This window comes from Rhynchophorus ferrugineus, unplaced genomic scaffold (genome assembly GCF_030347505.1).
Source record: "Rhynchophorus ferrugineus isolate W39M unplaced genomic scaffold, kcgeb_rfMv2 rfM1, whole genome shotgun sequence".
Lineage (NCBI taxonomy): Eukaryota > Metazoa > Arthropoda > Insecta > Coleoptera > Curculionidae > Rhynchophorus > Rhynchophorus ferrugineus.
The window spans coordinates 29947099-30065857 of record NW_027472580.1 but is presented as its reverse complement, the minus strand read 5'-3'; the positions used below and the strand labels follow the sequence as shown (position 1 = coordinate 30065857).

The following is a 118759-nucleotide window of genomic DNA, read 5'->3' as shown; positions in this document are numbered from 1 at the left end:
CCTCATAAATTGGACTCTTTTGGATTGGACCACTTGGAGTAGTTCAAGTTGACTCTCAGAGACATACCTGTACCACACCTGTACTCCGTAGAGGCAGACTGGACGGATTAACATTTAACACAGAGTCGCTTTCTGGGGGATTGGGAGTTTCCTTTGTCTGTAGAGGAGTGGGAAGAGAAGACTTCACACGCCATTGCCTTTGCAGATAGCGCGTTTTTGATTTCGTCTGACCATTGGAACCTGCGGTCGATTTGGAGGCGATAGACGCGGAACTCCTTCTTACGGTAGAACAGAATAGCTTGAGTTTTGGCGGGTTTATCTGCAGTTGCCAGAATTTGTATTACGTAATCGCCTGGTTAAGTTAGACTTGAAGTCTGTCGGGAATAGCGTCGGAATTATAAAAAAAATGGTCGGTTGTGAAAAAAATAGTATCATCTGCATAACGTGCTGTATGGAAATGTTTGTGGAGTGGGAAATCAACCATGTAAAGGTTGACCAGGGCAGGGAGTAGTGGAGCACCTTGGCAACATCTAAAAAGATGGCTCTAGTTTTTCGACCTTTTCTTAATGCCTGGTGGATTGTTCCTGCGACGCGAGCAGCTTGATGAAGGCTTGATTGTTTGACACGGAAACCGAATTGTTCGTTCGGGATTATGTGTATGTCGGGAGTTTAAATTATTTGTACATCCTCCGTATATTCATGGAAGTCAAATAACAGTATATCATTATTCGAAAGTATTCTCTGAGAATTTTATTTTTTGTATATAATATTTAATTTTAATAGACTAGGATTGATAATACTAAATTAATACTAATTAACAACAATCTGTTTTATGAAGTAAACAAGACTCCCTCTTTTCAATAATTAAAAATTTATCTTAATAGTATATGTGGTACTTAATTATAAAAGTTTGGTTATTTGTTTGATTGAATTTAATCAGTGGTACCAAAAAAAGTTGTAGCGTCAAAATAATATAATTCTGTCAACGAGATGGGTACCATCTTCAAGCATTAAGTGTTATGATTATGATCGAACATGATGATAATAAATAATTTTGCAGTAACATCATTAATTAATTAACATATATTTCAAATATTTATCGATTCACAGAACATATTATCTACATTTTCCATTTATAATTAGTTGCAATTAATTATCATACATTGAAACATTTATATGGTTGATAAGACTACGATACAATTTCCTTTATCCGCCGTATACGCCAGACATAAAAGTTATGAGTGGCTGTATTCAAACTACAACAAATCATTACGTCTTTATTTATGGATATCTGTAAGTTATCAATAGCACTAGATGCAGTCCCAAAATCATCACGAAAATGAGTAAATTAAAACACAAATTATTCTTTTATCAACATTATTCATCATATTTAGTTCCTTCTGGCTGTTTCTATGTCAAAAATAATTATTCAATGAAATAGTTTCCGGAAATGGAACTAAAATGAAAGAAAGGCCTGAAATTATTTATAATTGTAAAAATAAATAGCATTAATTTTCAGTATAATTTTAGCTAGTGGGTGAACCCTTTGAATAAGTTTTGTTGTCAAAAAAGAATGACCGAGTGTTTGGGATGACTGGTTTGTAGAGAATGTAGCAGGTTTACAATCTGTCGAGGCGAAATGCGAATGAGCTTTTTTCGAAGAATGAGCTTTTTAATGATTATTACATCTTAGTTTTCTCTCGGATTGGTAGTACTATTGTTGTTTGCTTTTAATAGAGACACATCTATTTTTGATCTTGAAAGGGGCGAAGTCTCAAGATTAAGGAGCACGGTTCCCCATGTTTCCATTCTTCTCTACTTCACTTTTTTGTGGTCTGAATCAAGGGAGGCGTATCTTTTAGTTTCCTGGGAAAGTCTGTGAAACACCGGTTTGAGAATTTGATCATTGATTTGATCGGCTTGTGAGTTTGTCTTTTGGATATTCTTAGTCGGCTTGGAGATTACTTCTTCGATCTAATGCTTATGGTTGAATTTGCGCATAAAACCCAATTTTAGTTGCAATTTTTGTCAGTTTATCTTTTCGTTTAATTGGGGCTTGAATGGGGTTTCAGATGATCTAAATTTAGCACGTGGAGAACTTATAGGTTGCTCGGATTAAAAGGTAGGTTCATTAGGAATAAATCCGGAAATATACAAAGGTTGCTAAGTTACTATGGTTAATAATAAAGGTTTCTTGTGAGTTTTCTCTCCCCAGGGGAGGAGATAACGCGGTTATATTGTATAAAAGATTAACTATTTTGGAGCTGATGTAGCATCTTTTGAAAATATGGTGAAATCAAGGAGTGTTGCTGATATCAATATAATTCAAACTTCCAAAATAAATCATCAGGTGGTCTGCTTTTTATTTTTTAGAACTCTATATAAAAACTATAATTGTATATAACAACTAATATTTTTTGTTAATTAGTAAACATTGATTTTATTATCATAATAAAAGTGTTTTACTGTAAGTATTTATGTATTTTGTAATTCTGCATATTTTATTTTTATTTAGTAACATTTTAATTTTTATAATAAGCAAGCCGAATTAACTAAAATGTCATGTAAACTATGATTTTTTAAATTGTACATTATTATTTTTAATTATTAATGAGTTAATAAATATGTTTTTATTACTAATTGTGAATAATTCCATTACTCAACACAAAGTAAGTTCAACCATAACTGTTGTAATGTATACGTTAATAGTTTTATTATTGTTGTTTATGTGTTTTTGGACTTATATTGTTTTACCACCAAATTTATCTGTTTTCTGACGTAAAATATTAACGCTTACGTCTTCATATTTTTTTAGTTTATAGTATTTCTTATTGCCTCGTTTATGTTTACCTTTTAATTAAATCGATTTTTGATAAGGTGTTATTATTATTTCTTGTTATCTATTTGTACGTTGTATTTACTTAAAGATGTAAGATGTATTATTTATATGTATAAATTCATAGATATCAAGACAAATCGATGATGTTATCTCAAAGTCTTTTTAAAAAATGAAAGTAAAAACAATATTTTCGTTTTGTGTGTTTATCTTAATGGCTCGTATGGTATGATGTAAATGGTTGGTAGTCTGACGATGAAGAATTTTTAAAACGCTATAGGATATCTTATCATCGTCAAAAATTATGTTATAGGCTTGGATTTGAATAAAATATTTCAGAGTTTGTATAAATAATAAAAATCGCAATAACTGCTTTTACTGTTATAAAAAAGTATTTTTATTTCCTCCGAACATTTTCAAACAGCGTTCTAAGTTGCTCTAAATTTATGATTCTTGGTTTTTAAAAACATCTTCCACAAGCTCAATTTTATTGTATAATAGTACACACAATTTCTTCTGATATGTTTTAAGTATCACCAGCTTCATGCATCGTTATCTTATGTGCTTCCAAATATCCAAAGAACTATTTTCCATGAATTATTTTCTAGTTCCATTCATTCCTTTCCATTCGTTTTTGAAGACCACAAAAGTTGTTTCACTATACCCGCTGTAACTTGCCTACTAAACAAATTGTCAACATGATCTGTTGATACTTCTTGTGAAAGTTAGTATAATCAAGAAATCATATAGATTGACCAACAAAGGTGCTGAATATAAGTTAAAGTGATTTTTTGTTGATTGTAATGTTATTAGATGCTTGTATGTACATCGATTAACTTTAAAAAGGTATTTAATGAGAAATTAGTGCTATATATATATATATATATATATATATATATATATATATATATATATATATATATATATATTAATAAAAATAGTTTCCACCATTTTCTACAACTTTACTGATAACTTGGCGACATCGTATCGAAAGAACAATGTTAATTCATGCTACGATGATCCGAACAAGTGGTAATCAGAAAGCGGTATGTATGCGAGGTAAACTGAATGGGCCAGAACCATTCAAGCTACAACAGTCTTTCCTTCACAACTCTTGCGATGGGTTGCTGAGCGTGCAAAAGAACAATTTTATATCTATTACTCCCTACTGGGGGTGCATTTTGCTCTATTATGTCATTCAGTTTGTTCAATAGACGTCGGCAGACATCCACAGTAATAGTTTAATTCGGTTTTAGCAGTTAGAAAATACAGTTTCCTTGCTGATCCCATCATATGCACAGTAAAAGTTTATGATTATAAATACTCTTGGAAGCAATGAAAGCAATGGCCATTTTGAATCAATTCGTCCGATACACTTTTTTGATTTTCCATCTTTTTTGTTCTTACTAATCGAATGTAAATATTAGGAAATAGTTCATTCATTAATTCTTAAGGTGAACGTTTTTTGAGAGTTTGAGCTGGGTTTCGTCCAATAGGTCTTGAAAACTGATATGGCTCGGTAAATGGAGGTAAAACGAAATGAAATACTGGTGTTTACATTATGTGACCGTTATTTGTTAGCAATATAAAAAAATGTAGAAAATACAAAATAGATAAAACGGATGGCAGCGGTGTTACCTGGAGACGAGGTTTGGGCAGTCGATGGTTCCACGTCTAAACCAAACGATGGTCGGTTACTGAATGATCGGAAATACCCTTCAATAACATCCCAGATAAACGTCTCGGGATTGCCAGCTATTCGTTATCGTGTTCTAGTTGGCGCTGCTGGCACCCCGCCCGCGTTCAACATCTGGGATTATATTTCTGGGTACTTTGATGACAGTTATTTCACGATGTAAAATTCGACATACCTCAAGGTCGCTACAGTATAAAGACCGCCAGGGCCCTGAAGATTGTCCGAAGGCATTTTTCCTCCGGGGGGCAGAACGAATGATATTGATATTTCTGCTCGTCTAAAATTGTAACACGGAAATACTTTTCTGTTGGGGGTAGAAGAAGACGCCTAATACCGATCTGAATGCCGTGTTGGCTTGTTATTCGTCTTTTCGCGGTTTTTTTGATTGCGGCGGTGAAGGCGGTTGCGAGGGTGTAGAAGGCGATGTGGTCGCCTTTGAATTGCTAATGAATAAGATAGATGTTTCGTTGTTGGCTGTGGTGTTCTCCGTCATTTCAGCTGATGTTTTGGGAACTGGCTGCTTTGGTGCCTTGAAGTTGGCCGGTTTAGCTGCTTCGCTGGTGCTTATTGTGGGAGTAAGCCATGATCTTCGCAGGGTTTGTTTATTTTCTTGGGGGATTAATGTTATAATCATCTGTCACAATTGGTCCGGTTAACTTCGGTTTCTTCTCTAAGTGGTTCATTAGCGTGAGTTTCTTGTTTTATCGGCTAGTATTGGGTATGTGGGACCCGTCTTTGGATCTGGTTTCGTTTCTCGTTGTGTATTTTTGATCGCTCATTGCTTTCAAGTTGATATTTGATGTTCCGGTTACGTTTTGTGCTGGTTTTTGTTGGTTCCTGTTTGCTGTGTGGTTATTCGATTGAGGCCATAAGCATTGAGTGATGATGGGCTACTTGTCCCTGGAGTCGCGCTAGGAGAGTGCTCGTATATTTTTTTCCAATTGACTTGATTATCGCCGGCTACTTCCAGCATGCCTATTTGGCTTGCCATCATTCATCCGTGTTTTTACTGAGTTTTTCGTTTTTTTTGTTTTGTTGAATTTTTATTTTGGATTTTTTTCCACTCGGAGGACTGAATTGTGCTCGAGGCGGATAGGGTTAATAGGTAGCGCGAAGGTCTGAACGTGTTCACGCATCGACGGTTGCTGGCTGCTGCTGATTCTCGTTGTCGATGTATCGTGTTTTATCGCTACAGCTTCTCCCTCGGGTTCTTGGTGGCGGTGGAGAACGCTGATCGAAGAAACTCTTGAACCCCGATTTGTTCAGCTAGGAACTTCTCATGCCGATAGAATTCTCAAAAATTCCACGATTTCAAGCCTTCTTGATGTTTATGGTCATGGGTGCCATACGGAGTTCTTTATCAGGTCTAATTTCTGACACGTTTTGTCTAGCCTCGGTACTTGAACCCCCATTATCCGACAACAAGCCGATGTGATGTCATTTTTGTTGGACACGTGTCTTACTCGGTGTCTTTCTTAGTTGGCTTAGTTTCACCAGACATTCGATACAATGCGATATTTTATATTGTCTCAAGTCATAATTCTTTCCCCATGTCATAAATACTACAAAGATAGCTAAATGGTTTAATAAGTTAGACTACTACACTATATAAAAAGAAAAAATATTACGCTTTTCGTAAACTTCAATTTAAACGAGTTCCTTAAATATAAATAACCAAAATTGCGTCGCAATATACTGCCCGCCTTGAACCATTACGTTCAAAAAGTAATATTAATACTAATAAGAATGATAATAATAAAAGGAACTTTTATAATTTTCTTAAACTTAAAACTACACAATTTTCTTAAACATATATAAATGTGATTACGTCACAACAATGTTTTCTTTTTACAAAAAAAATGTTTTCTTATTTCTCTGTCAATGAATATTTTGCAAAATTTTCGCATGTTTTCAATTTTCTATATTTCAATTAATTTGACATCAAATATTACTGTTTTGCCAATATTTCCAATTTGTAAGTTTGATTTTCCATTCTTTTTTATTGATGTTCCTGTACTTACGATAATACTCGTTAAAAAAAAATTGCAAACCTTCTATTATTAAAACTTGCACAATTTCAACCTAGTAAAGTAAAAACGTATTCACTTACGTATATACGAATGCTATATGATCTAAACAATAATGCTAATGAAAGCGTTTTTCCCATCAATTAATTATATAAAACAAACCATTAAACAGCGAAGAAAAAACTGTAAAATGTATAGTAATTTATCATGAAATTATCGAATAAAAAATGCGCCTCGAAGTTTACGGTTTTATCATATCAGAATGGATCATCGTAAGTAGCATAATTTTTTTTAAATCGACAATTAATGACAGCGTTATTTGATCCTTACCCAGGATATTTGCATAGTGAATGGAAAAATCACACTTGAAAGTAGGTGTATGTATTTATTACGTATAAACATAAATTATTCTGTTATTTTATATGAACCTGTTTCATTAGAACGTCATAAAAAAGGAAATAACAAATTTATTTTAATTTCATATTAGTGCTTTGTTCATTAATATTTTTATTATATCAGTAATCATGTAATATTTGACTGGTGTAGAATTATGCTATTCTGGTTGATACTAGGTTTATAATGATAAATTATTACTGCGTTTTTTATTTAAGTTAAGTTAAGATATTTAATAAATATCTAGAAAAAACATTTACCTATCACATATGAAATGTTTATTATAATAGATCAATTGAAAAGTCCCCGGGCTCACACATAGATGGCGCTATTAGAATTAAATCCATATGTTTTTAGTTAGACATAACCTTCAAAAGATGCATGTATAAATTTGACAGCTGTCGGATAATTGGTTTCTGAATTATAGCATTTTGAGTGAAGCAACTTTTGTTATTGTGAAAAAAAAAAGAATAATAAGGAATTTCGCGTGTTGATAAAATATTGCTTTTTGAAGGGAAAATACGGTTGAAGCAAAAATTTGGCTTGATGCCGAGTTTCCGGACACTGCCACAGGAAAATCAACCATCAGTGACTGGTATGCTAAGTTTAGACGTGGCGAAATGAGCACCGAAGTCGGTGAACGCAGTGGACGCCCAAAAGAAGTTGTTATCGACGAAATCATTAAAAAATCCACGAAATAATTTTTAATGACCGTAAATTGAAATTGAATGAAATAGCAGACTGAACTGAACGTGTACATATCACATCATTCATGGATATTTGGGTATGAGAAAGCTCTGTGCAAAATGGGTGCCCCGCGAGCTCACTTTTGACCAAAAACAACGACGAGTTGATGATTCGGAGCAGTGTTTGAAAATGATCAAGCGTAATAAACTCGTGTTTTTGCATCGATATGTGACAATGGATGAAAGATGGCTTCAGCATTTCACTCAGTCATCCGAGTGGATTGCATACGACCTTCCAAAGCGTGGAAAAACGCAACAGTCGGCTGGCAAGTATGTGGCGTCTGTATTTTGGGATGCGCATGGAATAATTTTCATTGGCTACCTTGAAAAACGAAGGACCCTCAACAGCGACTATTACATAGCGTTATTGGACCGTTTGAAGGACGAAATTGTCAAAAAACGGCCCGTATTCCCCAGATTTGGCCCCGAGCGACTATTTCTTGCTCTCAGATCTCAAAAGAATGCTCGCTGGGAAGAAATTTTGGTTGAATGAAGGGGTGATCGCCGAAACTGAGACCTATTTTGAAGTAAAGGACAAATCGTACTACAAAAATGGTATCGAAATGTTGGAGGGTTGCTATTATCAGTGTATCATCCTTGAAGGGAATTATGTTGAATAAAAAAAAATAATTTTGCCAGGTGGTAGGCCGGGGACTTTTCAGTTGACCTGTTATTTCCGAAAAATTAAAAATAAAGCATTTATAAATTCTGCCAACGATTGTTATCAGACATGTTGTTTGTTCTCTATGACTAAATTATAATTTTACAATTTTGACCTTGTGGCAGTGACTATGAAGGTAAAATTACACAGGTGTTAAACAAAAAAAGCTGTTTGGGTATTTATCAATGTATGTCTATGCATTTTGGTATGCTAAAAACTAAAATAATATGTATAATATGGAAAAAAACTTCAAAATGTGAGGATTCAGGAGATTTTTTTCGTCAACATTTTTTCATAGATTCATTAAACAGCCTTAAAGCATTTCTGCTTCACAATGGCGGTTTTCATATTTTTATTCTTGTAGCTATTTCCGTGTATTTTGTAAAAATAACTTACAAGAACTTTGAACTGGTTCTTTGCAAGTTAAAATATGAAGACTATTGGTGGTAGGTGTGCGGTGATTTTAAAATTTTGTACATGTTTGGTGGACAGCAAGCTGAATTTACCAAATTCCTTTGCCTTTTGCGTCTATGGGATAACAGAGGCCGAGCAAACCGCTGGATTAAAAAAAGTTGGTTGGCTGCCGAGGGACCTTCAAGTTGGTGAAAAGGATAGAACGTCCTCCAAGAATCATTGGTACCTCCACATAAAATTTTTATTACTACCGCTTCACATGAATGGTATGGAGGGATTAATAAGGCAATTTGAAAAATCACTTCTTAAAGAAGGAGATTACTTCAAATACATAGTTTCCAGGCGTCTTGGAAGCAAAGGTGAAGGAAGTTATTTTCCTTGGATTACAAATTAGACAGTTTATGGTCGATGCACAATTCATTAAGACCGTGATGAATCCTCAAAAGGAAGGGTGGATTTACTTTTTAGGGAGTCAGAATAATATTTAAGCAATCATAAATATAATAACTATAGACAAATCGTCATAAGAATGCTAAACATATTTTTTAAGTTTGTTGCTAAAGAGCCCAAAAATTGTTTTTTTTTTCATTTCCACCCGATAACTTTCTGAAAAAGTTGGGAAGTTTGATTGAAGAGCAAGGAGAATGATTCAAACTACTGTTGGACGCTTCAGACAAACCTTCCAGATACCTCTCAAAAGCGAAAACGTTGTAAAAAAAATTAGTGCATACTAGTGAACGTATATTAGATAAAAAATATATATCGGCAACGGTTTGTAAATAAAATATTCTTCAAGCCTATTCTTAGTTCATTAATGTAGTTATCCAAATTGCCAAGAAATATTATGCATTTTATATATTAGGTGTCTTTTAAGATGTATTTGAAATTAGATTATATAATATCTAACAGCTCTTCTACTATGATGCAAAGGTATGTATTTACATTATTTTAATGTGTATTAATTGTTTGGTATATACGTTTCGATGGTATTGGACTATTTTCTATTCTTAACTGTATTGATCTATTAATTATTTTTGTTACTTTCATAACTTAGCTATAATGTGAGAAACATACGTTTTGATACATTAACTGTCACTATCTTAAATTGCTTGCTTAATTTGTCATGGCGTTTTTGTTCTTTCAGATTAAACTATTAAATTGCATCTCTCTTCTGTTTTCTTTTTCTTAAATTATGAAGTAACAGTATTTTAATATACAATAAAATTAATGAAAAAAATGAATACAGTTATTTTATTTTACCAGTATATAGTAGATTTGATGGTAGCTCGTAAAAATAATAATCTGCGTCATGTAACAATCATTATATTTCTTGTTAGTCAAATTGACCTCCACTTAAAAAAAACATTAATTTTTTATGCTAATGATTTACTAATAGTTTTAATATAAAATATAATAGCAATTATATCAATTACACCTAAGTATCTAAATATAATCTATTTGTAATTAAATTTTTTTTTCAACATTACAAAAATTAATTTTAAGAAATTTAGAATTAATTACAGAAAACTACAATATAGAGCACAAAAAGCAAATTATATATTTTTTGATGTCTAGACTTTTTTTTTACAAGTGTGTGAAAAATGTGCGATTAAATTAAAAGTCGTTCAACGCCTTTTTTAATTTAATTAATTTATATATTGAAATATGTTTAATTGTGAAAGGCTTCGGATGATGAGTCATGTGTTGAATTCCTTATAATGTATTCTGATGATTCAACATCTCGAAAATACTCCTTAATGTTTTCAGACATTGATCTTGTATTCAAATGTGATGCGTACACTCTAAAAAATATTTTATACGTCATGCACTCTACATAAATATAATAGATATGTATGTATTTTTGGAAACAAAACAAAGAGTACGTTTTACAAATTGTGAATTCATTACTTTGTAAGGATACAATTCGAATTTAGAAGGGGAAATAATTTAAGATCTAGAAATGATGTTAGAAGTGATGAAAAATTTATTAACTAATGGGGCCTGGTAAATCTGTTAAAATGATGCATTGACCATATAGTCATAATATTCTTATATAGGATTATTATTTATTTTTATATTTGTATGGATGTCAGAATTGAGACTGATATATTGCTATTAATCTGACAAGACCACAAGTTTTTTTTACAGTGGAATATCAATATTTTAAATCGTCACTCTTTTCTGTGATAATCGATTTGTGGAATGAATATGAGAATAAATTTCTTCTTGTTCAACTATTATATGTTCGATGGTTCTAAACCTACATTATAATCAAATAAGCCAGTGTCATTAGCTGTACGAAATGAAAACTGTCTATGCATTATATAATATTCTTGCTCTTGGTAGGTAACTTATTTGTTTTATATGTTATATTAAAATTAAAAACAACATATTTAATCAATATATATATATATATATATATATATATATATATATATATATATATATATATATATATATATATATATATATATATATTTATAAATATTTTATATAATAAAGGAATATCAAGCAGATAAAAAATGTTTTTGCAATGGCTGTTCAGGTCTTTTAAAAGTGTTTAGCACTTTATAAATAATAAAAAAGGTGCTAGGCAGCTAATGGTTTTCACACTTAATTACAGAAAGGCTTTAATTGCAGAGAATGATTTTAGTTAAAAAAACTATGTTTTGTTCATGTTTTAAAAGACACGATATTTATGGAATATTTATACTATCCTACTTTTGAACTATCGTAATACACCAAAATTGAAAATATCAATGACCATATGAATGTTTTTTGAGTCAAAGTAGCGTTAAAATGAAAACAGAAGATCCGGAAAATACGTAAAAAACAAAATAACATATTTTGTGGACTAAGATACCTTAATTTTGTCATCTGATGAAATATTGAAACCCAAACAAAAAAAACTGAATAATGAAATATCGAACGTGTATAGTGAAAGTATGTAGTGCGTAATATTAAGGGTTTTAATAAATGATGTTACTATTACTACCTAACTGTTTGAAATTAAATTACCTATTTTGCATTACGCATTGTTATTAGTCATTTTTGAAAAAGTTAAAACAAGTTTTTGTTGCGATAACATTATTTAATTACAATACATTTTTGGGAAGGGTTATATTTATGTACTAATTTAAAAACTTACAAATGATAATTTCACCCTGAAAGAAAAGAGGGGTTTTGAGTGATATTTTGGATAAATATACAAGTTACAATATTAAATATCTATAAGATAATGAAAATATATATCAGCTAATTTGGTAAGAAACAAGATTTAAAGAAGAAACCATAAGCTTTATAGTTAATAAAGGAAATCATTTCTATATACAAATACTAGAGGTAATAAAAACTTCCATTTTTATTAAGATAAAGAGGGTCTTTAAGCGATTAATTGAATAGGTGTATCATTATAGATAAACATTATTTGGAATATACTAGCTGATATAAATATTAAAAGACGTTTTGTAACTTATAAAAACCTAACTTTCTAGCTAATAAAGGAAGTTTTTTACATCAAAATATAATTGGTGATGTTATCTAATGCGTTAATTTTCTGAGTCTTGTAATTATCTGCCTGATATTCCTTTACTAAACTTAATATTGCCATAACCAATACTTTTTTTTGATGATTGAAACCAAAATTAAAATTAGACTCTTTCGAATTCTTATTTTATTAATTATTCTGTAATGCTTTAAATATCAAAGCCGACATCTGTTAGAAATACTTTTCCAGAAATGAAATTAATTACAGTTCCAATTAGGGCACGCAAAGCAAAGTCCCAAAAGTAAATAAAGCTATAGTTTGGTTAGGTGATTTAGCGTCGCAAAATATAACCAGTGATGTTATTTAATGTGTTAATTTTGAAAACTGCAATACGGAAGGAGAACCGACTCATTATCATTTCAATATGGACACTGAAATTCTGTAGTTAGTAGTTTGATATATGTGTCAGTCTGTAGCTCCTTAAAAAAAATTAAGGTATTCTGCAATTTTTACCAATTTTTTTAGAAATTAAGTCCGTCCTACATTCTTTTCTGTTCACAAATTTGGTAATCACTGTATCATTAAAATTGTTTATTTTGGAGATAAATTGTTTTTCAATAGATAGCATGGCAAGAAATGTTAAACGATCTTCGGCCTTTTCTGAGAAACGTTTTGATGCTCTTTAGGGTTAAGAAACACCTTTCGGGCCATGATGTTATCATGAGAGTTGTTATCACGATTTCTAATAATTGTCTAGTCTCCTTCAATGTGTCTCCTAGATGGTTTGCTATTAAACATTTTAGAAGAAGTAGTGCACGATTTAATATTCTCCAATAATTTCTTGAATAAATAACTCACACTTCAGTTCGTAATTACAATATACATTAATCAAAATATTTTCCAATAGTTTCTACTTTTTTCATATTTAGGGCATCATGACGATCTGTGTCGAAAGAAGGACCTTATACTGGCAAAAATACATCATTCCATTTGTTTAATTGACTTAGGTAGATACCATCGATAATAGTTTTATCGTTTTTTACCATTTCCAGTTGCTCCCCTCGTTTTGGATCATCTCATAGCATGTCAATAATTGTAGATAGTCGATTCATCAACTGCTAAGTTGTGTGAAAGCTCCTTGAGAATTAAGCTGGGTTGAGTTTTCGTTCAATAAGTCTCGCAGATCATTATCCTTAAACTTTTTGGTCTTCCAGGCTTTCCTTTGTCACTGATATCAATATTATTCTATTACCATTCTTATTATTCTATTATAATTATTATATTATTTTACTTTAAAATCGGTGAAATCAAAAACAGTAATTGTTATATGACAAAGCAGCATCAATATAAGTTTTTGAAAGTACTCGACAAATAATTAATGTTGATCATTAGTAAGTAGTAAGTAAGAATTAACCGAATTTGTCATTGACACATTAATATGCAAAAAACTGTCGCTTGTTGTTCCATATGACTCATTTAGTACTGGACCATAGACTTGTCTTTTGTAATATTGATGATTGTCGATTTTCTTCATTTTTTGCTTTCTGCTTTTAATGGCGGGTTTTTATGTTTTGTAATTGCTTTCTAGTCACAATAAAAAGATATATGAACCTTAATTGGTAAAAATATGCATTAAAATATCCATTAAGAAAATACAGGGTTTTCCACTAAGGTTTAGTAGTTATTGAAATTTAAAAAAACAAGCTGTGTGTGAGGTATTAACCGAAATATTGTTATATATCAAAGAGTATTAAACTATGCATTATGTGATGTGATGTATGCCATTATGTGAGGACTATAATAATTTTCACTGACGTTGATGTGAGGATTCGCCTAAATATGAGTGATAGGCTGGGTTATTTTGATTTATGGCGGCTTATTCACAATGATCTACGAAACAGAAAACTCCGCTAGAGAATGCTTAGTAGATCACACTATCTTGGTCAAATTCTCCATGTAGAATGCCCATTGTTAACTTACAACAATACAAGTAACACTAGAAAAGTGTATTTAATCATTAAATTAGTTGTATTGTTTTGAATATTAATATTTAAAATGAACAGACTCTTTTAATATATCCAATATTAAAAAATCTGTCTCAATTCATTTATTTTAGGTACCATTCCGCAATTCATCGTTATTGCTTTAATTGTGTTTGACGAAGAAGGTTTGTTGTTGCAAAAAGTTTTGACATAAAAAATGTCTTTGGAAGTGTAAAATGCTACCACTCACGAAATCATTCTGTTTCTCTCCTCATGTCGGAATTTGATAGAAATCAATCAATAACTTTCTATTTCTTCAGTGATGTTTAGATATATTGCTGCTGCTCAATCTCGTCAGAGTGGTATTGAGGTTAGACGAGATCAAGATCATGCGAGATGAGCAGAAGTGAAGCAGTGTGAAGGTGGGCGTGAAAAGTCTGGCGAATAATCTAGATGTTCAAAAAATATGCTTTAATTTAGAGCTGTAATAGATTTGATAGATCCTTGCGAACTTTAACAAACTAGTGTTTAGAATTATGAAAAAATCCTCTTGGAAAAGATATTAAATATAATTCCTTCCTGGCTACTTTGTATAGGGGATGCTATTAGTAATGTAATTTGCTAGAGGACTTTGATAAGTTATTCATGAACCTGACATAATTTCTATGATGGAACTGTCTTGCTATGGACGAAATGTGGCTGGTAGTGATGAACAAGTAATTCATATATCATAGCATACTAACAGGTCAATTGAAAAGTTCCCTGGCTGACACATAGATGGCGCTACTAGAATTAAATCAATATAATTGTGGTTATCCCTAACCCTCAAAATGCGCGTATACATTTGACAGCTGTCGGATCATTAGTTTGTGAATTATAGTATTTTGAGTGAAGCAACTTTTGTTATTGTGAAAAAAATGGATAAAAAGGAATTTCGTGTGTCGATAATATATTGCTTTTTGAAGGGAAAAAATACTGTTGAAGCAAAAACTTGGCTTGATACCGAGTTTCCGGATACTGCCCCAGGAAAATCAACCATCAAAGATTGGTATGCTAAGTTTAGACGTGGTGAAGTGAGCACCGAAGACGGTGAGCACAGTGGACGCCTAAAAAAGGTTGTTACCGACGAAAACATTTTAAAAAACCACAAAATAGTTTTGAATGACTTTGAATGATTCGGAGCAGTGTTTGGAGAAGATCAAGCGTAATAAACCCGAGTTTTTTCGTCGATATATGACAATGGATGAAACATGGCTTTATCATTTTGAACGATTTGAATTTTGAACTATGAACCCGTTCCAAAGCGTGGGAAAACGCAACAATCGGCTGGAAAGGTTATGGCGTCTGTATTTTGGGATGCGCATGGAATAATTTTCATTAGCTACCTTGAGAAAGGAAGAACCATCAATAGCAACTATTACATAGCGTTATTGGACCGCTTTAAGGACGAAATTGCCGAAAAGCGGCCGCATTTGAAGAAAAAGAAAGTGCTGCTTCACCAAGACAACATGTCACAAGTCAATGAAAACGATGGCAAAAATTCATGAATTTGGCTTCGAATTGCTTTATCATCCACCATATTCTCCAGATCTGTTTCTTAGCGACTATTTCCTGTTCTCAGATCTCAAAAGAATGCTCCCTGGGAAGAAATTTTCGTCGAATGAAGAGCTGATCGCCGAAACTGAAGCCTATTTTGAAGCAAAGAACAAATTGTACTACAAAAATAGTATCGAAAAGTTGGAGAGTCGCTGTAATCTATGTATCACCCTTGAAGGGAATTATGTTGAATAAAAAAACTTATTTTGCCAAAAAAATTTGTTTTATTATGGTAGGCCGGGGAGTTTTCCATTGATCTATTATGTTTTGTATTTCTAAACGATTTTAGGCTCGACATAGTCTAATTTGTATTATACAGCAATTCTTAACTAATATTTTTATTGTAGTTAAATTAGTGCACGAAAAAACATTTATGTTTATATTTCTTACTGTTTCGAATATAGTTATATATGTTGAATAATGTTACGTAATTGTTAAATAGATAATTTCTCCTAATATTTTAACAACTTTTTGCACATTGACCTTGTTATTATCGGTGGCAAATCATACGAGTGATATACTTCAATGATATTTGTTGATATTTTATTGTTTTTTGTTTCATTTATCTTTACAATTCTATGATTTAGTAATGGCAATGAGTCATATGATTAGTCCATCGCCTACAGTCTGAAAATGAACAGTGATATTAAAACATTCCTTCCGAAGTTCAAACTACATTTTGCATGCCCCAACGATATGATATTTGTTTATGTAAATTGCGAAGATTTTATTTTGGTATTTTAATATCACCGTGGGATTTTTATATAATTGATACATATTTATAATGCTTATTTTTTATGGAAGAGGAGATATGTTCTAAATTTATGTGTAATAGTTAATGAGTTCTTAACTAATATATAATAAATTTGTTACTATATATGCAAGGACTAAAACACATAAAAAGTAATTTACTATAAAAAGTGTTTTTTTTACAGAAAGAAATGGCAATTTATTGAACTGCGATACAAAAATACACTAAGGGTTTATAATATAAATATATATCGTTATCTATATTAGTTTGTTTAAAATAATATCCTATGGATAATATATTTTCGAAAAGAAACCGCTGAACTAATTTGAATTTGAAACAAGCGCATGTGTTATTTTCGACCAACCAGATCGCAATACTTTAAACAAATTAATCAGAATAGGGTAATAATGAAAGCTACCATAATGACAGAGAATGTAAAATGTGACTAGTTATCTAACACACTTTCGTAGAGTATATTGAATTTGTGTATATTGTGTATTATTATGTGAATATTACACTATTTTTGCTAGTAGTAAATTAAAAAAGTAAAGTAAAGTACATTTCAAGTGTATGTACTATATGTATGTTTAATAAGAACATAGAATTAGTACTGACACTGTTTCAGACACTATTCTACATACTATTGTACTATTGCACTAAGTACATAAATGCTACTAGATGAAAAATATAAAATTTTAAGAAATTATTTCTGATATGCAAGGGGACATTTGGAGCACATTGGTGATGTGAAACTAGCAAATACAAAGCAAAAAACAACAATAATATGTTAATGTACGTAAATGAATCAAATAATCGATGATGTTACTTCGATATTGAAATATACCATATTTGACAAAGATTATTTTATTTCTTTCTATTTCGTTAATGTTTTTAATACCTGAGTTAAAAGATTTTATTTATAGCATTTTCAGTTATTTAATAAAGAATAAATGTATATATAGTAAACTTGAACAACATAATAAGTATCAATCAATATTAGTTTTTTTTTGTTTTGAGTTTTTTAATTTTTAATTCCATTAATTGTTAATTGTTAAATATTGATAAATGTATTGCCATTGTTCTTAATTGTTTTTCATACAGAAGCCTTAGTTAAAGGTATATTTAACAGTTATTTCTTTTTTCCATTATTTACCTTTTTTTCTTTTTATATTTTTTAAAGTCTCTTTTTATCAACAATAGGTTTATCTGGACTGGACCTATAGTTTAACGTGGGCTCCGCATTTTCGAGTTTTGTTAGACTACTTTAGGATAGACTTTTTACATATATTGACCCAGAATATACATTTCGACAAAGTAGGAAATATTACAAAAAGTGTAAAATGTTTTAACTATATACGGTCTCATACTGTTTAAAACACATCTTCTTTCCATATTCGTAATAATACTGAAATAATAAAAAGTAATACAAAACTATTCCTTAATAATTAAATCATCGCAGCCCCATATATCCATAAAATTGCTTTACTTGCATTATGCTTTCAAGTTTTGTTATATTTACAAAACTACAAGAGGGAACATGCCATAATACTTAAGAGTATTTCATTAAATTTCTGACGAGCTACGAAATAATATATGAAATCAATGAAAGCTTTACAAAATAATAAAATATTGATTCAAACTCAAAATTGACACTGATTAAAAATCGGACCTCTTCAATGAACACAAAATTATAATTAATATTAATCATTCATTTACACGAGTTGTACAATCTGATTATTCTAATTTTATTATTCAAAAATACAGGAGCTTAAAGCTGTTTTCAAAATTTTGAGTTATTTTCGTGTTCTAACAATGGTAACAGGTTAAACAGGTTACTTTGTTTTAGACTGTCGCATTTTCCAGTTTCCATTACTCAATAATTTTTTGCTGGAAGAATTCCACGTCACATGTAGCGTTATTTAGAAATGTCATAATTAGAATTCACATTTTTTTTTCGAGATTCTAATGGCCGCCGATAAATTTCAGCAATTTTTGTTAATTAAACAGAAACCAATATAAATTGTGATTTGCTAATTTGTAGAATGCGAGTTGAATAAAATTTAAAAGTAAATATTTTATGTAAATAGTAAATAACTATATCAGAAAACAGATATATAAAAATATAAAATATTTTTCGTTCAACTTTTTTAATACATGTTTTTTTTACACATTTTAAAGTCCCCTTTTTACCAACGAGAGTTTGTTTGGACCGAACTATCTGTTTAACATGGCCTCCGAAACCATCTCAGAAGACATCCGGTCTTACCCAGCCTAGTTACTGGCGTGATTGGGATGGTTATTCCTTGTCAGATTTTCCACTGTGCCTATAAATACATTTATAATTACAATCACAAACATAAAGTACATCCATGCCCTACAAGGGTTCGAACCCGCCACTGTCGCAACAGTAGGAGTTCAATACTTCTTGTTGTCTCTTCACTATTTTCGACTTGAATTTATATTGTTGCGAATTTTTGTTATACTATTCTTATATATCTTAGATCTTGAATAGGCCCAACCTATAGACCAACCGATAGACCTATCATTTTATTGACTCGTAATTCAAATATCGTCAAAAAAGAGTAACTATAGATGAACGATACTGTTAACAATCAAATGTTTTAACTCAATTTGTAACCTACTTATGATGCCGGACGGCTCCGGTAAGATTATAAATTTAGCGTACGTGCCAAAAGCAATGTGCGAATTTCAATTGGAATCTTTTTATTGTGAAGTTTTTCGCATCATATATTATATAATCATGAATTTTTAATAAGATTTTATGTCTTTTGGAAACTCCAGAGTCGATATCAAGAACTATGCTAACTAGACAGTTTATTTTAATCAACGAAAGATATTCCTAATATCGAAAATATGTTTTACGTCTAGTTATTAACCACGACTGAAGACGAATTAACCGTCTTTTTTATATTAAGCCATGTTTCTTAGATTTAAAAATTGGAATTCGAACTTAATAATAAATAAAAATATCAATCTATGGCTAACCATAAACCAAATTAATAAATGAATCAATTTCTTTATCTCTTCTCATAGTTACTTAAGAGCAGTTAGTTAACCTATTTAGTTAAATATAAAATATTTAAAATAATTAATACAAAAATTAATATTGTTATATATTGATATTACCTAAAAACACTAGAAATGTGAATAACGTTTCTTAGCTTTTGTAAATAAAGTAAACAGTTAGTATCCTTAACATATCCGTTATTTTTGCCGCGGTTTATGCGCAAGTATTTAAAAACGTTATACACAAAAAAGACACTGGACCCGACAAGAAAGCATCTTCATTGTTGAACAATGTATATGGTTTGGAAAAAAAGAAATTTCAAGTTGTAAGAGAGACATTTTGGTTCATTGCGATTTTTTTTGTAAACAAAATTATAACTAGTATTTCACAAAAGTTTCAAACTTAGTCTTTTGGGTTTTCCAGATTTGATTACTGCGGTGATTTTGTTACCTTAATTAAGTAAATTTTTCACGACATTGGGTGAATGTTAAAGTATATTATTCAACAATGTTACGGCAACTTTGCTGTGCACAATTGCCACTGGATGTCCAATATTTTCATACTTTCAAAACACCGTTGATTTAAGTTTAACGACTATGCTCATCAAAGAGAATTGGTTAATTGTTGAGATTTTTGAATTTAGGATTTATAGAATCCACACGGAATTTTTAATAAGCAAGTGCATCTAAAAACGTGTCTGGAATGCGTGGTGTGGATTTTGTTTTGGAAGCATTATTAGAACTTACTTCTTCAAACTAATAAAAAGAAAATACATTACCTTGAAGGTGGCTTATTTATGATGGCTCAGAACTGCTTAAATTGAACCGTATTGATGTGAACTGTATTAATGTGGACAATATTTGGTTCAAACACGACGCTACGGTAGCTAAATGGGACCACGTGGTCCATGAAATAATTTAATTATTAGATAATATATTTGGTCATGGTCATATACTCCATAATTTTTGTGTTCAAAATTGATACACTAAATTATGTAATTGTACCTTATTTTATTGGAATTATTTGACAGTTATTCATCCATGCACTAAAGAAGATTCAAAGTTGCATTAACGAAATTCAAATATATCAAATATATCTGCAGAATGGTCATGGAAAGTTCCAACGAAGGAGTGCATAGATATAAACAAAGCTGGGAAGGTTATGTACCTGATTTATTATTTATACATAACCATATTGTCAAAGGTGTTATTGTAGATAATACTTCTTCCCACATATCCAGACAGTTCTTGTTGGAAAAAATGAAGGAGTAACACTTTGAAACCGAAGTGGTATAACTGAAAGAAAAAACCCTTATAAATGGACTATTGGTTTCAAAAAAAGGTGATTGTCTGATACCGTGGGTGTGACATACACAACACCTTAAATAGGGCGTACAAATACGTTGGCAAGCATTCACGACCAATTCACAAAGTATTCTCAAAATATTCATAAAAGCATTCACGATCAGTTTATATTCCCGACTAAAAAATGGATAAAAAGGAAATTCGCGTGTTGATATAATATTGAAGGAAAAAAATACAGTTGACGCAAAATTTTAAATTTTCGTCGCGAATGATGATGAAGAGGTGATCGCCGAAACTGACGCCTATTTTGAAGCAAATGACAGAACGTACTACAAAAATGATATCGAAAAGTTGGAGGGTCGCTATAATCAGTCTATCAGCCTTGAAGGGTTTTATATTGAATAAAAAAATATTAATTTTGCCAAAAAAATTTGTTTTATTATGGTAGGCCGGAGACTTTTCAATTGATCTGTTATACTGTAATCACAAACAGTTTATGAGGGTTTTTTCCTTTTCCAAATAAGCTAGAGGCCAGACAGCGGCAATTCAATGTGAAACACTGACCAGAGAGATCCAATATCGTCATAAAGCTATAAAAAATAGATATTATAAAAAAGTTTGTTTGGGAAACAGATATAAGAATTTTATAAACATATTTAACAAGTTTACTAATTTATCTCTTTGACATTCTGAAGAACAGTTACTGGACAACACAAGTGTTTAATCTTAACTTTAGCTTAAGTAGCCTAATTTAATTTTAATATGGGAAATATTAAGGTATTTATCCTGCACTCGTACTTCTTGTATATTGATGCAAGCACAACAGAACAATAGGAATAAATTAATTTTATAAACTAAGATTCTACTATGCTTATCTAACCTAAGATGTAAAGAAAAAAGATGTAAGATTAGAAAAATATTAATAATTAAAAATAATGTGTAGATCTTTTCCAACAATACTATATAACTATATAACTACTATACTATATAACACTACTATACTATATGATGTCTATTTTATGAACTTTTCAGCAGATTTTTGCAAATATGTCTTTATTAGCTCAAGACAAGCAATTTCCGTTTTACCTAACCGTATCGTTTATGCTTTATTTGGTCGTTACCATATTCGTTCGATGGTTGCTGATCAAAAACTGCATCGAGATTATCGAACTAGGATACGTGCCGAAATAAATGTAAGTCAAACTGAAGGTTATTGAATCGCACCTCACCGCATTTCATGACCACGCATCTTCAGATTGTCGTGTTTATGTAATAGTCGGTGCCGTGAAATTTGCATGCGCTAATCTTCAATTTATAAAGTCAAGTGTCGGTACTAGAGACAGCCAGTTCGCGTTTCTCATTGATCGTGTCGAGAGTTTGACGATAGATCTGGACGCGTTGTTATAACTTATAACACCTACGGTCCTAAATAATAGTTTGGTTTTAGTCGTATCGAGTTCTTCGAGCGTCGCTTTTTCCAAATATTCGGTAAGTTTTTACTTAAGTTAAACGAGTTTTAAACTAACTGTGTGTTATTAGAAATGATGTAAACGTTTGTTTGCTTTTTGTCTATAGTCAAACCATAATTTTACAAGTTAAAAAATGATAGACTATTATTTTTGCGATGTCGATTGGTAATTGCTTAACGACAATTGTCTCGTCCAATTCATTGAGCAAAAATTATATTTTGCGAAGCTTTAAAGTCATTCAGCATCATACATTTCCTAATTGGCTAAACGAGCTGATACTACAGGCTATTTTATCACTTAAATTCGTTTCTTATTGGTTAATTTCGTCTTGAGATCATTCAAATATAAAATAAAAATGACAAATTCAAACTATTTATTTGCAATTTGTGAGTTAGAATGTTGTTAATATTGTTTAAAGTTAATATAAGATAAAGAAGGAGAAGTGTAATTAATTTGAATAAAATATCTATATATTACTGTTGATGTTTAAAATAAAATATAAACTGAAAACGAAATCTTCTATAAGAACACGCAGTAACAAAACAGATAATTCAATGGGCATTATTTTAGTCTATCTATGTGAATTCTTTTTCGTGGATTCTATTTGTTATATGATTTCCTCAACATTACTATTCGAAATGTTATAAATGTTATTTTCTTGTTAAGTAGAACATAATTTTGGAGATCAACAAAATGACACTTATAAATTTAGAAAAAAATATATAAAATTTTAAAATAGAACATGTATAATATAATTTTATGAACTAATCCAACGTCGAAAAGAATATTCATGTTTGCTAATTCGAAGATAATGTATTATAATTTATTTTTTTCAACGCAGTAAGTTTTTAAATTATTCTATTCCATAATCTAAATTGGACGTTTAAAAAAAAATATATCTAAAGTATCATGTTTTTCTTTTCTTATCTTCACTGACCAATCTATATTGCTGATTTCAAGAATTCTTCTTAAAGCTTGAATTATACATATTCTATTATCCAGAAATCTCATGGTTGATGGATATTTTGTGGCGTTTATTAGAAATATTTTTTACGTATTTCATCCTTTATTAATTTCAAATAATTTTCTCACTTATTTGTTCACTATGTTATCCCACGGTGATTTTTTCAAGTGAAGTTTTAAATAACGATAAATGAGCTTGATTTTTTATTTAATTAAATTACTAATACTTCCTCTATTTTTTATATTGTCTTACACTTCTTATTTTGTCTTTTAATCCATTTTTTATTAATCACTGATTTCGAAAAATGTTTTGACAACATTATCTAGATGTATATATATGTATATATAATTATTAGGTCATTCATTAAATTATTAATTGTTTTCGTTATTATGTTCTTGTGTCATTAATATTTCAGAAAAAACTAAAATATTCGTTTAATATTATATTATATTATATTATAAAGCAGTTTATCGAGTACTGCTGGTGATTGTATTAACCACAAACAAGTAGTGACATTATATTATGTATTAGTGTTCATATTTTTATCGAGGGTTATCATATTTTATATACTGTCAAAGAACGATCACTAATCATTTTCGCGATTTTAAGTTATCACGCCTTGATTAACGCCATGCCATGATATTTGCATGCGCTAATCTTCTGTTTATAAATATAACAACCGTTACCAATTGCAATCAGTGATTCGTTATTTGCAACCAAGGGTAGGTGGGAGAATCGCGCTTCGGCAGTATAACCTTAATTTTCGTTTCCATAGTGATAATCAACAATCTTGTTTTGACTTTGTAGTTGTCACATCAAACTTAAAAAATTCTTTTTTATGAAAACAATAGAGTTTGGATATAACAACTGTTTATGTACAGTATTAATTAGTTATTAATTCGTGGTAAGTTATTTTTATAGTATTTTTGTCTTATTTTTAAACAAGACATTTCGTTTCTGTTTGGTTGGAATGAGGTTAGAAATGTGGGTTATTAAAATAAATTCATTGTCTTCCGTTTTTGTTTTTTAACGATTTTGCTTTTTGATTAGATGAATAATTTATTCTAACAATACTTTTAAATTCTGTTTATATATTTATATTATTATCTACCTATATAATGCTGTAATTTCAATTGTTGAAATTTAACCATTTTAAATTGAATGTTTCCAAAATACAATACTACTTAATGAATATTCCAAATTGTATAATTGTGTAATGGTCTTGATGATATGGATTATATTTACTACTTAAAAACAATGTCAATTTGATACAAATATAGTTAAAAGACTGCTTTGACTGCTGAACGGAAAGTTCACAACAAAACTAATTTTCTTGCAAGATGGTGGTAAGTGACACAAGATTCAACAGGCTAAAATGCCATGAGTTATATTAGTTACAATTTTGATATTATCATAGTGTAAAATTTGAAAATGTTTGTTTTCAGAATTTAACTATTGCTTTTTAATGTTTCGTCTATTATTTTCAAAATGATTTTGTTTCGTCTATATTATTTAATAATTGATCAATCTCCCACAATTTGTGTAGAAATAATGTTACGAAATTATATAATTTTAAGCATTAGAATAATGCTTCCCATAAATCTTGTTTTCTTGGTCTGTCATCGAATCCACAATGACTAATTAGTTTTAAAATCATAATTGTACACTGAGTGATCTCGTCAACATATTACTATTAGTAACGCCATCTATTAAAGATTTTAATGATTCAGTTTTAGTTCTATTATATTTGAAAATATTCTTCAAGTTTAGTTTAGAATTTGCCAACAGAAAACTTAAAATATTTAAATAGCCATGGGAAAAAGTAGTTTACGTTAATTTTTTTACTACGAATGATGTAATTAACGGTATAAATTACTGCAAATAATTAATAAATATTACAAGAACATATAAATCAGGTTTACGAGTACTAAGTTGTAATAGCGTTTAATATTATTGATTTGTTTTGTTTAAAACCATTAAACTTACTAAGTCGGTATTTTCACCAATCTTTTTTTTTTACAGAAAACCTATTGAACGACAAACAAAATGGCTCCCAATGTGGTTGCAATGCCTACTGGCGTACTACATGAGAATGACGAGGAAATCTGCTCCAGCGTAATACCAAAGGAAATCAGTAAACCTGAAGAAAGAAAACTAGAATTAGTATGGCGGAATATAATTATTTTCGTTTTTCTACATTTGGTTGCTCTATACGCAGTCGTTCTAATATTTACATCAGCCAAATTATACACAACAATTTATGGTAAGCAACAATTCAGTCATGTATAAACTTTTTATTTAAATAACATTACTTGGCGTCATTAAAAATCCATCAAACCAATTTTTATATTGATTCTTGTTGATGTAAAAAAGAGTATAGCTTGTACACGTGTTTTGACATATTGTAAGCTATTATAATAATTACAATTATATATTCCAGGCGTTATATTCGAAAGATGTTTAGTGACGTCTTTGTGGGATATATTCATCGACCATATCGACCATCGACATATGCCTACTAACGTTGGTATGCAATACGGGAAGTCTTTAAATGTCTATCTACAATTAAATTTTGTTCGGTACTAATCAAAAAGGCAAGGTTGTGGTCGCGAATGACGATTGTCTGAAAAGTTCCTGATCTGGTTAATAATTTTCTGCCAAATATTAATTTATTTAAATGGTACAAATTTTTGGGAGAAATATTTTCATGTTAGTGCTTTATAGTTCAGTTCCAACCTTCGTAGGGTGAAGACGTATTTTCAATACGGTCCAAGCTATAAAAAGATACCTTTCTTTAAAAAAACCCAGTATTTTATTACGGTTATTTAATTGAGTGTTAAAAACGCATAATAGACGCGGCTATCCGTCTCTCAGTGGACCTAAAGTGTAGTGAATACGTGTTTACGTGACCAGACAAAAGGACTGCATCTCATTTTTATTAGTGTTTAAAATTATTTCTTCTTATTTTACAACAGTCCTTTTGAAATTCATTTATAGTATTTATAGTAAAAAACTAGTGCTAAAATAACGTAAGTGAAAAATGAAGTGCGTGAAATAAACAATGTATTTGTTTTATTTCTTTTATCCTCTGGAAGTAAATTAAATAAAATATTAAAAATTAAAAAATGGCAAACCATAGCGATTCAACCAAATCACCTGCACACTTTGATATAAGATTAGAACAAACAGCAATAACGCAAACTCCACCATCAGAATGGACTACAGTCATTAACAAAAAACGATTGAGAAGTCCAGAAGAAGAAATCGCGAGGAAACAAACAAGAATCAGTGACTATTGGTTGCAGAAACCGATAGAGACAAAAAACAGTTTTAGCAACCTGTCGGAAGAAATTGAAGAGAACATACAACCAAGCCCTGAAAAAGTTGTTCCCAAACCACCACCAATAACAGTCTATAAGGTAGGAATAATAAAAAATATCCATGAATTATTGAAAACCATTACTACGAACTACACAATTAAAACAGTGAGCTATGAAACAATTAAAATCCAATTGTTTGAAGCGGATCACTTTAAAGTTCTTATAAAAGAATTAGATGAAAGAAACACCCAATACCATACATTCAGGCCAAAATCCGAGAGAACATTTAAATTCGTATTAAAAGGATTACATCACGGGACGGACTTTAACACCATCAAGGTAGCACTAGCTGAAAAAGGCCACGAGGTCGTAAATATTCACAATATACGACATCACACGACAAAAAAACCTCTGCCTATGTTTTATATAGACATAAAACCTAATGGAAATAATAAGGCGGTGTATGAAATCACCAAATTGGAAAATAATATTATTAAATGCGAACCACCACATATTAAGAGAATTATACCACAATGCACAAGGTGTCAAGCGCACGGGCACACAAAGACTTACTGTCGCAAATCATATAGATGCGTAAAATGTGCAGGAGAACATAAGACAGGAGATTGTACTCGTAAAGTTCGCGATGAAAAAGTGAAATGTGTTAACTGTAACGGAAATCATCCAGCGAACTACAAGGGTTGCGCAGTTCACAAGCAACTACAACAGAAACTCTATCCTGCCTTAAGAGAAAAAAGGCATCAACAAAAACAATCCACTACTACCAATCTACCACTACCCACCAGAACAAGTCAACCAGACATAACTTATGCCCAAATAGTTGAAAATGGTTCAGCACAAAAACGAGAGACAATATCTCAACCTACTGAAACTAGCAACATCTCAAGATTAGAAAATATGATGGCCAAACTAATGGATCAAATGAGTACGATGCTTGGTCTACTCACAACCGTCGTAAGCAAACTTGCCTAATGCCTGAAACCAATAGCTACAAAATCGCCGTCTGGAATGCCAATGGGCTCCAACAACACGCCAGGGAACTAAAAATGTTCGTAAATGAACAAAATATTGACGTTATGATGGTTTCCGAAACACACTTTACGGACAAGAATTATCTGAAAGTTCCTAAATATAAGCTGTATCATACAAATCACCCTGATGATAAAGCACATGGAAGAGCAGCCATAATAATTCGAGATGATATAAAGCATTTCGAAAAAGAAAAATTCCGCAAAGACTACCTGCAAGCCACCAGTATAACCATAGAGGAAGCCCATGGACCATTAACAATTTCTGCGATTTATTGCCCACCCAAACATAACAACAAGGCAGAACAATTTCAAGAATTCTTCAGTACGCTAGGTAATAGATTTATAGCAGGAGGAGATTATAATGCAAAACATTTAATGTGGGGTTCAAGAATAATAACCTCAAAAGGTAGAGAACTGCTCAAAGCCATAAGGAAAGATAACTTACAACATATCTCTACTGGTGAACCAACATATTGGCCTTCAGACAGAAATAAAAAACCAGATACAATAGATTTCTGTATTACAAAAAATATTGATCCAAAAAAGTGTCAGGCAGAATCATGCTTCGACCTGTCTTCTGATCATTCACCAATAATAGTAACAATTTCTTCAAAAATTACCATCAAAGATAAACCCCCTTCTCTGTGCAATAATAGAACTAACTGGCCCTCATTTAGAGAAAACTTAGACCAAAATATCTCTCTAAATTTACCGTTACAAACTGAAATGGATATAGAAATAGCAGCATTAAATCTTACAAAAAATATACAGGAGGCAGCATATTCCGCGACTCCCAACAGTGAAACATTTCCAAGAAAAAATACACATATATCATGTACAATACAGAAAAAGATAGCAGAAAAAAGAAAGTTACGACGAAATTGGCAACAGCAAAGGACTGAAGAGAATAAAAGAAAATTTAATAGGGCCATAAAAGAGCTGAGAGATCTAATCCAAATCGAACAGAACCAAGGCATTCAAGAATACCTAGAAAACTTGACATCAACTGAGGCTACAGACTATTCGTTGTGGAAAGCAACAAAAAAGCTCAGGAGATCCCAGCAGCATAATCCACCTATTAAAACAAGCGAAAATAATTGGGCGAGAAGCAATAAAGAGAAGGCCGACATTTTCTCAAAACACCTAAAAAATGTTTTTAAACCTTTCCAGTCTCAGCTACATAAGGATGACGAAAATAAAATTACTAGCTTTCTAGATTCGCCATTTCAAATGGATTTACCGCATGAGAAATTAACGGTCAAAAAAGTTAAACATACAATAATGAGAGAGATTAATATTAAAAAAGCTCCTGGTTATGACTTAATTACTGGCAAAATTTTAAAAGAACTATCAGAAAAGGCTATAAAACTATTAACATATATATTCAATGCTATGCTACGAATTAATTACTTCCCTAGTATCTGGAAAGTAGCTAAAATATTAATGATACTTAAACCAGGAAAAATACCAGAAGATGTGACCTCCTACCGACCTATAAGTTTATTACCAATAATCTTGAAAGTTTTCGAGAAATTATACATAAAAAAACTAAACAATATAATAGAAAAAAGAAAAATTATTCCAGAACATCAGTTTGGCTTTCGCAATAAGCATGGGACTATAGAACAAGTGCATAGACTTGTAAACCAAATAAACGCTGACCTAAATGCCAAAAGATATTGTTCGGCTGCTTTCCTAGACATATCTCAGGCTTTTGACAAAGTATGGCATACGGGCTTGCAGGTTAAACTAAAGAAACTTCTCCCTCATCCGGACTATCAGCTACTAAAATCGTATCTCACTGACAGACATTTTATTGTAAATCAAGGCGATGAACATACCGAATTAAATCCCATATATTCAGGAGTTCCGCAAGGTAGTGTACTGGGTCCAGTACTGTATCTTCTGTATACGGCTGATCTGCCCACCACAAAAATAACTACTGTGGCAACATATGCAGACGATACAGCAATCTTAGCATCCCATGAAGATCCAGTCACAGCATCAACAAACCTACAAACCCACCTGGAGCAAATACAATTATGGTTGAAGACATGGCGCATTAAAGCCAATGAATCAAAATCCACGCATATAACGTTTACCCTGCGTAGAAGAACATGTCCACAAGTAAATATCAATCATCGTCAACTCCCCCAAGCAGAGCATGTTAAATATCTTGGTATGCATTTAGATCGACGCCTAACCTGGAAGAAGCACATACTCTCTAAACGGAAACAACTAGGACTAAAATTATATCAAATGTATTGGCTCATTGGGCGCAAATCCAAGTTATCATTAGATAACAAGGTATTGCTGTATGAGTCTATACTCAAGCCCATTTGGACATATGGAATTCAACTATGGGGTACCGCTAGCAAATCTAATATATCCATCATTCAACGGTTCCAAAATAAGGTGTTGCGTGCCATTGTTGATGCTCCGTACTATATTTCAAATAAAGTGATACAACGCGATATTCCTCTAGAACCTATAACGAGTGTAATCCAACGTGTTTGTGTGAAGTACTTCGAAAGAGTGTCAGTGCATCCCAATGTACTCGCTAATCAGCTAAATATGCGACGTGATAGTGAAGTGCGTAGACTAAAACGTTTAACACCACCTGATCTGATTACTGGACATATGTAGAGTTTAGAATAAGCATTAGAATAAGACTAATTAATTAAGATAATATTTTATACAGAAGATTGCTTAATGAAGTGATTTTCTACGTGCCATGTATATATAATATAGACATACGAAATACTTATTGCCAATAGGGCAGATTGTGGACTCACGAAGAGTAATAAAAAAAAAAAAAATGTTAGTGCTTTAAAATGCTATTTTGGTGTCTTGTAACCTATTATTCGTTATGATAAGTGTGAGTTATATCGCTGGTTTATTAACATGTATGATACTTTATATATAGATATATTTTAGTGGGTTAATAATCATTATTTTATTCTCAGTCGGATGGTATTTTTGGTTGGCAATTTGTCTAAATTACTGTAATAATCAAAAAATAGACGTAAAATTCTTGTTATTATTCATTATGAATTATATCCGCTTGGACGCAGGCAATTGTTAACAATATATATTAACTTGGGTCCTAAGAATTGAAATTATAGTCCAAAAACCCCTTCAGAATAATAAATCTTCTTAAGATCACTAGATAGATCATAAATTCACTTCATAACCTAAACTCAAAAATCGCTTCGAGAACATCTTTTTGTCTAGATTTATCAATGAATCGAAAAATAATTTGAAGCTGATCATATCAGATAAACAATATGTAATACATTTAATGTATAATTTTAAGAAATGTTATAAATAACAGGTTTATTTTTAATATGACTTTTTTGTTTAAATTAGGCCAAGGACCACTCTGAATCGCCACATAATTTTGATTACATGTGGTTAAATATGGCACCAGTTTCTATTCAAAGCTTTCTAATATATTATATCTGATATAATATATGATTTAGAATGTTAACGATATTTCATCAAACTTTATATTGCTATGTTTTATGTGGTTTCATTTTTTTCTTGAATAGTCGCCGTTATACTTAGTTATCAATAATATTATCATTTTTCGTATAAGAATATTTAAACGTACAAACTTAATTAAGTCGTTATATAGACTCTTTATCCTATGCATTACATATGTTTATTTTCAGCTATTATTCTGTACCAGATGGGTGGCTTTGGGATAACTGCTGGTGCTCACCGACTATGGTCTCACAGATCGTACAAAGCCAAGTGGCCTCTGAGACTCATTCTAACATTCTGTAATACTTTAGCATTCGAGGTATGTATATTTATTTTTCATGTCAAAAAGAAGAAAGTTCTGCTACCTTTATACATAATATCGTACGAAGAAGAAAGTTATAGTTAGAAAGTTAAAAAAAAGAAAAATTATTACAGAATTTCGATTCATTTGATAGATGACAATATAATATTTTTTATTGAAATAATAATTATCAAATAGTTATGTATCAACAATTATCTAGCTCACATAGAAGATTATAATATATATACACATGATATTTTATATTATTAAGTTATGATTTTTTCCTTATAAATATTTCTTTTTCTTTCAGAATTCTGTTATCGAATGGTCCAGAGATCACCGGGTTCATCACAAATATTCGGAGACCGATGCCGATCCTCACAACGCGAAACGAGGCTTCTTCTTCTCTCACATGGGCTGGTTGCTCTGCAAAAAGCATCCCGAGGTCAAGAACAAGGGCAAGCTGTTGGATATGTCCGATTTGTATGCGGATCCCATCATCCGTTTTCAACACAAGTACTACATGATCCTGATGCCTTTGATCTGCTTCGTGCTACCCATTCCGCTTCCGATGATTTTGTGGAACGAGACCTTCATGAACTCGTATTGTCTCAACGTCTTCCGCTACATCATTACTTTACACGCTACTTGGCTGGTTAATTCGGCCGCTCATATGTGGGGTGACAGGCCTTACGACAAGTAAGTAGTACTATTTTAGTAATTAATGTCAATAGCGTTGTTATAGCTTTAGTTATTTTATTTATTGCTTATTGGCTAAAAACTTTCACACGTCTTCAATGTTTCCAAATATTCTTAGCTTGATTCTGTAATAAGCATTTTTGTCGATTATCTTTTTAAATATGTAAACAGCTAATAATTAGTGGTATTTAGGTTATATCTTGGGAGTATTATAGACGAGTAAGTCATTTTAATTCATATGACCCTATTATTAAATTAGCTTTATATGAATGAAGATTTGTTATCTGTTGGTTTGTTGTGTTTTTGTGTGACTTTTAACTATTTTAATTTATTCTTTTAATAGTTTACCACTTTTAAAGTAGCTTCGACTCTTCGCGAAATAGATTCTGAAAGTGTTGAAATCCATCGATTGCTTCAGCGATATTGGAAATCTATGTTACCCCTCATTCTCTACTCTAAAACTCCCCATAACGGTCCAATTATGTTGAGATCAAGCGATTGTGCTCGTCAGATAACATGTTGGATGATATTCTGATGCTCCTCAAACTAAGACTGGATCATTTTATCAGTGTTGAGGGACACATTGTTATGTAGGAATATTGCACTTTTGACAGCAATATGCTAGTCATAGTACGAACTTCATCAATCGGATGTCATGTGTAGTTCATCGTGAGGATTTCGAGATATTCATTCGCAGTAACTCGATCAGTGATGTGCGTGATTCGATCAGATGAATACTAGGATGTTGCTGCCCAAATCATAACAGATCCACCGCCACGCTTGACTATATGAAGCAGATATTCCGATCGTAGACTTCTTTTAGTCCCATCTCCGTACATAAACCCGACTGTTTGTAGGAAACAATGTAAACAGTAATTCATCAGGTCATACCACATTCTTCCAATCATCATGTGACTAGGTTCTATGATCGTTGCACCACTTCTTTCGAACCTTAGCGTTGGATTCCGCTTTCGCACAAAAGCTATCGCTATAGCAGTACAGTTCCCACAATACTGTTTAATACAAAGCGTATAATACACCGAAATATAATCTACAAAATTTGGCACGTAAGCTGAGCAATACATACTCGTCGCATTATTTACACGGAAAGCGTTGCCAACATACAACAGCGTATACTATGTTGCATGGTGTTATGTTATGTTATTTTGTCTTTCCCCTGTAACTTGAAACATATAATTATGACACCTGACAGATTTTTGAAAGTGCTTAGATTTTCCTGCATAACTATATAAACTGGTCATCAACAATTAGCTTTACTGGTGTTCTTATTATTACATTTTTAGTCTAATATTCAATTTTTTTTGCTGCTGCTATTCGTATTTTTTCAAAAGATATTATTTCTAAATATATAGAAACTATAATTAGCAGAAACAATGTGGTGTCAAAAACAAATTTTGGTTATTAATAGGTTCTTATTATTTTGCATAGAAAATCGTTTGTTAATCAAAAAGATATAATTTTAATCGTAAAAATGATATAATTTTAAACGTACAGATCCCTCACTGATAAAATAGGATCAAAGTATCACTAGTATTTGATGATATCAATATTGATTTCGATGAGGCATATCTAACTCATTTCTAACCATTAGTCATTATTTCTTATTAAATATGCTAATTAATTAAATTAATATTTTTCCATAATTCCTTTTATTGTATTTTAATAATGAAGTATTAAAAATGTGTTCTTATAACAGTTTTAAAAAATAATTTTAATTACTTTCAGATACATCAACCCATCTGAGAATAAAATGGTGTCCATATTTGCTTTGGGTGAAGGTTGGCACAACTACCATCACACATTCCCATGGGACTACAAGACAGCTGAACTCGGCCAATATTCCACCAATTTCTCCACGTTCCTCATCGACATGTTCGCAAAAATCGGCTGGGCCTACGACCTGAAGACGGTGTCCACGGATATGGTCAAGAAACGCGTCCAGAGAACCGGAGATGGCACTCACGGCGTCTGGGGCTGGGGAGACAAAGATCAACCCAAAGAAGATTACGAAGACGCCACCATCATCAACAGAAAAACATCGTAAGGCCATAGATTTGGTTCAGCTTAATGTTGATGAAAATATGATTTGTGGAGGGTAACGTCTCGTAGGACTCATACTAATTGCTCCTCATGATATTTCGCAAATATCATTCTCTGATATATTCATTCATTGACTGATTTTATATACCGCTAGGTTTAACAGGGTTTTTATAATGTTACCAAGAGACAAAAAACGTGTAGTATATTAAGCTTTTGTTCGGTAATACTTAACATGTTTTATATAGAGTACCTTAGATACTAGTAGTAAGTTATTGATTTATACCGTATGTGATTTTGAACTCATTATAGTTAGATAAGTTTATGTTATATATAATATACCGAGATTCGATCGATTTCATTTTAATAAATAAATATATTACGAAGTATCGGAAATATTTATTCCATTGTTTTCACTAATTAAAAATTCATTTTTTTCATCGCAAAGCGACTTATGAATTTTAAAGTTCTTTTCTATAACGTCTAATTATTAAAAAACATTATTAATATGGAGTGGGTACGCTGAGTTCAGTATAATAAAACGATAAAATGACGAAAACGAAAATTATTACGAATAAAGATAAAAATATGTTTAGTAAAAAACTAAACTTTGATAAGCAGATAAAGCAGATAACGTTGTAAACAAACAATATATTACGATTTATTTTAAATGAAAAACATCAGGTAAGACATGGAAATATTGAAAATGGAACCTGCCCAATATGAGCCAATAGCTGGTTGAAAACTATCGCTTTCAATAATTTTTATTCTTTGTTATATGCGGTCGTTTCTTTGTAATTTCGGCCTTCAAACGCTCTAGTAACGCTATATAATATTCGCTGTTAATGATATTTCCCTTCTCAAGATAGTCAATGAATATTACACCACGCACAATCCAAAATACTGAGGCTTTGGACGTGATTCACCAGTTGTTGTCCACTCAGATGACGATGATGATGAGACTCAGAGCTTTTTCATAATCAAATGCTCATGCAATATAAAACCAACATGTTATTTTGATATATTTACTATGCTAGCTAACTCACGCAATTTTTCCAATTCTTTCAACGACTTTCTGGATTTTTTACATGCTTTCCGTCGTTACCACCTCATTTGGACGTCCGCTGTGTTCTGCATCATCGGCGCCTCTACGATCACGTTTAAAGTCAACAAACCAACGTTTTATTGTTGTTTCTGATGAAATGGAGTCCTTATAACACTTGTCAAGCCATTGCTTAGACATTTTCCCATCAAGAAGCAGTGTAAAATTAAAACACGAAATTGTTTTTTAATCAATATACTCACAATAACTCACAAACTTGTGAGTAAAACATCATGAAATTTTAACAACTTTCTTTTGAAGGTTAGTACTGGCTGAAAAAGCGGTGAAAACAATATAACTAGCCCAATAATATCCCGGGACTTCACATTTTCCGGGACATTTCAGTGTTAAATATGGGGATAAATGATAACTAAGATAATTTCCTCTTGACTGGTTCTGATTCGATCTGTAAGTTTTGTTTTTACATTACTCGAGGATACTGTAGTGCTACTTGCGGCTCACATCGTACAGTCACATAACATTTGGTGCTGCCCACACATTTGGTCCTACACAGACGTCACTTTGCTGTAGGTTTCGAAATGTTCAGCAACAGCTAACAAGAGCATTAAGCAAGAGATAAATATCTAATTAGCTACCAAACTAACATCGTTCTTTCGACACGGTCTGACCATGTAACCTAAAACAGGGAAAAGAGTTATGGAAAATGATGGAAAATATATTAACTAATATATACTGTATGCATTTTTTACTTTTTGACTTTTGTACCAAGGAATAACCTAGTATTAGTAAAATGCTATAATAGTATTCAGCAACCAACGTCATAATTGGAATATACGATAACATTAGATATACAAGGGTAAAACATGGACTGAAAACATGTTTAGAAATCAAATCTGTAATTCTAAACATTATTTATTATTCTATAAAAAAGTATTAAATTAAACCTTTAACACTCATCGTTCAAAGACAGTAAAATATATTCGTCAAAGGTCAAGTTATACATTAAACTCAATAATATAGTCAATTATACTCAATAATATATATATAATATATTTTATATATATATATATATATATATATATATATATATATATAACGGGTCAATTGAAAAATCCCCGGCCTACCATAGTAAAAGACATTTTTTTGGAAATTTTTTTTTTATTCAAAATAATTCCCTTCAGGGGTGATACACTTATTATAGCGACCCTCCAACTTTTCGATAGCACTTTTATAGTGCGATTTGTCCTTTGCTTCAAAATAGGCCTCACTTTCGCCCACCATCTCTTCATTCGACGAAAATTGTTTTCCAGCAAGCATTCTTTTGAGATCTGAGAACAGGAAATAGCCGCTGGGGGGCAGATCTGGAGAATACGGCAGGTGAGAAAGCAATTCAAAGCCCATTCCATAGATTTTTGTCATCGTTTCCTTGTGATACAGTGCATTGTCTTGGTAAAGCAACACTTTCTTTTTCTTAAAATGCGGCCGTTTTTCGGCGATTTCGTTCTTCAAATCGCCCAATAACGCTATGAATTAATCGCTGTTGATGGTCCTTCCTTTTCAAGGTAGTCAATGAAAATTATTCCATGCGCATCCCAAAATACAGACGCCATAACCTTGCCAGCCGACTGTTGCGTTTTCCCGCGCTTTGGAGCGAGATCATCGTGTGCAGTCCATTCGGATGATTGTCGATTGGACTTCGGAGTGAAATGATGGAACCATGGTTCATCCATTGTCACATATCGATGCAGAAACTCAGATTTATTACGCTTGATCATTTTAAAACACTGCTCCGAATCATCAACTCCTCGTTGTTTTACGTTAAAAATGAGCTGGCGCGGCATCCACTTTGCACAGAGCTTTCTCATACCCAAATATTCGCTAATGATATGATATACACGTTCAGTTGATATCATTAAAGTGTCTGCTATTTCATACAATTTCAATGTACGGTCATTCAAAATCATTTTGTGGATTTTTTTTATGTTTTCGTCGGTAACAACCTCCTTTGAGCGTCCATTGCGTTCACCGTCTTCGATGCTCATTTCACCACGTTTAAACTTAGTATATCAATCCTTTATGGTTAATTTTCCTGGGACAGTATCCGGAAACTCGACATCTATCCAAATGTTTGCTTCAACTGTATTTTTTCCCTTCAAAAGCAATATTTTATCAGCACGAGAAATTTCTTTTTATCCATTTTTTTCACAATAATAAAAGTTGTTTCACTCAAAATGCTATAATTCACAAACTAATGATCCAACAGCTGTCAAATTTATATGCGCATCTTTTCTGACTCTCAAATTGGGCAGATTTGAAATATGAGCGTGTTTCCATAAAAAATGTAAAATTCAGAACATTTGCACCCGATTACCAATTGCAGGGAAAATTAGTAAAATATATTTAATTTACACCATAAATATTCAGATACTGAGGCTGATCCTGATGACGCTAAGAGAGGTTTCTATTTCTCTCATGTTGGTTGGCAATTGTGTAAGAAACATCTCGGGGTCAAGAGCAAAGGAAAATTGTTGGATATATCAGATTTGTATGCTGATCTGATTGTATACTTCCAACATAAATATTACATGATTCTGATGCCTTTAATTTGCTTTATTTTGTCCACTTATTTTCCAATAGTTTTGTGGAATGAAACATTTCGTAATTCATTTTGCCTGAATATTTTTCGATATGTATGTAGCCTCAACTTCGCCTGGTCGCTAAATTCAGTAACTTATATGTGGGTACTAATGCTCAACTAATGTAGCGTAAATAATTAAATATTGTCAGTTTTAATTTCAGATCTATTTTCACTGCCGAAAATAAGATAATATCTATTATTACGATGGACGAAGGTTGCCATAATTACCATCACGGTTTTCCATAGGATTATAAAACTAGCGAACTTGCTAAATATTCTACTAATTTGTCCACACTCATCATAGACGCTTTTGAAAAAATCGGATGGGCTTATGACTTGAAAACGTTGGCTGTTGAAATGGTTCAGAAACCCATACAAGAACTGGAGACGGCTCTCACAAAATTTTTGGCATAATATATTGCCTTGCTTCATTTGTTCATATAGGAACATTATTCCTTACGTTAGGCATACTGAAAATGACGTCCAAAATAAATAAATAATAAAAGCAACAGAGAAAAAAAGTGAGCCAATCAGATCCCGTCGCGGCTCTTAGCATAGCGATTAAAACAAGTAATAAGTTAAAAGTAGCGTCATCTAGATGTTGGACGTCGCGAAACATTTCGCCAAAATTTCCTGTAAAGTTAAATCTCTATTTTTCTATGGACTTAATTATATACACGATTATTCGATTATAGTGAATCTTCAGTCTCAAAAGTGTTGTGTATTCAGTGATGGGCTTATGACTTGAAAACGTTGGCTGTTGAAATGGTTCAGAAACCCATACAAAGAACTGGAGACGGCTCTCACAATGTATGGGGATGCGTTAATAAAACCAAGCCCTAAGAATTTACGAGAAGGCCAGAATTATCCATCGAAAAATAACGTATATCAAATGTTTCAAAAAAGCTATCCTGATTTCTGCAATATTTTTAAAAATAGTTAATGTCACATATTAATTTTCTTAATAAATAAATATTTCCTCATACACTTATTAATTAAATCCACAAAATGATTAGGTATGATGCTTGAAACTACGATAAGTTCAAAAATAAAAAAGAACAAATTGATTTTATTGTTATGGACTTATAGGTATTCTGATCAATTTTTCACTTTAAATTACTAATATCTCCATCAAACAGACAAAAGAACAAACCGACAAATGGTAGAATCGTCAACAAGTATTCGACAGTTTAAAAAAAATTAACAATTTAGTAATTGAATTGGACAGTGATTCTGATAGTAAAAGGGAGCGAAAATTTTTCGTTGTCTGCTTATGGCGCAATGCTGACAATTACCAACACATATTCATAAGAGCACAAACTTCTAAAAGTGAATATGTAGTTAATATAGGAGAACTGCATAAATTTTCATTACAGTTTGAGGAATTTGTGTGCACATATATTTGTGTAATTCTTCAGAATATACATGAGCATTCGGTTTGAATTTAGTATGAAAGAATTAATTCTGACTGAAGAATGCAGTGATTGAATCTAATTTTATGAAGGAAAATGTTCATAGAGAGTAAGAGAAGAAACTAATTCTTACGCTTATATCAAAATTACGTGACAACTAAACGTAAATAAGTAGATATGCTTTATAATGAAATTAAAATATATTAGTTGGATATACATTTGTTAATTAAGTAGATTAGGCCTCCAGATGTTAATCACTAGAAAAATCACCTAAAAAATCGCACATAGAACTATGTGGTGTGGAAATGAGTGTAATGTAAATATAAAATATAACTCTAGCCTGTAAACTATGGCTGTTTAATTAACTGTAATTTAAGACTTTCGATAATGTATGCATTGGATGTACTATAATGCTAAAATAAATTATATTTTACATTATTTTGTTTCAGTATTGTATGTGCATTAGTATATTATAATGTCAATCAAAATAAACCAAAACCTAAATTTGATGCTGTAACATTGCGATGTTATGACCACAGAATATTAAATTGAGGTTTATCTTAAATAGGCAATATCATTGAGACCGCTTTTTTGACTGTTTCGTTTGAATTGTACTACGAAGGCATTTGATTAACTCACTTTTATAACGCGATTGTTTGTTTCAGTTTGTTTATGACAACATTTTTGTGTGCCTGACATGGAGCACGTTCAGCATTTTGTGATTTAATCATAGTTACTCTATGAGAGAGAAAACTCAATAGGGGTTTCTGGAGAAAAGTTTTTGTAGGAATGTCCGTCGGGTCGGTCAGTCGGTCGAAATCTGTGGCTCCTGATGCGATTCTTTGTCCGAACACTCACTGCTATTTTTGGAAGGAATTTGCACGACAACTAAAAACAATGGTTTAATAAAACTTGTTTATTTTAACATTGAATGATACATGTGGCTGACGGGATAATTGACAGGATGTTAGGTTAGGTAAAGGAAGTACGGTAGCGCTGTGGAAGTGGTACTGTTACAAGGGGGTAGAGAAAAGAAAAGAGAGCGAGACGTCGTCGTGATGGTCTTTTATATCCTGGAACTGCATGGTACCAATCCACCGGCGTTGCCAACCTTTGAACTTGTTGTAGGTGAATACGTTGTGGCCTAAAGGGCCGAGGCGGTCGCCACACTTTTCTTTGCTCAATATACAGATGGGGTTATATTGTCCATTCTAGTAATTTCATTGGTCAATTTAAATCTTCATTAGAGCCACCTGTAAGAGAAGCATTTTGCTGACTAATAATGCTAATAAATGAAATAAATATAATCTCTAAAAAGAAACCAATAACAATTCGAAATTATTTCTTCTGCCTTTTCCCTTTTCCATATTTGTTTAGTATCATCAATTTAATACGATCTATTAGAGTTCTGTCTTTTTATTTTCTTATACTGAAAGCAAACTATGGGTCTTTCCCTATTAAAATACTGTTTGCCTATTTTATTCAAAAGTATAGGGTGAACTTTATTTTTAATACTCTATCTGGACGATCATTATGTAGTGTACAATTAAAAGGTTTAAATTTACATTTTTTTAAAAACATTTGACAAAAATGTTACATACATTATCGACGTGGCAATATCGTACGATAAAATAAAACAAAGACCTACTTAAAGTATAGTAGAAAAATTTATGGCATAATATATTGCCTTGCTTCATTTGTTCATATAGGAACATTATTCCTTACGTTAGGCATACTGAAAATGACGTCCAAAATAAATAAATAATAAAAGCAACAGAGAAAAAAAGTGAGCCAATCAGATCCCGTCGCGGCTCTTAGCATAGCAATTAAAACAAGTAATAAGTTAAAAGTAGCGACATCTAGATGTTGGACGTCGCGAAACATTTCGCCAAAATTTCCTGTAAAGGTAAATCTCTATTTTTCTATGGACTTAATTATAAACACGATTATTCGATTATAGTGAATCTTCAGTCTCAAAAGTGCTGTGTATTCAGTGTCTATACGGAAATTAAATAGATACCTCGCTTTCCTCGAAAAAAAAATGTGTGTATGTGAGAGAGCATTGTTTTTAACTAGTACGTAAACAATTATTTATATAGAGCATTTGTATTCATATGTATATGCATATTGATTTTAGAGGAGTACAACAGAAGAAATGAAGAAATATTATCCATAGTTTAAATCTAAAATGTCACGATGACAAAATTAGATTGATAAAAGCCATTAAATATGTATGGAACCAAATTTTGTTGCCCTTTAAAAAGTTGTTTGTAAAGTACTATTAATTAAAAACTTAATTATTTTGTGGGGGTTTATTTACTTAAACAAATGTATATTGGTTAAGGTACTTATAATTAATATTTTGGCTTTAGGCTACTTGATCGAGAGAGGTGGGATTTTTTTAGATCTTCGCATTTAGGTAGAAAAAATTATTCTTCAACAATAAAAGTATATATTAATACATAATAAAATAATACAATTCGTGGACCAACATGTTGAGACTAATTTTTATAGATAAGATAGAATCTCATGATTGTTGCTGTTCTTTACCGTATTACTTTTTGGTTATTATAAATTGAATAAATATTATTCATCCCACAATTTTCAAAATAACATTGTAGAAATAATTATAATTTACCTCAAAATACGTTTGTGTTGAAGAAGTAAATAAAATATCAACAAGCACAGTAAATATATCTACAGGCTGAAATTTGTATAAATGTGTTTATTTGTTATTCGGAATTGTTTGGGTTAATTTGTAAATCCAATAAATGTCCAATAGTCTATGGGCTATTTCAATGAGTATGCATTACATTTACTGTTTGGTGCGGAATCTAGTCCACAAAATATTTTCGTTCTTTCAAGTTGAAATTTTGTGACATCTTCGTGACCGGTCATATGTTTTTCTAATTTTGTGTAATAATTTTTAATACTGGAGATCTGATGAAGTTTAATTTTACGATATCCGAATCCGAATTCCGACAATTATCCTTCTCGATAAACATACGTACTTGGAGTTGATTTGTATACTCACATTCCAGACTATCCAATTCGCATCTACCCACACGGAACCAGAAGGGGTAGAATTCTATCCTCCCATGCCTGATCACTATAGAACGATCATTAACATCCTGAACGGCTGCAAATACGGTTATCCGAGTTTTTGTTAAAAGCCCAGCTATTATTAAAGACGTTCTTGAGAAATCACTGGAAAGCAAAGAAAGAAAAACCAATTGCCATCATACAAATGGTCGTACACCGCGAAGAGCACAGTATCTTCGCAGCTGACCGTCTCATGCATGAGGTTGTGAAAATTAAAGCCCAATGCAATAATGGCAGTTTCGTCCAATGCTTCAACTGCCAAATCTTTGGCCACTCACGCCAATGTCCTAAAGACAGAAATTCCCCACCAAAATGCGCCAACTGCAGTGAACCTCATACTGCTCGGGATGCAGATGCCGACCAATCCCGAAAGCATCCAAACCAAAAAGATCGATCCCTCGTCCCACCCACGTGTGGAGAACTCGGGATAACAATCTACTAGCTGCTCCTTCCGCAACATCACAGACCCGATCTCCGCTGGTGAAATTCACGAAGCTTGCTTAACTCTTCTAATACTCTAATATAGAGCTTGCCAACATCATAATCTCCATCATTAAAAAAGGTTAAAGAAAGAAAGCCAAGTCCAATCCATTTGACTAGAAACCCATCAGCCTGATTAGTTCACTTCACTTGCCGAAAAAGCGATATTGTACGCTTTAAACAGTTTCACAGACGTACACTACAAAATCTTGAACGATCAATTCGGTTTCCGTGCCTTCACCAAGGTGCTCGCGTCGCAGCAATAACACATCAGTCATTAAAAAAAGGTCGAAAAACTGAAGTTATATTTTTAGATGTTTCCAAAGCTTTCGATCAAGTATGGCACAACTATACGAATGACCTAATCTCCCTAATAGATTCATATTTGGACGGTAGGTTCTTTCAAGTGAGGATCGGTGACGCAGTCTCCTCTCGAAAACAGATTTCCACAGGAGTCCCGCAAGGTCCTCCACTAGCCCCTGCCCTCTTCAACCTTTACATGGCTGATTTTCAACTCCACAAACATTCCCACACAGCATTTTATGAAGGTGATACAGCCTTCTTCAGAACCGGTTACAGTCCCGACGCTATTCGCGACAGACTTCAAATCCAACTGAATCAGGCTATTGAGTGGTACAAATTCTGGCGGCTGCAGATAAACCCGAGAAAAACTCAGGCTATTCTGATTCACCGCAAGAAGGAGTTCCGCGCTTATCACCTCCAAATCGATAAAGTCCCTATCCCCTGGCTCCAGAAAGTAACAGATCATACCTCGTCTCCAGACCGCAGTTCTAATGGTCAGTCAAAATCCAGCACGCCATCTGCAAAGGCAATGGCATGTATAGTCTACTCTTCCTGCTCCTTTGCAGACAAACTAAACTCCCAATCCCCCAGAAAGAGACTCTGTATAAAATGCTAGTCCGTTCCATCTATGGTGTGATTCCAATACAGGTGTGGTTTAGGTATGTATCGGAGAGACAACTTGAACTACTCCAGGTGTTCCAATTCAAAAAGTCTGGGCATTACTCAATGCCACATGGTCGATATGAGGAATGAATACTCACTATCCCGAACCCAAAGCGACATCAGCATAAGACCGTTTGGTTTTAGCTGGTCATCTTGAAACAAAAAAAGTCTCTCTCTCTCTCTCTCTCTCTCTTTCTCTACCCCTTGTAACAGTACTACTTCCATAGCGCTTCCATACTTTCTTTAGCTCACCTAATATCCTGTCCATTGTCCCGTCGAACACATAAACAGTCTTACATTCCGGCCGAGCAGACAAACATTCCTACAACTATGAATTTTAATATGTTAAGTTGGCCGTAGGTTAAATAGATTGCTATTTTACCTAGATTTGTTTTCATTTTCTTAATAAAATCAGCTTACAATACCATAAGCAGACCCTTTCGGCGATATTTTTCTAAATATTTTGATAAATAAACTTAATCTTAAACATAAACGCGTACGTTTTCAAATATGGATTTTTTCGAGGACAACGGCACGGTTGCAAGCTGTATATAAGGTTAAATAGGCTGCTATTTAATTTTTTTATTTAATTAATAAAATAAGCTCATGGCCCTATTTTCTAAATTTTTCATATATAAACTTATATGGATTTTTTTTTTCGAAAACAATTACTAATATTTTATTAATGATTTTCCCATTAGCAGTTGTTTTTCTAGCCTTCGCTATATTTTGTTTTCATTTTAATACATTGAAACATGAAATTTGCATTTACATTTACATAAAAATATATTTTCAGGTTTATAAATTAATTGCATTTTTGTGGTGATATCAGTAGTTATACAATCATAGGTAAGTTCTAATAAATTATAAGTTGATAAATATAATAATTAGTTAAAGTCCTCATATCACACAAAATTAACAGAACAAATCACATACAAATGTCTTAAAAATGTTCACATCTATTCAGAGTTTATATTATACATTGAGTATTTCAGTTTTATATTAATCCTTTAAAATTAATTAACAAATTATATATAGTATATATATATATATATACATATATACATATATTATATTGAAACTTCTATTGAAAGCATCTTATTGTCCCAGACCAATACTCAAAAAGTTTAGTCATATACTACTTTATATTATTATTATTTATTATTTACAAAAATTTTGTTGCTACATTTACTGATGACACTACAATCTTAGCCATTAGAGTTAACTACACTGCATCACCTGAAAAGATATAAACATGTATTGGTGAAGCCGGCTTGGTGGCGCAGTGGTAAAGGCGATGGGTCCTCCTACTGTTGCGATAGCCGCGAGTTCCAATCCTGCTGGGGCATGGTCCTAAATTTATGTTTATGATTGTTTAATATTTGTGAATATTCTAGGCAAGAATTTTAAATCCGACAAGGAAAATGATCCCAGTCACGCCAGTAACCAGGCTGGGTAAGACCGGATGTCTTCTGGGATGATTTCTAAAGTTGGTCACTCGCCAGTTGGTAGGCTTAATGCTGAGGACCGTGGTTCGGAGCCCACGTTAAACTTTAGGCCCACTCCAGATAAACCCATAGTTGGTAAAAGGAGACTTTAAAATATATATTTAGAAAAAAAGTATTGGTGAAATACAAAGCTGGTCAGAATGGAATTGACAAATAATTGTAATAATTAATAATAATTTGCATATAATATGCATATTTACATATAATATAATATATAATGCATAATAATAATTTCAATAGAAGTGTTTGAAAAGTTCAAATTAAAATCCGACAAGGAAATGCAATATTTTCATTTTTCTTTCACTGAAATAAAACAGTTATGCTATTTATGGACAATAGAAGACGTTATTGAATCTACTAGTGTTCTCCGAATTATAATCTGTTGCTTAGTCACGTAACTTAAATATTATCATACAAAACATTAAAGAAAGAAAAAAGAAAATAGTCGAAAAACCGAAAAATTTCTGGGGTCAAAGTTACATTATTTTTAACTCAAAATTAGTTATTTTTCTGTTGAGCAGTATAATTAATGAGCCAGCAATATTTGGAAAACACACAAATTGAAAAATCAATACGGTTATAAATATTTTTGACAGATATACTTGATATGAAAATATTTAATATGCTTTTTGTTTCAGAAAGTTCACATAGAATATAATCATGGCTTCTAATGCGATTCTAATGCCTACTGGTGTTTTAAGTGAGAATGATGATGAAATATGCTCTACTGTCTCACACGCGGAAGAAAATTCATCGCAACAGAGAAAAATTGAAGTGGTTTGGACAAATGTCACGATTTATATTTTCCTTCTTCTAACTGCACTATATGGATTGGTTTTGATATTTACCTCAGCTAAATTATATACAACAATTTATGGTAAATAATAACAATATTTAACATTCTACGTGTCTAATGTAAAATATAAAAATTAACAATAATTTAATATCTGAATCAATATCACTTAATATTTGTTTTAAAAGTGTTTTTATATGTTCTTATAATACATAATTACAATATTTATCAATGTATTATGGGTCTGGGTATATCCACAATCTAGCGGGAACTAAATATGGCTTTGGAAATACACTGGACGTTGAAAAAATCGTCCTTTAATTAACTAAGTAGTATTTTTTCTTCGTTGGAAGCAATTTTTTATAACAGAACTTTTTTAAATATGAAAATAACTCTAAATCAGAAAAATTATTTGGCGTATAAACTGTGCATCTTAATCAATAGAAAAAAATGATAGAGAAGAAGAATATTCTATATACCGGGTATTTTTCATGAATTCTCATGCTAATTCTATTTTGCTTTCTATTTTATTAATCCGCATTTAGTTCACGAACAAAATTTCTTTTGCGTTCTAAAACATTCATGCCAATTATAATACGTTATTGTTAAAACTTATTCTCGGCTAATTTCCGAACATTCATTTCAAGATGTCGATTTTCATCACTTCTTAGCATCTTATTTTGATTTAGACCTATAGCGGTGGTTTATGCATAGTGATAACATGATTTATTTTTAATATTATATCTAAAGTAGCATTTCAATATGTTAGTTTGTCCATTGAAGACCTCCCAGAAGCATGTATTTTCTCGACAATATCTGGCAGTTTCGCATAATTTTTATTCATCTCCAAGTTTCATATGAGCACTTTTAAATACATTACCATTTCGGTAGGATTTTCTATACTCTCTAAATTACCTTGCAAGGAACATCGTCATTGTATTATTGAAATATTTAATTTAGAAGTGAAGAATTTATTGAACAAATAAATCTATCAATTTGTATCACTACATAGTATAAAACAAAGTCGCCTTTTCTGTCCCTATATCCCTATGTGCGCTTAAATCTTTAAAACTACGCAACGGATTTTGATGCGGTTTTTTTCAATAGATAGAGTGATTCAAGAGGAAGGTTTATATGTATAATACATGCATAATATACTAAGGCAACATTGCTAATTTTAGAGGTTTCTAACGTGATGTCGTAAATTAACCTATTTTTTTAGGCTTATTTAGCAATTAGCAAAAACGCTGCCTAACCCTACGAGTTAGATCAAATTAATGTACTACAGTATTGTACACCATAAAAAGGTCTACAAAAAAGTCCGCGATGGTATATGTTTATCTTTTAGGGATAACCCACATTAACCATTTTTATTGTTTACTTTTTACGTGAGAAAATGGCTTATTTACGAAGCTATTTTAAGCAATACGGCATTAATCCTTATCGAATTAAATACCTTAAATACAGTGTGCAATTAATATAGATCAATATGGTTCCTTACAGCATGTAAATTAAACAAATATTTTCGGAGATACTACAAATTTAAAATTTGCGTTTAAAAATGTGTAATGTAATAAAAATTGTATGAATTTAGATATTCCAAAGATAGCAGGAAATCTTCATAGTAAGTATAGGGAAGAGGAATTGTTTTACTCCAAATTTAATGCGTGCAGGCCAAGGGCAGTAATGAATGAACCAAAAATACTGGATCGATTTTAATCATGTTTTCATTGAGTGACATAGGCATATATATTTTATGCCCGTGCAAAGTCGGAGCGGGCCGCTATGTTTTTATATACAACGTTCATATTTTTTCTGTAGTGTATTTAATTTAGTATCAGCATTGCACCCGTGAGAAGCCGGGGCGGGTCGCTAGTTATATATAAGTACATATATATTTAGGTTATATACAAATTAATTTTTTATATCTATATATTTATATATTTTATTTATATATATTTTTATAATTATTTTTTATATAAATTATATATTTTTTTATTTAATATTCAATGATTAGATATATTGTTCTTTAAGTTAATCTCAGTCAGATATTTAGACAATTATATTTTTAGCTGTTATTTTATATCATTTATCCGCTTTGGGTATTACTGCTGGGGCTCACCGATTATGGTGTCATAGATCCTATAAAGCTAAGTGGCCTTTAAAAGTCATTCTAATGTTCTGCAACACTTTGGCATATGAGGTTAGTACATTTCAATATTATGTTCATCATCATCAATCCATAACTCGCGCTCAATGAAAGTGCTTATTTCTCAACAGATGTGCCTTATGATTTATTCACGAAATGTAACCACAGTGAGCGAGTATCAGACAATGTTAGTGTTCCTATTTTTCAGATTCTATAATAACTAGAAAGAATAAAAGAATGAAAAACTGGTTAAGAAGAACAAATAGTGGTTGTGTAGGGAAGACCAGTGCATTAAGACAGTTTATTATAGAAACGTATTAACCCAGATATGCCTGACACTATTTTTTTTTTAATTTTTGAAATATTGGAGCAAATTGCATCAATTACACTACGCAAAATTTAAATGAAATTGATTTTTATAGCAAAAAATGGGTGTTCTTTTAAATGTACAGTAGGCAATTGAGCAAATTAAATAATTTTTAAAAACCCAATATGAAAGAGTATTTATTTTTATAAAAAAATTATAATGCCGCTTTTCAATTGGCACATTTTTTTTCTTGTCTGCTTACAAGGTGATCGATTCTGTCAAATTTGGAATCCACATTTTCAATAGGAAGGCCTTGATCTATTTCGGCTGTCTCCAGATGAATTCGTTTGAAGAAGGGACATAGACACTATTCTGCGGAATATTAGAGGGTCGAGTTTCCATTTTCGATTTTTTTGTGTAGCAATCGCACGTTTTATACTGTAAGGTCAAGAACGTGAACAACGATTATGTATTTATTATAAATTTTTATTAGCTCTGGTTGCTCAACATTTACTCGTTTTTTCCTATAGATGTGTGTATCTGAATGCGGTTTGAAACGGCTTGGATATCACGTTCAAAATACTGTTGTCGTTCCAAATTGTTATTATTATGGAACGCTTATTTCTCTATCGAATGTCCCAAGTGTTATTAGACATTATTATTACATTTTACGATGTCTGTACAACAGTGTCTGAATTTAGAAAATTTTCACTCGATTACCAACTGTTGAGAAATTTATTGAAAAATAATTGCGGTAGTAAACGCAAGGTATTAATTGAGAAGCAAATAGTCTTTTCAATCGCCGGCATTAAAATAATGATGATGATGATAAAATATAACAAATCACTTTATTTAATAATACTGGATTAGTAACGAATGAATAATATACCTATATTATATATAATGTGGATTTTCATTTTAGAATTCAATTATTATATGGACTAGAGATCATAGAGTACACCATAAATATTCAGATACTGACGCTGACCCTCATAACGCTAAGAGAGGTTTCTTTTTCTCTCATGTTGGCTGGCTATTGTGTAAGAAACATCCCGAAGTAAAAAACAAAGGCAAATTGTTGGATATATCAGACTTGTTTGCTGATCCGATTGTATACTTCCAACATAAATATTACATGATTCTGATGCCTTTAATTTGCTTTATTTTGCCCACTTATTTCCCAATAATTTTGTGGAATGAAACATTTCGTAATTCGTTTTGTCTAAATATTTTTCGATATGTATGTAGCCTCAACGCCGCCTGGTCGATAAATTCAGTAGCTCATATGTGGGGTAAAAAGCCTTACGATAAGTAAGTAGTGCTCAATTAATGTAGCTTAAATAATTAAATATTGTCTGTTTTAATTTTAGATCTATTTTCCCTGCCGAAAATAAGATAATATCTATTATTACGTTGGGCGAAGGTTGGCATAATTATCACCACGCTTTTCCATGGGATTATAAAACTAGCGAACTTGGTAAATACTCTACCAATTTGTCTACACTCGTCATAGACGCTTTTGCAAAAATTGGATGGGCTTATGACCTGAAAACGGTGTCTGCTGAAATGGTTCAGAAACGCGTACAAAAAACTGGAGATGGCTCTCACAATGTATGGGGATGGGGAGATAAAGACCAGCCCAAAGAAGATTACGAAAAGGCTAGAATTATCCTTCGAAAAATAACGTAAATTAAATGTTTCAAAAAAGTTGTCCTGATTGGTGCAATATTTTTATTGTTGCTTAATATTTCTTGTTATTTTTATTAATAAATAAATAAAGGAATATTTGTTAAAATAAGTTTTACCTCATGCATTTATCAATTAAATCCACAAAATGATTCTATATGATCCTTAAAATTAAGGTAAGTTCAAAAATATCGAAGGCACAAATTGATTATATTATTATGCGCTTATATGTATTCTGATCATTTTTTTACTTTAAATTTGTAATTAAGAAAATTGGTACAAAATATTTTTATGGATATTTTATTTACTATTTGAAAATTTATTTTGTTGCTGAAAATATTGATATATATATATATATATATATATATAGATATATATATATGATAAATTTTGGGCGTTTTCACATCTGCCGGCACGACACCGATATCGGTGGACCCGTAATCACACGTAAACAAATTGAACTCTTTCACACCTCGACTCGATATGTCAGTATCGTGTCGTTGACGGCGGACAGCAATCAGTGATTTTTATTGTGCACAGTGTCGTGTCGGTGTCGTGTCGGTGTCGTGTCGGTGTCGTGTCGGTGTCGTGTCGGTGTCGTGTCGGTGTCGTGTCGGTGTCGTGTCGGTGTCGGTGTCGTGTCGGTGTCGTGTCGGTGTCGTGTCGGTGTCGTGTCGGTGTCGTGTCGGTGTCGTGTCGGTGTCGTGTCGTTGTCGTGTCGGTGTCGTGTCGGTTTCGTGTCGGTGTCGTGTCGGTGTCGTGTCGGTTTCGTGTCGGTGTCGTGTCGGTGTCGTGTCGGTGTCCTGTCGGTGTCGTGTCGGTTTCGTGTCGGTGTCGTGTCGGTGTCGTGTCGGTGTCGTGTCGGTGTCGTGTCGGTGTCGTTTGACCATACAAACTGAAAATATTTTAGGGTGTTGCAGTTGCACTGAACATTAGTATGGAGAGGGTCACTGAAATATCTCAAAAAGTGAAAAATATAATCTTAGATTGACCGAAAAGAGACCGTCCTTATACGAAAGGGGTGACGAATTAAGATCAGCCTGATGTTCAAATATATGAAATGTATAAAAGCAGTGAGTAGTTTTTTCAATATAAAAATTAATATAACTTTTTCAATTTAATACATTTATTTCAGAGGAAAGTGTTAATCTGAAAAATAGCCAAAGAAGAGGGATTGAAGGGATGTAGAGCAGCCTTCCATAGGCTGTTAGGAAATAGGCATTATATGTGATAAAATCTCTTGTTACAAAGATAAAGTATATAAAACTTTATTATTTCAATATGGGTATACATACAACCCAACTCATACAAGATGATAATAAAAATGGTGCTAAAATAGCAAAATTTCGAAAAAACGCAAATGTTAGAATACAAATTGATTAGGTTATATCTAATAGTTTTATATCTAACTATCTAATCTAGTTTTATCAAGAAGGATGTTTACAGATAGTAACAGAACAAACTAAGGAGAAACACAGTGATATCAAAATGACTTTACAAGGAAACACTATACTGAAGGAAATAATGACTAAGCGTAAAAGGCAAATATGATAATGATAATAAGATATATATAGGGGATACGACTATAGGTCGTATAGAAAACAAATCAATGTAAATATAATAAAACACAGCCCTAACCTACAAACTATTATACTCTATAATTAATTCTAGTTTTAAGTCCTTTGATAATATATCCATTAGATGTACTGTAATGTTAAAATAAATTAAATTTTATAACAGTGTTTTTTAATTTAATAATATAATTTTTTATTATTAAGAGTTTAATTATTTTATTTAGATTAGGATTTCGTTGTATGCCGAAATCAAAATGAACCTAAATCTCAAAGTAGATGCGGCAACATTGTAACGTTTTGACGTCATCAATTCAGATGACGTAATTTCAGTGTTTTATTGAATGGAATATATACGTATACTGCGCAGAAATAATATTGTGCTGGTGATACAATTCAATATTCGTCCTTACGATGCGGATATTTGTCCTTGCGACTTGCATCCATTCATTAATACTTTGCATTGTCCATCGATTTTTGTGTGCAAATAACTTCTTTGTATCTTATGTATCTTTTTGATTCCTCTATGCATACTAATTTCTAAATCATGCCAATCAACATAATAACAATTCTCCGATGCCGTCAACTATTTCATCAATACATGGTTAATATGTGCGGCACAATCGAAAGTGACGGATTGCACTACATTAAGTTTAATCAAGCTAAAATTAGTTCTGTGGACTACATTTATTTGCCTGATCAATAACGAAGATAGAACAACTGATATTGACAACATCAATATCGCAAATATTCTTTCATCATCATACAGTGGTAGTCTGCGTCATATACAAGACCGCCACGTCTGTTTATAACATTTACGTGCAATCAAAACTAGGATGGAATTAAATTTGCATTGTTGCCAGATCAAATTCCAATGTAACGCCATGATACTGTAGCGACCTTGAGGTATGTCGAATTTTTCATCGTGGAATAACGGTCTACAAAATACCCAGAAATATAATGGCGGGGTGCCAGCAGCGCCAACTAGAACCCGATAACGAATAGCTAGCAACCCCGAGACGTTTATCTGGGATTTTATTGAAGGGTACTTCGATTCATTCAGTACTCGACTATTGTTTAATTTAGACGTGCCACCATCGACTGCCCAAGCCTCGTCAACAGGTAACTCCGCTGCCATCCGTTTTAACCTTTGTATTTTTCACATTTTTTTATATAGCCAATAAATAACGGTCACATAATGTAAACACCACTGTTTCATTTCGTTTTACCTCTATTCACCGAGCCACATCATTTACTCTAAAATACCATTGAATGTGTGTTCAAACAAAAATTTAAATCGTTTATAAACTTGATTACAGATTACTCGGTATGAAAAATAACGTTTAAGCTGAACAACGTCTTTCGGTTGTATATTTTATGTCTGTTATGATTTATCTTCCTTTCTAAGACTATTCGATACCGTAGACATGACAAAGTTGTACTATTATTGATCTGTTGTTGAAATGGTCAGTAGATTTATATTTCTTTAAAAAAATATTTTATTAGACACGCTTAATAAAATCTCAATGATAAATTAATTTATAGCTGTTTATAATGTATATGTATATATTCACAAGCAAGATGAGTGTGATATAAATACAATAGTAAGTACTTCCGAAATTACAATTAAATTAGATTAACTTGAGCTAATTTTACCAGTAACACTTAAATACATTAAATAAGTTCGTGTGGTTTGTTTTATATCAGCCTTGTGATTTCCTGCAAGTTCTCCAGAAAATGTATTGTTTCTAAGTTGGTGTGCTTTTATAACCTTCTTTCATATGTTAAAGCAAAATCTTGGATACATTCGAAGGGTCTTTTTGATTTGAAGCTTATTTGCACTTTTTGATTCGATGATCGATGATTAGATACCGATAGACAGCGATGATCATTGGTAATTAACCGACGAATTTTGCTTTGGCAGCGTAGAATTTGCTAAATAGTTAGTTGATTTAGTACAACCCCATATTTAACACAAGGAGACAATTAATTAATAAAAAAAAATTAAATAATTGTATTGAAAAATTTTAGACACTTTAACAATTGTTTTTGGTCTTTTAGCAAGTAGAAATGACTGTTTCTAGACGTTAAAAGAATAGTTATGGTCATAAGGTCTTGATTTGTATATTGTGCGATCTGCAAGTCATAGTGTTAAATGAGCTAAAGTCAAAAATGGCGTCAAAAAGTTAAAAAAATGGCGCACCCAGTTTTCACGATTACAACCTTCCTAGGAATCTAAAACAAAAAAATACTAGAGAGGTGAAACAAAGAAAAAAAGTAAAAATTCAAACATTTTTTCGTCAAATTATGGCTCTTCTAAAAAACGAGATATTATTTTAATGTCTTTTTCGATAGGAATTTCAAGAAAATCGGTAATGAGATATTCAAATCTAACTACAGGTCCGTCAATCTGATTAATTCACTCTCTAAACTTGACGAAAAAGCAATATTACACCTATAATATAATCCTTTGTTTGTCAATTCGGTTTCTGTGCCAAACACTCAAATCTCGATCAAGCAACGTGTGTCGTGTCGGTGTCGCGTCGGTGTCGTGTCGGTGTCGTGTCGGTGTCGTGTCGGTGTCGTGTCGGTGTCGTGTCGGTGTCGTGTCGGTGTCGTGTCGGTGTCGTGTCGGTGTCGTGTCGGTGTCGTGTCGGTGTCGTGTCGGTGTCGTGTCGGTGTCGTGTCGGTGTCGTGTCGGTGTCGTGTCGGTGTCGTGTCGGTGTCGTGTCGGTGTCGTGTCGGTGTCGTGTCGGTTTCGTGTCGGTGTCGTGTCGGTGTCGTTTCGGTGTCGTGTCGGTGTCGTGTCGGTGTCGTGTCGGTGTCGTGTCGGTGTCGTTTCGGTGTCGTGTCGGTGTCGTGTCGGTGTCGTATCGGTGTCGTGTCGGTGTCGTTTCGGTGTCGTGTCGGTGTCGTGTCGGTGTCGTGTCGGTGTCGTGTCGGTGTCGTGTCGGTGTCGTGTCGGTGTCGTGTCGGTGTCGTGTCGGTGTCGTGTCGGTGTCGTGTCGGTGTCGTGTCGGTGTCGTGTCGGTGTCGTTTGACCATACAAACGATATCGTGTCGGCAAATGTTTAAGTACGTACTGACCTGTCGTGTCGGTGTCGTATCGGAAGATGTGAAACCTGGTGATGACCCTTTGTTTTATGTAGCATAATTAATCATAATTTGTATTCTTAAAAATAAAACGTGCTCTCTGATCAATCAAGCATCGTCATCATCATCCAGTCAAGCAGAATCATGGGATTTATTGTGTGTTACATAATACAGTGCATGTTAATTTACATTGTCATGTATTTAAATATAAAGGTAAATTTGTCAGTCTTAACTGTGCATGAGGAAAAGAACGTCTTTCGGTTGTATATTTTATGTCTGTTATGATTTATCTCCCTTTCTAAGACTATTCGATACCGTAGACATGACAAAGTTGTACTATTATTGATCTGTTGTTGAAATGGTCAGTAGATTTATATTTCTTTAAAAAAAATATTTTATTAGACACGCTTAATAAAATCTCAATGATAAATTAATTTATAGCTGTTTATAATGTATATGTATATATTCACAAGCAAGATGAGTGTGATATAAATACAATAGTAAGTACTTCCGAAATTACAATTAAATTAGATTAACTTGAGCTAATTTTACCAGTAACACTTAAATACATTAAATAAGTTCGTGTGGTTTGTTTTATATCAGCCTTGTGATTTCCTGCAAGTTCCCCAGAAAATGTATTGTTTCTAAGTTGGTGTGCTTTTATAACCTTCTTTCATATGTTAAAGCAAAATCTTGGATACATTCGAAGGGTCTTTTTGATTTGAAGCTTATTTGCACTTTTTGATTCGATGATCGATGATTAGATACCGATAGACAGCGATGATCATTGGTAATTAACCGACGAATTTTGCTTTGGCAGCGTAGAATTTGCTAAATAGTTAGTTGATTTAGTACAACCCCATATTTAACACAAGGAGACAATTAATTAATAAAAAAAAATTAAATAATTGTATTGAAAAATTTTAGACACTTTAACAATTGTTTTTGGTCTTTTAGCAAGTAGAAATGACTGTTTCTAGACGTTAAAAGAATAGTTATGGTCATAAGGTCTTGATTTGTATATTGTGCGATCTGCAAGTCATAGTGTTAAATGAGCTAAAGTCGAACAAAACTATTACTACAGATGCGTACCGACGTCAATTGAATAGTTTCAACGACGTATGTTATTGTTGCAAAAAAAACAACAATAAGCCATAACAGACACAGCATTATCCTCTTACATGGCAACGCTTAAATTATGTAGATGTAGCATATTCCAGTGAATTACTTATCATTATTATAAAATCTAATTCGGTATGAAAAGATACCAAACATAATTACATAACGTAATAAAATGCTCATAATATGAATATTTTAAAATAATAAAGCGCTCTTTTCTTTATATTTCAAGCCACTTTTCTCAAACAATTAAATAATTTAATTAAAATATTTTATATTGTGGTAGTTTCTTTAATTTTTAAATTAGTCACCCAACTATTATACTCCAAACCACAAATTTATAACTGCAGCTTAATGCAAGTTTTCTTTCATAGCTTTCCTTATTTCATCCAACAATTACACATGACAATCTTCACATCTAAAACGATTAGAATAAATTATAAAATTAAATCTTAAAGGAATTTTGCTTTATAGTCATGTAATCATGTCATGTTATCATTTTTAGCTTAATAATATCTTATCTTTTCAACATATTATATTGGCTGTTTTGAAGATTAAATAGACTGCTATTCCATTTATTGTTTTTTTTTAACCTTTTGTCATCCAGAAAACCAATATTTTTCTACATTTTTCCATAAATAAACTTAATCTTAAACATAAGGACGTACGTTTTCAGTTATGGATTTTTATGAATACAAGTAAGGTATTAATTAATTCATAATATTTTGTTAATGGTTTTCCCATGAGTACTTGTTTATTTAGTCTTCGCTATTTTTTGCTTTCATTTTTAGTACATTGAAACATGAAATTTGCATTTGCATTTACATAAAAATTGTATTTTTAAGTTTATAAATTAATTGCATTTGCTTGCTTTATTAGTAGTTATCAAAACGTAGGTAAGTTCTAATAAATTTTAGTTTATATATATTTATATAATTATAATATAACTAATATATTATAAGTTGATAGGTATTATAATAATTTAAAGATATTATAACACACAAATTATCGGAAAAAAAATAGATGCAAATTTGTATAAACCTTTCACTGTATTCTCAGAATTTACATTATATGTTATATTGAGTATTTAAGTTCAACTAGTTCTTAGTAAAATTATTATAAAATAAAACAGGTGCGAAATAAATTCAATTATATTCTAGGTTAGGTATTACTTATTAGGCACACTTGGCAGTCAAGGTAGGATTTCCTTATTATACACTTATTATATTTTACACCAATTATAACTTACATGCTGTCCATCAATTACAAAGTAATGCATTAAAGCTCTACATTTTTCTTGTATAAAATATATCTCTTATAACCGACACATTTGGTTGGATTGAATCTTCGGTATATCATAATCTAAAATGAACTACAATGAACAAAAATTCGCGTACTTAATGATACAAGCTTGTTTATTCGCTTTACATCTTAAAGTAAGTTAAAACTGAATTGGAATTAAATTTTTCGCATTCTTCTCTGATTGACATTATTTTTTATTAAGTCAGCATTCAAATCTAAAGGCATGCATTTTAAGATTTTTTACAAGTGATATAAATAAGTCAAATAATGTGTTTACTATCTATTTTCATCAGATATTTATTAATGTGTATAGAATATATAAAAGAAAAGAAAGGATGCACTCAGAGATTTCAAAAAAATGGCGCACCCAGTTTTCACGATTACAACCTTCCTAGGAATCTAAAACAAAAAAATACTAGAGAGGTGAAACAAAGAAAAAAAGTAAAAATTCAAACATTTTTTCGTCAAATTATGGCTCTTCTAAAAAACGAGATATTATTTTAATGTCTTTTTCGATAGGAATTTCAAGAAAATCAGTAATGAGATATTCAAATCTAACTACAGGTCCGTCAATCTGATTAATTCACTCTCTAAACTTGACGAAAAAGCAATATTACACCTATAATATAATCCTTTGTTTGTCAATTCGGTTTCTGTGCCAAACACTCAAATCTCGATCAAGCAACGTGTGTCGTGTCGGTGTCGTTTGACCATACAAACGATATCGTGTCGGCAAATGTTTAAGTACGTACTGACCTGTCGTGTCGGTGTCGTATCGGAAGATGTGAAACCTGGTGATGACCCTTTGTTTTATGTAGCATAATTAATCATAATTTGTATTCTTAAAAATAAAACGTGCTCTCTGATCAATCAAGCATCGTCATCATCATCCAGTCAAGCAGAATCATGGGATTTATTGTGTGTTACATAATACAGTGCATGTTAATTTACATTGTAATGTATTTAAATATAAAGGTAAATTGGTCAGTCTTAACTGTGCATGAGGAAATGTCTAACCTCTATTATTAAATATTGCACTAGAACCATTGAAAGCACCATTAGCTGGAGCCACATCTCAATCGAAATTGATTGGAGTAAAATTCGTATATTAAATCCTTCTTTCCAAATAACATCACTTGGAGCGACAAAAATCGTTCATAGGATGGTTGTAATTTTGCACAACATCAAAATTCCGGGCCAAGTATACCAGTAAATTGGTTCCTTGTTTTCAATGCCTAGTGCAGATCCCATTTCACGACAAACCACGAAGGCAAGAAAAAAATTATACACGCTCTCTGTTGGCTTGTCGTGGTTGTAACATAATAGGCAACAACAAAAATCATAACTAATTAGTCCGGTTGGTTTTCACTGTTTCCAATACATTACAAAACATCAACTACGTTATTATCATTAAACCAGGCAAAGTATCGTATGGAGAGCATTTAAGAAGATGCAATGTACCAGCTGTTAATGAATTATTATATTGCGCTTAGCGACCTATTTAAACGTCTATATATAGTTTTTCAATATAACAGTGAACTCACGTTATCAATATGTGTCTATCGAAAATTGTAAATTCCTTTTAGAGTTAGACAATATACTCTTTCTAATTTTTATCTATTTAAAAAGAAATAGAATGGTGTCTGATAATTTCAAACATCAAACAGACTCAGTCTACCAAAGTCATTCGGTATTAATTATAATAACTACAGATTATAAAAAGGCAAATATTATCTGAACGTTTTGCTTGTTTTGGTACATTTTAAATCGCTGCCTATTAATACTCTGATTCAAAATACCGAATCCAGACTAGAACATAATGCGTTTCTAATAAGTTACTTCGAACAGGAACGAGTTACAAGGAGTAAAAAATTGCCAGGAAGGTTATTTAAAAAGGTAAGAAATTTTACTGTTACTTATTAAGTTGCTGCGGTTTTCATTGAACATATTTTAGCGTGTTGCAGTTGCACTGAACATTAGTATGGAGAGGGTCACTGAAATATCTCAAAAAATGAAAAATATAATCTTAGATTGACCGAAAAGAGACCGTCCTTATGCGAAAGGGGTGACGAATTAAAATCAGCTTGATGTTCAAATATATGAAATGTATAAAAGCAGTGAGTAGTTTTTTCAATATAAAAATTAATATAACTTTTTCAATTTAATACATTTATTTCAGAGGAAAGTGTTAATCTGAAAAATAGCCAAAGAAGAGGGATTGAAGGGATGTAGAGCAGCCTTCCATGGGCTGTTAGGAAATAGGCATTATAACTTCCAGGCATTATTTTTAAAGAATACAATTTTGAAAAGCATGTGATAAAATCTCTTGTTACAAAGATAAAGTATATAAAACTTTATTATTTCAATATGGGTATACATACAACCCAACTCATACAAGATGATAATAAAAATGGTGCTAAAATAGCAAAATTTCGAAAAAACGCAAATGTTAGAATACAAATTGATTAGGTTATATCTAATAGTTTTATATCTAACTATCTAATCTAGTTTTATCAAGAAGGATGTTTACAGATAGTAACAGAACAAATTAAAAGAAAGACAGTGATATCAAAATGACTTTACAAGGAAACACTATACTGAAGGAAATAATGACTAAGCGTAAAAGGCAAATATGATAATGATAATAAGATATATATAGTTGTTAATTAGGTAGGATAGGCCTCAAGGGGATACGACTATAGGTCGTATGGAAAACAAATCAATGTAAATATAATAAAACACAGCCCTAACCTACAAACTATTATACTCTATAATTAATTCTAGTTTTAAGTCCTTTGATAATATATCCATTAGATGTACTGTAATGTTAAAATAAATTAAATTTTATAACAGTGTTTTTTAAATTAATAATATAATTTTTTATTATTAAGAGTTTAATTATTTTATTTAGATTAGGATTTCGTTGTATGCCGAAATCAAAATGAACCTAAATCTCAAAGTAGATGCGGCAACATTGTAACGTTTTGACGTCATCAATTCAGATGACGTAATTTCAGTGTTTTATTGAATGGAATACATACGTATACTGCGCAGAAATAATATTGTGCTGGTGATACAATTCAATATTCGTCCTTACGATGCGGATATTTGTCCTTGCGACTTGCATCCATTCATTAATACTTTGCATTGTCCATCGATTTTTGTGTGCAAATAACTTCTTTGTATCTTATGTATCTTTTTGATTCCTCTATGCATACTAATTTCTAAATCATGCCAATCAACATAATAACAATTCTCCGATGCCGTCAACTATTTCATCAATACATTGTTGATATGTGCGGCACAATCGAAAGTGACGGATTGCACTACATTAAATTTAATCAAGCTAAAATTAGTTCTGTGGACTACATTTATTTGCCTGATCAATAACGAAGATAGAACAACTGATATTGACAACATCAATATCGCAAATATTCTTTCATCATCATACAGTGGTAGTCTGCATCATATACAAGACCGCCACGTCTGTTTATAACATTTACGTGCAATCAAAACTAGGATGGAATTAAATTTGCATTGTTGCCAGATCAAATTCCAATGTAACGCCATGATACTGTAGCGACCTTGAGGTATGTCGAATTTTACATCGTGGAATAACGGTCTACAAAATACCCAGAAATATAATGGCGGGGTGCCAGCAACGCCAACTAGAACCCGATAACGAATAGCTAGAACCCCGAGACGTTTATCTGGGATTTTATTGAAGGGTACTTCGATTCATTCAGTACTCGACTATTGTTTAATTTAGACGTGCCACCATCGACTGCCCAAGCCTCGTCAACAGGTAACTCCGCTGCCATCCGTTTTATCCTTTGTATTTTTCACATTTTTTTATATAGCCAATAAATAACGGTCACATAATGTAAACACCACTCTTTTATTTCGTTTTACCTCCATTCACCGAGCCACATCATTTACCCTAAAATACCATTGAATGTGTGTTGAAACAAAAATTTAAATCGTCTATAAACTTGATTACAGATTACTCGGTATGAAAAATAACGTTTAAGCTGGACAACGTCTATCGATTGTATATTTTATGTCTGTTATGATTTATTTTCCTTTCTAAGATACTTCGATACTGTAGGTATGACAAAGTTTTACTATTATTGATCTGTTGTTGAAATAGTCAGTAAATATATATTTAAAAAAAAAAATATTTTATTAGATACGCTTAATAAAATCTTAATGATAAGTTAATTTATAGCTGTTTATAATATATATCTATATATTCACAAGCAAGATGAGTGTGATATAGATACATTAGTAAGTACTTCTGAAATTACTATTAAGTTAGATTAACTTGAGTTAATGTTACCAGTAACATTTAAATACATTAAATAAGTTCGTGTGGTTTGTTTTATATCAGCCTTCTGATTTCGAGTTCTCCAGAAGATGTATTGTTTCTAAGTTGGTGTGATTTTTTAACCTTCTTTCATATGTTAAAGTAAAATCTTGGATACATTCGAAGGGTCTTTTTGATTTGAAGCTTATTTGCACTTTTTGATTCGATGATCGATGATTAGATACCGATAGACAGCGATGATCATTGGTAATTAACCCACGAATTTTGCTTTGGCAGCGTAGAATTTGCTAAATAGTTAGTTGATTTAGTACAACCCCATATTTAACACAAGGAGACAATTAATTAATAAAAAAAAATTAAATAATTGTACTGAAAAATTTTAGACACTTTAACAATTGTTTTCGGTCTTTTAACAAGTAGAAATGACTGTTTCTAGACGTTAAAAGAATAGTTATGGTCATAAGGTCTTGATTTGTATATTGTGCGATCTGCAAGTCATAGTGTTAAATGAGCTAAAGTCGAACAAAACTATTACTACAGATGCGTACCGACGTCAATTGAATAGTTTCAACGACGTATGTTATTGTTGCAAAAAAAAAACAACAATAAGCCATAACAGACACAGCATTATCCTCTTACATGGCAACGCTTAAATTATGTAGATGTAGCATATTCCAGTGAATTACTTATCATTATTATAAAATCTAATTCGGTATGAAAAGATACCAAACATAATTACATAACATAATAAAATGCTCATAATATGAATATTTTAAAATAATAAAGCGCTCTTTTCTTTATATTTCAAGCCACATTTCTCAAACAATTAAATAATTTAATTAAAATATTTTATATTGTGGTAGTTTCTTTAATTTTTAAATTAGTCACCCAACTATTATACTCCAAACCACAAATTTATAACTGCAGCTTAATGCAAGTTTTCTTTCATAGCTTTCCTTATTTCATCCAACAATTACACATGACAATCTTCACATCTAAAACGATTAGAATAAATTATAAAATTAAATCTCAAAGGAATTTTGCTTTATAGTCATGTAATCATGTCATGTTATCATTTTTAGCTTAATAATATCTTATCTTTTCAACATATTATATTGGCTGTTTTGAAGATTAAATAGACTGCTATTCCATTTATTGTTTTTTTTTAACCTTTTGTCATCCAGAAAACCAATATTTTTCTACATTTTTCCATAAATAAACTTAATCTTAAACATAAGGACGTACGTTTTCAGTTATGGATTTTTATGAATACAAGTAAGGTATTAATTAATTCATAATATTTTGTTAATGGTTTTCCCATGAGTACTTGTTTATTTAGTCTTCGCTATTTTTTGCTTTCATTTTTAGTACATTGAAACATGAAATTTGCATTTGCATTTACATAAAAATTGTATTTTTAAGTTTATAAATTAATTGCATTTGCTTGCTTTATTAGTAGTTATCAAAACGTAGGTAAGTTCTAATAAATTTTAGTTTATATATATTTATATAATTATAATATAACTAATATATTATAAGTTGATAGGTATTATAATAATTTAAAGATATTATAACACACAAATTATCGGAAAAAAAATAGATGCAAATTTGTATAAACCTTTCACTGTATTCTCAGAATTTACATTATATGTTATATTGAGTATTTAAGTTCAACTAGTTCTTAGTAAAATTATTATAAAATAAAACAGGTGCGAAATAAATTCAATTATATTCTAGGTTAGGTATTACTTATTAGGCACACTTGGCAGTCAAGGTAGGATTTCCTTATTATACACTTATTATATTTTACACCAATTATAACTTACATGCTGTCCATCAATTACAAAGTAATGCATTAAAGCTCTACATTTTTCTTGTATAAAATATATCTCTTATAACCGACACATTTGGTTGGATTGAATCTTCGGTATATCATAATCTAAAATGAACTACAATGAACAAAAATTCGCGTACTTAATGATACAAGCTTGTTTATTCGCTTTACATCTTAAAGTAAGTTAAAACTGAATTGGAATTAAATTTTTCGCATTCTTCTCTGATTGACATTATTTTTTATTAAGTCAGCATTCAAATCTAAAGGCATGCATTTTAAGATTTTTTACAAGTGATATAAATAAGTCAAATAATGTGTTTACTATCTATTTTCATCAGATATTTATTAATGTGTATAGAATATATAAAAGAAAAGAAAGGATGCACTCAGAGATTTCAAAAAAATGGCGCACCCAGTTTTCACGATTACAACCTTCCTAGGAATCTAAAACAAAAAAATACTAGAGAGGTGAAACAAAGAAAAAAAGTAAAAATTCAAAAATTTTTTCGTCAAATTATGGCTCTTCTAAAAAACGAGATATTATTTTAATGTCTTTTTCGATAGGAATTTCAAGAAAATCGGTAATGAGATATTCAAATCTAACTACAGGTCCGTCAATCTGATTAATTCACTCTCTAAACTTGACGAAAAAGCAATATTACACCTATAATATAATCCTTTGTTTGTCAATTCGGTTTCTGTGCCAAACACTCAAATCTCGATCAAGCAACGTGTGTCGTGTCGGTGTCGTGTCGGTGTCGTGTCGGTGTCGTGTCGGTGTCGTGTCGGTGTCGTGTCGGTGTCGTGTCGGTGTCGTGTCGGTGTCGTGTCGGTGTCGTGTCGGTGTCGTGTCGGTGTCGTGTCGGTGTCGTGTCGGTGTCGTGTCGGTGTCGTGTCGGTGTCGTGTCGGTGTCGTGTCGGTGTCGTGTCGGTGTCGTGTCGGTGTCGTGTCGGTGTCGTGTCGGTGTCGTGTCGGTGTCGTGTCGGTGTCGTCTCGGTGTCGTGTCGGTGTCGTGTCGGTGTCGTGTCGGTGTCGTGTCGGTGTCGTGTCGGTGTCGTGTCGGTGTCGTGTCGGTGTCGTGTCGGTGTCGATGTCGTGTCGGTGTCGTTTGACCATACAAACGATATCGTGTCGGCAAATGTTTAAGTACGTACTGACCTGTCGTGTCGGTGTCGTATCGGAAGATGTGAAACCTGGTGATGACCCTTTGTTTTATGTAGCATAATTAATCATAATTTGTATTCTTAAAAATAAAACGTGCTCTCTGATCAATCAAGCATCGTCATCATCATCCAGTCAAGCAGAATCATGGGATATATTGTGTGTTACATAATACAGTGCATGTTAATTTACATTGTCATGTATTTAAATATAAAGGTAAATTGGTCAGTCTTAACTGTGCATGAGGAAAAGTCTAACCTCTATTATTAAATATTGCACTAGAACCATTGAAAGCACCATTAGCTGGAGCCACATCTCAATCGAAATTGATTGGAGTAAAATTCGTATATTAAATCCTTCTTTCCAAATAACATCACTTGGAGCGACAAAAATCGTTCATAGGATGGTTGTAATTTTGCACAACATCAAAATTCCGGGCCAAGTATACCAGTAAATTGGTTCCTTGTTTTCAATGCCTGGTGCAGATCCCATTTCACGACAAACCACGAAGGCAAGAAAAAAATTATACACGCTCTCTGTTGGCTTGTCGTGGTTGTAACATAATAGGCAACAACAAAAATCATAACTAATTAGTCCGGTTGGTTTTCACTGTTTCCAATACATTACAAAACATCAACTACGTTATTATCATTAAACCAGGCAAAGTATCGTATGGAGAGCATTTAAGAAGATGCAATGTACCAGCTGTTAATGAATTATTATGTTGCGCATAGCGACCTATTTAAACGTCTATATATAGTTTTTCAATATAACAGTGAACTCACGTCATCAATATGTGTCTATCGAAAATTGTAAATTCCATTTAGAGTTAGACAATATACTCTTTCTAATTTTTATCTATTTAAAAAGAAATAGAATGGTGTCTGATAATTTCGAACATCAAACAGACTCAGTCTACCAAAGTCATTCGGTATTAATTATAATAACTACAGATTATAAAAAGGCAAATATTATCTGAACGTTTTGCTTGTTTTGGTACATTTTAAATCGCTGCTTATTAATACTCTGATTCAAAATACCGAATCCAGACTAGAACATAATGCGTTTCTAATAAGTTACTTCGAACAGGAACGAGTTACAAGGAGTAAAAAATTGCCAGGAAGGTTATTTAAAAAGGTAAGCAATTTTACTGTTACTTATTAAGTTGCTGCGGTTTTCATTGAAAATATTTTAGGGTGTTGCAGTTGCACTGAACATTAGTATGGAGAGGGTCACTGAAATATCTCAAAAAATGAAAAATTTAATCTTAGATTGACCGAAAAGAGACCGTCCTTATACGAAAGGGGTGACGAATTAAGATCAGCTTGATGTTCAAATATATGAAATGTATAAAAGCAGTGAGTAGTTTTTTCAATATAAAAATTAATATAACTTTTTCAATTTAATACATTTATTTCAGAGGAAAGTTTTAATCTGAATAATAGCCAAAGAAGAGGGATTGAAGGGATGTAGAGCAGCCTTCCATGGGCTGTTAGGAAATAGGCATTATAACTTCCAGGCATTATTTTTAAAGAATACCATTTTTAAAATCATGGGATAAAATCTCTTATTATAAAGAAAGATAAGGTATATAAAACTTTATTATTTCAATATGTGTATACATACAATCCAACTCATACCAGATGATAATAAAAATAGTGCTAAAAGAGCAAAATTTCGAGAAAAGGCAAACGTTAGAATACAAATTGATTAGGTTCTATCTAATTGTTTTATATCTAACTATCTAATCTAGTTTTATCAAGAAGGATGTATACAGGTATTAACAGAACAAACTAAGGAGAAATACAGTGATATCAAAATGAAAAGGAAATATTATACTGAAGAAAATAATGACTAAAAAGCAAATATAAAAAAAAGTAAAAGGCAAATATGATAATGATATGAAGATATATAATTGTTAATTAGGTAGGTTAGGTCTCAAGGGGATACGACTATAAAAAAAACGCTCCTAGAACTCTAATTCATAGGTCGTATTGAAAACAAATCAATGTAAATATAATAAAACACAGCCCTAACCTACAAACTATTATACTCTATAATTAATTCTAGTTTTAAGTCCTTTGATAATATATGCATTACATGTACTGTAATGTTAAAATAAATTATATTTTATAACAGTGTTTTTTAATTTAATAATATATTTTTTTATTATTGAGAGTTTAATTATTTTATTTAGATTAGAATTTCGTTGAATGTCGAAATCAAAATGAACCTTAATCTCAAAGTAGATGCGGCAACATTGTAACGTTTTGACGTCATCAATTCAGATGACTTGGTTTCAGAGTTTTATTGAATGGAATATATACGTATACTGCGCAGAAATAATATTGTGCTGATATTTTCCATGGATTTTTGTGTGCAAATAACTTTTTATCTTATGTATCTTTTTGATTCCTCTACGCATACTGATTTATAAATCATGCCAATCCACATAATAACAATTCTCCGATGCCGTCAACTATTTCATCAATACATTGTTGGTATGTGCGGCACAATCGAAAGTGAGGGATTGCAATATATTAAGTTTAATCAAGCTAAACTTAATTCTGAAGACTACATACATTTGCCTCACAACATCAATATCGCATGTATTCTTTCATCATCATATAGTGATAGTCTGCGTCATATACAAGACCGCCAGCTCTGTTTATCACATTTACGTGCAATCCAAACTAGGATGGAATTAAATTTGCATTATTGCCGGATCGAAATCCAATGTAACGCCATGATACTGTAGCGACCTTGAGGCATGTCGAATTTTACATCGTGGAATAACGGTCTACAAAATACCCAAAAATATAATCCCAGATGTTGAACATGGGCGGGGTGCCAGCAGCGCCAACTAGAACCCGATAACGAATAGCTGGCAACCCCGAGACGTTTATCTGGGATTTTATTGAAGGGTACTTCGATTCATTCAGTACTCGACTATTGTTTAATTTAGACGTGCCACCATCGACTGCCCAAGCCTCGTGAACAGGTAACTCCGCTGCCATCCGTTTTATCCTTTGTATTTTTCACATTTTTTATATAGCCAATAAATAACGGCCACATAATGTAAACACCACTGTTTCATTTCGTTTTACCTCCATTCACCGAGCCACATCATTTACCCTAAAATACCATTGAATGTGTGTTGAAACAAAAATTTAAATCGTCTATAAACTTGATTACAGATTACTCGGTATGAAAAATAACGTTTAAGCTGGACAACGTCTATCGATTGTATATTTTATGTCTGTTATGATTTATTTTCCTTTCTAAGATACTTCGATACTGTAGATATGACAAAGTTTTACTATTATTGATCTGTTGTTGAAATAGTCAGTAAACATATATTTAAAAAAAAATATTTTATTAGATACGCTTAATAAAATCTTAATGATAAGTTAATTTACAGCTGTTTATAATATACATCTATATATTCACAAGCAAGATGAGTGTGATATAGATACATTAGTAAGTACTTCTGAAATTACTATTAAGTTAGATTAACTTGAGTTAATGTTACCAGTAACATTTAAATACATTAAATAAGTTCGTGTGGTTTGTTTTATATCAGCCTTCTGATTTCGAGTTCTCCAGAAGATGTATTGTTTCTAAGTTGGTGTGATTTTATAACCTTCTTTCATATGTTAAAGCAAAATCTTGGATACATTCGAAGGGTCTTTTTAATTTGAAGCTTATTTGCACTTTTTGATTCGATGACCGATAATTAGATACCGATTGACAGGGAAAACCATTGGTAATTAACCGACAAATTTTGCTTTGGCAGCGTAGAATTTGCTAGACAATTTGTTGATTTAATACAACCCCATATTTAAGACAAGGAGACAATTAATTAATAACAAAAATTAAATAATTGTATTGAAAAATTTTAGACACTTTAACAATTGTTTTTGATCTTTTAACAAGTAGAAACGACTATTTCTAGACGTTAAAAGAATAGTTATGGTCATAAGGTCTTGATTTGTATATTGTCCGATCCGCAAGTCATAGTGTTAAATGAGCTAAAGTCGAACAAAACTATTACTACAGATGCGTATCGACGTCAATTGAATAGTTTCAACGACGTATGTTATTGTTGCAAAAAAAAGCAATAAGCCATAACATACACAGCATATTCCAGTGAATATATTACTTATCATTATTATAAAGTCTAATTCGGTATGAAAAGATACCAAACATAATTACATAACGTAATAAAATGCTCATAATATGAATATTTTAAAATAATAAAGCGCTCTTTTCTTTATATTTCAAGCAACATTTCTCAAACAATTAAATAATTTAATTAAATTATTTTATATTGTGGTAGTTTCTTTAATTTTTAAATTAGTCACCCAACTATTATACTCCAAACCACAATTTTATGACTGCAGCTTAATGCAAGTTTCCTTCCATAGCTTTCCTTATTTCATCCAACAAGTACACATGGAAATCTTCACATCTAAAACGATTAGAATAAATTATAAAATTAAATCTCAAAGGAATTTTGCTTTATAGTCATGTAATTATCATTTTTAGCTTAATAATATCTTATCTTTTCAACATATTATATTGGCTGTTTTGAAGATTAAATAGACTGCTATTTCATTTATTGTTTTTTTTTAACTTTTTCTCATTAAGAAAAGCAATATATTTCTAAATTTTTGCATAAATAAACTTAATCTTAAACATAAGGACGTATGTTTTCAGTTATGTATTTTTACGAATACAAGTAAGGTATTAATTAATTCATAATATTTTGTTAATGGTTTTCCCATGAGTACTTGTTTATTTAGTCTTCGCTATTTTTTGCTTTCATTTTTAGTACATTGAAACATGAAATTTGCATTTGCATTTACATAAAAATTGTATTTTTAAGTTTATAAATTAATTGCATTTGCTTGCTTTATTAGTAGTTATCAAAACGTAGGTAAGTTCTAATAAATTTTAGTTTATATATATTTATATAATTATAATATAACTAATATATTATAAGTTGATAGATATCATAATAATTTAAAGATATTATAACACACAAATTATCGGAAAAAAATTAGATGCAAATTTGTATAAACCTTTCACTGTATTCTCAGAATTTACATTATATGTTATATTGAGTATTTAAGTTCAACTAGTTCTTAGTAAAATTATTATAAAATAAAACAGGTGCGAAATAAATTCAATTATATTCTAGGTTAGGTTTACTTATTAGGCACACTTGGCAGTCAAGGTGGGATTTCCTTATTATACACTTATTATATTTTACACTAATTATAACTTACATGCTGTCCATCAATTACAAAGTAATGCATTAAAACTCTACATTTTTCTTGTATAAAATATATCTCTTATAACCGACACATTTGGTTGGATTGAATCTTCGGTATATCATAATTTAAAATGAACTACAATGAACAAAAATTCGCGTACTTAATGATACAAGCTTGTTTATTCGCTTTACATCTTAAAGTAAGTTAAAACTGAATTGGAATTAAATTTTTCGCATTCTTCTCTGATTGACATTATTTTTTATTAAGTCAGTATTCAAATCTAAAGGCATGCATTTTAAGATTTTTTACAAGTGATATAAATAAGTCAAATAATGTGTTTACTATCTATTTTCATCAGATATTTATTAATGTGTATAGAATATATAAAAGAAAAGAAAGGATGCACTCAGAGATTTCAAAAAAATGGCGCACCCAGTTTTCACGATTACAACCTTCCTATGAATCTGAAACAAAAAAAACTAGAGAGGTGAAACAAAGAAAAAAAGTAAAAAATTCAAGCATTTTTTTCGACAAATTATGGCTCTTCTAAAAAACGAGATATTATTTTAATGTCTTTTTCGATAGGAATTTCAAGAAAATCGGTAATGAGATATTCAAATCTAACTCCGTCCGTCAGTCTGATTAATTCACTCTCTAAACTTGACGAAAAAGCAATATTACACCTATAATATAATCCTTTGTTTGTCAATTCGGTTTCTGTGCCAAACACTCAAATCTCGATCAAGCTGCTCGCGTCGCAGCAACCATCCATCAGGCAAATAAAAGACTTAAAAAAGGTCGCAAAGCTGGAGCCATTTTTCTAGATGTTTCCAAAGCTTTCGATTAAGTATGTCACAACGGTATAATCTTTAAAGCGAATGAACTAGGTCAATTTTCCTGATCCACTCATACCTGGAAGATAGTTCCTATCGAGTAAACATCGGCGATGCAGTTTCCTCTCGGAAACAAATATCTGCAAAAGTCCCGCAAGGTTCTCCACTAGCCCCAGCCCTATTCAACCTTTACATGGCTGATTTCTCACTTCCTATACACTCAAACACAGCATTTTATACAGATGACACAGCTTTCTTCGCCACCAGTTACAGTCCCGACGCCATCGGCGACAGACTCCAGGTCCAACTCAATCAGGCGATTGTATGGTACAAATTCTGGTGGCTTCAAATTAACCCGAACAAAACTCAGGCTATTCTCTTCCACCGCAAGTCCCTATCCCTTGACTATACAAGGTATCATACCTTGATCTGATATGAGATCATGGGTTTCAATGGTCGGCCCAAATTCAGCACGCTATTTGCAAAGGCAATGCCATGCTCAGCCTACTATTTCTACTCCTCTGCACTCCAAAAGTAACTCTCAACCCCCAAGAAAGCGACTCTGTTTAAAATGCTAGTCCATCCAGTCTGCCTCTACGGAACACAGGTGTGATACAGGTACTTCTCCGAGAGAAGCTTGCATTACTCCAAGTGTTTCAGTCCAAAAAAGTCCGCGCGTTTCTCACTGGCCCATGGTTTATGACGAACACTACTACACACCTAGAATCAGGCATCCCTTTCGTGAAAAGCTTGAAATGCTCACTGTGAGGTTCTCCCTTATCGCCTTAGAAAACGAAAACAATCTGGTTAAGTACCTACCCATCCATAAACCCCGATAGTTAAGTCAAATAAGACAATCCCACTCATAATTCAGGGTTTCTGTCGTCCACAATACATTTCTATCCAGAACCCGAAGCAAAATCAGCAAAAGCCATTTGGCTCTACCTGGTCATCCTGGAAAAAGAAAAAATATATATACATTCAGCCGTCTAGAAAATAGTAGTTTCGAGAGAAAGCGTTTAATGTTTCAGGTTAAAAGAGTTGCATTAGAGACTGCGTTACTAAAACAGCTATATCTCCTAAAATAAGACATACTCTTAAGTATACGACATACTCTTAAGGACATACTCTTAAAGCGATAAGCTTTGAAATTATAAAAAAATAATATTTAAAGTTACCAGATCAACCCTCTTAACCCCTTAACATGATCATTACAGCAAATAAAATATTATTTTATAGTCTAACTCAATGATGATAATGAATTACACACGAATGGAAAATTATTCTGATCATTTACTGTTTCATTTCAAACATTTTGCTATTTTTATAAAGAACTTTTTAAAAAGCTAAAAGTAGAATTCGATAGGGAAATACAATATTTTCATTTTGCTTACGCTTAAATAAAACACTATTTGTCGCTATCGATTTGCTACTTGTTGATAATAGAAGATGTTCTGAATTTCTGATATTCTCCAAATTATAATCTTTGTTGCTTAATCATGTAACTTAAATATCATTACATAAAAGATCAAGCTTTTAATAACAGATGGTTTATAAGCAAAAATTTATCTTGCTCTTCTCTACGAGTGTAGTTTTCACTAATAGACTATATGAACAAAATAGGAAACTCCAAAGAGCTCACGAAGAAACGAGCCGGGAAAAGAAATAACTTCGGATTAAAATGATATTATTTTTAACTCAAAATTAGTATTTTTCTGTTGAGCGGTATAACTACACCATATAATTTGGAACTACACTCAAACAAAGCATCAATATAATTATACACATTTTTGACATTCATATTTGATATGAAAATATTTCATTTGATTTTTGTTTCAGACACTTCTCATAGTATGTAATCATGGCTCCTAATGTGATTCTAATGCCTACTGGTGTTTTAAATGAGAATGACGCTGAAGTATGTTCTACTCTCCCATCCACGCAAGAAAATAAATCGCAACAGAGAAAAATAGAAGTGGTTTGGACAAATGTCACTATTTATATTTTCCTTCTTCTGACTGCACTATGTGGATTGGTTTTGACATTTACATCAGCTAGATTATATACAACAATTTATGGTAAATAATAACAATAATTAAGATTCTACTACGCGTGTCTATTGTAACATGTAAAAATTAACAATAATTTAATATGTAAATACGTAAAAAAATTACTGCTGAAAACTTAATTAAGATCTTATTATATATTTTTGGAAAAACTGATGGTTTATTTTAAAAAAATACTGATGTAAACGTAAGGTCCATAAAAATAAGCAATTTCCGTAGCTCACTTAACATTTGTTTTACATTCTTCTTTTCTATAATGCATAATTACATTGTTTATCAATGTATTATGATAATTTTCATACATTCATTTATAAATTAAGACTCAATATGAAATTGAAATAACGCTAATAGAAGCAGTATAATTTTTCTTTTTTATTTCGATATAATATAATTCAATTTCAATTAATTTATCCATGATTATATTATTTTTTGAGAAGGCCGCAAAATATTTCTCTATGGTCGCTGTTATTTCTTCGCTTGACAATCATTACCACGAATGAATGTTTTGAGATGTAGATTACAAGCTAGCCGAAAGTATATATAGTTTTAAAAACTTTTTGAAGTACGCAAATAACCAAAAATCATAAAATGTATCTGGCGTATAAAAACTGAACATTGAAACTATTCTTCAAATACACTTTCTATTTTCATTTCTTTTTGATTCAATTATTTTAATGATGAATGGGTTATGTGAGCAGATCCATTATCTTAATGGAAAAAAGTATAAACTGTAAACCGGGTAATTTTCATGAACATTTGGTACAAATTCTACTATAGTAATAATTTGTTTCCTATTTTATCAGTCTGCAGGTAGTTCATGAACAAAATTTTTACTTCTTTTCTTTTTACATTCTAAAACATTATAATGATTATGATAAGTTTCCTAGTTTCTTATTTTCATTTTGAATCATAACGGTGGTTCGTGCATAGTGATGAAATGATGTATCAATTATTTAAAATAATATTTAAAGTAGCATTACAATATGTGCTGGTTTATCAACTCATGACCTTCCTGAAAACATCTGGCAGTTTCAAATTACTTTTGTACATCTCTAAGATTCATTCGGCCACTTTTTAATACACTACCATTTTGGTATGATCTTCCATACTTCGTTAGTGTCTTACTGAAATAAAGGTTTGATTGTGTGATGAAATACTGAAATGGCTTCAGATCTCTAGTTAACCGCAAACTTATTAATTAAATCAATATAACAATTTGTATATATCTACGTTTTTCTTACGTTTCTTCTTTTTCTTCTTGTTTATCTACTATTTTTTTGAAAATTATAACTTTTTTATTTTAATTTAAAGTATAGTGGTTACAAATATTGTTGTTTAATATTTATTGTTGTAAGATCGTTAATTTTATTTTCAGCTGTTATTTTATATCACCTGTCATGTCTGGGTATTACTGCTGGTGCTCATCGATTATGGAGTCATAGGTCCTATAAAGTTAAGTGGCCTTTAAAAGTAATTCTTGTGATCTGTAACACTTTGGCACATGAGGTTAGTATATTTAAATTGTATATGTTCTTCAACATCATCATTATCATCATCAATCCGTAACCGTGTTTATTTTTCAACCAATATTTTGCCTGTCGCTGCTATTAGTATTGCAGGACGCAGGAATAATCTTCACAAAATCTCTTTACATTTGATGTTCAGTTGCAACTGTTCGGGCCTCGGACAATATTAGTCTTCCTATATTTCAGATCGTTTTCTAGGATGTTTTTCTATATCTATGTCTTTTCCTTAACTCTTTGTGTTGTGAATTCCGCAGAAAAGAATTTGAAGGTTTTGGATGAATGAATGAATGAATTTGAAGAAAAGTTTGTTTTCGCCACAGAAATCTGTGAGGAATTCGTTTACGTTTCTTACGATAGACAGGTACCAATCATTGTAATCTAAGCCTGTATTTATTCTTCAACTGTGCACTGATAGTTTTCATATATTCATAGATAACCATAACACTGCAAATTGTATTCCTAAATTACTTTCCATCAAAAATGACCAATATTCTAGATATGTTTAGATATATTTATGGCATAAAGGGCAAACGAAATCCTACCATTCGAATGTAAGATTAGTGTCAATAAAAGTACAATAATTAAATAGAAAGCGAAAAGAGATTAGTAGAGAACTATTATGTCATGTAATGTCAGCTTATAAGTTGGGGACGAACCAGTCTTCATGTTGCGAACCTATCGTCTATTTTTCTTCGCTTATGCGGATGTTGAAAGTATTTCTTTTACGAAATTCTTAATTTTGAAAACGAAACACAAAACTATATTGGCTATTTTTCATTTCATAATTATGTGCATTTAATAAGTTTCATAATTAATTATTCATTTCATTTCATATTTATGATGAAAATTTCAGTGGGTAAATGTAAAAAGAGGTAAATTTTATACATTTAATAATGAGTAACATATTCCAGATTCTGGTTTGTTACGAGTAAGTTCATAAGTTAATTGCTAATTGTTCTTCTAAATGTTGTGAAGAATATTCTGAATCTTGCTATAATAAATATTTACATCTGTTTATCTTTAAAAATCTCTCAAATATACAAAAGTTGTAGTTCCATCGCATTACACAATCTTGGTATACTTAGATATGCGGTTGATGGCAACGTTAAAATTCTCAAATAACAATAGCCCCTAATTATTTAATATTCGAAACAAAATCAATTTACCTGTTATTATCTTCATAATAAAATTACATAATATTATAAAAATTATCGGGGTATAAGTTTCCTATTAATGATGGAAAAAAAGCTTAAGAAGAGAGAGCCAAGAATAACAGGTGAGGTCTAGACTCAATAGTGGTTTCGTAGACAAAATTTGCGTACTCTTCCAATTTGATTGATTGAAAAGTAGATAGAGAGATGAAAAGAGCTCTCTGCCAATGCTGGCTATATGCCTTTCTTTATAAAATATCAAATTAGCTTGATAATATGGGATTAGTAATTAATTACTAACATATATTTATTATATATAATGTGAATTTTTCCTTCTAGAATTCAATTATTGTATGGGCTAGAGATCATAGAGTACACCATAAATACTCAGACACTGATGCTGACCCTCATAACGCTAAGAGAGGTTTCTTTTTCTCTCATGTTGGTTGGCTATTGTGTAAGAAACACCCCGAAGTCAAAAGCAAAGGCAAACTGTTAGATATATCAGACTTGTATACTGACCCGATTGTATACTTCCAACATAAATATTACATGATTTTAATGCCTCTAATTTGCTTTATTTTGCCCACTTATTTTCCAATCGTTTTGTGGAATGAGACACTTCGCAATTCATTTTGCCTGAATATTTTACGATATGTATGTAGCCTCAACGCCGCCTGGTCGATAAATTCATTAGCTCATATGTGGGGTAATAAGCCTTACGATAAGTAAGTAGTATTCGATTACTGTAGCTTAAACCATTAAAGCTTGTTGACTTTATTTTCAGATCTATTGTCCCCGTCGAAAATAAGATAGTATCCATTATTGCATTGGGCGAGGGTTGGCACAATTATCATCACGCTTTTCCATGGGATTATAAAGCTAGCGAACTTGGTAAATACTCTACCAATTTTTCCACTCTCGTCATAGACAGTTTTGCAAAAATCGGATGGGCTTATGACCTGAAAACGGTGTCTGCTGAAATGGTTCAGAAACGCGTACAAAGAACTGGAGATGGCTCTCACAATATATGGGGATGGGGAGATAAAGACCAACCCAAAGAAGATTACGAAAAGGTTAAAATTATCCATCGAAAAATAACGTAAGTTAAGTGTTCCAAAAAAATTGTCTTGATTTGTACCACATTTTTATTATTAGTTAATATTACATGTTATTTTATAAATAAAAAAATATAACAATACTCGTTAGAATAGTTTTGCCTCATAAACTTATCAATTATATCCATAAAATGCTTTTGTGTGGTTCTTAAAATTACGGTTCAAAGTTCAAAAATATTAAAGGCAAATTAATTATGTTATTATCCGCTTATATGTATCCTGATAAATTTTTCACATTAAATATATATATATATATATATATATATATATATATATATATATATATATATATATATACTACAACTTTTTCCCATCCTCATGGCAACCTGGCGACACCCCGTTAGAAAAACAATGATGGTTTGGCAGCGGACAATTTTCGCACTTCTTCACAATTATTTATGTTGGCGTTAGTCATAATACGCCACAGAAATTTTTTCTTTTATCGTCTGGCAAGCAATGAAACTGCGACGTTGAAATGATTCGAATCTCTCCTATTGGATCTTTTCCTGCATTTAGTAAACGCCTGGAAACAAATGATTCAACGGCTAAGCTGTGTAAAAATGGTAGAAGAGATTTGGCAAATATGCTACGAGTTAGCTGACGTTCTAACCGCACTGATGACCAGCGAGAGACTGAAAATTATACTAGTTGTATTCTTATGTTGCATTTGAGAATGACTAGAAATAAAGTGGATAAGACACAATGAAATTGGATGATTCCGCAAGCGCTATGATCTTGAAGTCCATAAATAAACAGCATTCCACTACAATAAGGAAATTAATTAGGCGAAATGATAATCGTTTGTCCATATTGAAAGGTGTTCCTTCTATCGGTACTACCACCAGATCCATTACAGTCATCAGATTCTGGGATGAGAAATAACACGAACCTCTTCATGGCCAACATTCAAAAATATATATATATTTTAAATTAGGTCATTTGGCAAAAAATCTATTATACAGGTAAATTTTATGACCATTTTCAAGGTCATATAGTCATAAAAAATTTGTATTCAAATAATATTGTAGTAATAATTGCAATATTCAAATTTGTATCAGAAATAATCTAATCAAATTGGAATAAAATTAATTGCATGTTACTGTTACCACCATATCCACTATCATAATCCGAATAGGAAAGTTCAGAGGCATTGCGCTCACAAATCAACAGTGAATAAGGCCTAATAACCATAAAGGTTTCTTCATCAGAATACCCATTTAGTCAAAATACCCATTTGTTCAAAAGAGCATTGGATTGAGTGCCATCTGATAACTATAATATTGCTCAGACTTGATCACAGACAAAGCACGTGGGGCATGCGAGGAAGTTTGATTCACCGACAATCAACAACGTGGCTATTGTTATTGTCGGAAAAAAATTGCAAAATAGTTGTAGGTGATATGAAGTTCATCGAGTCATTCCACATTTCTAATATGTAATAATAATATCTTGGAAACTAAAGAATGAGTACTTTAAGACTGACCACTAAGGTTAACTTATGTATTGATTCAGACGTATGTAATGCTATAGACACTGATAGTGTAATCATATATTTTGGTCTTAAAAAAGTAAAAAAATACGAATAAAGTTTCAAATAAAAACAGAAGGTTTGGTTGTAATTTTAACAAGTATATTAATTTTTTATAGTAAATATTAACAGTATTTTTCTAGTTCTAATTGGAACTCAGTTTGAAAGAACTTAATCTTAAAACACTATAAACATACGATTATAAAACATATCTTTGATTGAGAAGTTGACTGACACCCACGCTACTAGCACTAGCAAGCACCTAATTTTGTTTTATATAGATGAATAAAAAATAAATGAAATAGATGACTTAAAGAGCATAAAACTGACCATTGTATAGTATGACGATTTACGCCGAATTCTTATTACACACCAATATACTACTCCAGGGACGGATACTTATTGTATGTAACATCACGTGAGTGTCTTTCATTGATCAGGTATTTAAAGAAAATAACAAAATATGGGAGAATTTGAAACTCCAGGAAAGTATTTAGTAAGTAAATGCTTATTACCCAAGAGGTCTAAAACGAGCACAAAAGAAAACAGAATATAAATAATATATAACAAAATGTCGAATATGAAAATTATTTAAGTGATGTATTTCTAAAATCTGAAAAGTGTATAAATGAGAAATTTTTTGTAATTTTTTAATTAATTTGTAAATCCAAGAAATGTTAATTAATGTCAATTAATATGCGATACAACTACTGTTTACTGCCTACTGATTCTAGTCGGACGACGGTACTGCGCCGTACTCTTTTCATGACGTTGGATATATAACGAATATATTTAATATTATTTAGTCCTAATTGAATGATATGGAAGTGGATGACGTCTGCTTGCAGAAGAAAAAGACGACACATGTGCCATATATATATATATATATATATATATATATATATATTATATATATATATATATATAAACATATTATACACATATATCTATATATATATATATATATATATATATATATATATATATAAACTTAGCATAGGCTAGATTCTATGGAGAAAATCTCTCGTAGAAATCCGAGGAGTCTGTCTGAGATATTTTCTCCTGTTAAGGCATTTTTAAAAATGTAATAATATAATCATTGTGTGATTGTAAAAATAAATAAATGATTTTATAGGACTACATCTAAGAAGACACCGCATAAGAAAATGTGCGCGTAGATTTACCTCATGGGTGGTGTGGAAAACAGATTATCGCATATTTTTATGGAAGTATAACTTTAATATTTATTTATTACGTATAATGCATAGAATAAAGAAATTTAGAAGTGAAAGTTATATAGAAAAATGGGATGCCACCTTTAAGCTTTTCGGAATCCCCGTTACGCGTCCAAATGTAAATGAAAAATGCAGCAGCTATATGTCTGTTTCTCTTTCGTTCGGCCTCGGTATTAATAATTCTAATCTAAGCAGTTAACGGTCATTTTTAGGTGATATATTTTGTATTGTTTATTTACGTCAAGTTTTTCAGTATGTGTTGTTATATATATTTGACAATTACTTTAGATTATTCTGTGTATTTTAATTTATTAGTGTAATAAAAAGAAAACCTTAAGGGTATCTCTTATGATCTCCTAAATAGGTCCAGGTAAGTTTGTAATCATTTTAAAGATGAAGACTATAGACCAAAATGTGGAAAGCCATGGCTGAAACAAGATGTAATTCCTACTAGTAATTTAAATAGTAAGTATTTTGTTAAATAATAATGATTTATTGCATTGAAATAATTAAGCAATATTTTATTTTATTTTATTTTAATAGAATTAATAAGATTCTTTACCTTTACTACAAGACGAGGAACATATGCCCCCAATGGCAATATAAAATCACATAAATTTTTTGATGCTGATAGATATATAGGAGATTCTTCTACCCCAACAAGACCCAGAAGTAAGTATATAATAAGAAACGTATGTTCATTTACAGATAACTCATCCTGTCCCATCAGTTTCGTTTCAGGTTGGATGAAACACTAATGGCTTTATCCTTATTGAAATACAGTGGCAGAAGATATCTTGATCTGCTTTCCTTCTAGAAGCTGCTGGAGTAGTAACCTCTAATTTTGGTCGTTAGTTCAGAAACTGAACTGTATAGACCCAATTGCAGTTGTCATATTTTTATAAAATGTACCTCAATTTAGGTAGGTTGTTAATTTAGTTGATTCTAAAAAATAATACATCAGAACCATTAATAGTTATATTATCTTATTTTAATGTTTGTTTTAAATATTAGAGAGAAGATAATATCAGTGGATTACGTGTTTTGGGTAGTGGAGATATCTCTGTGATTATATCAATGTATTTATGGTCAAGGAAAATTAATGTAATTGTAATATATCAATAAAATATATTTAAATATATTTATTTTTTTATTTTCCCAGTAAAATTAAAAGATTTTTTTTTAATTTCCCACTAAAATTTTTTACTATACATTTTCAAATTTCCCGCTCAAATTTTTAAAATTCCCGCTAAACATTTTAAAATTTTCCACCGTAATTAACTGTCATACGGCGCATGCGTAAGCGCCCTCACACGGGGATTCCGAGCGTAATTTAGAACCAATTTTAACATAGGAGATGCGCTTCTAAGTTTCTTTATTCTACGGTATAATGCTTATGACACGTATGATGTTTGCCTGCCAGGATCTTCCAAAATTAGACTGTTGTGTTCACGATTATGTCATTCATTTAGATCGTATCGGGATCACTCGTACCAATGTTGTGCACTCGTCTACATTTCGTCTTCTTTAGTCGTACAAAGATGTGTTTCCTTATGAATATCCTGGATGCAACTCCAAATTTTGGTTTTAATACTTGACTATAAATCATAATGTTCTTATTGACGTTTTTGTTTTTTTTTAAGTCATTATATCATTATTTATTATACATTCTTAATTTATTTGGCATTATTCTCATATGTTAGAGTAGTGTCACTTAAACTAAGGATGGATGGGTTTTTTAATATCTTGTTAATACATATTTTATCACTAGATACTGGAAGCTTCTTTATAGATACTTTATCTGTAAATTATTGTCTACACCCTAGTGACCTCCAGTTTAGGTGTATCGTTTACGATCTATCTATGTATCTATCTCCATAATAACTGCAGTTCTCACTTTATCTTAACCCGATGCTTTTAACAATGGCTATTTTTCACAATCAATTGCTATCGTATAAAACATAGGCTGAAAAGTCCCGGGCCTAACACATAGATTACGTCATGCCAAATAATTGCCAGGTAGTATTTATCAATAAAAGAGTTTTTTCGATTATTGTAGCTCTTTCCATGAACTTTTCTATCGTTTGATTTTAGATCAAAATCACACGATAGTAAAAAGCTTTAAGCGAACTTGTTCTAAAAAATCCAAAATGTATGCGAAATAAATCTAATTTATTTCATGGTTTTTTAATCAGTTTTTTGTTTCAATATAACAGGCAATTCAGAAAATGATTAATTTTGATTCTGTTCATGAATTGAGAATATGAAGGACTGTTGAAATGCGATTGGTCTTGACGTTTTCTAACTGTATGAAAGACTGAGTTATTTTGATGATTCTTTAATCTGTCAACCAGGTCTGTTCATTCTAAACTTTACAACCAACCTTGGGACGGCTGGTTTGGAGTAATAATCGGAGTTTATTAGGTCCTAATTCATAGAATTTCATGTCAGCTTTTGGTATTTTGTTTCGATTCAGGGTTATGGTCTTTCCCATAGTGATAAAAAAGCATATAATTACAAAATCCTATTTAAAATGTTCCACACATTATTGAGAAATCAAGAGAATGGTGTGACGACATACATAAGTTAACACATATAATATAAAACGTATAAAGAAGTGCTACATGCCGCTAGGTGTCACCCGGTTATCATTGCATGCAAAAATTTCTGAGAAAGAAAATATCAAGGGTAAGTTATATTAGACCATTTCATTTATTATGTTTATGGTGAAATTTTTCAGCTGTTTGTTTCTTAGTGGCTTAGTGTTATCGCTTTGGGTTACCACACGTGAATATAACAGGTTAATTGAAACCCGGCCTACCATAGTAAAACACATTTTTTTGGCAAAATTAGTTTTTTTTATTCAACGTAATTCCCTTCAAGGGTGATAAACTGATTATAGCGACCTTCCAACTTTCGATACCATTTTGTAGTGCGATTTGTAATAATCAAAATAGGCCCCAGTTTCGACGATCAACTCCTCATTCCACGAAAATTTCTTCTCAACGAGCATTCTTTGAGGTCTGAGAACAGGAAATAGTCGCTGGGGGGCAGATCTGGATAATACGGTGGATGAGGACTTTTGCCATCGTTTTTACTGACTTGAGACAGGGTGCATTGTCTTGGTGTAGCAGCACTTTCTTTTTCGTCAAATGCGGCCGTTTTCGGCGATTTCGTCCTTCAAACGGTCCAATAACGCTATGTAATAGTCGCTGTTGATGGTCATTCCTTTTTCAAGGTACTCAATGAAAATTATTCAAAGGGCATCCCAAAATACAGACGCCATAACCTCGCCAGCCGACTGTTGCGTTTTTCCACGCTTTGGATCGGGTTCATCGTGTGCAGTCCACTCTGCTCACTGACGATTGGACTTCGGAGTGAAATATGATGGACCATGTTTCATCCATTGTCACATATCGACACAAAAACTCGGGTTTATTACGCTTGATCATCTTCAAACACTGCTCCGAATTATCAACTAGTCGTTGTTTTTTACCAAAAGACAGCTCGCGCGGCACCTCCTTTACACAGAGCTTTCTCATACCCAAATATTCGTGAATGATATGATGTATACATTCAGTTGATATCTCTAGAGTGTCTGCTATTTAATTCAATTTCAATTTACGGTCATTCAAGATCATTTTGTGTTTTTTTAAAATGTTTTCGTCTGTAACAATCTCTTTTGGGCGTCCACTCCGTTCACCGTCTTCGGTGCTCATTTCGCCACTTCTAAAGTTAGCGTACCAATCCTTGATGGTTGATTTTCTTGCGGCAGTGTCCGGAAACTCGGCATCAAGCCAAGTTTTTGCTTCAACTGTATTTTTTCCCTTCAAAAAGCAATATTTTATCAATACGCTAAATTCCTTTTTATTAGTTTGGTTGCAATCATATTTCTATCTGATATTAATACAATTACTGCTTACCCAGGTTTTTTGCTCTATATTTATTTCCATTTTGTGTTACTTTTATACCAGTTGAGCAATTATAATTTATTTGAATGCTTCCCTGGAGTTTTGAATGCCTCCCACTCTTTGATTCTGTTATAAATTCCTAACCGATTACATTCCAATCTTGAAGTGGTAATAGGGATGTCGGCGCGAAGAAAAATATGAGATAAAGCGGAGATGATGTTATATGATGAAGGATACAATGTTATCTTTTACATAAGGTAAGTAATTAATGCAAATACTTAAAAACGAAGTTTTAATATATCTTTGATATTATATTACGATAAATTTATTAAATTTGATATCCATTATCGTTCATATTTCAAATAAACGTTTTCGAAATAAATGTAGTGAAGGTCATTTTGGTAAAAAAATCGTAATTATGTTATCAATTAGTAATATCCTAAATGATCGATTTTTGTATTTATATCCAAATCGATAGAGGGCTTAAATTATAAAATAATTCGCTGTCTTCTCGGTTAAATAATTGAAAGGCCATCTTTTAAATTTGCCGCAACCTTGAACCGAAACAGATAATAGAACATATAGATAATTTAACAATGTTCTGTACAATTTTATAAAATCATAGAACACGTGTTTAATGTTAATTGTAAATAGTTAAATGTTATTGTGTATGATATGATTGTTGAGACTTTGAATATTTTGTTTTAGTTTTAAAATACATGTACTAAATAAGTTAAATAAGGTTTTGTTAACTTTTATTTAGTTATTACAACGATTATTATGTACATATTTTATTTTAAAATGTTTTCTTTTTGTGATGAAAATCTAAGTTTGATATTTTCTTTTTTAGTACGCTCCTTATTTATAATAGAAGTCGGTTAAATTTTTTTAAAATATTTTATTTTATTCTTTTTAGTGTTAGATATTTACTCAATAAATTACCATTAATCATTTCCATTTAAGAATATAAGTAAACTAAATAGGGTATTATAGTTGATACAATAAGAGAGACTGATATATCATTAGAAATATTAAAAATACTTATGTAATGTACATTTATGGAATATATGACCAATGAAACTGATCAAGGCTGATAAATATAAATTTTTTTTTTTTTGAAAATAGTTTCGAAAATATTATCGTCATTTGAAGTTATTTTAGGATACGGAGAAGTTCTAGTATATTAACTTTTTTTAATTAAGTATCAATAAAGTTATAGGAAGGACGTATAATCAATTTGAATGAACTTTAATTGAACTCCTCGACCACTAGTATATATGTAAACAGCGTCAAGAATAGAAAGATTCATCAGATTTTATATGCTATATTGTTTTCGAAGTGAAATCGTTATATGAACTTGAATTAACTAATTAGGTTGCAAAGTGTTTTGTGCTAACGGAATTATGTTATATTACTTTTGTAACCGAAATTCCATTTTTTCTTAAATAACTTTCATAAATCACCAAGCAACACCAAGTTCTTTATATATTAATATTTTCTGGCAATAGTAGCACATAATATTAGGCCCAATCACAATACAATATTATGTAATTTATGTTAGAGTTATTTAATACGATTATTCCTGAATAAGAAATTTGGTGACGAAAAACAAGACGTATTCAATAATTTAAATCTACTTTAATTGTTAGATTAAATTATTATTAAATACAATTTATGTATATGTTAGTTCGTTCGATGTTTGTCGGTAAACAAATTATATTTGTCGTTTTTCTATCACAACCAGATTGAGCATCAGTCTTGACAAAAACACCCGTCCTTGGAGTGCATCAAAATCCAATCGAGATATCTCGTCACTCTTGTGTATACACCCGGATATCCTGGTCTAGCGCATCCATTACCCCATGATACGACACCTAAACAAAAATTTTGATTAAAAAACAATGTAAAAATAATAATATTGTTAGTCGCAAATAATATAACTTTATGACTTTTTAATGCTCGAGATCAATGAATTTTTATTATTATTTTCGATTAATTACACGTGATGTTTCATACTTAAAAAACAGAGTATTCCTGAAATAGTGGCTATTTATAAGGTTTCATTTAGATATTTACAGACACACACAGTTATGATACAGTTTGTTAATCAATTTAAAGCTTTCTGATAAACTATATTTTTTGTTTAGTTTTGTGATGCCTAAATAAATAAAGATGACAGTTTTCCGACGCACGAACCCGCGACCTGTAATTGTCCATGCGCGAAGCAGTCAATCCAAGTTGATTCCAACGACTGGCCTTGAGATTTATTTATGGTCATCGCAAAGGCCAGATGTACTGGAAATTGTAAACGTTTAAAATTGAATAGTAAATTCGTTGGAATCATCGGTATATGCGGGATCAAGACAACCTCTCTTTTGTATTTTCCCTTTGTGATTGTTGCCTCAATGATGTTATTCATCATCTTTTTCATAGCCAGTCTTGTTACATTGCACAGTCCAGGTTGATTAATGTTACGCTGCATGGTGACAACTGATCCTACTTTTAACTGCAAATTGTGAGGTGGTATTCCAGGCAATTTCAGTGAATTTAAAAACTCCGTGGAATAGTTGACTACGTCGTCCTGGTTTATGACGGTGTCGACTGATTTGAAGGAAACCAACTGTCCCGGAAGAAAATTCTGAATGGTCGCATTTAGATCCTCGACATCATTATTGTTCGCCGCCAATATTGCTCATTCACCCAGCCAATTATGGTTATTGAACTGTTGCGCTATATCTGGGAAAACACGCTTAATAAGCTCCTCTTTTGAGTTTGCGATATGACAGAAATTTGTGGGTAATGTGATGAATCCGGTCGAGGTGTCCACTGTGACTTTATTATTTTCAATGTCTAACAACTGCTTCGCAAACACATTTGCAGTTTCATCTTGTTACAAAAATACTCACATGTTAGTTGTTAATTGGAGTGTCTTTATGTACCGCCACAAATTCGATGATTTTAGGCATACGTTTAGTATATCAGCAGTAGTTGATCGGGGAATAACTGGAAGAATCTGACGAAAATCAACTGACAACTGACAACAGAATCATGACCCCACCAAAAATATTTTGGTTATCACGAAGATCTTTCAACATTCTGTCTAGTGCCTCCAGTGACCTCCTATGGGCCATAGTGCACTCATCCCAAACAATCAATTTGTATACCCGTAGGATCTTAGTTATTACGCTATTTTTGGCGATGTGCAAATTGGTGTTTTGTTGATTTGAATATTTAATGGTAATTTCAAGGCAGAACTTGCAGTTGCCTGCTTTCTAGCAGAGTCACAGGTATTCCAGGTGAAGCCAACGCTAGAGCGACATCTTCTCGCGATCTAATCCTCGCCAAAAGCAATGATAATAAGAACGTTTTTCCGGTTGCATCAAGGAAATAAATTCCAGATTTACTGTTCACAACATCTATCAAAGTGTTGTACGCAATTATTTGTTGTTGATTTAATTGTGGAACATTTGTACGAACTGTTTCGGTCAATGCTCCAATGTCGTATTGTTGTTCTCTTTGCAACTCGTGGTTTAACACATCGTGCATATGACGACTGGGTGCTGGTCATTCCCAAACACGACAATACTTTATTTGCCATCAATAAACACATATCTTCTTAACGAAATTCGGACATTGCAATACCACCATTTTCTTGATCTGTCTCTCTCTGGTCATCAGTGCGGTTAGCACGTGAGGTAGCTCTTCGCACTTTTGATTAACTGCGATGACCTAAGTCAGGTCGTCTTCTCCTCGGCATCGTAAATTGTAATTATTTAAAATGAGAAAAGTTCTCGTTCACTTAGCAGTAAAGTAAATTGTAATTAATCAAAGTGGCAAACATTCTCGCGTACTTAGCAGTAAAGTGTCAGTATCACAAAAAATCAACAAAAAAGAGCACATAATTTGAAATGTCACTATCACAAAGGATCACCAAAGTTAAGAAAGTTCTCACACACGTAGCGGTAATCGTTACTCAAAAAGATAGGATGCACTTTTTGTCTGAGGTATCGATCGACATAGAATATGGACTGACATATTAGTTGGTTTTCAAATATCAAATATTATTGTAGCGGTTAGAAATTTAATCAATCTATTTAAAAATAATAATATCTACATAAAAATAATCTGATAGTTAACAACGGTAGTTAGCTAAAATTAATTTTATTTTTTACCTCCTGAGAATAAAGATATAGACATTCTAATTAGTTATTCATTTTAAACTACTCTTTCTATTTGCTTTCTGAACGACGGGGGATACATCAAAGAAAAAACAAAATTGTTGTTTTTATTTAATTTCGAGCATTTTCATATTTATTCACCTTTTAAACCTTCCCTGAACTTCCACAAATAATTCAAAATTATATTTATATATATATATATATATATATATATATCGATTTTAAGTCAAACACCTATCAGAAACATTGACCTCATTTGCCCTTTCCTAACCTAATATATATATATATATATATATATATATATATATATATATATATATATATATAGATTACATCGTTACTAGTTGTTGATGATGGTTAGGAAAGGGCAAATGACGTCAATGTTTCTGATAGGTGTTTGACTTAAAATCGCCATATTACCAGTAATGTTAACCGCTCAAATTGTATTCAAATTCTGATGTATATTAATTAAATAGATATAGATATCAATTAAAACCTTACCAATAAGTTCGTATCTTTTGTCCTTTCGCTCTATTATGAGTGGTCCACCACTATCTCCCTAAAACAATTAAAAAAAATAGCATCATCTATCAGTAAAATATTTACCTTTCAAAATTTATTTCAGCCTTTTAGCCTCCTTTTTTAACTGTTTTTCTTATCTTAGACATATCATCAGTTACTAGATCCTCCGTAATGCTAGCTTTATTCCAATATTGCAAACATGAGGCCCGTATAGAGTATTTAATTTAGCATTTTTAAATTACATCTTAACTTCCAACAATATTTGATAAATCATATTAGTAAACGATTTGGTACTATCTTTTTAAATGATAGTATATAACCAATTTTTAAATTGTTTTTACAGACCTGGCATGAATCTCTTTGACCAGTTTTCGGATAACCAGCACACATCATATTGTCTGAGATCATTTTAGACGAATAATTTGTGTTCCGACACTCTTCGTTGCTTATAACAGGAACATCTACTTCTTGTAATATACATGATGGTTTGCCGTCTTCTTTTAGTGTTCCCCAACCGGCAGCAGTTGCAACTTTTCCTACATAGTCATTATCTGAAATATGCACAAAAGTTATCAATATAGGTATTTAAAGTTGCAACTAAATATATTGAAAATTAATTAATAGTAACCAGTATGTTTGATATTCAAATAACTGAGCGAGCAATGCCTACACGGTATAATATCTTATGATATAAAGGTTGCCTAGATTTTTGGTTATTGCAAATCATGATTATAACACATAATTAATCAACATATTAAAACATTTTGTTATGAACAAGACCCTATTAATATAGTACATATACCGTATATCTCTTACATATTATTTGACAGTTCGATTTGTGATTCTAATTTTTTTTATCTAGCATATTTTAGTTAATGTTGAACTTTAATTAGGTTTGTTTGAATTTTTTGATATTGCTTAGGCCTATACATTTAAGGTTTCAAAGTTTTTCTAGAGAGAAGATTTATCGTGTAAAATGAGTACTATGTATTTTAATTCAAAGTATTATACATTGATAGCCGCTACTTTTTCACATCTTTCAGAAAATGTACGAGTTCTATCTCTAAAGAGCGAAGTGTCTTTTGAAGTTATCCACGAATCGACTCATCTTTTGGTATCTTCATAAGAAGTGAGGCGTTACTCAGATAAGTCACGACTAATGTGTTAGAAAAAGTAGTAATCAGAAAGAGTAATACAGAGCTTAGCAGTTTTAGCTTTCACCGGCTTTGAAATATTTGTTGTTATACTGAAGAATAATAATGTGCTAGGTTTTGTTCTTTGTCTACGATGTTAAAATCACCACTTTTAAAACATCAAAAGCAGTATTCACGTATTGAAATCGATGGAGCGTGATTATCATAAGTTTCGTACAGCATCCGATGACTTCCAGCCGTGATATTCTTCAAATTGAATTAAAAGGTAAAACTTCTTTAAAAAAAAATTCAAACATTTTCAATGCACTGAAAATATTTTTGCTCACAGTTCAATGAAATGTCAAATACCAAAAAGTGAAGCCTGCCAGTTCAAATATACCCGATGCAATTTAATACACAGTAGCACCATCTGTTGTAAATCCTTTAAAATCGATTTATGGGACTGATAGAATACGTCAATATAAGAAATACCGATTTTTAATATTAACAGATTATTTTAACACAATACATTTAAGATATTTTTACAATTTTGAATATTAAAAATAATTAAAAAAAAGTGGGTAAATAGTTTTTATTAGTAAATGTGTTCCATTTTATGTGTAAAATGAAGTAATCCCATACCAACATTCTCATATACAGTTTCTCATACCAAGTTTGAAGCAAATAATTGAAGAATGTTAAATGTATTTAGTTGTATAGTATATCGCAAAAATGAAATCGTATTCTAGTGAATAGACTGAGATAAAAACACAGTTAAATGTGTATGGGCGATGGGACGGTCCTCCTCCTATTGCGATAGCCGCGGGTTCGAATCCTGCTGGGACATGGTCGTAAATTTATGTTTGTGATTGTTTAAAATTTGTGAATGTTCTAGGCAAGAGTGTAAAATCCGACATGGGAAATGATCCCAGTCACGCCAGTAACCAGACTGGGTAAGACCGGATGTCTTCTGGGATGATTTCTAAAGTTGGTCACTCGCCAGTCGGTAGGCTTAATGCTGAGGACCGTGGTTCGGAGCCCACGTTAAACTTAAGCCCCAGTCCAGATAAACCCAAAGTTGGTAAAGGACTTTAAAATAACTAACTTAAAGTGGTTGTTTCGTAAAATATGTTATACAACTTTTTCTTAAATTACGTATTCCAAATTCTATAGAAATTGAATTAATTTAAAAAACTATATGAAATATACCTTTTCCTTTAGGTAGACAAATCGGTCGTATATGTTGAGTGATTGGAACCCGATTGCTCAACCGGAGCAAGGCTATGTCATTATCGAAATTGAGGAAGTTAAAAGCTCCGATTTGTGCTCGTAGAACAAATCGTGATTCTGGTCGTCTGGTGTCGTTGCATCTGTCGTGTTCTCCAAAGGTTACTTTGATCATAAACCACATGAACCTAAAATAAGATACATACATTATTAATTAAAACATAATATTATTTTAAAAAGGACTAACAAGGTTTGCTTATGTAATGTGAGTCGAAAGTCTACTTTAAGCAGTTTTAATTTTTTTTTTATTTAAAGCTTCATTGTAAAAAATCGGTACAGTCTATTTTATTCAAAGTATTATCCATCGATAGCCGCTAATTTATCAGATATTTAAGGTAATAAACGGATTCGATCTCATTTACGATAGATCCTTGATATATCTTTTGAGGCTAACCACGACTCGACCCACCGACCCCTCCCCCCACGATAATTTGGAGGAAGGTCTGGAAAAGGTCGTAGGTGGTGTAGCACTTTCAAATTTAATACTTTAAAGTATGTTTTCATCAATTTTAAAACAAGTCGAGCGTTGGTATGCTGAGGAATAACATTGTTATTCTTACATTGTTATGTCTTTGCTCGTATCCCGGTAATTCTTCGTGCAGCGCTCGGGCTCAAACACATCTATTGTAATCGCTGCCCGAACGCCATTTATCTTCGGTGCCAAAATCGCCAGTTTTAAAACATCGAAACCACTATTCACATATTGAATTCGATAGGACATAGTTGCCATAAGCTTCACACACCATTCGATAACAGTCAGCTGTCAATTTTAAACTTGAAGTAAAAAAATGTTCCTCAAAATTCCTAAAATCCGATTTACTTATTCAGACAATTTCAACTCAACCAAAAAACATTTTGTTCACACTTCAACGAAATCACACATACTGAAAAATGAAGTCTGTCAATGAGGTTTAAATATGTTTCCAAGTACCATGTGATTATTAATTATTCCGATCAGTGCCAGTATAGCCTGGTAGCGTACTAGTTCTAAACTTATAATAATTCCGAAAAATGAATCAGCAATTACATATACTCAAATTGGAACTAACAATCCACATAATTTCTTTGCACTCATTATTGGTATATAGTTAATATATAACAGGTTAATTAAAAAGTCCCCGGCCTGATACATAGATTGCGCTACTAGAATTAAATCTATATGTTTTTTAATTAGCCCTAACCCTCAAAAGATGCATGTATAAATTTGTATAGGACAGCTGTCGGATCATTAGATTGTGAATTATAGCATTTTGAGTGAAGCAACTTTTGTCATTGTGAAAAAAAATGGATAAAAAGAAATTTTGCGTGTTGAAATTGCTTTGTGAAGGGAAAAAATACAGTTGAAGCAAAAACTTGGTTTGATGCCGAGTTTACGGACACTGCCCTAGGAAAATCAACCATCAATGATCGGTACGCTAAGTTTAGACGTGGTGAAATGAGCACCGAAGACGGTGAAGGCAGTGGACATTCAAAAGAGGTTGTTACCGATCAAAACATTTAAAAAATCCACAAAATGATTTTGAATGACCGTAAATTGAAACTGAATGAAATAGCAGACACTCCAAAGATATCAATTGAACTTGTACATCATATCATTCACGAATATTTGGGTATGAGAATGCTCTGTGCAAAGTGGGTGTCACGCCAGCTCAATTTTCACCAAAAACAACGACGAGTTGATGATTCGGAGCAGTGTTTGAAGATGATCAACCGTAATAAACCCGAGTTTTTGCGTCGATATGTGGCATTGGATGAAACGTGACTCCATAATTTCACCATGAAGTCCAATCGACAATCATCCGGGTGGCCTGCACACGATGAACCCGCTCCAAAGCGTGGGAAAACGCAACAGTCTGCTGACAAGGTTATGGCGTCTATATTTTGGGATGCGCATGGTATAATTTTCATTGGCTACCTTGAAAAAGGAAGGACCATCAACAGCGACTACTACATAGCGTTAGTGGACAATTTAAAGGACGAAATCGCCGAAAAATGTCCGCATTCGAAGAAAAAGAAAGTGCTGTTTCACCAGGACAATACACCGTGTCACAAGTCAGTAAAAGCGATGGCAAAAATCCATGAATTGGGTTTCGAATTGCTTCCTCATCCACCGTATTCTCCAGATCTGGCTCCCAACGACTATTTCCTGTTCTCAGATCTCAAAAGGATGCTCGCTGGGAATAAATTTTCGTCGAATGATGAGCGTTGAGAGATGATCGCCGAGACTGAGGAGTATTTTGAAGCAAAGGACAAATCGTACTACAAAAATGGTATCGAAAAGTTAGAGGGTCGCTACTATCAATGTATCTCCCTTAAAGGGAATTATATTGAATAAAAAAAACGAATTTTGCCAAAAAATGTATTTTACTATGGTAAGCCAGGGACCTTTCAATTGACTTGTTACAACTTTTTAACACCTTCATTATTATTTTTATCACAATAAAATTTTCCTTTCTGATGTACTTCGAAAGTTTATAAATCCCACCTGTATGTAATATATATTCTTACAGATCAAGAACAAACGGTTTTTAAATCGCCATTGATTAGAGTACTGACCCAGAAACATACATACATATATAATCTAGCCAAAATACATATTTGTACATCTTTGTTGTTATGTCTACATCGATATTTAAATGTGTTACTTTCTCGTTGTTTTCACTAGTACAAGTGCGAAATGAAAGTGATCCACATCACGCGGATTGTCTAGTAAATCTCGTTTAATCTCATTAAGGCTATATGTTACTTTTTCATTAGGATAGTTTATATAATTAAATATTAAATAAGTTTATGCAATATGCGTGTGAACTATAAATAAGTACACATGCAGGCTTTTCTAAATATTCTTCATAATGACATAAGACAATATACAAATACATTTTTTATTTAAGCGCCTCATTAAAGCCAATGAAACAAAATCCGCGCATGTAACGTTTACCCTGCGTAGAAAAACATGTCCACCAGTGAATATCAATCATCGTCAACTCCCCTAAGCAGAGCATGTTAAATATCTTGGTATACACTTAGATCGACGCCTAACCTGGAGGAAACACGTACTCTCTAAACGGAAACAACTTGGACTAAAATTGCATCAAATGTATTGGCTCATCGAGCGCAAATCCAAGTTATCTTGATGCGAGTTTAATTCAACATGTTTGTGTGAAGTACTTCGAAAGAGTGTCAGTGCATCCCAATGTACTCGCTAATCAGCTAAATATGCGACGTGATAGTGAAGTGCGTAGACTAAAACGTTCAACACCACTTGATCTGATTACTGGACATATATGGACTTTAGAATAAGCTTTAGAATAAGACTAATTAATTAAGATAATATTTTATACAGAAAATTGCTTAATGAAGTAATTTTCTACATGCCACGTATATATAATATAGGCATAAGAAATACTTATTGCCAATAGGGCAGCTTGTAAAATCACGAAGAGTAATAAAAAAAAATTAAGTGCCTATTGGATTTTAATGTCTTGTGTGAAGCTAACACATAATTATCTCAAAGGATATATATATATATATATATATATATATATATATATATATATATATATATATATATAGATATATATATATATATATATATATATATATACATATATATATATATATATATATATATATATATATATATATTGTAGTATTGTAGTATATAATTGTTCTGACTGTTCGTTGACGCTGACTCTTCCTTCAATAATATAATAAAAACGGTGATTTTCGCCGCAAAATTTTACAAATGGTCATATTAACATAAAGCCGTATTAATTATTCTTTGGTGGCGAATCATATTCATTCTGGGAATTCCGCGTCGACTGTTTGAAATAGTTTCAACGACCAGTTCTCCCCACAAAAGAAAATTAGTTAAAGTGAAATAAAAAAAAAACGAATATATGGGACTGCTAATTAAAACTGGTAATTTTTTATTGAATCTTGACCTTTAATAGGCCAAAATGAATGGATAAACCGCCATCAAATGTTCCTATTCGGCATCAAGTTGATATTGATTTAAATTTAAATAAGCTGTTAAAAATTATTTGTAAAGTGTTAAAAGTGTATTTAAATCTAGACATGTTTTATAAGGTTTGTCAATAAGAACAAGTCGATATTGGCAGCCTGTGGATTATATGTTATTTTAGAGCCTTCTGTGTATCCTGTTATTTATAATTAAATATTCGTAATCAAAATGAGTATTTGTTAGAACAGTTTTGTCTGAAACTTATTAAACAAATGTTTTATTTATTTTTATAAATTTAAATAAATATGAATTCAACGTAATGATACCAATCTGACTTATCGTAACATTGTTTGTTCGGTATTATAATCACTTCAAACACTATTAGGAAATATAGGATATAAATTTAAGAGATCCAATGCAATTTCCAGACATTATAAGTAGACTACATTATGAAATTAAGGAAACCTTGTTATTTCAATTTATGTACAGACATAGGTAACAGGTCAATTGTCCCCGGCCTACCATAGTAAAACAATTTTTTGCCAAAATTAGTTTTTTTTTATCCAACATAATTCCCTTCAAGGATGGTACACTGATTATAGAGGCCCTCCAAATTTTCGATTCCATTTCTGTAGTAAGATTTGTCCTTTGCTTCAAAATAGGCCTCAGTTTCGGCGATCTTCATTCAAAGAAAATTTCTTCCCAGCGAGCATTCTTTAGAGATCTGAGAACAGGAAATAGTTGCTGAGGTTGAAGCCCGGTTCATGGATTTTTGCCATCATTTTCACCGACTCGGTGCATTGTTTTGGTGAAGCAGCATTTTCTTTTTCTTCAAATGCGGCCGTTCTTCGGCGATTTCATCCTTCAAACGGTTCAATAACGCTATGTAATAATCGGTGTTGATGGTCCTTAATCATCTTGAAACACTGCTCCGAATCATCAAATCGTCGTTGTTTTTGGTCAAAAGTGAGCTCGCGCGGCACCCACTTTGCACAAAGCTTTCTCATACCCAAATATTCGTGAATGACATGATGTACACGTTTAGTTGATAACTTTAGAGTATCTGCTATTTCAATTTCAATTTACGTCATTTCTGTCATTCAAAATCATTTTGTGGATTTTTTAAATGTTTTCGTCGGTAATAACCTCTTTTGGGCGTTCACTGCGTTCACCGTCTTCGGTGCTAATTTCTCCACGTCTAAACTTAGCACACCAATCCTTGATAGTTGATTTTCCTGGGATAGTGTCCGGTAACACGGCATTAAGCCAAGTTTTTGCTTCAACTGTATTTTTTCCCTTCAAAAAGCAATATTTTATGAACACGCAAAATTCTATTATATGCATTTTTTTCACAATAACAAAAGTTGCTTCACTCAAAATGCTATAATTCACAAACTAATGATCCGACTACTCTCAAATTTATACAGGCATCTTTTGAGGATTAGTCTAAAAAAATTTAATTCTTGTAGCGCCATCTATGTGTGAGGCCAGGGATTTTTAAATTCTCTTGTTATTTCAAAATGGAACATTAAGACAACCTTGACAAGACGATTATAAAAATAATATAATAAGCAATTTAAATAAGTTGTTAAACATAATTAGTACAGTGTTAAAAGCGTTTTCAAATTTAGACGTATTTTATAAGATTTGCCAATAAGAACAAGTCGATATTGGCAGCCTGTGTATTATATATTGTTTTAGAGCCTTCTGTTTGCCCTATTATTTATAATTAAATATTCGTAATCAAACTGAGTATTTGTTAGAAAAGTTTTGGCCGAAACTTATTAAACAAATGTTTTATTTATTTTTCTAAAACTAAAATAAATATTAATTAAATGTATTGATAATAATCTGAATTATCTCATCATTGTTTTTTCGGTATTATAAAAGGTAAGCGAAATGATTACACTAGTAAACAATATGACCTTATAAAGATCAAACCTTTATTTTTTATCTGATGATCTTCTTGGAATTCTTTCAACAAAAAACTGTTATAATAAAAAACGAAATATATGGGCTTGCTAAGAAAATCTGGTTTATAGATCAGGAGGATTGCAAGCAAAAAAAAACATTATACATTTAACCAAATACTAAAGAAATCTAAGTTGTTATTGATTTAAATGTTAAATATTTTTGGTAGTATTCCACAGTGGGAGCATAAAGCTCATTATGAAATTTATTAATGTTATTTATCTTTTTACTTTAGATGGGTTCACTTTTTTCATTTAAAATTAATAATTTAATTTAGAAAATTGTTCTAAAATGCATGCTATTGAATTTCTAAACGTAATTAAGTGTAAACAGCACTTTTTGCCTTACTTCTGACTTGGACTGATTTTATTATCTCTGCTGTTTCTGAAACAAATATTATTTTTTCAGGAAATAAATGTTTTATAATAATTCAATATAATTCAATTTTTAATTTCAGGTTCAACATCAACATTTTGCGTATTATTTATAAACACTAGGTTCTAAAGCATCATTGGTTTATTGTATTAATATATCACAAAATGAATAAAAAATATATCTATATTTTTTCTGAATTTAGAAAGGCATCAAAAACGATATTTTCTCAACAAAACAGTATATTTTTCGAACAGGAGAAGGACCTCTTTTGCAATATTATTTATTATAATTACAACTAAAAGAGTTTGAGTCGAAATATTTTTTCCCGCTTCCAACATCCCTATAGCATTAGATACTGAACACTTACGTAATTCGCTCTCATTGGTGTTCTACTTATCAAAAGAGATTGCTGAGTGGTGATCAAATAAATTAGTAATTTCGACCTAAACGTGAAAGTGAATATATTTTAATAAATCGTACCACTACTACTAAGATCAGCCCCCTGTTCTTCGTTATTATAGCTTTTGCTGATAATAATATTATAATTTTTAATTATTTTTCTTCCTCAGTTTAAATCATCTTCGGCTTTAATTTTCTTAAGCTCTTATATTTTTGAAAATTTGTTATCATACTTTTGCATCTTCATAGTAGTCGAAACTTTGGGTAAAAGTATGTGATTAACTTCCATAAAAATTTCAATTATTATGTTGACAATTGATTATGATAATACAATTTAAATTAACAGTTCAATCCCCATATTTGATAATTGGTTGTTCGAGTGTTTAATATATTATTCAAAACTCATTGTTTAACGTATTAATAAATATCTTAGCTAAATATTAGATCTTGTATGAATTTGAACGCAAAGTCATCCTTTTGCATGATAACACGTTGCAAGATTTGCAAGGATATACCGTTAACTCCAATAAGAAGTTCTGCAGTGTTTATCGTATTCGCCAGACCCAGCGCCTTCTGATGAGAACTTGTTCCGATGGATTCAAAATTGCTTAACCATCACAGGATTTCGAAACATTGAACAAATTGATAGATTTCGACACGGTATCTCTGTATTGCCAGAGCGATCACAAAAACTCTTTTTAAAGTTAAAAATTGGTTAGAGCACAGCATCTATTATAACACATCATTTGTTTGTCATCTATTACAGATACATCATTATTTGGTATCTAATATTATTTATATATTAAGTTATATCGTTGAATCTCTCATTAATTAAAAAAAAAACAGTAATTAAAATATATAATCTCAAATGGATATGACTTTATTTATTAGAAGTTGTAAAATGTACTATTCAAAGTGTTTTTTTACTTTATTTTTAAACAAGAAAGTTGATATGACATTTATACTAAACGCTAAATTAAGATATTAAAGAATATTGCGTTACAAAGTATAAAATATTCCTTTTCTTTTAAGCTGTTAGCGCGTTTATTTAATCATCTTCAATTTACGGTATAGTTAAACGCTGTTCTGAGAAACTAAATTGTTGACTGGAATGCGACTAACAAAGAAATTACAAGAAAACCATCCATTAGTTCTTTCTCACGTTACATAGCACTTTCTGGTGTAAGTGTTTTGTTAAAATATTAACGAAAGATCGCTCTTTGTAAAGAGGACGCCCCCGAGTTCGAACACGCTAATTCTTCTCATAAGTTAAGTTAAAACTGTCAGCAGTTATTTCCGGCTTATTCTTGAGAGGGTTTAGATGTATTTTAAAGGCTGTTTATAATGTTTGGGTTTCTAGTTAAATGAATTTTGATCAGTTGTGTCAAATTTTAAAGAATGTTATTATAAATCAAACAAAATTAATTGTAAAAGTTTTCATTTATGAAAATGTTCATTAGTTTATAAAATTCTGTAATTTTATTTTTAGTTATAGGATTATTTAGTCTGAAGAATAAATATATAATTTTTTCAACTTCATCAAAAAAAAATTTACACAAGGGCTATTATTCGGTTAAACTTCACGAGTTTAATAATCAGATGATAGTAGCAGAATCTGCTAGTAAAATTAAAAGTACATATGAAAAAATGTTCTTAGCTAGATTTTCCTTTTCTAAAAAAGCGAAAATCTACATTTAACATTAGAAATAAAAACCAGGAAGATGAGTCTCGTATATAAAAGATACAGCAGCTCGCTCCAAAAAAGTCAATCACATCGACACCGAAGCGGAATATCCATGGATATAAGTTCTTTCTGAGCATATGCTAGGATAATCAAAGTGTAGTGTAACATAAGCTACAAAAACTGCATAAAACTATTACTGCAGATGTCCACCGATTTCAAGTGAGCAAATGAACGACGCATTGTTGCAAAAGAAACCAGAAATAGCGAATAATAGGCGCAAACTCGTCCTCTTGCATGACAAAGGTGAGCCACACGTTCGTGTCCACTGGTCTGTCTGTCGTGTCGAACCTGTGTCTGTTATACATTCTTCTTTCGACATAATATCGCCATGTTCCCAGAAAAATGAGAAAAAATTGTAAACAATGTAAATACCAACTTTTCTCTATGTGAAAAAATGTTGATAATGTTTGCACATACCTAAATTTAACTAACATTAAATTTAAATAATTTTTTATTATTCCCTTAGCATTCCATAATCTGCTCAATGGACAATAAATATATAATGGGATTTATATTATAAAATGACATAGAGATCTTCTATATATTCGCAGGTAAATTGAAAGGTCTCCGGCCTACCATAGTAAAACACAATTTTTTGGCTAAATTAGTTTTTTTTATTTAACATAATTCCCTTCAAGGATGATACACTGACTATAGCGACCCTCCAACTTGTAGTACGATTTATCATCATTCCCAGCGAGCATACCTTTGAGATCTGAGAACAGGAAATAGTCGCTGGGGGCCAAATCTGGAGAATACGGGGGATGAGGAAGCAATTCGAAGCCAAATTCGTGGATTTTTGACACGGTGCATTGTCTTGGTGAAGCAACACTTCCTTTTTCTTCAAATGCAGCCTTTTTCGGCGACTTTGTTCTTCAGATGGTCCAATAACGCTATGTAATAGTCGCTGTTGATGGTCATTCCTCTCTCAAGGAAGTCAATGAAAATTATACCATGCGCATCGCAAAATACAGACGCCATAACCTTGCCAACTGACTGTTGCGCTTTCCCACGCTTTAGAGCGGGTTCGTGTGCAGTTCACTCAAATGACTACCGATTGGACTTCGAAGTGAAATGATGGAGCCATGTTTCATCCATTGTCACATATTGACTCAAAAACTCGGGTTTATTACGCTTGATCATCTTCAAACACTGCTTTGAATCATCAACTCGTCATTGTTTTTTGTCAAAAGTGAGCTCGCGCGGCACCCACTTTACACAGAACTTTCTCATACCCAAATATTTGTGAATAATATGATATACACGTTCAGTCGATATCTTTAAAGTGTCTGCTATTTTATTACGTTTTAATTTACGGTCATTCAAAATCATTTGTAGATTCTTTTAATATTTAATGTTAATGTTGTGCTCATTTCACCAGGTCTAAACTAAGCATACCAATCCTTGATGGTTGATTTTCTTGGGGTAGTGTACGAAAACTCGGCATTAAGCCAAGTTTTTGCTTCAACTGTATTTTTCCCTCAAAAAGCAATATTTTATCAACACACGATATTCCTTTTTATCCATTTTTTTACAATAACAAAAGTTGCTTCACTCAAAATACTATAATTCACAAACTAATGATCCGACAGCTGTCAAATTGATACATGCATCTTTTGAGGGTTAGTGCTAACTAAAAATCATATGGATTTAATTCTAGTAGTGCCATCTATGTGCCAGGCCGGTGACTTTTCAATTGACCTGTTAATACTTAATTTAATAATTATCCTATATTAGTTTTATCTGTCTATTAATTAGATCGGAAGTTAGTATACGCATTAGTTAAAACATTTCACTGACATCGCGTATATTTAATTGTTTCACAAGTACGCTAGGGTGCAGTGACACTTTTTCAGAGTGCTTTCCACTGTAACTTTGGATCACACTCCTTATGGTTTCCAGGAGGATACCATGCTGAAGTAGTTTATTACTGGCATAATATGGAGTGTCAATGATGGGACGCAGCACTTGATTTTGGAATCTCTGAAGGATGGCTATGTTGGATTTGCTAGTAGTATCCAACAGTTCATAGTTATAGTTAATATCGATCTTTATAGTTAAATATCGATCCATATGCATTTTCAAATATTTAACATTATCTGCTTGCAGAAGTTCATGATTATTAATCTATCTAATTTATCGGAGAACAAGTACTTCTACGCATAGTGAACGTTACTTGAGTAGATTTTGTCTTATTCGCCTTAATACGCCATATGGATGTTTGGAGAAGGTTTTGTTGACATGAAATTGGAGGTTTCTTGGGGCTAATATTAGAAAATCTGTGATGAATAGTGATTTTTGACACTGTCCTGAGAACTCCTAAAATATACTGGATATAGCTCAGTGTATTCGTTACCCTGTTTTCTAATAAGATGTTTATAATAAGAGGTATGATTTTAGTAGCTGGAAGTGTTGGTGGGACAGAAGCTTTTTCAATATAACTTGAAATCCACACTTTATCAATATCTGGAGATATATCGAGAAATGCAGCCGAGCAATATTTTTATCGTCTAAGTTTTTATTAATTTGGATGACCAATTTGTGAAATTGTTTTATTCTCCCGTGTTTGTTGCGGAAACGAAATGCATGCTCTGGAATAGTATTTATTTTTTCTGTGATTGCTTTGATCCTCTTGGTGTATAGTTTCTCGAAAACCTCGTAGAACAATAGGTATTAAAACAGTTAAAACAGACCGTTTTCGCATAATTCGTAAATGCATATAATACATTTTAATAAAAGTAAGCGTAAATCTCAAATTGTTTTTAAATATTATTTGTTATGTTCAAACGAGTTTACAAGGTTATTTTATGTTATATAGTTATTAAAAGGCTATACTTTTTTTGGTTTTCGTTATCGATCCATCCCGTACGAAAAACAAAAAAGAAACAATAAGTGCACCTTATATATTTTCGCAAGCAATCAGATACATCTAAACCTAATATATTAAACCGTCTTGTACCGACGGTGACACTGTAAACAAAAACAAGTTTCGTGTCGTTTAATTCTTAATTTACGGATGATTGTGTCGAGCCGAACCTGATACAAGATTAAAATGCCATTCGACGAATTCTGGTTATTGTACGCGTTCCCAGGAAGCATTCTGATTGTTTTCGCTCGTTATTTCTTTTGTTTTTTTTAACTATTGTACGAATATCGATGTTTTTTACACAAGATTTAAATGTCTTCTTACCCTTTAACACAGTGAGCTGCCGTAAGAACGTAACGATCGTTGATTAACATGCCTCCACAGTAAAATCTGTTGAAGTATGATAATCTAGCCATCCATGGAAATTCGTTCTCTTGCGTGGGCTTTCCACCGACTATCCGACTGTTGTCGTTTCTTTCTCCGCAAGCTGAAATATTTTTAAAACTTTTGTTATAATCATGATAGTGTTTAATAACAAAAAACTGTAATTAGTAACTAATTTTTGTTTAAAAGTAATGGTATATATATATATATATATATATATATATATATATATATATATATATATATATATATATATATATATATTATTTGTGATACATATTGTCAGTTTACAAATATTTTCATCAATAAACGATGTTTACATCGTATAACTCTAAGAATCACTCACGAAGGAATAATTTAGAAGAAGGTTCACTATTTAAGAAACATTTCCAAAGTTGTTGTTATTTTTTATCAAATAATACATGTTAAGTATATTTTCTCAATGCTTCGAAGAAAATAATACAAGGGAAATAATAGTCAAGGACAGAAAATCATAGTGAAATGTTGGACATTCCTTCATGTTAAAATTTAAACTTATATGGCAATTGTGTAAATGTTTATAATAATTAAATTAATGTATATTAATTAATAAATATTAATTAATAAATATACTCTGATTATCTGCTAAAAAAAATTCTCTTAAATAAATTAGTTCGATAAACAAAGTTATATAAAAATAAATAATTAAATAAACATGGGATAGATAATAATTTACAGGTTATAAGCTAGAAAACGTTGTTTTACCTGTTTTGATAAATCAGAAATCGCTGTTTATTATTTCTCTGATTGAAGAAGAAGCGTCCATTAGATAGGCAGAAAGGGTTTGCTTCTCTAATCAGTAACCTTCTAACCAGTAAAATGTGTTAGAGAGGTAAGCATTGAAACCATTAAATATTAAGTTACTGGGATTTTATTGGAATTATTTATATTGTATTGCAGCTGCACTGAATATTAATACTAAAATCTCTCAAAAAAAGAAAAACAGCATAATGTTGTATTCTCCGAAAAGAAAGCATCTACATACCTTGATGTTATTTCTATTCGAGATTAAACTTATGAAATGTATAAAAGCATTGAGTAATTTTTTAAATATAAACATAATTTAATACAATTATTTCCGAGATAACTGTTAATCTAAAAAGTCTCCATAGAATTTTTTTTACATTTATTGCTTGAATTTGTGTACAGATATAGAGATTTTACATTGAAACATTTTGCCACCCTTGGCAAAATGCTAATAAAGAGAGTGTAAAGACAATCGAAGTTGGTGGAAAAAGGTAAAAAATAGAATAACATTTTATTAAATTTTGTTAATCGTACTATTGTTTTAACAATTAATTACAGATGTATTGTTCTTAGTGCTAGAAACAAGAATGGGTTTATTCCGAGAGCGGAGCGGAGATTTTGGTTCAAGTCCAGGAGCGACTACAATGGAGAAATGAACCACAAATTTTTATTATGCTTTAAAAATCACCTGTTAACGAACTAGGAGGAACCATCACACTGGTGGAAAAGATCCTAACAAGTAGATCGGCCAAAGCTGTAATTAAGGAATGGCTTGCGTAGCATAAACAAGCAAGTTTTCAAAATACCATGTTAAAGAATGAACTATTTCAAACTGATAATTGGTAAATATAAATGAAACGTATAATTTTGTTTTATGTAATTTTCTTTTTTAGAAATAGGCCTGAAAAGAGAAACACAGTAGATCAGACGGTTGAACAATGTGGCCACACAGTGTAAGATCTTCCTCCCAAACAATACATAATCAATCAAATCAACTTTTTGTAGCGACCTTGAGGCATGTCGAATTTTTCATTTTTGGTGGAATAACGGTCTACAAAATACCCAGAAATATAATCCCAGATGTTGAACACGGGCGGGGTGCCAGCAGCGCCAACTAGAACCCGATAACAAATATCTGGCAACCCAGAGACGTTTATCTGGGATGTTATTGAAGGGTATTTCCAATCATTCAGTACTCGACCATCGTTTGGTTTAGACGTTAAAGCCTCGTCTCCGGGTAACACCGCTGCCATCCGTTTTATCTATTTTGTATTTTCCACATTTTTATATTACTTCAATAAATAACGGTCACATAATGTAAACACCACTGTTTCATTTTATTTTACCTCCATTCACCGAGCCACATCATTTACCCTAAATTGTTATGGGATGTGGTAGGTCAAGAAAGATACACAAGCAAGAATTGTTTGAATATGTGGAAAGAAGGATTGTTTACAATAACACCTTTCGGTTGATTTGAAATTGAGAAATGGTGGAATTGTGAACTAGTGTTAGATTGAAAATTAACTTTCGGGATATGGTATTATGATTCAATGCTGACAATTATTAAGTTATTAAGACAGGGTGATGGGAGTGGAAACAACTAAAGGTAAGTATATAATTTATATAGTAGTGTGAAAGATTTATTTGTGTGTAATTGTTTAGAATATACATGAGGATTTGTTTAAAACGATTAAGGATAGAATTAATACTAACTATTTTGCTCTATTTAGATGACGTGAGTTCTATTTGGATGACGTGTCCACTACTAAGCCACAATTCTTAAGGTTTTTAGTATTCAATGGGTGAATTTTAAATTTCCCTAAAATAATATTTACAAATTACTCATTTGTATTTTTAAATGCTTATGTGAGATAATTCTCTTCTTAAACCCTAGAAATTAACCTTAAAACAGACAAAGAAGCAATTCGCAAATCTTAAAACAGCATATCAATAAATAATGTAAATCAATACATAATCAATAAAATAAATAATAAATTAATGAAAGGTATATAAGAACACGAAACCCACTCTATTCTTTAGTTTTAATATCTTATTCCATACTTTTTCTAAACTGTTTTTCTAGAGGTCTCCTACTTACTTTCTAATTACGCTTTATCTGAACTGAAAATACTGCTTAACGTAGGCTTTGGACCACGGTCCGAATCATTAAACCTATCGACCAGCGAATAACCAATTTAGATATCATCCTAAACAGAAAACTTACATCAGAAGACACCCGGTCCTACCTATCCTAGTTACAGACATGACGGATGATTTCCCTTATCGGATTTTGCACTCTTGCCTTATAGACAGTCACAAACATAAATCCATGCCCCAACAGGATTAGAACACACGACTATAGGCAGGGGTGCCGCACTGCCTCCTGACCAAAGCGTCAATCAAGTGGGCGTATTCCATAGTTAAAGTGATTTTAGTAACTTTTTACGAGACAAAATAGAAAATATATTTGCCGTTTTGGTTGGCGCAATAGCCAAGCCGACATGACGGTCCTCCTACTGGGGCAAGGATCTACTGTATGTATGTGATTGTAATTGGAATAGTGGGAAATCCGACAACGAATAACCATCCCAGTCACGCCAGTAACCAGGCTGGGTAAGACCGGTTGTTCGGAGCCGACGTTCAACAGTCGGTTCAGTCCAGATAAACCCTCGTTGGTAAAAAGTAGACTATAAAATGTATTTTAAAAAATTCGAGGTTTACTCCAAGTCTCGAAGAATATTTACAAAAACACACAGACATTATTGAATTTACTCGAATATTTAAAAACCACATTTATAATAAAATTAAGATTAGGGTAAGATTTGAAAACTAAAAAAAGACAATAAATTTTCAAGAACACTTTGAAATCAGACTGTTCGAATGACTAAGAAAGAATTTTTACTTTGTTATACTATATATGATCGTGTTTGGAAAACCTTTGAAGGAGTTTATATTTATTTATAGAAGTTATTTGTAGATTAAGGAATTGGAATACTTACTGCATTGGCATGGTGACGCTGGAGTATCATGTCTTGGTGGTGGATGGTTTCCAAAATCTCCTAATCTTCCAAATATTTCCAATAATCTAGTTTCTTCTGCTTCTATTGTTTCCTGAAATTATTAAATATGATTGTAAAATATTTTAGTGCATAGGTGAGTAAATTGCAAAAAAAATTGTAAAAATGTACTAATTGTTAGCAATATCACTAATTTAATCACAATTAATCCTAAAAATCCTTGAATAACAAATTGTTCAAGCTGTCCATTATATATTCAGTTAAGGTTAGTAACCCAATGTTGTGGTACAACGATGACAAATACTGACAAGACTAGTACAGTACATGTGCGAAGAACGAATTTTCAAGCCTAAACTATTACTAAAAATAACTTGTACAATAAAGTATCCACATCATTCCCACAATCGGGAATCCCCACAGTTTTTCCAATCATATAATAGTATCAAAATCAAAACAGCAAACTTGGAGATAAAAAATATGCCAAGTCGAGTGATGCTGTAAATATTCATAATTATTGTGTTAGTAACCAATAATGAGTTGGTGATAAATACTTTTAGTGGGATTTCGTTTTTTTTTTGTTTTTGTATGCGAATCTATATAGACACATTTCAAACACTTATGAATGATAAACGCGCTATTTTGATCGATGGCCTTTGTGTTATTTTTCTGGTAAAACCATAATTTCATCACTATCACTGTAGCATAATAACTTCCCAGATGTCTGAGCGCAAAACTGAACCAAGTGATTTTCAGAAACTTCTTTCTAAGTCAGCGTAGTACAATTAAGATAATTTTGCGGAGACCATCACAAATGATAGTGGGAGGGGATTTCCTAGCTTTACATTTTTTGCAGTGACAAAAAATGGGTGTGATCTAACGTTTTTCAGATTGGTTAATCTTTTACTCTTTTCAGCCTTTAATTTCCCCGAAAATATATATCCCCAACTCATTATTGGTTAATAATACAATAATTGGGAATATCTACAGCGTCACTTGACTAAGCTTGGCGTACTTTTTTTATTGTCTGCTTTAATCGCATTATTTGTCGACAATAGGGAGACGAATTAATTAGTTACACATATTATTACTTTCCAAATCCAGGCAACATCAACTTCCCTAGCGGCAATTTGGGCTTTACAACCACTTGTGAAGCTTCTTAGGGTTTCGACTGCATCTTCTTTGCATTTATTCACTTTTAATAGTGTGTAATCATTCGTTTGTACAGTTATTCATAAGTGAAAATTCGGTATATTCAATTTTTTACACTAATTTACGTGGAACCCAAGTATGGAGCTTTTTTGGTACGTAACCAATCGTAACCCAGGGTCTCTGACGCTGAACATATCCCGAACCTGAAGCGAAATCAGCCGAAGACCATTTGGTTCTTCTTCTGGTCAACTAGTAAACGAAAAAAAACGTCTCGTTCTCTTTTCTTTTCTCTACCCCCTTGTAACAATACCACTTCCACAGCGCTACCCTACTTCCTTTACCTAACCTAACATCCTATCAATTTTCCCGTCGACCACATGTATCATTCATGTTAAAATAAACAAGTTTTATTCAACCAGAGTTTTTAGTTCTCGTGCAGATTCCTTCCAAAAAGAGTAGTAAATGTTCGGACAAACAATCGCATCGATAACCACACACTTCGACCGAGCGATCGACCTAACGAAGATTTCTACAATTGCTGCTTACACTCACAGCCATAAATAGCACACACATTTCAAGGAAGCTGCCCTGCAGTTTTCCTTTTTAAAAAAATTACCTCCAACATCAACATAATCACATTATGTACTGCAATTCAACTTTTTTGAAAATGATATTATATATTATTTTATATTTTTATAGAATTTTTACAGTTTATTCCATAGAAAGAATAATATTTGCATATTGTTATAGAACAATTGAAGGCAAAGAAAGATACTTCGATTAATAATATACTTAGGTTTTAGTTCCGAATTTTAGGAAAATCATTCTGCATTACAGTTTTAGAGCGCCCAAAATTGAAATTGCACCCGTAAAATAAAAATTAACAATACTGTAGTGAAATAACTTTTTTGTAAAAAATCTATTAACCTTACTTCAGTCCCAATCAAACTCTCTCAAAAAAATATATTAATATTATACACCAGTTCATAGATTTATTACAGTTTAACTGAAATCGTTAATATTACATAGGTATCAGATTACTTATCTAAGGTAATTACGCATATATCTATTACATTGTTAATGTCTAATAAATTGATTTTTCTATTAGAAGTCAATTTAGAGGATATTAAAATTACAAAAGACTATGTAAGACTGAAATATGTTTTATTATATTACTAAATTATACATCTATTATAGTTTTTTATATATTAAAAATAATAATTTTTTGGGTATATTAAAAATATATATACATAATCATATAAATAATACAATATATAGTAAATGATAATGGACTGGAAGTAATTGATCATTATAAGCCATTCAAACAAGGCCAAATTATTAATTCAAATTATTTACTGTCCCAACTAAGGCAAACGATTTAAAAAACGGCCAGAATTAGTCTATAGAAAAGTCTCTTTTAAAGCCAGCTTCATACCATTAACAGGGACTTGCGGAGACCAGAACAAATGGTCTCGTATCGTTGTCTTCCATATATGTATCTACTCAGTATAAAGTATCTACTTCTCAACCGGTACGTTCCAATGTCAAACATTCTTCACTAAATCTCGCCACAGTTAATAATTGGCCATAGCTGTTATGAGACGACAGTAAAAAACCCATACTTCCATGCCTATGCAAGTTTCGATTGGCTAGAACTGCACATGCATTTTCTATATATAATACGCCTTGTTTACCACAGTTGTGGTTAGAAGTAATTTTTAGGTTAATTTTATATTTATATTTTGTTGAGGCAACATAATTATTTCATAGGCAAAATTAGCGGTAGATGATCCTAAATAACACTAATTTTGTAGATTGTTATGGAAGAATATATGTTTATGTTAAATAATATGAAATCCGAAGTTATTTGAAGATTATAGTAAAGGTAAGAATGAAATATCGTCATGTTTGTAAACGTTTTCTGTCTATTTGTTATTATACTTATATCTTTTTGATTTTACAGATATTTTAAAAGATATTTCGAATCAATTCAAATATGGTAATAGAATCATTGAACAATGTATTAAAAACAAATACACTAAGAAGGAATGCTAGGGTGTCAGTTGAAAAACTATTAGCTTTGTTAGATGATTTGGTAGATTTGACAGTTTGGAAAAGGATTTTGAATATTTAAAGACCAAATGCTAGTATTATCAGGATCATATAATTATTAGGGCCCATAAGAGAGCATAACATACAAAAAATAAGTATAAAATACATACAGTTCAACAAAATTCAGGCAAATTTGAAGTCAAGTATTAGAACAAAATATACAATGTAAATATCAATCAAATCTACGAGAATAGTTGTAAAACTTTGTATAGTAGAGTGTGTAGGATTTGTGAGTACAGGTATGTCTGTGGCTGTCCAGAGTATACAATAATGAATACTTTGTGCAGACATGTGCATTTGGTATATATGTATGAAAAGATAATGGGCACCTAATTCTTTTGCAGATAATGTAACTAGTGCTTGGGGAGAGAAGACACTGATTAAATTGCAAGACAAAAAATTAGAAAAATCATACCAAAAAAAACACAGTGGGAAGCAGAAGGAGCAAACAAGGAAAATGGCATCGATAACAGAATAGACTATATATCTAGATTCGAAATCAGTCAATCCAGAACCTCAGATCGAAATTGTTAATAACATAGTGTATATCTCTAATACATGTATTGCTTAGATTACATTTTCTTTTTTTATTTTATTCCATTTATTGCAATAAAAATTTTTAAATGATAATATTTTGACATTATTTATTTGCTCCGAGGAGCTATAGAAAACGAAAGAAATAATAAATCACAAAACTTCAAATCCTATGTTATCAATTTATTCCAACCACTTTCTATTAAGTACACCTCATATTTACATTATGCTGAAAATTCCTAACACTTCATTTAAACATTTAACTTTTTCTTCTTTTGAAATATCTGTAAAATCACAATGACGTAAGTATAATAACAAATATACAGAAAAGGTATACAAACATGAACATATTTCTTTCTTACTTTTACTATAATCTTCAAATAAGTTCTGTTTCCATATTATTTAACATAAAAAAAAATATCCTTTGTTCCATAACAATCTATAAAATTGGTGTTATAATATGATATTTTACTAAAAATTCATACCTTATACACTTATTTTCGCATTATCTGCCGCTAATTTTGCCTATGAAATAATTATATTACCTCAACAAAATTTAAATACAAAATTAACGTAAAAATCACTTCTAACCATAACTATGGTAAACGGTAAGGCGACAAAAGGATGCGTTGTTGTCAAAACCAATCATTTAATTTCTGTTACCAACTTAGAGAAAAACATGTAGAATTTATCTTATTTATCTTAGGCATTTAAGCGACTTCAAGCTTACCATTTGTTCTAGTCTTGAAAACTACCTCAATGAAATAAGTTCAATCAGTTTTCCAATCACAATAACGCAATTAAGTTATTTGAAAGCTTTGTCAAATTTGCTTTGACCTTGCTATTACTTTTTCCCCAACTTGTTATTCCCACATTGTTACGTCAGAATAATTATTTTAACTTCCATCATTGAATCAAAATTTAGAAATTATTATTAGAGGACTTATTTTAATATTTTACTTATACCTTTTCAAACCAAAGTATTATGTATGATTCTTAGAACGAAACAAGTCATTTAATTTAGTTAAATAAAATTCCTTTTCCATTAGTTGTTAAATCGTTTCGAAGAAGACAAGTTAGTTGATTACGGTAAGTACTGTCAAGAGTGCTTGTTATTCTTCAAGATAAAAACGCCGTTCGTTTTCTCACAATGCAAGAACTTCTTGAATCTGTTACGCATTTATTGGAAGTCATGCGTTAGAACGAAGGAACGGTAAATCGTCAACGGAAATATAAAATCAATTTACCAACAGTACAACGTCCTATTACGTGCCATAAAACATACTAAAAGCGTTTGGTCCCACAATGGTACAAAAATATAAAATTATTATCATAATAATAGTGACAATAAAAATAAATGTTTAAAAGATTAATATGTATTCATATTAAGCTTGGATTTGCATTACATTAACATTTCAGAGATCGATGACATTCTTTAGAAGATCCATGTAAAAACAGAACGCGCGAAAATAAGAATAAATTAGTGTTTAAATCGTCATAAATTAATATGAATTAGTTTGTGAATTATGAATTCAATTATAGCTGCTTAGAAAATCACACCGAAATGTTTTTGACGCAGCTTTGTAATATTATATTTAGACGTTTATATTACAAATTTCATATATACACAGAAGATTAGTAATAATACGTTTGGCCATATAGTATAATATCTTATGGAAAGGGGTATTCTAAGGGTCCAGAGGCATGCATTTTAGGTAATTTTTTAAGTGAAATAAAAAAACAACAAATAATTTTTTTCTGCAAATTATGATTCTTCGAAAAAACGAGAGAATTTTTTTTGATAATTCCGTTTTTTTTTTAATAGTAAAAATTTTAATTTTATTACAGTTTTATTTTGTACGATAGGGGAATATATGGCGAAGGCTCACACCAATAAAATCGGTTTAGTATATCTCGAAAAAAATATTTTCGAGAAAAAAAGTGTTTAAAATTTTGTTTATATAGGGTGGGGTAAAAATCCCGCTACCATTTTTATTGCGCGCTATCTTGGTTATATGACGTTTAGCTCAGTTTCGTTGTATAGACGTCCAAATTTTATTATGGATAAATATACGCCACAAGAACGAGCAGAAATTGTGACAATATTTGTTGAAAATAATCGTTGCATTATTGCGACTCAGCGAAAATTGCGTCAATGGTAGCGGAAGTTTTGCCCCATCCTATAAATGCCGGATAACTTAAATAGCTATACCTCAGAAAATTATAAAAATTTTTGATAATCTTATAATTATTCAATGCACTGAAAATCAGTAAAGACAGTTCTGATCATCAGTATTTCATTTTTCAGTGTTAGGTTAAAGCATAAAATAAATAGTAACCCCCAGAGACTTGAAAATCAGCATTAATAAAATATATTTTCAAACAGAATGATTTTGAAGTTGACCAAATCCATTTGACGAAGATACATTTTGTTGCCTGTTTGACTAAAATCTTTACTGAAAGCTATTTTTTATACTAAGAAGTTAATTTACTATTTCATTAAAAAAATCCTTCTGAAATAATCTCTACTTATTGAATTAAATGATTCAAAACGTATGAAAACTATGAGTCTACAAATAGAGACACGATAAGTTAACATATGTTTGCAAGATGGCACTGCTGCTTAGCAACATTTGTAAAACGCCCGAAAACACTTTTAAAATAGTTTCGATTAAGGCTATGGTCTACGCAACATTTTCATTCGTTTAAAGATATATATGAAGATGATATATTCACATTCGAAAATTATTCGCTCTAGGAGACGTGAAATCTGATAAAAAAAAACCGGTGAATAAGGATGGACGATATTTTAAATGTCTGGTTTCTTAAATATCATTGCAGAATATGTAAGATCCTGATTAACTTTAACAAACATGACCTTTAAAGACAGTTTTTTTTGTGGAAGAGCAATTGGTACTTTTAATATATTCCTAAACTTTTTTCATTCATATATATATACTCATTTTTAGCGCTAACTTTAATATTTACAAAACAATAAGGATATTAAATACATGTTTGATTTAATTGATGACAACTCTCCAAGAATATCAATTAAGGAATTCAGGAACAAATATTTATTTCCTGTTATTACAGTATATTTAATCGTACATTATTTAAAACCCATAATGTTTTGGAATAACAATATTTTAGTTAATATTCGTCTTATTTTAACTGAAATAAATATTTATTAAGTAATATAGAACTGAAATTTGAAATTTTAATTTTGAAACAATGAGTTAATGAATAACAAATTTAAATACTCTAATATTAATCTACATATTAATCTAATGAACTATGAAAAATTTTATAAAAATTTAATAAAAAATTTATATAAAATGTGCAAATTATAGAACTATTTTAGAGTGTTATTAAAATGTGAAAGTATCCAAAAATGTCTTAAAAAATAACAAAAGAGTGTAAGAATAACTTCTCAACAGTTGCTGAAGAGGCTACAGGTAAATAGCCAAAAGATTTATGAATTGTTTAATATAAAATTAATAAAAAGTTATTTGGCTTCAAAAATAAATAGTGATTGTCATTAATATTATTTGAATTGTATCTTATTTGAAAAAAGACGCGAGTCACATCATCGATAAAATGGAAAACATTTATAATTTCGAAAACGGTTGAGTATTTGATGGTATCAAAGAGGTAAAATAGTATATTTAACATATCTCAAGTTAAAAATTTCTTAGTTAACATAATATATTGCACTACAAATACATTACATATCTACGAATTATAAACAATGTTTTTATTTAAAAAATAGTTATAATTATAATATCATATTGCGCTTGTTAATACCATTATTAACTAAAATTTCAATGCAATGATATTTGTTTCTATCAAACATCTTCTGAAATGGCATATGGAAAGATATTTTTCAAAAATAAAGGAGTGTAGACCATTTTTAAATTGCACAACATTAAAATGATGGCCAGTATGGCACTGATAATAATAAATTATTGGTAATTATACATTATAGTTATTAATTTTAAATATGATTAATTTAAATTGGACGTCATAAAGTATTAAACAAATCTTAACGTAAATAGAAAAAGGGTAAAAATTTAATCTGAATTATACATTTAAACCAAAAAAATACTGGTTGTAATAATTCGTAAACAACTAACATATTACAGCGGGTGTAGAAAGTGAATTTTGAGAAGCTCTAACGTAAATAATAGAATTAATTAAAGCGTACTGTTTTTTTGTGGCCACTATACTCGTGTAGTTACCGGCCCTGCATTCGCAATGAAACTTCAAGCTATTTAAAAATGTCGCAACGGAACGATTCAATTTTCAAAATTTTTATATCGAAAATAATGGACGTTCTAAAACGGTTCCTGAGAGAACGAGTAATTTAACCGTGACCTTTTTACAAAACCAGTAAATTACTAGTTTAAATTGCAGTATCAATTTTCTGCAAAAACTTATTTAAGAATAATTTAAAATTCAATAGATGTAATGTGATGAAAACAGTTTAATTTTGTTCAAGTAAGTGAGCAGTTTTTATGAATGTTGTTAGATAAGAAGGTGATTTAATATTAAGTTATTTAGCGAATTAAGTGGACTATTTGGTTGTTTTATTTGTTAACAAATTAAATTTCATTTTATTCCTAATATTTGATATCTATATATATTTTCAATAAAATTGCTTATAGTACTAGTCATGTCTTCACCTTAATCATGTCTAAATAATCTCTAAAATAGCTCATCAACAAATGACATAGTGAATTGTACGAAAAGTTACTGAAGAAACATAATATCGAAATTATATCGACACATGAACACATAGTTTCAGAAAACTTTGGCTGAACACAATTCAATGGACCATCAAAAAACACCCCAGAGAAAGGTCAGTTGTAACAAGCACTTGCTTAACTAGGATAACTTTTTAGAAGAGCTCCAGTATCAGAACTACAGCCCTGAAGATGCATTCCGTAAGTAAACTTCAAATAATTTTAATTAACAAACGCACCCCCAATCCGAAATTTAGTATCAATATTCTTTATATTAAATTGTACTAAACGAAAATTAAGATATTAAAATATTAATAAGCTAAATTAATATTAATATCATACATTAATTGAATATTATTCTTGTTGTCTTGAAAATATTAATTAACATAAGTAATTATTCTTTAATAATCTAATGAAAAATTAATGATATTGAAAAAAACATATACCTTTTGTTCCTCTACGAAATTGGAATTGCCCTGAAATTGGAGAACAGTGGAATTTTGTTTCTATATAAAAAAAGTAATTATTTTTATATTATTTATATATATAACAGGTCCATTGAAAAGTCCCCGGCCTGACACATAGATGGCGCTACTAGAATTAAATCCATATTTGTTAGTTAGCCCCAACCCTCAAAAGACGCGTGTATAAATTTGACAGCTGTAGGATCATTAGTTTGTGAATTATAGCATTTTCAGTGAAGCAACTTTTGTTATTGTGAAAAAACGGATAAAAAGGAATGTCGCGTGTTGATAAAATATTGCTTTTTGAAGGGAAAAATTACAGTTGAAGCAAAAACTTGGCTTGATGCCGAGTTTCCGGACACTGACCCATGAAAAATCAACCATCAAGGATTGGTATGCTAAGTTTAGACGTAGTGAAATGAGCATCGAAGACGGTGAACGCAGTGGACGCCCAAAAAGGTTGTTACCGACGGAAATATTTAAAAAATCCACAAAATGATTTTGAATGACCATAAATTGAAACTGAATAGAAATTGAGCAGATACCCTAAAGATATCAACTGAACGTATACATCATATCATTCACGAATATTTGGGTATGAGAAATCTCTGTGCAAAGAAGGTGCCGCGCGAGCTCGCTTTTGACCAAAAACAACGACGAGTTGATGATTCGGAGCAGTGTTTGAAAATGATCAAGAGTAATAATCCCGAGTTTTTGCATCGATATGTGACAATGGATGAAACATGGCTCTATTACTCCGAAGTCCAATCGACAGTTATCCGAGTGGACTGCACACGATGAACCCGATCCAAAGCGTGGGAAAACGCAACAATTATGATGTATGTATTTTGGGATGCACATGGAATAATTTTTATTGACTACCTTGACAAAGAATGGACCATCATCAATAGTGACTATTACATAGCGTTATTGGACCGCTTGAAGGACGAAATCGCCGAAAAACAGCCGCATTTTTAGAAATAGAAAGTGCTGCTCCACCAAGGCAATGCACCGTGTCATAAGTCAGTGAAAACGATGACAAAAATCCATGAATTGGGCTTCGAATTGCTTCCTCATCCACTGTATTCTCCAGATCTGCCCCCAGCGACTATTTCCTGTTCTTAGATCTCAAAATAATGCTCGCTAGGAAGAAATTTTCGTCGAATGAAGAGGTAATCACCGAAACTGCGGCCAATTTTGTCAAATCGTACTACAAAAATGGTATCGAATAGTTGGAGGGTCGCTATAATCAGCGTATCACCCTTGAAGGGAATTATGTTGAATAAAAAAAACTAATATTACCAAATGTGCAAAAAAGATATAAAATATATTTTGTAAGGGTGTCTATGTTTTTACAAATACGCACACACGACTGAGGAGGAGGAATGATCCAGAAGAAGGAGATCGAATGGTCAACAATTGTTTTGTGTAATTTGTAATAATTAGTTTAGAGATATTTAGTTAGTTCAGTAAAATTACTTCTAGAAGATTTTAAATATGCGTTATATGTAAATAAGAAAACATTACAAGTTTTTTAACTGACAAAGATACATTAGAGTCGGCATTATATGAAATTAATCACATTAAACCAAAATTTGATACAAACACACTTTGACATAACAAGAAACACGCCAAAGTGATAAATATAGCCATTTGTTGGTATATATTCGGTCTATAAATTAATTGTATGATGTTACTTTATATTAAGTCTCATCGGGTTCATTTGTAATCAAATTCATGTTGAAGTCTTACTGACTTTAGAGTTTTGCTTTTTACATTAATTTGAAAAAAGTCACTAAGGCCATCGAATGCTGTATGAAAGCCTATGACGACCATGCTCTATCCATGTGAATGTTGGATTCAAACATTTTAAAAGTGGCGATTTTGATGGCCAAAAGAGTTAAAGACGACAATTTTAAGGCATTAGTTGATGAAACTATTAATGGGATCGCTATCGGCTACAATTCATACGTTTGAGCCGAGCCCTGCACGAAAATAGCCGGAATACGAGCAAAGTCACAATATGTTATTCTTAAACATGACAACGCTCGATCACCTGATGCAAAACCGGATACACCGGAAAAAATATACTTGGAAACTTCAAAATGGGAAGTGCACCCGCAGTATTTTCCAGACCTTGCTCGTTCTGATTACATATGAATCGTGACATGTCTGATCAGCGCTACACTTCTTTTGAAGATACCAAAAAATGGGTCGATTCATCGGTACCTCAAAAGTTACATCGCTCTTTCGAGATGGAATCCGTATATTGCCTGAAAGATGGTAAAAAGTAGCGGCTATCGATAGACAATTCTTTGAATAAAATACATTGTACAGATTTTTCACAACAAAAATACAAATTTTAAAAAATCCTTTGAATGTATAGGCCTAATAGATAAATATTTCTTTAGAAACATATTTTTCTTTTAACTAGGTGTAACCTGCATGTATAGGATCGTATAAGGTTATAAAAAAGGGTATTAAATTCATTTTTCTGAAAAATCCTGTAAATTTATATATTATGCCTGATAATATATACGAAATTAATGATACCAACACATTTTTAATTAAAAATTTCCAATAGCGGCGTCGGTTTTATCAATTTGACGCAGATAAAGAATTATATTGATGACTAAACAATTGAGAACTCTCGTGAGTGAAAAGTTGACGAAAAGAATTACTCTAAAAACAAAAATAAAATATATAGGAATACATTATTGAATAGATTTATTCTCAAAATAACACAGATTGAATAAAATTATCATAATTGGTATACTATAATGTTAATCAAAATAACTAATACTAAAAAATATTTTTCTTAATAATGTTTTTCTAAACACGTAAACATCGAAATGAAAATCGAATAATAAGCACGAACATAACTGTAGTGACATACAACAATAACAATAACAAAAAGAGAACTTCCTTATTGGTAATATAAGGTAGATTGCATCAGAATCAACGCTGCCACAGGAAAAAACTACAGAAAAGTAATCGAGCAATACGAAAAAAATATATCTTACAAAACAGAGTGTTTCAGATTTAGATTAGGGCCATTTAACTGGGTCAGTTTGCGACATACAACGTCTGGCCTCAAAAAATTACGTACAATTTCAAATCTAAACTTTAATTCCGACTAAATTCCACGCTTTCTGATCGAAAAACTCTTCTCGATCAAACGGTATTAACTCGTAATGTGGTAAAACTTACGTTTTCACCTCTAACAACACCAAACACCATTAAAAGTACCACCGCACAAACTCCGAACGGACTCATGTCTTCTCTTTTTTAAAGCTAAAACTCTTCAAGAAGATCGGCGTTCAAGAGGAGAATTTCATTGAACCCGACACTGTCGCAGGCTATGAACCAGTCGATGATTTTAACTGTCTATCCGTCAGAAGGAACAAGTTCAAAGCCAATACACGGTGTGGCCGTTCATTATTTCGTGTCTTGGTCGGGTCGCATTTCATTAACGATCGGATTCTTGACGTGTTTTCGGCTTCGGTTCGGTTTCAGGTAACTTATGGACACGCGTGGGTTCCGATCGGGTTCTCGCCTCGCCGAAGAACCACATTTTGCAAACATACTACGACGTTATTATTTATATACATCAATTTAATTACATACTTCATGAGCATGTAATAATCCTTATGTCAATTAGACAGGTTTGCAAAAAAAACATTCTAATAATCATTCTGAA

At 31.6% G+C, this 118759-nt stretch overlaps 4 protein-coding genes, 4 long non-coding RNA genes and 1 pseudogene across 10 annotated transcripts; 7 read left to right on the top strand and 2 right to left on the bottom strand.

Moving 5' to 3' along the window:
• Positions 1-22234: 22234 nt before the first annotated feature.
• LOC143206656 (acyl-CoA Delta-9 desaturase) lies at positions 22235-34659 on the top strand. 2 transcript variants are annotated; one of them, XM_076419298.1, is made up of 5 exons: positions 22235-22409; positions 25377-25617; positions 31401-31531; positions 31824-32212; positions 33959-34659. In XM_076419298.1, the coding sequence occupies exons 2-5, from the start codon at positions 25401-25403 to the stop codon at positions 34275-34277; spliced, it is 1056 nt and encodes a 351-aa protein (XP_076275413.1). In that variant the 5' UTR covers positions 22235-22409; positions 25377-25400; the 3' UTR covers positions 34278-34659. The 2 variants fall into 2 exon arrangements, with proteins under 2 accessions (XP_076275413.1, XP_076275414.1); XM_076419299.1 differs by lacking the exon at positions 22235-22409 and adding an exon at positions 24004-24258.
• A 3085-nt stretch (positions 34660-37744) lies between these two features.
• LOC143193663 (acyl-CoA Delta-9 desaturase pseudogene) lies at positions 37745-38941 on the top strand (annotated as a pseudogene).
• A 5707-nt stretch (positions 38942-44648) lies between these two features.
• LOC143206655 (acyl-CoA Delta-9 desaturase-like) lies at positions 44649-50486 on the top strand. Its single transcript, XM_076419297.1, has 5 exons — positions 44649-44780; positions 46078-46316; positions 48305-48435; positions 49611-49999; positions 50059-50486. Exons 2-5 carry the CDS (start codon positions 46100-46102, stop codon positions 50375-50377), a joined length of 1056 nt encoding a protein of 351 aa, XP_076275412.1. The 5' UTR covers positions 44649-44780; positions 46078-46099; the 3' UTR covers positions 50378-50486.
• An 8667-nt stretch (positions 50487-59153) lies between these two features.
• LOC143193659 (uncharacterized) lies at positions 59154-60265 on the top strand. Its single transcript, XR_013005074.1, has 3 exons — positions 59154-59355; positions 59414-59576; positions 59639-60265. It is a non-coding gene; the product is annotated as an uncharacterized LOC143193659 (long non-coding RNA).
• A 4448-nt stretch (positions 60266-64713) lies between these two features.
• On the top strand, positions 64714-66806 carry LOC143193652 (uncharacterized). Its single transcript, XR_013005072.1, has 3 exons — positions 64714-65919; positions 65978-66140; positions 66203-66806. It is a non-coding gene; the product is annotated as an uncharacterized LOC143193652 (long non-coding RNA).
• A 900-nt stretch (positions 66807-67706) lies between these two features.
• On the top strand, positions 67707-76832 carry LOC143206654 (acyl-CoA Delta-9 desaturase). 2 transcript variants are annotated; one of them, XM_076419295.1, is made up of 5 exons: positions 67707-67783; positions 72734-72972; positions 74336-74466; positions 75977-76365; positions 76425-76832. In XM_076419295.1, the coding sequence occupies exons 2-5, from the start codon at positions 72756-72758 to the stop codon at positions 76741-76743; spliced, it is 1056 nt and encodes a 351-aa protein (XP_076275410.1). In that variant the 5' UTR covers positions 67707-67783; positions 72734-72755; the 3' UTR covers positions 76744-76832. The 2 variants fall into 2 exon arrangements, with proteins under 2 accessions (XP_076275410.1, XP_076275411.1); XM_076419296.1 differs by lacking the exon at positions 67707-67783 and adding an exon at positions 69701-69721.
• An 8215-nt stretch (positions 76833-85047) lies between these two features.
• LOC143206653 (venom protease) lies at positions 85048-118485 on the bottom strand. The gene is made up of 7 exons (XM_076419294.1): positions 118270-118485; positions 106041-106152; positions 102193-102355; positions 90472-90677; positions 88475-88680; positions 88109-88166; positions 85048-85303 (listed from the first exon to the last, which is right to left on the bottom strand). The coding sequence occupies exons 1-7, from the start codon at positions 118333-118335 to the stop codon at positions 85182-85184; spliced, it is 933 nt and encodes a 310-aa protein (XP_076275409.1). The 5' UTR covers positions 118336-118485; the 3' UTR covers positions 85048-85181.
• On the top strand, positions 108512-109878 carry LOC143196215 (uncharacterized). Its single transcript, XR_013005700.1, has 3 exons — positions 108512-109092; positions 109171-109558; positions 109664-109878. It is a non-coding gene; the product is annotated as an uncharacterized LOC143196215 (long non-coding RNA).
• Positions 110022-111176, bottom strand: LOC143196222 (uncharacterized). Its single transcript, XR_013005701.1, has 3 exons — positions 110339-111176; positions 110216-110292; positions 110022-110137 (listed from the first exon to the last, which is right to left on the bottom strand). It is a non-coding gene; the product is annotated as an uncharacterized LOC143196222 (long non-coding RNA).
• Positions 118486-118759: the final 274 nt, after the last annotated feature.

Bases quoted from the DNA above. Each gene is read 5' to 3' on its own strand.
- LOC143206656 (XM_076419298.1), top strand. From the start codon at position 25,401: ATGGCTCCCAATGTGGTTGCAATGCCTACTGGCGTACTACATGAGAAT. The intron at 25,618-31,400 runs GTAAGCAACAAT...GTTTATTTTCAG, and splicing joins ATTATACACAACAATTTATG to CTATTATTCTGTACCAGATG. The intron at 32,213-33,958 runs GTAAGTAGTACT...AATTACTTTCAG, and splicing joins GGTGACAGGCCTTACGACAA to ATACATCAACCCATCTGAGA.
- LOC143206655 (XM_076419297.1), top strand. From the start codon at position 46,100: ATGGCTTCTAATGCGATTCTAATGCCTACTGGTGTTTTAAGTGAGAAT. The intron at 48,436-49,610 runs GTTAGTACATTT...TTTTCATTTTAG, and splicing joins GCAACACTTTGGCATATGAG to AATTCAATTATTATATGGAC. The intron at 50,000-50,058 runs GTAAGTAGTGCT...TTTTAATTTTAG, and splicing joins GGTAAAAAGCCTTACGATAA to ATCTATTTTCCCTGCCGAAA.
- LOC143206654 (XM_076419295.1), top strand. From the start codon at position 72,756: ATGGCTCCTAATGTGATTCTAATGCCTACTGGTGTTTTAAATGAGAAT. The intron at 72,973-74,335 runs GTAAATAATAAC...TTTTATTTTCAG, and splicing joins ATTATATACAACAATTTATG to CTGTTATTTTATATCACCTG. The intron at 74,467-75,976 runs GTTAGTATATTT...TTTTCCTTCTAG, and splicing joins GTAACACTTTGGCACATGAG to AATTCAATTATTGTATGGGC.
- LOC143206653 (XM_076419294.1), bottom strand. From the start codon at position 118,335: ATGAGTCCGTTCGGAGTTTGTGCGGTGGTACTTTTAATGGTGTTTGGT. The intron at 102,356-106,040 runs GTAAGTATTCCA...AAAATATTTCAG, and splicing joins AGCGTCACCATGCCAATGCA to CTTGCGGAGAAAGAAACGAC. The intron at 88,167-88,474 runs GTCTGTAAAAAC...TAATTGTTTTAG, and splicing joins GTCAAAGAGATTCATGCCAG to GGAGATAGTGGTGGACCACT.